This window comes from Cololabis saira, chromosome 4, assembly GCF_033807715.1.
Source record: "Cololabis saira isolate AMF1-May2022 chromosome 4, fColSai1.1, whole genome shotgun sequence".
Classification (NCBI taxonomy): Eukaryota; Metazoa; Chordata; class Actinopteri; order Beloniformes; family Belonidae; genus Cololabis; species Cololabis saira.
This window is the reverse complement of record NC_084590.1, coordinates 11,788,653-11,901,284: the sequence shown is the minus strand read 5'-3', so window position 1 is coordinate 11,901,284 and position 112,632 is coordinate 11,788,653. Positions and strand designations below refer to the sequence as shown.

General features: G+C 41.9%; 4 protein-coding genes across 8 annotated transcripts; 3 read left to right on the top strand and 1 right to left on the bottom strand.

Moving 5' to 3' along the window:
• Positions 1 to 3,183: 3,183 nt before the first annotated feature.
• On the top strand, positions 3,184 to 19,249 carry zc3h4 (zinc finger CCCH-type containing 4). Of its 4 annotated transcripts, none has more exons than XM_061718870.1 (14): positions 3,184 to 3,487; positions 6,770 to 7,094; positions 7,173 to 7,280; positions 8,066 to 8,165; positions 8,517 to 8,665; positions 9,090 to 9,195; positions 9,274 to 9,407; positions 9,504 to 9,611; positions 9,694 to 9,805; positions 11,412 to 11,521; positions 13,046 to 13,515; positions 14,549 to 14,844; positions 14,933 to 15,181; positions 16,303 to 19,249. In XM_061718870.1, the coding sequence occupies exons 1-14, from the start codon at positions 3,408 to 3,410 to the stop codon at positions 17,931 to 17,933; spliced, it is 3,978 nt and encodes a 1,325-aa protein (XP_061574854.1). In that variant the 5' UTR covers positions 3,184 to 3,407; the 3' UTR covers positions 17,934 to 19,249. The 4 variants fall into 4 exon arrangements, with proteins under 4 accessions (XP_061574854.1, XP_061574852.1, XP_061574851.1 ...); XM_061718868.1 differs by having other exon boundaries at positions 8,066 to 8,270; positions 14,933 to 15,175; XM_061718867.1 differs by having other exon boundaries at positions 8,066 to 8,270.
• A 30,804-nt stretch (positions 19,250 to 50,053) lies between these two features.
• zgc:154093 (uncharacterized protein LOC777623 homolog) lies at positions 50,054 to 60,910 on the top strand. 2 transcript variants are annotated; one of them, XM_061718866.1, is made up of 2 exons: positions 50,054 to 50,205; positions 58,902 to 60,910. In XM_061718866.1, exon 2 carries the CDS (start codon positions 59,308 to 59,310, stop codon positions 60,190 to 60,192), a length of 885 nt encoding a protein of 294 aa, XP_061574850.1. In that variant the 5' UTR covers positions 50,054 to 50,205; positions 58,902 to 59,307; the 3' UTR covers positions 60,193 to 60,910. The 2 variants fall into 2 exon arrangements, with proteins under 2 accessions (XP_061574850.1, XP_061574848.1); XM_061718864.1 differs by having other exon boundaries at positions 50,054 to 50,209.
• Positions 60,911 to 64,070: 3,160 nt separating this feature from the next.
• Positions 64,071 to 83,665, top strand: ercc2 (excision repair cross-complementation group 2). The gene is made up of 23 exons (XM_061718863.1): positions 64,071 to 64,206; positions 64,355 to 64,454; positions 66,825 to 66,902; positions 66,979 to 67,041; positions 67,126 to 67,239; positions 67,326 to 67,442; positions 67,830 to 67,946; positions 69,410 to 69,533; positions 69,640 to 69,736; positions 73,165 to 73,298; positions 74,662 to 74,830; positions 74,911 to 75,029; positions 75,102 to 75,171; positions 75,275 to 75,344; positions 76,684 to 76,785; positions 76,918 to 76,981; positions 77,073 to 77,194; positions 77,280 to 77,372; positions 77,472 to 77,544; positions 78,439 to 78,509; positions 80,139 to 80,282; positions 81,141 to 81,284; positions 82,716 to 83,665. Exons 1-23 carry the CDS (start codon positions 64,202 to 64,204, stop codon positions 82,806 to 82,808), a joined length of 2,283 nt encoding a protein of 760 aa, XP_061574847.1. The 5' UTR covers positions 64,071 to 64,201; the 3' UTR covers positions 82,809 to 83,665.
• A 96-nt stretch (positions 83,666 to 83,761) lies between these two features.
• klc3 (kinesin light chain 3) lies at positions 83,762 to 109,038 on the bottom strand. Its single transcript, XM_061718862.1, has 14 exons — positions 108,807 to 109,038; positions 105,142 to 105,417; positions 101,255 to 101,320; positions 99,111 to 99,275; positions 98,931 to 99,006; positions 98,549 to 98,694; positions 91,110 to 91,192; positions 90,933 to 91,020; positions 89,670 to 89,771; positions 89,406 to 89,579; positions 87,865 to 87,964; positions 87,613 to 87,784; positions 86,749 to 86,815; positions 83,762 to 86,671 (listed from the first exon to the last, which is right to left on the bottom strand). Exons 2-14 carry the CDS (start codon positions 105,376 to 105,378, stop codon positions 86,588 to 86,590), a joined length of 1,560 nt encoding a protein of 519 aa, XP_061574846.1. The 5' UTR covers positions 105,379 to 105,417; positions 108,807 to 109,038; the 3' UTR covers positions 83,762 to 86,587.
• Positions 109,039 to 112,632: the final 3,594 nt, after the last annotated feature.

Here is a 112,632-nt window from a genome sequence, read left to right as displayed (position 1 = left end):
AACTTCTCTTGAAAACACAGAAAAAGAAAATCTCAATGTTGAAGAAGGTTGGCAAAAACATCTTTAATCTTTGCAGATGATGCTACTGCCGTTGAGAAAAATCAGGGGATGAAGGCAGCTGAATAGCATTCCAATTATTATTCAGAGGCACAGCCCTTATGTTTGCATAATAATGCATAATGATTAAGTAGTAATCATAGACACAATATTGTATTAATGAGGCAAGAAATAGCAGGAAACTAAATATGGATGACTTTATATTGACAAACCAGTCAAATCCAGTGCTCTCAGAGACATGGAAATGGGTAAAAAAAGGGTTACAGTATTGATTCGCCTATAATATCACACTTAGCAGGCCGTTTTTATTAAGCTATTTGTCTTGACTCATAAACAGTGAAAATAAAAGACTGATTTTAAAGATTGTCTTATTTTCTTTTTGTTTGTTGTTTGTTATTGTCTTATGTCTTATTTTCAAACAGAATATATTTTCTGGTGATGTTATTTTACTAACAGACCGTTCTGAATGCCTATGGGTGATGTCACAGAGGTTTATGCAGTTCTTCTTACATGTTAATGACCTGACTAGTACCACCACAATAATATGCTATAACAATGCACCTTTCAATAACCATGTCTACCTCATACTGCTGCACCTTTCACTTTTTATAATTGTATATATGTTAATAAGAGCCATTTGTCTATTTACTCTTTGCTAATATTTAAATCTGGGTTCAGTGAGCGAAATAACCAGAGTCAAATTCCCTGTCTGGCATGTTCATACTTGGCCAATAAAACTGATTCTGATTCTCACTAAACAATTTATTTGATCTGCTATAGGTGATAGAAATGCATGATATGTTAGTTATTATAAATATTCAGGTTACAAAATTAATTAATTTATGGTAGATGTGCTGACAGTAATCAGAAAGAAACATAACACAAAACAATTATATATTTGTCCCAGAAGATCTGTGTCATAATTAAGCGGTAATTATAACGTAACTTGTATTCCATTTGGAGTATATAACCTTGGTTATTGAAAAATCTGAATCAGAATCAGGTTTTTTGGCCAAGTTTGAACATGCCAGACAGGGAATTTGACTCCGGTTGTTTCGATCACTGTACAGTAAATAGACAAATGACAGCTCTTATTAACATACATACAATTTTAAGTGAAAGTGAAAGGTGCAGCAGTATGAGGTAGACATGGTTATTGAAAGGTGCATTGTTACAGCATATGATTGTGGTTAATATTATTATTATTGCACAGTGGTTGATACTCTGAGACTCTATGAGTGATGAGAGTTCATCAGAGCAACAGCTTGGGGGAAGAAACTGTCTCTCACACAGACAAACAAATAAGGCCTGGATGGCCTATTATTTATGTTTAAGTTAAGTTTGATAATCAGTTTTGATAGTGATGTCCCCTCAAGTCCCAACAGATTAGAGAAACTATTAAGTCTGAGACATTCACAAATAGTAGTCTCTGATATCATCCATTATGACACTATTAACTGTTTTAGCAGTTGTGTTTGAAATAATTTTAACACAATTAAATAAGAACTGAGGGCCATCATAGAATAAGCTTTATTGGCCAAGTACTAACATGCCATACAGGGAATTTGTTTCCGTTTTTTTTTTTTTTTTTGCTCACTGAACCCAGATTTAAATAGTTACAAACAGTAATAGACAAATGGCTCTTATTAACATGTATACAATTTAAAAGTGAAAGGTGCAGCAGTATGAGGTAGAGCATTGTTACAGCATATGATTGTGGTTATTATTATTATTGCACAGTGATTGATACTCTGAGACTCTGAGTGATGAGAGTTCATCAGAGCAACAGCTTGGGGGAAGAAACTGTCTCTCACACAGTCAAACAAATAAGGTCTCTGTGTCTGCAGGTTTTGGAGTAATCAGAATCAGAATCAGCTTTATTGGCCAGGTTTGAACATTGTCCAACAAGGAATTTGACTCCGGTAATTTCGCTCTTTAGTTGGTAAAATGAACAAATAAACAAATGTGGTATTTCTTAGCATATGTACAGAATAAACATTTAAAGGTGCAGCAGTTTGAGGTAGAGAAAAGGACAGTTCTGAATAAAAATAACCTATTTACAATTTTACAAGACAAATTATACAAAAAATACAAAAAATTATACAAAAGAAATACAAAAGTGAGAGGTGCAGCAGAGTGAGGCAGACATGATTATTACCGAATATAATATAACATAATATAAATGCGCATAAATGTAAAAAAAAAACAATTAACAATTAACAATTGGGGTTTAATTATACTAATAACCAGTACTGGAGTTGAGGGGGGATGAGGGGGGATGGCATCCCCCCTGAAATAAAAACGGTCAAAATCATCCCCCCGTAAAACTGCCACCCCCCCTTTCCATCGCTTATGTGATTTCATCAATGAATGTGGTATTACTGCTATTTCAACATTTACAGTCATCACCAGAAAAATAACTTATTTGACCATTTTCACCGGTTTTATCTTCTTATTACAAGCAAAAAAATCTTTTTCCACTGGTAGATTTTTCTACTTATTTCAAGTGAAAATCTACTTGAAACAGGGGAAAATTGTTGTTTTTTCCAGTGATGAGTCTTGTTTTAAGTGTAATGAGATTTTTTTTACTAAAATGAGTCATTTTAACTAGAAATAAGACAAATTATCTTGTTAAGATTTTGAGTTTTTGCAGTGATCCATTATTACTTATCCTGTGAAGGACAGAGTCATATTGATAAGTTCAGAAAACTGTTTTTTATTGTTGTGTTTTGATGTATTTGATGTAAGCCCAGTGGATATTTAAAGCTTACAGAAGGCTGCATTTAACTGCTGCTATGTCATTCCTGCAGTATTTCTGCAGGTGTTTTGGTCAGTGCTATTATTTGTAATATATTATATTATTTGTAATCAGCACAAATTATCTGTCCCCATATGATAAAATCCACCATCCCCCCTGAATTCTTTTTACAACTCGAGTCCTGCTAATAACATGTATTATGCGTTTGAATTGAACTGAATTTCGCTCGCAAGAGCGCCTGCCAGTCAATCACAGGGCTTTACTGACACTCCGCCATTGTCTCTCGGTAATTTCCGTGAGGTGCCACGTCATGATTTCCGTCTCGGAGGCCACGCCCCCTCCGTCTTTGAAGAAGACGGTCCGCCATTTTAAGTTCATCAGTCGTCATTTCACATCGCTAAAGTAGGACGGAGAACGTCAGGACTCAATTTCAGCATATTTCTCTTACAACTGTGGTGGAGAGTTGCCTTACTATGAACTGAGTCTCTTCCTAAAACAAAAAACAAGTAGATCCTAGTGAAGTGACGCATAAGCCAAGTAGATTTCCAGTGTCGACTTGTAATTTTTGCGCACCTCAATGTAGCGAGAGGAAATGGCTGTGGAAAGCATGACTGTCCATCCAAACTCCCCACCTACCAACCACGAACACAACAGTCTCCTGACTGACGAAAGGTCGAGTAATTCTACAATCATATTTCAATGAAATTATTTATTTGTCCTGTGCTTTTAATCAAAAGCCCGGGGTTTCTTTTTTCCTTTTTTTTTTTTTTTTTTCTGTGTCAAAGGGATTAAACTCGCCTTTTCTGGAAGTACAGAGGTAAAAGGAACGGCCTTGTTGACACGACAACGCCATCTGGGAGGCCTAATAGAACACGGAATAACGTTATTCCCTGACTTTCTTTCACCAACATTATCCCATGGAGAAACGGAGAAACTTTTGAAGGAGAATTCACAAAAAACAACCTTCCATTTCACTATTACCCGCCTTTTTACCAAACGAGTTAGTTAAAATTGCGCTCTTTTTGGTGAAAATTGGTCCAACGGCGAAAGTAGTAATACGTTTTATCATTTTTTTAATTTTTTTTTTATTTTTAATTTTATATTTTCGGTCTGTTTTCAGACCGACGTTGGCATTTCCAGTCGAAGCTAAGCTAACGGCTAATGTCCGTTTGTCGACGGCACGGTCGAAAATTCGTTTTCGATTTTTTTTTATTTCAACGTCTCCAGAATATATTTGGTATTGTTATTATTCGAGTGGCACGGCTTCTAAAAGAATAATTTCGTTCATTTTAAACCGTGCTAAGGAAGTGGTTGCGATTTAACTGCGCACTTAAGGCTGATTTATGGTTCCGCGTCACACCAACGCAGACTCTACGGTACGCGTCAACGCGTACCCTACGCCGTCGTTTTTACGCAGAACCATAATTCAGGCTTTAGAAGTGAACTGAAATATCTTTTTTTCCCCATTTCTTTCTAATTTCTCATTCATTTTATGAATTTAATTTAAAATAGTTCGGTTTATGATGTATATATGTTTTGGTCCGTGTTAAATCCGTGATGATTATTTGTTTTAACATGCCCCTTTTATTCACAGTCGAGCTCACACCAGACACCCACAAAAGTCCCCCCCAAATGTTTAAAACGTACGCAAAGCATCCCAGAAGAACACAACGTTCCCTTTTTTTCACAGTTCCCAGATAAGAGAGAGGGAAAGACAGAAAAACAACATTACTGTAACCTAGTTGCCCCCTATTAACCAAGCCCCTCAAACCCACTAGTTCCCCCTAAAAGGTTTTGGGAAAACTTTTCCTCTATGGTGGTTTTGAGTGCAAAATGTGAAGAAAACCGGTCACAGTAAGTATTCCTCATGTTAATCGTGGCCCGCTTTATTGATATGGACTCATTCAATCAGCTAAATGTGTACCATAGTGCATGGTGAAGCCTTAATAGACTTCGCACTTGCAGAAGTATTCTGTTATGATGTTAGATTTGGTGCAATTTAAATATTTTAACACCAGATTGTGCACAGATTTAGGTTTCTCTGTGTCAAGGATCTGATAAAGCACTTGGTTTGTTTGTTTAGGGATGATTTATATAGCTGGACATGTTGGCAGCCTGAGTTTTTAGATGTTTGATCATAGCGATGAGCTTTTTCTGGCCAGGTTTTGTCTGCGTTCCCAGTTTTTCCACCTTTTCTGGGACTTTGTTGGCAGCAGGTGATGTGTGCATAACTTTTTGACGGTCCACAGGGGCCACATGCTCCTGTCCACAGTGGATCCCAGCCATCCCTATTCACAACAACCTGCTTCTATAGTGCAGCCAAATCCCCGTGCTGTGATAGAGAGCCCTCCTCTGTGACATGAGAGATGTCCGTGCGACTGGTTCTGTCCGTCAGCATGTAACATGTGCCAGCAGCCAAGATTTGGTTACGTAGAGGATGCACCCGAGATGGAGATGTTTTGGTTTCACTGATCACAGCTGCTAAAAACATGAATGCGAGAAGTTTTTGATTAGTTTGTTTGTTTTTTTGGTTGTGCTCCAAATCAAATATTACATCTTTACTTCATTATCCCAGAGAGAGAGAGAAAGCTCATTCATCCAAGTTATCCTGATACTTTATTCACTGAAGGAGACCTGGATTAATTAATGAAAATCAGTGTCTAATGTGGACAATTTAAGAAAGTTAATGAGTTCCAGTCACCTGTGGGTTTGTTTCAGGTGCTTCAGGAGTTGATTGTTATGTTTACCGTGTAAAGAGACATTAAGCAAAAAATAGTTGGACTGATTATTTCCTTCTGAGGAAGGACGTCTGCTGAGGATGTGGTTCGCTCACAGTGCAGCTGACGTTCGGCCTCAAACACAGACAGATGCTTCCAACACCTGCTCGTGTCTGCGTGTGCAGTAGGATGAAACCAGTGTTCAAGTCTCGTCCGGCTGTCGTAATCACTTATCTGGACAAGGGGAGGGTTTTTGACGACTTGTCAGCCGACTTTGGTTGTTTGCTTTTTTGTTTTTTTTTAATAGTTTTGGCTTGAGTCAAGGTGTCATCTTGTCAAACGGCGAGGGGATTAGTGCTTCGTCTCTTTATTACTGTACTTTTCTCTCTGAGCTCTTGGTTAATTATCACAAACACTGGTATCACCATGGCGACGGTGTTGCTCCATCAGTAGCTGCTTGTGGTTGGGTTGAACCAACGGGTGCGGAGTCAGACGGATCCTCAAGACCGTTGTGTTTAGTCGCGACATCGGTTGATCTACACCGGGGTTCTGTTTGCACAAACTCACAACGCCACTTATTCACGCTTCACACAGTTAAAACTGAGGAAACAGTCACAGATCGACCTGATTTGAAGCGTTGCAGCGCAAAAGAAATAAAAGACAGCTAAGATCTCACACTGTGTATTCATATGTTGAACTTTTATTACCTTTATGAGTATTTTAATTATTTATTTTTCCAGCTTGTTCATATTGCATGATTGTAGTCTTTCATTTGAAAATATAAAATAAAATCAGATTTAAATTCACGCAATCAGTCGGGCCAAAGCGAAACACGAGCGAAGGTCAGACACTAAAAACACCCGCTGGGGTCACTGAAACACAAATATCTGCCAAGTTTCACAAATATTTGACAAATTTAGCAATATTTTTCTTTTTTTTCCTTCAAAATACAGTCATGTGCTATTGATGTGACTTCAAAAATTTCCCTTTGTCTTTATTTGGAAAACCATTCACATTATTTTCATGTCTTTCACACACTGATAGATGTGTTTTAGTTTAACTATATCTAATTTATACATTTATAAACTGTTTGACGATATTTTCTGTTTTTTATTCCTCATTTGCAGCAAATGTGTTTCTCCCACTTTATAATCATCTCTTGTTTTTTATCCCTAAAGACCGAACTGGAAAAAGGGAGAAGGACGAATGTTTGACTTGTATGTCGTCTGCTTCACAGGCCGGAGGATGGAGAGCTGGAGGAGGGCGAGTTGGAGGATGATGGAGGCGAAACGGAGGTCCAGGAAGTGGGTGCAGCTGCCTCCGCAGCCGCCGCACCAGGCGGGGACGGGTGTGAGGACGGTGGCGGCGGCGGCGGGGGCGGCGGCGGGGGCGACGCGGCAGGGGACGGTGCGGCGGAGAGGCCTCGCCAAAGCCGGGAGCGACACGCCAGCAGCAACTCGGACGAAGAGCGTGCTCATCGTCGCAAGAGGAAGCGGAAGAAAGAGAGGGAGCGGGAGAGGGAGAAGAGGAGGGCCAAGAAGAAGCGCAAATCAAAACATAAAGTAAGAATATACTTTTATAATGATCTAAATCTCTGTCTTATTTGATCTAAATGTCTGACGTTTGTCGTCTTCTCTCAGCGTCATGCCTCGTCTGACGACGACCACTCGGACTTCAGCGACGACTCCGACTACAGTCCCAGTGAGAAGAGGAAGTACCGAGAGTACAGTCCTCAGTACCCTCCCCCTGTAAGCCTCGCCGTTCCTTCCTGACGTTTCTAACAAGTTCACTCATTTTATTTCTGTAAAAAAAAAAGTAAACTAATCTAGTGGGCGACCGATAATCGGCCGTGGCTGATTATCGGATTATCGGTATATTATTTTTTTTTTTTTTTAAAGAAAAATTAAGAAATTTACTGAAATACTGCATTTTCTTTTTGTATTAAGAATGTTCAACATGCTCAAACTTAAGTAAACTTAAGTAAATATTTGCACTTAAAAAAACAACCTGTGTAGCCATTTTCACAACCTGTACTGTTTGGTTGTTTGTCATGTGTACTAGTTAGCTTACTGTTACTACCTCCAAGTAGGCACTTGCTGTGGTTTGGGTCTGGGAATTGGGAGTATTGTGCCTGACTGTTCTAAAATTGAGGCTGTTATTCCTCTTAATTTGTTATTTTTTATAGGCAGCTTTTTTATTTTATGTAAAGAGAAAATTCACTTAATGTTATTTTTAATAACTGAAATGCTGCTTGTTTTGTTTGATGTTCCATAATTTGCATTTTTGATGTGTGAGCCGTGCGAAGTGAATATTGCTGTCCTTCCTAGTTAAAGCAATAAATTGCTCACCATTCATTTAAATGAATTCTTGTATTGAAATTTGTTTTCTCCCAAAAAGGTAAAAAAGGGTAATAATCGTATCGGCTGATATCGGCTATCGGTCTTTTTGATTTCCCCCTAATCGGTGATCGAAATAATGGAAAAAAAGGCTGATCGGTCGGACACTAAACTAATCATCCTGAATTTATTTTCAGTCTCATGGAGGCTACGGCGGCTCCAAGAAGGGAGGTTACATGAAGATGGACAAGCAAGGCTACGGCGGCTACGACGACTATGAGGAGGACAACTATGAGGGTGAGGAAGAGGAAGACATGGGAGATGAAGATTATGATGATTTTACAAAGGAGCTTAATCAGTACCGGAAAGCCAAGGAGGGCGGAGGCGGCCGTGGTGGTCGAGGTGGGTCCACGGACGTTTGAATATGAATATTTGCTCAGAATGAGGTCCTAGTAGGGGGGGTCACTGTTTAATAAGAGTAGCACAGTGAGTATAGCCGTTAGTTTGTGTTTTAATTACAACGTAGCTCCATTTTCCAGCAACAACCGCTGATTTGTCCGCTGCTGGCGGTCGGGTTAGCCACTGCTGCCTTCGTCGCTGCCGTGGTTAGCTCTCGTTTCACGTCTATCTCTGTATTTGTCCCTGCAGGGGGCAGAGGTCGCATGAAGAGCCTGAGAGGCCGTGGAGGGATGAGAGGAGGGAGGAGGGGAAGAGGAGGAGGAAGAGGGCGAGGCGGCCGAATGGGAGGAGGAAAAATGGGTGGAGACGATGATGGAGACGGCTACGGGGATGAAGAGGTGAGGACTTCGGAACATCACCGTCCGTTTTCCGCTGAGGTAAACAGCATTTTTGAAGCATTTTTATGAAAGAAAGTGATCCAATAAATAAATGACAAAGAGATATTAAAACAGAGTTGTTATGAAACTGCAAACACTGATTAGATTTTTGTGAGTTGTTGCTCAAAGGTCAATAAAAGATATCTGCACCGATGCACAACCTCGACAGACTGAGAGACAGCATTTTCCTGGAAACGGACTATTGATTAGTCTACATTAGTCAAATCGTTTCCCACAAGCTGCTATCGATGTCACATCCCTTTGTCCTCAAAGTGAAAATAAAGATTAAGCGTTGACAGAGAATCTGTAACGACGTTTCCGGACGAATAGTCTGTTCTGTTCAAAGCTGATGAGTTAATACTGAAATCTGGTTGGACCTTTGCAGTACGGAGAGGACGACTACGACAACATGGGCGGCGGCGGCGACGACTACGACGACGACTACACGAAAGAGCTCTGCCAGTACAAGAAGTCCAAAGACCGAGGCAGAGGTTCGTGCGCGCTCACGCGTTTGAAAGTAACGCAGTGTTGGTCGCATAATAACTTAATCTGAACGTTTTATTCCACAGGAGCTAAAGGAGGCCGCGGGCGCGGTCGAGGGAAAGGGGGGCGGGGCATGCTGCGAGGGGGGAAAGGTCGGAACAGGGGGAGAGGACGAGGAGACATGGGGCACGACGACGACAACGGAGAGATGGACAACGGGGTAAAACATCTTTCTTTAAAATCGCCGTTGGATCAGACTGAAGCACATGAACGCAGCCGCATGTCGGTCACTTCTGGTGGGTTGTGTGTGATTCAGGATGGTGGTGACGGGCCCGGACCAGGGAGGCGGAACCACAACGACAAGCACCAGGACAAGAAAGGAAAGGCCATCTGCAAGTACTACATCGAGGGGCGGTGCACCTGGGTACGATGCTTTTTAGGATAGCTGCTGGTTTCTGTTGTCAGTGTTCAGTCCTCTAACCACAGTGACCCTCTCTCACCACCAGGGGGACCACTGCAACTTCAGCCACGACGTCGAGCTGCCCAAGAAGAAGGAGCTCTGCAAGTTCTACATCACTGGATTCTGCGCCCGAGCAGACCACTGCCCGTACATGCACGATATCCTTTACCGTTCCCCTCGTAGAGATCGCCTCTGTTAGAGTAAGATGTCATGTACTTTATTTATACAGCACTTTTCAACAGCCTTTCAGTGTGCCAAAGTGCTTTACAGCAAGTAATAGACAAAAAAGAACAATCAAAAACGATGAAATACAACAAAATCTACTAAGATGAAAGTGTCATCCAACTACTGGGTATTAAAATCCAACTTTAATAGGTTTTTAGCCGAGATTTTAAAATGCCCAGTGTTTATATTTGGACCTTGGGACTTCCAGCAACAGTTGATCAGTCGACCTCAGCGCTCTACCGGGATTACGGACAGTTAAAAGCTCGGATAAATACAAGGGTGCGACTAATGTCGTTTCTGGCGGACTGTTTCAATTTTACTTTTAGTCTAGTCTTTGGGTCAACTTATCATTTTAGTTTTTTAATAGTTTTAGTCACGTTCATTCTCCTTTTAGTCGTGTCAAGTTTCAGTCGACTAAAAGTCTGAGCATTTTAGTCTTATTTTAGTCAGAATTGTCCAGGACCATTTTAGTCTAGTTTTAGTCAAAGATTGTATTTAGCAAAACCCATTTTACAATTCAAACAAGGTTCTCTTATTATTATATTATTTTTACCTTATAGACTCAAGAACACATTCATTCCAGATACAGAAGACTCTAATTTGAGTTTACAACATATTTATTTTTCCGCATTTCTCCGCATCTTTTTCTTTTTCAATGACACATTGGGTTTTATTTTCCACATCTATGTAGGAAAGTGTATCCAAAGATTGTCTCTTCTTCTTCTCCCAGCCCCAGAGCAGATCCCCGCGTTTCTCTATGTAACTTTGTTTTTAATTGACGTGAACCTAGAGCTCTGCGTTAACGGCATCAGCCTCTAACTCTGCAGCTGCATCTTCTGGATCTGATTCCCGACGACTGGGATTGAGGACGTGACGTCACCCAGCAGCAGAACTAAACCAGAGGAAACTACTGAAAACGTGGACATTAAGGATCTTTGTTAGAACATTTTGTCTCGTTTTGATCAACCAAAATGAAGACACATTTTAGCATTTTTTTATTTTTTAATCTACATTTTAGTCTCGTTTTTATTCCTCTACAATATTGCATTATATATTTGATTATCGTTATCGTCGCGACCAGCATTTTCGTTGCTTCGTCTCGTTTTCCTCAGGTGATTAAGGTTCGTTGACAACGATATTTAGTCATAATTTTCGTTGAAGAAAGCAACTTTAGGTGTGAGGCCGTTAAAAGCTTCACATCAAAAGTTTAAAATCAACTCTATAAAGGACGGGAACCTGATGAAGTGAGTTAAGGACAGGAGTGACGTGCACACGTCTGTTAGTGTTGGACGACCTTCTCCAACTTAGAAACATCTTAACTTTGGCCAACTGGAACAAACTAGTCCTCACCACATTGTTGATTTTTTTGTCAAACTTCAGAGGAGTGTCAAAGGTCACTCCCAGATTTCTGACGGTTGAACTGATCTTTGGAGTCGAGATGGTTCTGGGAGCCCAGATGAGTTTGTTTAACTGTGTTTCTCTGACTTGTGATTGATCAGCTGAACGTGAAAGTGTGTTTCTCCTTAACTCCTCCTCCACGTGAATTCCCGTGTAAGCTGTTCCATACCACAGGAAACTGTGTCAACGGAGATGAATGTATGTTTTCACACGAGGACCTCAATGACGACACTCAGGAGCTGCTCAACAAGGTGGGATTCTCCGACTCACCACTCTGGCATCAGTTTTTGAGATCTTATAACAAGACAATAATTAGAGATGTCCCGATCAGGACTTTTTTGGCCCCGATCCGATTCATTTGATTTTGAGTACCGTATTTTCCGTCACACTAGCCATAAAATCCATAGTAAAGAAGGAAAAAACATATATGTCGACTTGGAGTATAAGTCGCATTTTTGGGGGGAAATTTATTTTATAAAATCCAACACCAAGAACAGACATTTAATCTTGAAAGGCAATTTAAAATAAAAATAGAATAGAGGCAACAACAGGCTGAATAATAGTACGGTTTGCTTACGTTACATGACACAACTGAGAAAGTGCTTGGTATGTTAACATAATAAGAGTTATTCAGATAACTATAGCATAAATAACATGCTAAGAAGTTTACCGAACCATCCGTGTCACTCCAAATAACTAAAATCCAATGAAATATTCAACCTCGTGTCACTTTTAAACAAATCTACTAACTCCGGAGGTAGAAGATGCAGCGCTTCCTCTTCTACGTCGCTTATCGTCAGCTGCAGTTCGCTCCTCTTGCGATTTAGTGTGAAAATAAATCACTGGTCATAATGTGTTAATAATTTCACACATAAGTCGCACCCCAAACTATGAAAAAAAAACACGACTTATAGTCTGGAAAATACGGTATCTGCCCATACAGTCTCGGTCCGATACTTTCATTACACATTTAAAAAAATGAACAAATGCAAAATAAACAGATCCAGGTCCCATATTTTTTTTTATTCACCTTATTTTATCATTTTGCTCTTAAACAGAGCCGTTCTCTTTGAGGTAGCTTGAACAATCAAGTAATAATAGTGCAACTATTAACTAGTAAAAATAGTGCAAATTTAAACATATATTTGAATTAAATAAAAACAGCAGCTCAACTTAAAATACCACGTAAACATTTAAATAAGCTAAATAAAAGAGCAACAGGCTCATAAAGTAGGGCAGTAATGTGCTTTTTAGATGGTACTCTTACTTCTTACTGTCCTTTTCTGGATTAAAGAATAAAATGTTTGTCTCTGAACTCTCAGCTGAGGAAGACGACACCGACGCTTCATTCGGTTTTCAATCACCGTTGTAACTTAACTCTTATATATTTATCTCCGCTGTAACACCGATGTGCGCATGCGGAGATCACCAAAAACAACTTTATTGAACTCACTTTACGTGACAGCTCACACTTCGGCCACCTCACATAGCTTTCTTCATATTAGCAGCGCCGTCGCGTAAAATTACGTGGATCCGTTACTTGTTGATACACCAGTTTAGAATTTTCTCCATAATTTTTTTCCATCATCTGTTTCATGTGCTGATTAGAATAATGAGAATAAAATGTATATCTGATCCCTGATCGGGATGCAAAGTCTGAAACAACGTGATCGTGACATCCCTGACAATACCAATTGTATACTTGGCATAGTTTAAGTATCTATGTGTTATTTAATACCTGAAGAGAGGTTAATGTAACATTGAATGTTGTCCAGATGCTGGCAGAAGACGCTGAAGCCGGAGCTGAGGATGAGAAGGAGGTGGAGGAGCTGAAGAAACAGGGGATCAACCCTCTCCCCAAACCCCCCCCAGGGGTGGGGCTCCTCCCCACTCCACCTCGACCTCTTCCCATGGACACCAGCTCGGGGCCCGGGGACTTCGGCGGGCCCCCGCCGGGCGACTTCGGGGGTCCTCCTGGACCTAATCAGGTTCCCATCGGGAGCAAAGGCCCCCCGCTCCCCCCGCCGCCCCCCGGACCCAACCCCAACGCCTGTCCACCGGTCCACTGTCCCGACGGAGGGCCCTTCCAGGGGGGGCCACCCCCGAACCCCAGCGGCCCTCCTCCGCATATGGGACCCCCTCCTCCGGGCGGCGGAGGGGGGGGCTGCGCCGGGAAGAAGATTCCCTCGTTGTTTGAGATCAAAGTCCAGCCGACGGGACAACTGGCTCAGAAACTGGCCGTTAGGTGAGTGATTCAGAGACAAGTGTCAAGAATTAAAAGTTAGTTTATATTTTGATAAATCGGGTTCTGGGGGGGGTCTCGTCTATGGGCTCAAATTAAAGCCATAAATATTTTGTATCTGTAAATAAACTTTGTACTTGTAGAAATATTTTGTGCGTGTGCTAAAAATATTTGTACTTGTACAAATATTGTACTTGTACAAAACAATATATAGCCCCCCTCACAAAATAGACATATTTTTTCATCAACAAAACAAATTAAAAAAAATTCAAATAACAAAATAACATATTTGAACCATTTTTCAGACAATTAAATAACAATAACAATAAAATGTAATGTAATGTAAAAAAAATTTAAAATATGCTTTGTTGATGAGAAAATATGTTTCTCTATTTTTCTTATTTTTGTGAGGGGGGATATATATTGTTTTTCGGCACTAACTTGTTCTCTATAGCTGATATAACATGAATTACTCTTATGTGGGATCAATAAAGTTCTTATTTTTGCCGTCTGAGAAAATTAAGTATATTATATTTGGTGCCTAACTGTTTCCCAAGTATATCAGTGCGTGTGTGAATGAATAAATGAGACGTAAAACATTAATTTCTTTGTAGAAAAAGGCGCTTTATGAAAATAAGTCCATTTACTTGTATTAGTTTACAGCGCAGTCTTGAACATCCAATATGGTGGCGACGTCAGTAGGCGATGCAATGTGCTGATTGGCTCTCCAGAAATGCTTTGAAACCCGTGTCAAAGATCGCTGATTGGCTCTTATTATTGGCACGTCAAAACAGTGCCATAATTCGTAGTTGTAAAAAGTTTGTAGCTTTTTTTAAAAAAAGTTTGTAGCTTTGTATATCCAATGTTGCAACTACAAAAATGTTCTACACATGCACAAAATATTTCTACAAGTACAAAGTTTATTTACCGATACAAAATATTTATGGCTTTAATTTGAGCCCATACTCGTCCTCCATCTAAGTTCTTCAGACTCACCGTAAACACGTTCAATAGCTCTTCCCGTTTGTTCCAGCAGCCAGGCCCCCAGTGGCAACCAGGCGCAACCGACCGCTCCCGGCCCCCAGGGGCCCCCGGGTGCCCCCCCCAACCGCTTCCCACCCCCTCCGGGCATGATGTCCCCCGACATGCACAACATGGGCCCCAACCAGGGCCCCCCCAACATGGGGCCCGGCGGTCCGCCCATGATGGGAGGGTTTCCACCAGGGGACGGCCCTCCGATGCCCCCCGGGCCCCCCCAGGGCGGAGGAAACTTCTTCAACAACTTCTACAATCAGCAGGAGGGGATGAAGATGGAGGGAGTGGTAGAAGAAGGTGAGAGGGGAACTTCTAGCTGAACCAGAACCAGAGGAGGGGTCTGTGTGGTTCTGTTTCTGAACCAGTGTCCTCCGTTCCCTCGCAGGCGACAACTACCAGGGTTTCCCCGGCATGGACGACGGAGGCGGAGCGGGGAACTTCCAGTCCGGCGGCCAGGACGGCTCCGCTAGCGGCTCCTCCGGCGCTCAGGGAGGCATCTCGGTGCCGGACTTCCTGCCTCCGGCCCAGCGGGTCCTGTTCATGAGGATCCAGCAGAAGCAGCAGGAGGAGGAGGAACGGGCTCGCAGGATGGCTGAGGGAGGAGCAGAGAAGAGTAAAGACGTAGAAGGTAAAGGTAAATCATCTCCTCTGCTCCGTGGGAAGAGAGGAATTTTGTTTTATATTAGAAATATAGATTATAACATCTATTAATATCGTCATCAAATCACTTCTTTACAGTTACACTTTGAAAATAGCAGAACATGGCAGACAGTGTTCTGCCAAGTATTAAAAATTATGTTGATATGAAAACATATTTAGACTTTGGTTCGGAGGTAAACTGTTTGTTTACCTCCTTTATCTCAGAATTGGTGCAAATAAACGTGTTTATCAGTAGTTGGTTCTTCACTGCCGCCTGGTGGAGGTGCTGCCTAACAACCACACAGACACAAATGATCCACTGGGCCGTGGGGGGGCGTGAAAGACAGATGTACGGACATATGAAAGTGGGGTATAAACTAGGCTTTAAGGTTTAATTTTTAATTCTTTCCTGTGTTGAAGAGCAGTGTTGAGGAAACGTGACTCTTCAGGGAAAATCTGTGCTGTCATTATTTTATTGATGGAGATATGATGAAGAGGGAAGAGTTTTAAATGAACACGTCTCTGTACAGATGGACAGTGTTAAAACTTTTCCTCAATCAGGCGCTCACATACTGGCATTCTGTAACATTTAGGTAAAAGTCGGCCACCACTTTCTTTTTTTACGCCTTTTTGTCCACCAGAGGTGGAAAACAGAAGTCATCAGGTTTTACACCTTTCTGGGAAGCAGTTTTTACATACATTTAGTTTTTCACGTTTTTAGTGTGAAACTGCCCTTTTTTATTCCAATATTTTATTTTTAACCTGTTGTTTTTAACACATTTGGATAATATGCAGTCCATTTCTTTAACCTTTTGTAATTTTGTACAGATTTGTAGAGATTTTTGTTGGACTGTAAAAATAAATGTAATACATTATTTTGTATAATCTTATTCTATATTTTTATTTTGCTGTGCAAAACCGTGTTTAATAAACTATATAATTAATGATTTTTTACATTTATTTGATGCATTATGGATTTTATTAATTGAACAACAGAAAAATAATCGTTCAATTACTCCTTAGATTAGTCGACTAATCGCTAAAATAATCGTTCAATTAATCGCTTTACAAATAAATAATATGAGTTTATTAACTTTTAATGAATGTCTGTTGCAGGCGACTCGGGGAACTGGTACTCCAGCGAGGACGAGGACGGCGGTGGGAGCGTGACGTCCATCCTGAAGACGCTGCGTCAGCAGACTCAGGTTCCCCAGAAGTCTGACAGCGTCCCCAGCGACCCGCGGCTCCAGAAGGCCTCGGCCGGCCCCCCGCCCCGCCCGGCCGACCCCCGCCTGGCCCGGGACCCCCGGCTCGCACGTGGAGCCGACGCGGCTCCGATGTCCAACCCGACTCACCCCACGCCGGGCGTCTCGTCCTCCGGGCCTCCCGCCGACCCGCGTCTCGCCCGGCTGGCGGCGGCGTCCGCGGCCGGCTCCTCCCACTCTCCCACCCACAAGCCGGACCCCCCCCTGGTGTACAAGCCCCCCCCGCTCACCACCCCGGCGGCGGAGGAGGAGGAGACGGAGCGGGTCCTGCGGGACAAGCCGGTCCCGATCCCGCTGGACCCGCTGATGGGGATGGCGCTGCGGGACCCGCGGTCGCAGCTGCAGCAGTTCAGCCACATCAAGAAGGACACGACGCTGCACATGCCGGCCTTCGCCAAGACCGTCACCTGGTCCCCCGAAGACCTGCTGCCCCTCCCCCTCCCCAAGCAGGACCTGCTGCCGCTGCCGCCCGGCATCCCCCCCGTGTCCTCCCGGGCCCAGCTGCACACCGCCCCCCCCGCGCAGCCGCCCCCCGCCGCGGAGCCGCCCGCCTCAAACTCTTCCCTGCCCGACTTCGAGCTGCTGTCTCGCATCTTGAAGACGGTTAACTCCGGCCCGTCGCAGACTCCGTCTCCCCCTCTCCCGACCGGCCCGCCCGCCTCCCTGCTGGGCCAGAGCCCCCCCGTGTCCTCCCCCCCTGTAGAAAAGCCCATCGACCCCCGTGTGACCCGTAAAACCCCGGCCGACCCACGTCTCCAGCCGCAGAAGTCGGCGCTGAAACAGCCGTCGGAGCCGGCGGCCTCGGCGTCTCTTCCCTCGTCGTCTCCGGCGACGACGGCGAGCTCCTCCCCGCCTGCCATCGCGCCCTACGACCCGCGGCTGCTTTCCTCGGGCGGCGCCGGGCGCGGCGTCGGCGCCGGGACACCGGGGGGAGCCAGCGTGCTGAGCAGCATCAGTCTGTACGACCCGAGGACTAACAAACCAGGTAGTCCTGGTACCGGCGCCGGTTCCAACAACTCCCCCAACTCGTCCAGCGCCGAGTCCAAACCCAGCGAACCCGCGGCGAGTAAGTCCAAGTCCAAGGAGCCCTTGTTCGTCCGGAAGTCGGCGCTGGACCAACCGGAACCAGAGAAGAGCGGCGAGCAGGGAACGGACAGGTATAACAGCTACAACCGGCCCCGACCCAAACCCGCCCCCTCGCCCACGGCGCCGGGTGGCGCCGCCGCAGCCGGGACCGCCGCTGCGGCCGGAGGACTGACCGCCCCCGGCGCCGGTCCTGAGCAGGGGCCCGCGGGGGTCCACAACCTGCCGGTGTCGTCCCTGTACGGCGTGAAGCAGGCGGCCAAAGCCGGCGGGACGGGGAGCCCCTTCGGGGGCAGCAGCCCGGCCCAGCCGGACCCGGCCGCCACCGAGCAGGACAACGCTTCGCTCAAGGACGTTTTCAAAGGCTTCGACCCGACGGCCTCGCCGTTCTGCCAGTGACCCCCGACCCGCGGGAGTTGGGAGGTTTTAATTATTCAGTTTTTCTTTTTTCTGGAAATACACGAGATCTGTGAAAAAAGAGAAGAGTGCACTGCAGCGACGCCTTTACGGCCCATAAACACAAACTCTCTGTGAGGTCACACACACACACACACACACACACACACACACACACACACACACACACACACACACACACACACACACACACACACACACACACGGCCGCAGTGATGTGGGTCAGATTGACTGAGGGTCGCGGGGGGGGGTGTCCAGGTTGAATCTCTATTTTAAATAAAGTTATTGATGTGTACAAAGATGTATTCGCTCCTCTCAGACAGCAACAGAACACGTTTATGTAAAATGAATATTTTAGCTTCTTTTTATTTTTGGTTCTTTTTAGTTCTTTAGTTCATGTTTTTGTAAATCTACTTATCTTTAAACAGATGCACTCATGTATATATTTGGGCGTTCAGTATCGGCAGTACTTTTGCAGCGAATAATAAAAATCAGCCTCCTTTATTTTTTTCCATCTTAACACTTTCCCACTAAAAAAAATATAATTATTATTTGTGTTTTATTTGTGTGATCAAATGAAAATCCCGAAGGAAATTGTTTCAGCTCCTGCCAGAAATAAACCGCTCTAAATATCACTGCGTTTGCGTATTCAGCTCTCATGAAAGCATAACCTCCACGTTCAAGAGAAATATCTAAACACAAATCTATATTCTACTTTTATTTTGTAGTATTTATTTTTCTACTTCTTTGCACTGTCAGTTTGTGTTATATGAGACTTGTATTAATGTTTTTAAATGTCTGTAGCTCCCCCGGCTGTTGATATACTGTAAGATTTTTGGGGTTTTTGTTTTTTTTGTATTTATATCCTCCAGAAGAGGTGACATCAGTCCTGCATCTGTAACCACTGCTCCGCTCTTCCTTTGTCATCCCATTACTCCATGTCGGCCGCGTTGCTTTGTGGAGGGAAGATCTTCAAGTGAACATTTTTCTTTTATTTTAATGAAAACCACCGTTTTTACAATCGAAGATCCTTTGTTTTCATCTTCATCAGAATTTGAGATCTTTGTTCACTCGCTTTGCTTCGAGTAACTCGGTTTTATTAACTTACCGGTAAACGATTTCTGCAGTGGATCTTATTTTAGTTTTTAATGTCTTTTTCTCAGCTTTTTTTGGCGCGACAATCATTAACTGCTTCTTGGACCTACCTGTCTTAACCTTTGTTTTCATATTTTGTCGTCTGAGCTTTGCATAAAAGCGATATTCAAACACCAGATAATAAAAACAAGTGAAACAAACACGTTAAACTCAAATGGGAGGAGTTATTTTTTGTGATGCGAGCAGGAGACGCGTCAGCGGTGGAAATGTTCACTTGAAGTGGATCCCAGCAGGAGTCTGCGTGACCTCCGGCCCTCGCGTCTCTAGACCCGACGCACCGCCGCCGAGAAGACGGTTTAATCCCACGTTAGTTTGAACATGTCACACCTGAGGAAAAGCACCTCCGGAGGATTGTACAACAGCTTCTGTACAGATATTGATCACTTTAATTTATTTTTTCCTGGCTATATTTGTAAGAATACAACTTCCTCACGTATTTTTGAAGTGGATGATGTCATGAATATGTGATAATGGCTTACCTCAGTGCGGTTTCCGGCGCTTCAGGAGTTAAACTACAAAATAAAAAAGTCACTATGAACCAGTTAAAAACCTGTCGGCATGGACATTTGTGAAAGTTATTGTTCATTTATTCTTTTCTTTTCTGTTTGTCAGTTTTTTCTTCTTTTTCCACTTTTTAAATTTGAACGGTATCTTTACTGAGGTTTTTGGGGAGTTTTCTAACTGTACACTAGGTGAGGTTGTAAGTATTTAAATAAAGTTAATACATGATCACCCAGTTAAAAACTTTCTTTCTCTCACAATTTGTTTATTGATTTTTCATTTTAATGAACATAAATTCATAAACATAACCCTTTTATCCCACATCCCACCCTCGATAAGATCTGCGGTACACAAAACATTTATAAAAATACCATTACTTGAATGAGCATATATACATTTCATGAAAAAAGCAAATATGCACAAAGATAATACATCCATCACAACTCCATAATTCTGTCATATTCTTCATCTCTTTCTAAATCACCATGCTAATACTCTAGCCATGAAACTAGTAATGAGCCACTTTGAGGTCATAAAGGTGATGACGTCTGTCCTGGTCCAGATCCAAGCGCTTTAAGGTTACCCACAGGACAGAACGCAGCTCCCGAGGTTCCAGCCTGCATGCACAAAAGAGAAAAAAGGGGGGCCGGCACAAGAAACTACAGGAACGATGGACAAAAATGATAGCTATGAGATATTTATAATAGATAAAAATGGTAATGGAGAAGAGAGGCAGGGAAAAGGAGAGGAGAAGAAGGGTGAGAGGCACCGCCCAGCGGAACATGTCGGTGCCCCCCTGCAGCATATCTACCGCGAAGCTATATTTGAGACTAACTATTATAGTTTTGTTCTACAGCTGCAACTATGACTACTGACTCTAACACACTATTTTACACTACCTAGAGATTTACCAACACCAGCTAGAGGTTTACTAAACACTAACTATAGGCTTTACTAAACAGAAAGTTTTTAAGTTTAGTTTTAAAGGTTGTTTTCTGTTATCTATTGACCAGAGGTGGGCCCCTCCATTTTAAATGAATAAATTGGAAATAGCAATGATCGGTATGTTGTGTTCTTTTTGGATGTGGTCGAAGGTTAAAAACATGGGGTTGTTCCAAAGAGGGGTATGAGGGGATGGTGTGAGGCTGTAATGGAGAATTTTGTTAGATCTCCACCAGGCAGAAAGAGTGGTGTTGATAGAATTATTGTTTTCGTAGCATGGGGGAGTTTTTATGGATTTGTCTATGAATGGGAGATTTTGGATGGTTAGTTCTTGAGCTAAGTTAATTTCAATTTCTAGCCATGGTGAGATGATGTTATTTGTCCAGTGACGGATATACAGTAGTTGGTGTGATAGGAAATAGAAATAGAAATCTTCATGATTTAAATGTTGCACATGAAACCAATCGATGATATTGATATGCGTGTTTATGCATCATCCTTATATTAAACTCCAGTGATCAATATCAATCAATCAATCGATCAATCAATCGACTGATGCCGTTGATCACTGGAAAACACTCCGTAAAACTCAGACATCTGCAGCTTTCAGCTGTGTGGACGAACCCTGAGAGATCACAGCAGCGTGGCTGAGCTGACCTCAGTGAACCGAGGCCTTTGGTCTGACAGGTGGGATGCTGTCTGCAGTCCCGACCTCAGTTGGAGGAGTTTAAGTGTCTCCGAGTTTTCTTCATCATGGCGTAGTGTTTGTACCTCGTCTGTGAGTCTGTGAGGCAAACGCTGAGCATAGAAAGATGTGTTATGTGAGCATGAACCTTTGAAACCGCTCATTACATTTACTGGTGAGAACTGAGAGATTGTAGCATCCAAAATATAACAGCTGCACAACCCACTGTGGCTGATACACTAATACACGGTTATAAAACAATGCAGGAGGTCAAATAAAAGGGCAATCTTTTATTATTTTTGCTATTACACAATTTTCTTTTCATTTCCTGTTGTATGGTGTTAAGATATTTTTATACTTCTTAAAGGGGACATATTATGGCATTTAATGTATATTTTAAACAGGCCTTGAATGTCTTAAAAACAATCTAAAGCTTGTTTTTTCTACACAAATCAGAAATTCAGTCTCTGGGCCATGTTTTTATTTTTTCCGCTTCTAAAGCCTTTTTCCGTGATTCATTTTCAGGGCGGGGGGGGGGCTATGATAATGAGGCTGTGCGCTGATTGGCTGCTTGAATGACGTGTAGCAGGGGAGGAGACAAAGCGTCGCTCCGGGGAGAAGAGCAGCGGCTGCGTAGCAAAGCGTGTCCACGGTTCTGCGTTAAATCGACGCGTACCCTACGCCGTAGGCTCTGCGTTGGTGTAACGCGGAACCATAAATCAGCCTTTAGTCACCTCGTCTTCACACAGGAAGGTTTAATTTAATTCTAAACAGTTACTTACTCCAATTCCTCATTTGATTTATGTTACAAGACAAATGAATCATGTTAACTGTAAAGAAATCACAACACTGAATTTTCACAAATGGCAACTTTATTGTTAAAATATATAAATAAAATGTATACACTATTGCTGGCTCAGGAAGGACCACGCGTCTTCTGAATGTGAACAGCTCCAGGTGCTTGAAAGATCTGAAACCACAGAAGAAAAATGTATTACGGTACTAATAGAGCCCCGAGCCCGGGGCTCATCGACGGTCCGGTCCGTTAGCAGCCCCCGCAGCTCCGTATGCGGCGCCGGGGCTGCGGAGCTAAGCTAAATACTTAGCCCATGCAAAGATCATACAAATATAAATAACATTAAAAAAAAGGAACATACCGCTGACTCGTGTGCAGTTACCGGGTCCGTGCTGTGGGAACTGATCCTTTTATGAGGGTAAATGTCGATGCAAAATCTCATTTCTACTCTCCCTCGCTGTTCAAACAGCCACCGCTTGTAAACAATGGCGGACGCTCGAGCCGACGGAGAGAGCTGGTTGTGGTTTCAGCAGCGGAGGCCGAACCTCTGCGCCTCGGGTGACGTCACCCTAGGCGCAGATTCTCATCGGCTCAAAGAAAATCACGTGACACTGGGGGATTCTGTAAGGCGGGGATCACAGACCTTGCAGAAATTCATGGGATTTTGTCTCCCCTGTGCTGGCAGGGTGAGGGGAGACCACTTTATATATGTTAAAACAAGAAAAAACGTGTTTTTCATAATATGTCCCCTTTCATTTTTAAATGGAGTTGGAAACATTTTAATTTTCAATCTAAAACTGGACATTTGGGAGATTGTCTCACTTTTGGGGCCTCTAGTGGTCAGCGGAGCAACAAGAGCCTCAACCTTGAGGTTAGATGGTTGGCACTTCAGCGATTCCCTGAAGAGGTCAAGGCAATGCTGGTCAGTTCAGAAGGATGCAGGACAACGTGGCTGCAGGAGCCGGCTGTTCTGGGGCTGCCAGAAGAAACCAACAAGATACAAGCCTTCACCAGTTAGCCCAAGAAACCAACTGGTTCATTTAAATTAAGGTGGTTTCTGCAAGATGTTGATTTGAGCTTAGGTCTCTGACCCTTCCAGGCCAACTCAAAGCCAGATTGTGGTGGTCTATTTGTACTATTATATATATATATATAAAGTAGCCTATAGCACAATACAACAACAAAATGATTCAAAGTACTTTAAGGTAATTACACGTTTAGCTTGTAAAATTCAGAAATTAATTAGTTTACATTCCTTTACAGTCACTGGGAAATCTTCGGCGTATGTGCAGCAAACATATCTTAGCATCAACTGGGTCAACCCTTTCTAGCAGTTTAGAGATTAAGTGAAGAGCCTTCCTCCAGAATATGTTTAGTTTTCAACAACTCCACATACGATGTAACAGTGTACCAACTCCTTCCATACACTTGACGCAACAATCAGGAATATTTTAATAGTTAAAAACGTTTTTCTTTTTTTTTTAAATCTAAATAAATAAAAATTTTTGTCATTTCAGACACATTCGGAAGCAAAGTGTGTTTGGTGTCGTATTCAGGTATGAATATTAGTCACATGTTGATGTTTTAAGGGTATTAAAGCTTCCAAATTCGTCCTCTAAGATTGTCTGATTGAGGTTTCTCGTTATGAGAAATATTTAAAGAAGTATTTGGACGTCTTCACAAAAACAGAAGTAGGTGGACACATCAAAAGACAAAAGCTTCCTGTGTTCTTGGGACGGATGAAACCAGGATAAATCAGCTGATCAGGTTAATTGATAACAGTAACGTGATAAAACAAGTATTTGAGAGTGACAGAACCTCTCAGATGTAAAGTTGGATGGAGGTTATTCAAAATGTGTAAAAAAAGAGAGCAACAATTTCAGGAAACTGATCTTCAACCTGAAATTGCAAATATTTGAAGATCCCACCATCTATGACATAGTCCAAGAATCAGAAGGAATCTCTGTGCGTCGGGGACAAGGTTAAAGGTCAAAGGTGGATCCAGTGATTGCTTGGTCACCAGGTGGCGCCGGTGTTAAAAACAGACACAATTCTCTTCTGGAAATCACTGCACGGGTTCAGGAACATTGTCTCTAAACACAGTTCACCGCAGACGACTCTTATCAGGTAAAGAAGAAGCCACATGTGAAGAAGTGTCCATGCAGCTGCCACATCTGGATCCATCAATGCTGGAAAGTACATACAGGTTTTAGAGCAACATCTGCTTCGATCCAGACAAGGCTAAACCATCACACCACCGTCCAGCTGCTGAACCCGCCGCCTGCGGTCCACACCTGTCACCAACATCTGGAGCATCACAACTGTCTCAGTTTCAGCATCTGATATGTTGTTTGTTTTCTGTTGGGCATAAAATATGGGTTTATAACATCTGCCAATCATTGCGTTCTGTTTTTATTTACATTCTTCTCATCTGGGGTCTTAAAAGTAGAGATGCTCTGCTTAAAATGGCTAAAATTGGTTGTTTTATTCCATTTGAGATTGTGCTTTTTTTTATAGTTTCTTATAGTTCTGGTTTAATCAGCAATTAAATCATAATGTACTCTCTTTGAGGCTTCAGATGCCCTGAGCTGGTGTGGCGCTCCGTCTCGGTTATTTTGGTTCCATTATATATTTAGACACGGCTGGCTTTGACGGATCTGAGCGGATCTGGATCAGCAGCTCGGCGGCACACGGCCCGCTTCCTGGATCACCGTGATCCTCCGTCGGCCGGCATCCTGCCCTCCTCCCATCCTGGTTCCTGGCTCCAGGAAGGCCGGCCATTCATCCCGCACCTCAAAGGCTTCCTCTCTCTCACTGCAGACGACTGAACCCCATGTGGGTTTGACCTTCACTGCAGCTGTTGTTGATCTGTTTCTCAGCAAAACACTGTACGACCTAAAGATAATAATAATAATAATAATAATAATAATAATAATAATAATAATAATAATAATAACAATAATAATAATAATAATAATAATAATAATAATAATAATAATAATAATAATAATAATAATAATAATAATAATAATAATAATAATAATAAAGAGTGACTGGTACTTTCCAAGTCCATCATCCGTGCGTCTTGGACGCGCTCATCAGTGACGCATTCTTTGTGCGTTTATGCTTTTTTCTTCTTAAGCATCTTCAGCTGATGAGGTTTCACGCTTTCTTCTGCACATTAATCTGCTTACCTGCTCGTCCAGGGAGGGCTGCCCGCTGCAGGAGAGTATATTTAGACGCCTGATCCTCTTAGAGGACGACTCGGGTTCAGGTCTGGTGAGCGGCTGCAGTCCCGCCTCTGGCCGTGCGGGGGCGCTGTGTGCGTGAGCAGCAGCTCAACCTTTAGTCCCTCATTTCCCAGGATGTGTTATGTCTCTCCTTGCTTGTTTGAGTCTATCTGTCTTATTATCCCAGCAGTCAGTGCTTCATGAAACAGTTCCCACACGCAGCTCTTCATTTGTTAAGGAAACCACAGATTTAGTCCAGGCAGGCAATTAGTAGTAAAGCCCTTTATTTGCTTAGAAATGATGATAAAAGTGAAGCAACCGAGGATGTTATCTGCATCAAACAGAAGATGAAGGTATTTATTATTTTAAGCCTCCACCACCCACGCGCTGCGGACCTGGAGTCTGTCTGTCTGCCTCCATCGAGATGTGTCACAAGCTGCAGCATGATGTCTGTCAGAGGCTAAAAGTTGATGTCTAAAGTTTGTCTTTATGAACAAACTAACCCGCTGCCAAGGTTTGTGTGCAGAGAAGGAGGGAAAAGTCTCCAAGAGGTCAAGATGCCTTCAACACTGGCAGTAATAACAGTGTTATTATTAGTTTTTATCTAAATATAAACCAGTAAAAAGCACATTTTAACCCATCAGATATGTGTTAACCAATGGACATTTAAAGGTTGGTAAAAAAGAGAGAGAGAAGGGATTAAAGATTAAAAAGAAGACAGACAATAAACTAAATCATAAACCCCCTTTTAAAATGGTAAAAACATAAAAAAGCATCACTGTTCTACGTCTGTTTTTGTGAAAAAATTGGTTTAAATGTTTTTTGTTTTTTTTTTATATTTTTTTATCCCGATTTTTTCCCCCCATTACCCGATTATATCCCCCGGTGCTCCTACCTAAGTGACAGTCCTGGGCAATGCCATCCTCTACCAACCCAGTAACCCAGTATCTATCTATCTAAAACTTGTTCTTTTTTTCAGGCATTTATTTTATATTGAAATCAAAACATTATTTTTTATTTTTTTTCATATATATATATTTTTTTCATTATAAACAATATTACATTATTATTATTATTATTATTATTATTATTATTATTATTATTATTATTATTATTATTATTATTATTATTATTATTATTATTATTATTATTATTATATTTTCTATTATTATAACACTAATACCTATTAATAATTCTATTTATTGACTTTATTATTACTTATATTTTTATATTTTCTATTAAATATTTAAAAAAGATGTTAGTTATGGCTGTGGTACAGATTCAGATTCAGACGACTTTATTAATCCCTTTGGGAAGTTCCCTCGGGGAAATTGACAATTGACAGAGGCCTCAACCTTCATGCATCAAATATGATCCACATGGCATCACAGAGGTTAATGGTTTGTTGGCACGAAGCATGTCATAACAACGAGGAAAGACATCAGCAGTGATCTTAGAGGAGCAGTTGTTGCTGCTCGTTCATCCGGTGAAGGGTTACGAAGGCCGTTTCCTCATGACTGGGTGTCCATCGTTCCACCGTGAGAAACATTATTCACAAGCGGGAAACTTTCAAGACAGTTGTCAATCTTCTCGGTGGGTGGAAGTTCCAGCAAGTTCACCCCAAACTCAGATCAAGCAGTTCCCAGAGAAACTGTAAAAAAGCCCCAAGAGCTTCATCTGAGAATCTCAATCTTTAATGTCACAGTTCATGACAGTAAAAGGCTGAACAAGTCAGACTTGTTTTAACGAGACGTCAAGAGGAAACCTGTCTGATTTGTAAAGTTCCAACTCAACAAATCACAAGTGATCTGGAACCATCTTCTTTGGAAAGATGAGCCTAAACAAAGATGTTATAGATAAAAATGCACAATTCAATGAAGAAAAACATATCAGCACAATCAGCTCAAGTTAACCCTTGAGAACAAGTGGTGGCTGAGAACTTCTCGGTACCGAAGCCTCTTGGAGTCCAGTACAAGGCCACTTCCCCAACCTCTTAAGAAGATGATGAAACCGGACATCAGCACCTAAAAAGGCTCTTAAGTCAGCAAAATAGTTTCTGAATTGCCACTTTCCGCCTGTTGTTTCGACTGTTGCGTTCTGTATCAACTTGCCTTCGCATCGTTTTGTGCAGCAGCTTGTTTTTCCTGGGAAAAAGTCTGTGTTTTGATACGAGTATTGTGTGTAAAAACGCCTCAGGGTCGGCCCTTATCTGGGTGCACTGATAACATTTTCCAATTTCACTGTGCAGGCGCGAGGAAATCTCCATCTTAAAGTAAAGCAGAGCTTTCTCACGACATTGAGGGTGGATTTTAACGTTAATCGGGGTAAATTCCTCACATTGCAGCACAATCACCTCAGATATTTAAAAAATTGCTGCTGCAGCTTGGTCTTCTGTTGCTGCACAAGCTCCACCCACCTGAGGTCGTTTCAATTAGAGAAAAACTGAACGTGCCGTTTGACCCAGCTGTGTTCGATGGCGTCATGCGTCAGTTTGACAAGAGCTTGACCCGACGTCACGAAATCCAGAGAGTGAACTCTTTCCGAGAAGAAGAGGCGACTGTGTTCCCTCCGGCCTTCAGCTGATGAATAGATGAACAAAGTGACATCAGTGTGTTGGTATGTATCTGCCCAACATGTCACAGGGGCCTTTGTGGCAGCTACATGCTTGTGGTCCCTGGAGATCTGCAACACACACTTCACCATCGTCTTCTGCATGTTGGAGTGTGTGTGTGAGCAAGAATAAGTCTACCATTCATTCATTCATTCATCTTAAACAAGCCTGCAGATTTTGGTGCGTTCACCATAGTTTCTTTAAAAAGAACTTCTGTGGTTCCAGTGGTTCCAGTGGCTTGTTGGTTGAAAGTGGCTAGACAGGAAACCAGGGCCCCAGTTACACCATAGTTGATGGTACGACAGCTGATATTTTATCTAAAATAACACCAATTTGAATGACTTATTATATGAAAGCCACGATATGATGGAGACTGTTCATAGTTTGAAAAGATATGGATAGATACAGTATTTAACTAAATAAGTAATTAATGTATTTATTTCATTCAATGAGCCCACAAGTCTGACTGGGTCCCCTCGGAGAGACAAGCTCCTCCCCCAGCCCGGTATTCTTTGCGTGTCTTGTCCATCTGTGTGAAAGTCAAAGCGCTAGTCTGACCTTTCCCCCAGTTTGCCTCACGGGACCCTACAAGGGCCAGTTTCTCTTCACAATAAAGCCCCTGAGCTCCTTTGAGGATGCAAACCTCTGCATCATCATAGTCCAAGGTGGAGCCAGCTGAGACGGTCCGGTCACCTGGTTAGGACAGCGTCTAGATGCAGTCCGGTCCTCCCTGCTCAGGACGCTGACCCCAACCCCAACCCACAGTAACACAGGTGAACTCTTCGGTTGGGGATTGACGGCTGACAGTTAAATATCTGCAATGCAGAGAGGCTCCTTCACAGCAACATATCCAACATTAACGTCTTTACTCTTACCGCTCCGTCTGCTGTATTTACTTTTTGCAACGCACACTTGTCCCGTTTATCTGCTGATGACCTTTGAACTTGAAGGGGACCTATTATGAAAAACACGTTTTTTCTTGTTTTAACATATGTAAAGTGGTCTCCCCTTACCCTGCCAACACAGAAAAGATGATACCCCATGAAAATCTGCAAGGTCTGCTCGCCCCCACCTTACACAGTCCCCCAGTGTCATGTGGTTTCTGTGAGCCGTTTGGATTTGTGCATTTTCTTTACGTCACCAAAATGCAAACCACGCCCTCGGTCTCCTCCGCTGCTGAAACCACGCCCACTACCAGCTCTGTCCGCCCGCTCGAGCGTCCGCCATTGTTTACAAGCGGTGGCTGTTTACAAGCGGTGGCTGTTTCCACAGCGAGGGAGAGTAGAAATGAGGTTTTGCATCGACATTTACCCTCATAAAAGGATCAGTTCCCACAGCACGGACCCGGCAACTGACACGAGTCAGCGGTAAGTTCCGTTTTTTTTATGTCATTTATATTTGTATGATCTTTGCATGGGCTAAGTATTTAGCTTAGCTCCGGAGCCCCGGCGCCGCATACGGAGCTGCGGGGGCTGCTCACGGACCGGACCGTCGAGGAACTCCGGGTTCGGAGTTCCGAACCCGGAGTTCCGAGCCCGGAGATCCGAACCCGCCGGCTCCGGGGGAACCGGCTCCGGCGGGCCGGCTCCCCCGGGCTCGGGGCTCTATTAGTACCGTAATACATTTTTCTTCTGTGGTTTCAGATCTTTCAAGCACCTGGAGCTGTTCACATTCAGAAGACCCGCGGTCCTTCCTTGAACCAGCAATAGTGCATACATTTTATTTATATATTTTAACAATAAAGTTGCCATTTGTGAAAATTCAGTGTTGTGATTTCTTTACAGTTACATGATTCATTTGTCTTGTAACATAAGAAGTGAAATGATGAGGAATTGGAGTAAATAACGGTGGTGTAACTGTGTAGAATTAAATTCAATCTTCCTGTGTGAATCAGTGTGAAGACGAGGTGACTAAAGGCTGATTTATGGTTCCGCGTTACACCAACGCAGAGCCTACGGCGTTGGTACGCGTTGATTTAACGCAGAACCGTGGACACGCTTTGCTATGCAGCAGCTGCTCTTCTCCACGGAGCAACGCTTTGTTCCCTCCCCTCCTACACGTCATTCAAGCAGCCAATCAGCGCAGAGCCTCATTATCATAGCCCCCACCACCCTGAAAATGAAGCACAGAAAAAGGCTTTATTATCTGTAAAACTATAGACATGGCCCAGAGGCTGAATTTCTGATTTAGGTAGAAAAAAACAAGCTTTAGATTGTTTTTAAGACATTCAAGGCCTGTTTAAAATATACATTAAATGCCATAATATGTCCCCTTTAAGACCAAGGAAAGAAAAATTCACGCTTCCTCCACCTCGCTCTTCATTTTAGATTTATAGACTTTATTTATCCCCAAGGGGAAGGTTTGTTGTCATAGCAGTCTGGTATAAATACAAGAGAATAATAGAATAAAAAGTAAAAAAACAAAACTGAGGGATAAAAGAAAGTTTTACCAGCATCCTCTCCTAAAGTCCACCCCCACCTGTTGCTCTACATCTCGTCTCAACGCCTCCTCCTTCAACCCGTCCAGATTGCAGGTCTGGTTCCAGACATTACCTGAGCTTTTGAAAGCTATAGCTGTGTGTGTGTGAGGACACGGGGTTTTAGTGCACGAACACCTTTATACACAACAAACCAACACACGTGCTTTCGGCTTCAGTCCGCAGCCCTTTTGCTGCTGTCCAGTCCCTCCTTATGAAGGCAGGCAGGGTGGAGAGGTTGATGGAGCACACCTGTGCCCCATCACCTGAGTGGCTGCACCTCCACCCTGCCACAATTAATCAGTAGGAAAGTAAATATGTATATAGACTCGGACAATGGCTTAAACTTTTTGGATGGAGATGAAATAGCCTTGATCAATTTATCCAATCATGTCAGCAACTGAAATCAGAGACTGGGTCTCCTGGGAGGTTTCTACTGATTCTCAGCTGACTGTTTTGGCTGAAAACCCCATGTTTTGGTGGACAAGGTCTCGCCTGGGAGCTGTTTTTGGGATTTCCAGGGTCATAATATCCTCGTCAGAAGAAAAAGAGACGGGTGTTTGTCCTTCCAGGGCGTTAAGAGCCTTGTACCGGCGAGTCTGCGTTTCCCACGACTCCTTGGTATCTGCATAGATACTGACACTTGATCTTCTCTGTTTGTGTGGAGACCTATTCTTGTAACACAGCTTTAAATAAATAAATGATCAATTCCAGCCTTTAATTTCGGCTTCATTCTAACTGGAGGCCGGAAATCGAGTGTTAACCCTCGACGGATGTGAAGAGATGTCAGAAATAGTCAACACACACAAACACTCTCTCTGATTTTGTCCCCACAGAAAGAATTACAGTGTTTCCTTTTCCTGGGAAGACTCCTCCTTTCCTTTCTACTCTCTTCCTCGTGTCTTTCCTTTCCCGCTCAGGTTACTGTAGTTCACGGCTCGATGGTCATCGTCCTCGCAGTCGTCAAAAACAAATTCTTTCCATATCTGCCCCTGTTTTCCTCTTTGTGCTCCACATCCCTCCTCGACGTATCACTTGTAAACCAAACAATGCGCCGCTTTTCCTGCCAAACCAGAGAGACGGTTATAACCGTCTCAGTCAACCACAGCCAGTCTGAAAAAAAACATTTATTTTTTCCTCCCGGCCGCGATAATCCTCCTCAGATTTAATAGTGTGTGTCAGCTTTCGAGTGCAGTGTGTGCGTATTTTCAGGCTCGGCTCTAATCCTGTAGTGTGTTTTCATGAAACATGTAAACATTTAGTGGTTATTTGAGTTTGAAGCCAGCGATTAAACATCTGAGAGGACTTGCTGAGTGTTATTAAGACGAGATTCTGGTTGTTTATTTGCAGAGGGACCTCCTTGCAGAAATAGACCACCTGCTGCTCGTTCATATTTTTATTTATCTTGTTTAACGCTGAGAACGAATTTACCCTCGTGATGCTATTTCGGAAACCACGCAGGCCAAAATCAGGCCAAAGGTCATCAGTGGACGTTTCATTCAAGCTGTTGTGGAAACTGTTGTGCTACGAGAGCCTGAACTACATCCGTCCGTGTTCCCAGATGTGTTCATAGTGGGAAATCCACTGACCCCACATGTGGGATCCCCCCAGATGAACTGGAGGAAGAGGGAAGTGTGGGCGTCGCTGCTCAGGCTCCGCGCCAGGGATGGATGGACCAGATGTAAACTAAAGTGATCATTTTATTTAGGCCTCTGGCTGAGACATCTAACGTCATGCCTGGCTCTAGAAAAACTCACCTACTGTGGCAAGAAAAAGACCTTTGAATTTGAAAGATATATGGGGAAAGTTCTTAGCTTTTCTTAAAAGTGGTGATATTGATGAGGCCTTGTAAGCATGAATATACGGTGAGGTGAACTGAAGAGGCATCGTGGAGATGATTTATACTTTATATAAATACTTACATTTTAATTATGCCTCTTATTTTATTTTTTTATTATTTTTCTATTTAGTTTGTTATTGTTATTATGATTTCTGTGACAAGCTTGTTTTAATTTTTTTAATGTGTATCTTTTGTTTTTAATGTCCTTGCCCTTGTCTTGTTTTTGGCTGTGTGTTTTTACGTTGAGCTGCCAAATATTCGATTGTTTGAAATTTGAATGACTGTTCAATGGAGTTTTTGTATTGTTGTGTATTATGTGAAAAATGTAATAAAGACATGTTTAAAAAAAAAAAAAAGATAATTTTACACAGTTTTCCAAATATTTTCACCTAAATTTTACATATTGCTGCCAGTTTACCTGCAGTTTGAACATAATGTTTAAGTCTTGGAGTTACATCTGGATTATTTCATTGTTTTCCTACGAGGTCCTTCCGTCTTCAATCGCCGCCACATGGCGTAGGAATGCCGTTATCCCGTTATTGGAGAATTCCCTGACCCGATTTTCACACTCAACAACAAACTAATGGAAAAATGAGCGTCTGAAGACAAATATCTGCTGCTGGGTGACAGATTTATTCACAGTCCGCCTAAGAGATGATGTGACCAGACACGTTTCCGGGGCAGCGGGGAAGCAAGTAAGAGCAGCTATAAATCTGGATAACAGGTGATAATTATCTTTGTATTTTCCTAATACTTTCATCTGACTTCCTTTCACCAAAGCTCGCAGTTGTTATTGAGCTCGAGGGAACAGTTCTGGAGTGACGTCGGCGCGGCGCGGCGCGGCGCGGCGTTCCAGGCCTCGCCGTCCTCCATTCCCAGAGACTCCAACGTCAACATCTTCACTTCCTGCTCCAGAGCGGACTGAGCCGGTCCTCGGTGCTAATTTAAAACTGCTTGTGGCTGGCATGTTCCCAGAACACACACACACACACACACACACACACACACACACACACACACACACACACACACACACACACACACACACACACACACACACACACACACACACGCTCTTCAGGACCACAGTAAACATTGGCACCAGATTTTGGACTTCCCTGTGTTCCCGGTGTTGCTTAAGAATAGAGATACACATGTCTTCATCTCTTGCACAAACACACACACACACACACACACACACACACACACACACACACACACACACACACACACACACACACACACACACACACACACACACACACACTAACATTGTCTAGTCCTCAGGCCTGATTTTTCCCGCAATAAACATTAGTGGGAGTTTTAAATCTTCAATCTGGCAAGATTTCCCCTGTTGACTATAAAGTCTCTCTCTCTCTCTCTCTCTCTCTCTCTCTCTTTCTCTCTCTCTCTCTCTCTCTCTCTCTCTCTCTCTCTCTCTCTCTTTCTCTCTCTCACTCTCACACACACACACACACACACACACACACACACACACACACACACACACACACACACACACACACACACACACACACACACACACACACACACACACACACACACACACACACCTTGGTTCTCCTGGCAGATCTCCAGAGCCAACAAGTCACGAGTTGGATGTTTGTTTTTCCTGCATTTAACCATTAAGGTTCCCAGGTCTCTGCTGCCGGTCGCGCGTGTAAAGGTCTACGTTCACACCGTGAAGGGGGACTGATCTTCACACACCCACTTACCCGCAGAGTTAACGTGGAACTAATTGATCGTAACCCTCAAACTGCGTCTGAAAGGAAACATTTGTACATATCTTTGAGAGTGAGATGAGGCAGCAGATATCGTCCTCTCCTCGCGCTCCTCGCTCCTGCGTGGGAACGGAGGTCGGCGGGTGCCAAAGCCCGGAAACAGACCAGGGGCCGGATTCACCAATATGTTCTTAAGAACGATCTTAAGAAATGTCTTAAGATCTAAAATTAAGAAGTTCATAAGAAAGTTCTTAAGTGAAATTTCCTCAATATTTTCTTAAGAACCGTCTTAAGAACTGTCATTTCTTACAAATTTCTTATTTTTCTTACTTAAGAACTTCTTAAAATATGTCATTGCATTGCACGCGCCAACAAACAACATATATACAGGTAGTTTGGGTCTTAACCGTCAGTCACTCACTAAACTTGAGAAGGAGAAAAAGAGATGCAGGAATTTTTCAAGGTTATGGTGGATGAGATTAATGTGTGAAAAAAAATACTATTGGGGAAAATTAATAATAAATAACTACCACGCTAACTAACATGCTAACAAGCAGTTAACAGGCTCTTTGTGTAATTAATTACAAAGTATATGCTCAAACTATGACCTACTAGTCTAAACTTGTCTAAAATGTGTTGGAAAAGGTGATATTAGAGGCTTATTATTATTATCATTATTATTATTATTATTATTATTATTATTATTATTATTATTATTATTATTATTATTATTATTATTATTATTATTATTATTATTATTATTATTATTATTATTATTATTACCTTTTCACAGAAGAAATTTTAAGACAGGTCAAGTTTGTCTTAAAGTTAAGAAAAAAGTCAAGAACAAATTTGAGAACTTTTATTTCAAGAATACCATTTATTCTTAAGTTTTTTCTTAAGAAGAAACTTAAGAAGAAAGTTGAGAAAATACTTAAGAACTTTTTTGGAGAATATGACTTCTTCTCTTTTTTCTTCTTAAGACTGAACTTAAGAAAAAAATTACACTTAAGAAGATTTTTTTCCTTAAGAATGTTTTGTGAATCCGGCCCCAGATCTACAATAAACACACACGTAAATCCTTTGATATCTTTTTATAAATGCGCTAATAAATGCCAATAAAATGTGCATTTGGAGAACAATTTGAGATATAAAATGTTGCAAATGTATATTTCTGCTCATTAGTTCAACTTCCCAGGATATCCTGATGGGTGGAGGAAGGAACCGAACCTTGCTAAGACTGAGCTCTTCCTAAATCTTACATCTAACATACCTGAAGAGGTATTTCTAAAAGGATGTGGGTAAAATCTACATTATGGAAGCCATGGATGGTTGAGGGGGTTGAGTGGGCCCAATCTGTAGAGGCTGGAATCCTCTTGCAGGCAGCACAGGTTTGAGTCCCGGCCTGTTGCTCTATACTGCCATCACCACCCCCCCCCCCCCCCCCCCCCCCCCCCCTCTCTCTCTCTACCTGTTTCCTCTCTACCTACTCTCTCAATAAAGGCCACTAGTGCCACAAAAACCTTTAAAAAAAATCTACATCAGGACAGGAAGGTTGAAGGACTGAATCCCAGCGAAGTCCGGCTCGAGGGTTGTGTCAGGAAGGACATCCACGTTAAGACCACGCGTCTGAATGCAACGCCTGCAAAAGCCAAACAAAGTTCTTGTTGTCGGGGTGAAATCTACGATATTGGCTCCGTCTGCCAGATGTTTTGTGTATGTTTCATCTTAAAATATAAACAATCTATACGCTTGGTTGCATAACTCTTGCAAACTTTATTACTGAGAAGTTCAATACAAATAAGCCTTTTCTAATTTGTTTCCTAACTTTTAACTCAGAACCTAAACAATGAAGAAATGAGGACGACGGTTTTAAATTGGAATAAACACATATACTTATGTAACACACACACACACACACACACACACACACACACACACACACACACACACACACACACACACACACGCGCGCTGTGTCCTTGCTTCATTCTGGCTCAGTGATAAGTAGAAAAGCAACCATCCGGCCACTTCCCTTCCTCTCTTTCTCTGTTGCTGTCTATTTCTGTGTGTTTGTTCCAGCAGGCAAAGGCTCTGACCCTCCGCACGACCTCCGGGCTTGTACAGATGGGGGGGACGGGACGCAGGGAGACCAGAGGAGGGGAGGAGGGGATTGTGGGAACGGAAGGAGGCCAGGGAGGTGGGAGCGTCAGTTCTGGATGGGGGGGGGGGGGGGGGGGGGGGGGCAGGGAGTGTAATATGCTGCTGGTGATGATCAGGAGGAGGAGGTGAATCCTAAACTGGCTCAAGACGTCACCCTGGTCTCAGGAAAAATGGGAAGTAAACATGAAGCAGGGAACAAAATAAAATCTGTTTTTATGGCCCAAAAAAAGGTGTGTTTATGTGTTTTAACGTAATGTTTGCCAGAAGGATGCGTGGTTTAGCCCCAGGAGGGAAACTTATCAGTAATTCTGGACCCTTCATCTCACATTTTGAATAAAAACCTGATCCAGATAGCAAAAGATGATAAATAATGTTGAATTATGGTCAATAAGGTTGATTTTGATGGATCAATTAGTAATCAATCATCAAATTCTAATGCCAACATGTAATCAATGTTGAATTAACGTATTCTGGTTGTCGCGGACCAGGCTTCAACATGGATTCAATGTTTAACCATATTTCAACGCTGATTCACGCATATTTTGCAGGTGATGCTTTCAACCTTGTTTAATGGTTAACTTTAATGAAGTAGTTTGTAAAGACTAATATTAAACCAGTATTTTCTTAATTCCTAATCTTGACCAAGTGTCTTTTAATGTCTGACCAAGAACTTTTAAATGCCTAACTTTAACTTTAACCAGGTCGTTCTTTATCCACGATTTGAGCCAAGTGGTTGTCAGTTTTTAAAATGAGCCAAGTAAATACTAACTAACTTTTTTTATTAATGCCTCATCTTAACCAACAACGTTTACATAAACAAATTAGTTATTTTTATTAATAATTAAGACAGAGAAACACCTTTTACTGACGTTTCTTTAATAAGACGGCATCAGGGACGAGACTCGAACCTTCAGTTGTGTTCGCAGCTCCATTTTCCAACATTTCAGCACAAATTTTCACCATCTCTCAAAATGTGATACAAGAGTCCTTTAGCGAGTATTTTGCGACAGCCTGTGATGACTATAACTAGTTACTTTAATTAATATTACAAAACGTGTGAATGAAAATGAATAGCTATAAGTATTCTTTGAATACGTCCATTTCTGATTAATACGGTGTTTGTGTACGTGTGCTGCTTAGTGACGCCTTACTATAAATACTTTTCACGTTTAAAGGCTAAAATGACACATTTATTGAGGCGTGTGTTATTTTAACCCCTCGCTTCTCTTACATCGTTCATTGTTGTCATTTCCACCCGCCCGTTCATTCTTTAGAAAATACTGGTGGAAAAACCTGCAAAGCTCTCACCATGTCAGTAAGCCAGGAAAACCCTGCAGCTTCAACTCTCTCTCACCAATCACAGCGTGCAAGAAACATTTATCTGATTGGTTTTGACCTGGGGTTATTTAAAAAAAAAAGGAGAGAAAAAAGTCTTTTGTGCAAATGTTGTGTAACGTCTTGTTATGTAATCACTTACAAACCCTCCATTCACAACCTGAAACACACCGCAGCCCGATGATGTGCCTCAGTTAAGTTAAAGAAAACGTTGTTGTGTTACAAAACAGACGACGGTGAACCGGAGAAAATTAAACTTTATTGTTGAAACTTCAAGGTTGAAGTCATTATGAGATGTTGCAACGCCTTTCACCTTCCAAAAATCCCGTCAAGGTTTTCCAATTTTATACCAACATTTTTGACTCTTGGGACTCTTTTAACTTAATACAAAAGGGTGTGATAAGTGTGTGATTAAGGCAGCAATTATCTTCATCGGGGGTCTAAAGATGCAGAGTTTGACTCTCCGTTGGCCATTTTCATCAACAGTAACACAGATCTATTCAATTCATGCACTGGGTGTGTTTTAATATACATGTACGCACTGATGCAGGAAATGCTAACAGGCAAATGGAAACCATCAGTTTGAGCTGCGATGATTGAGATTTACAGCTACATTTCTTAGTTGACTTTTTCCCACGATTGTTTACCAGGGTCACCATACTGGAGTGACAACGTTATCAAACTCATCAGTTAAGACATCTCAAGATGCTTCTCATGGAAATAAACAAGTTTAATGCAGTCCAATTAAATGCAATCCACTTAGACTCCAGTTTAACTCAAATGTAAAATCGATTTGATGCCAAGTCTACAAAAAATAACTTCAAAGAAACTCCAAAATTGATGTCCAATTTTCACTTTGATGCAACTGGAAGGGCGAGAGTGGAGATTACAGGTAGAAACCAAACTAGGTAACGGAGGGCGGGTATTCGGGGGTTCTGAGAAGACACTGATGACAGAATCCCTTTGCACTCTCAGACTTTGAAGGACTGGTACAGCATCTACCACCACTTATGTCTGGAGCTGACATTTGGATCCCTGCATTCAAAGATCCTGCAGCGGGGGATGTTATGTGTCTGGGAGACATTCAAGCATTGCTGTCCAAATCAGAAGGGCTCAGACTGACCAAAAAGGTGCTGAGTGACATTAGCGTTCCTAATACTCAATCAGACACGAATCCATTCAACAGTTTCCGCAACGATTAGTGGGCAGCATTGAGGGATGCTCAGCCAACCCCCAGAGATGTGAGGCCACTGAAAAGTCTCCTAATGGACCCGGATGAGAGCATCCATGAGTATTTGAAGACAGCTGCAAAGATGTGAGAAACCCATACAGGAGCTCGCTGTGATGCATCAGACATTGACTACGTTTTACATGCAGTCAAAATTCGGGTTATTACTAATAATCCGGTTACTGAAACATTCAGAATATTCCGTTTACATGCGTGAGCAAACAGGGTTATCCCTGTATACATGGTATTTTAATCATTCGGGATATCTCGATCAAACCAGCGACGCGCGGAGAACGTGATGACGCAATTAGCGTCATTTCCGCTTCCTCTTCCTGTTTCCAAATTCAAAACAAATGCTGCTTCGCGCAACTTTTCGCTCACCTTCTTGTAAATCTTGTTATCCCGGTACTTTCTACCGTCTACAAATGCAGAAATGTTCATATCCTTCATTACATTTATGAAGTGATTAGTCTCCTCCTCACTCCAAAAGTGTGGCGTGGTCTTGCGTTTCGCCGTGTTTTAGAAGTACTTCCTGGACTCAAAAGACCAGGATTCCTTGCGAACAGAGCATGCGCAGAAAACAAATTCCTGTTCCGTTTGATCGGGATATCCAATTTTGGCGTTTACATGACCGAATATTCGGGTTTTAAAAGGAGTAACCCAGGGGTCATATTCAGGTTTTTAAAAACCGGAATATGAGAAATTCGGGTTATTCAAAGGGGTTATTGGTGTTTACATGGCCGTGCAAATTCGGGTTATTGCCAATATTCCGGTTTTAAAAGGGTTATTGACTGCATGTAAACTTAGTCATTGTTGTGGCACTCTGGAGAAGATCAGCGCATAAAAGCTCTGCCAGAAGCTGTGCAGGCAGACCTTGAAGAGGTGGTTGGATTGAATGAATTCACCGCAAAAGTGAGGAGGCATTATCTCGTCCACCACCAAAGACGCTATAGATCCAAACTGGAAAAAGAAACACAGGAGAAAGGGACTTGTCCGCCGTTTACTCAAGAACTTAGTGGCTGCAAATGACTCGGAGGTAAACAAAAATAAAGCCAGAGCTAAACAGATGGTGCCCACACTTGTGGACATAAAGGCAGAAGTTCAACAAGCTGTATGAGCCTCCCTTGCAGCAAAAGAGGCTGCACAGCCATAACAACCCCCATCAGCCTTTCTGCCACCACGGTGGGAAAACAGAAGGTCCTACAGAAGAGGCCGGGTGGGAGGGGCCCCGTCCCTGTATGTCAGATGTTTTGGCTGTGGAGTCCCAGACTACTGGATCCAACATTGCCCATACCGAGGCCCTTCATCCCAAACCAGTGGTGCGTATCAGCCCCCCCCCAGGGGAGGCAGTATGGAGCTAGAACAGTCTCAAGGTTCACAAATGCACACGACAAGATTCAAAAATGCACAGGATGTTTCACAGGTCCATAGGACAAGATTCACAAATGTATTTCTGATGCACACAAAAATATTTGTGAATCTTGTCCTTTGTGGCATTTGTGAATATTGAGACTGTTCTAGCTCCATAAGGCAGAGGTTCTTCTGTCCCACATCCTCATCTGTAGGCCTGTGTTGAAAAGATCTATCTTCCGATTCTAAATCGATTCTCATATTAATTCCTAAAAATCGATTCACATGTCTAAAGATAGATTTTTTTTTTAATTTTTCTTCTCATCATTACATTTCAACTTGTGGTATTTTGTTGTTCATGCCGAAAAAATTAATGTTTTATTGGACACCAGAATAACTAGTGCCATGTTTTTGCCTTAAAATATGTTTAAAGGTATGAAAAAATTAAAGTTTTCAGTTATAATTGCATAAATTGTCTATATTTCTTTGCTTTATATTCTTTCTTGGGGTTACATTTGCATAAAATGCTAAAAACCAAATTCTCATAAATGGGAAAAAATAAAACCGATTTCATACGGCCTCTGTTTCCTCCCTGGATCTGTTTGATAATTCTGACCCACACAATGTTTCTGAAAGCATTTATATCAGCATTCTGGGAGGCGATTGGTCCTTACAGCATCATTAGCAGCCAATATTTGCTGTTGAATCTCAATATAATACTAGTATTAATATGTTGCATAACTACACAGTTATGTAATTCATGCAACAGCTGAAAAAACTGTTTTAATAACACTAACCCAAATCAATATCGAAATCTAATCTAATCAAATCCTGATAATCAATTCTGAATCTTAAGAATGGGAATTGAATGGATTCTTGACATTTGAATGGATCCCTGATAGAGCCCTACTCCTCTGGTGCCTCAGGCAGCATGGGACTGAAATCCATATGGGCCCCATGAACACCAATGACGGGCCCCTGGATCGTCTGCAGGTCAGGTTTTTCCCACTTTGACTGAACCAGTGATGACCTGCATAATCAACAGTAAACCATTCACCCTCCTGGCTGATACAGGAGCAACCAACTCCTGTGTAAACAATCCTCAGCCCCTTTCACTACAGGTACTTACCCATGTATGATATTCAGGGAGACCTGACACACAACCTTTCACAGAATCATTGGCTGGGACTTTTGGACATCAATCCTTGACGTTTCAGTTTCCTTATGCCTCCTGTTAGACACCTTGCCGTTCACTTGCTGGGAAAAGACCTCCTAATAAACTGACTCCCAGGTATGGACTTCAAAGAGTCGTAAAATCTGATAACGGAACCCATTTCAAAAACAAACTATTTCAGGAATTAGAAGCTGCACTGAGAATCCAGCACAAGTTTGGTACAGGATACCATCCTGAATCCCACGGACTTGTGGAGCAAGCAAATCACCGAAAAGCAAGATTGCCAAGATCTGCTAAAAAAAAAAAGAAGCTCACCTGGCTGGATGCTTTAATTATGTCAATGATGTCAATGAGGAATTCCCCCAGTGGCAAAACCAACTTGATTGTAAGACTGGAAATGTAGCATGCCCTTTAGATTTGGGTTAACACCCTTAAGGGTGTGAAATGAGAGGTAACATCAATCACTCTCGCTGCTTTGATTTAGTTTATCTCTAGGCGTTTTTAGATTGGATCCAGTTTATATCGCTGGATGATGAACGCCTGTTTAATGTACGTTCAGTAATGTAAACGCAAGGTATGTTATTTATCACCTCGGGCCTGAAGGCTGAAGTCGGGAGGCGTTATCCGCGAAACATAACATAACCTCTGTACGTGTGTAGAATGACATATTATCCCTTCATCAGCAGGGTAATACACGCTGTCAGACAGGTGGATTTTTCAAAAAGAGGATGGATGAACATCAGGCCCAACTTTGCTTCTTGCAAAGCCCCAGTTTGTCATTTTTGTTACCAGTTGTTCAAACAATCAATCAAGGCTCCAACGAATGGAGGGCTAAGTCTAAACCATGGTTCCTCTCCATCAGTTATCCAATAAGCTTATTTAGGCAATTATTTTGCAATCATGTGTCTATGTATTTGCATTTTCAATTGATCTTCTGTGGGACGTTGTCAGCCGAACAGAAAGGTCCTTGTTCAAGCTTACCTGTACTTTGAATCTCCAATGAGAAAAAACTTTAACTGGGAGAAGTTGTCTGTTTTTAATTCTAAGTGTCCTTCTCATTTCAACAAGCAGGTTTCTGAAACCCAACTCCTATGCGATGTGACACCGAGCACAACTTATTCACTAATGGACTGCTCCCTGCTAATTAAATCATGTGACTGGCTCTTTAGTTATTATTTATTAACAGAGTAGCATGAAAAGGAAAGCGAACTCTTTGCACTACCAAAGATTATATACTGGGTATCCAGAAGTGGGAGGACATGAACAAGTCCACAACCGTTTTACTTCTGTTTAATGAAAGAAAAGATCCCTTCAGCTGCGATGCCAGTTATCACACATCGGTCCGAGTCTCCCCAGACTCATTCAGTTTATTAATGCTTACAAGATCCTGTGGCAATTGCACATTACAATTGCAAATGTTTTCAAATGATCCTGCAAATGGGGCACTTTTCACAGCGGGGGTGCCATTAGACGGGACCTCACATCTGCACATGGAGGTTTCTTAGCTGGTCTTCACTTTATAGCTGACAGCAAATGTTAGTTCATTGCTGATGATCTTAAACAACTTAAACTTACAAAAAATATTTTTATGACAAAACATCTTGCCTAGTAAACCCTGATCAAATATATTCTATACATTGCAATTAATTATGTAAAAAAGCTTTGAATCTTTCAGTTAACGTTTGAGATTTTTCTTCACACACTAGAAAGATAATTTGCGTGCACACACACGTACGAACGTTAGGGATTCCTAAAGGCCGGGACACACCAACCCGATAATCGGCCGTGGCTTCGGAGTCGGCGCTCCTTTCGGCTGATTCAGCATTTAAAACCGTCCACTATCCGTCGGCCTCTATGACCAATCTGATTGGTGGAGCTCTAGCCCTCGACTAGTGAAACAGAGTTAACCGGAAATAACGTTGTTAAATCACTAGCTAAACAGCCATGGTACAAACGCTAGACTACACTCTATCATTGCATCGGTTTGGATTTGGCTTGTATTTGATTGTGTTATATTTTCGTTATTAGCATCTTATTTTCAATCCTTCATGACTTCTTTCAGACGGGAAAACAGCTCAGAGCTCAGCTTCAGAACTGGAGATTAGAGCAATCTGTCACTTCCGGTTGTTCTTTTTTTTCCTTTTGTTTTTATGAGACGTCACAGGTTAGCGTCACCTACAGTTATTGGAACGTATTACGCCTTGCGCACACACAGAACCTACGCTCCAGTCGGCGTCAGGTCGGTGTATTGGGGGGTATTTCTTTGACCGACTCAGGGAAACCAGAGCCGACTTTCAGCCCGAGTGCTTTTCTGCCGACGGTCGGCCGTCAGGTTGGTGTGTCCCGGCCTTTACATGTTTATACTGACTTGCAGTCAGTATAAACACTCATCTGGTTTAGTTCAAACTTTTTGATCTGTCTGGTCCTCTGATAGCCCTTTTCCACCAAACCGGTTCCAGGCTGGTTCTGGTTCTGGTTCTGGGCCAGTGCTGAGTTTGGAACTGGGCTTTCTGTTTCCACTGACAAAGAACTGGCTCCGGGCCAGAAAAACCGGTTCCAAGGTAGCACCAACTCTTTGCTGGTCTAGAGGAAAGAACCGCTTACGTAAGTGGAGGGGACGGTTATTAAAGGGATTGTGACATGAAAAACAAATTTTTCTTGATTTTTTGTGTTTTGTTGGGTGTCTTGACATCAATTACACCCAAAAAACAACGAACTTTTAACATTCAGTGTATTGTGTGCTTTCTGGGATTTTCCGCATAACTGTGCAAAAACGGCGCACCTGGTTTGGTGGCGGGCCGTGACGTCAGGGCCCGCTAAATCACCGCCCCCTCCACCCAGCTCCCTGCCTCCTCTCCTCTCCAGTGCACCATAAAGGCTGATTTATGGTTCCTCGTTACACCGACGCAGAACCTACGGCGTAGGGTTACGCGGCGACGCGCACCGTACGCTGAAACCTACGGCGTAGGCTCTGCGTCGATTTAACGCGGAACCATAAATCAGGCTTAACACAGAGCTGTTTAGAGCCTCTTTTGTTCTAATCACCGGAGGAAAACTGCTAAGAAGACCCGCGGCCACTGACTGGACTTAAGATTAGGGGACACTGCTGCTTGCATGCCTTTATTTTTATGATTGTTTGCTGTGGACTGTCTGCTTCGCCGTGCTGCTTTTCCGTGCATGCTTCGCCTGTCGCTCCCGGCTTAACTCTCCGACGCCGCTGTGAGCGTATTGCTCGCGGGGAACTGACGTTTGCAGTGACGTAATGACGTGGCTCACATTAGCACCCCAAGCTATGGAAAAACATACTGGTTTACAAGTTGAAGGAGTTGTGAACCAGCACCAGCACTGGCCCAGAACCAGCCCTGGAACTGGTTTAGTGGAAAAGGGGTATGAGATGACCACAAATGTCCAAACCGCGTCTCTTTCCAAAAACATAAAACCACCAAAAAGACAGTTTGAGGCTGCAGATCTCATTGATCCATTTCCCTCAAAACCCTGCTGAAGTGGTTAAAACTGTCTCTGAATTATACAGATTTGTTTAATTAGATGTAACAAGTGTATTTCATCACCGCTTTATTTATAACGACATGTTCTCAATGATGCCGCCCAGACTTTTTATATGTACTGTAAAAATAAAAAAGGCCCTGAATTGTCTTGTTTGGGAGCAGCTGACGCCTTTTCCTCGCCATCCTTTCTCTTTCACGGCCGTCCTTCATTCAGAGTTTCCTCTCTGTTTCCGTCCACCTCCAGCACATCTCCCATGAGGCTCGGCAGTTTTGCCTCAATCACGGAGGACTGAGTGGAAACACATGGGGGCTCATTTATTCACAGATTCCCAGAATTCCTGGCTATGAGGTCACTCCGTCCTTCAGCGAGGTGTTGTTCATGACTTTCGCTACTCGGAAATGGAAACACAAGCTCACGGCGCTGCTGGGCCGTTCGTTAGTTTAAGGACTTCCAAGTCAGATGTGCAGCAGCGTTTATCTGAAGTACTTCAGGAAATGAGAGGAACAAAAGACAAATTCACACGAAGGACGGAAGGACAGAGATAAATGGATAGAGGAAAGACTGCTGCCTCTAATAGTATTGATTTATTATGATGGTGACTAAGCAGTTTAAAACCATTTTACAGAACTTTATTCAGTTCATAATAACCTGCAGACATGGGACGCGTGGTGGTCTAGAGGCAAATGTTGGTGTCATATCTGTCATCACACACACACACACACACACACACACACACACACACACACACACACACACACACACACACACACACACACACACACACACACACACACACACACACACACACACACACACACTCACACACACACACACACACACACACACACACACACACACACAGCAGGTCAGTGTACCCTCTAACCAGTTGTTCGGGGGGAATCTGATGGATTTAACTGAAACTAGAGGGACCCTCATCAGCAGTGAGCTGGTAGATCCGGGACTTAGACCCAAACAGGGTGAAAATGCATCGATGCAGCGATTCAACCTGGTTGCAGATCTTATCACATAATGACATGCAGAAGATTGGATCACTTGTCTGATTATACATGCTGTTCTGAGATTAGACTGAATCAGATTGAATAAGCCACTGTAACCAGAGCATGGCTGACTCCGTGACGCTAGGTGGCGCTGTACCCAAGGTATCCACCCCGTTTTGTCCGGCTTGGGACAAGGGTCGACTCCCAAGCAGGTCATCTAAAATTGCAAAGTGTGGACAACTGGCCGGATCGTGTCCACTTCTATTGTTCCTGTGTTTTAGCGCTAATATATCCCTTGCATAGATTCTTCCACTTTATTTTGAGCTGCTCCGGTGTCCTCGTGAAGCCCGCGTCAGCCATCTCTTTGGCGATCTTTTTATAAAGGTCCGCGTTCCTACTTTTCCGCCCATCCATGAACCTCAAAATGTTTAACTCTTGCATCTGCCGTAGCAGAAAACGCGTCTCCTCGTCGGACCAAAAATGAGTTCTTCCTGAAGACATGTTTTGAAGAGAAAGAAAGAATGGCTAAACACGCGCCGCCTCCTTTTCAACTACTGAGCACGCGTCTTCTCCTTTCACTTCCGGGTGAATCCCCTCCCCCGGGGGAAAACTCCACCCGGGGGAAATTCTCAAGCATGCGCAGACTGTAATATCTATGTCCCCGTATACATGGCGTTAAAAACCTGGTTGCGACTGGCTTATCTAGGTGCTCCAAACTGGTTGATGAATCCGGCTTGACCAGGTTGAGGTGTTTACATGCAGTTTAAAAGTTGGAACGATGTCTGCAACCGATCTGCAACCAGGTTGAATCGCTGCATGTGAACGTACTTTTAAAGTTAAACGGACTTTGTTTGGTCTAATTTGTATTAGATGTATTTTAATTTCATTACGTGTTTATTTCCCTGTTTATGTTTTTTTTTTTCATCTCTCTTTCACATTTCTGTGTATGAAGTGCGCTACACAGATAAAACTATCTGCTATAAATAAAGAACACGTGTCCCCAACCATGCTTTTATTTTAATATTTAGCTACGGCAATGCGGTTTTTCCTTAAAGCTTGGACCGAAAGAATGAGCGAAAACTGTTCAGGATGTTCATCTAATATCCACCAGGACAGAAAACACAGGTATGTTTGAACAAAGGTCCGACCCACCTTCGGTTGCTTTAAATAACCGTGTCTTTGTTTGTATTCTTACACAACTCAGCAGTGATTTCAGCTCATATTGCTCCAGAATCCCTGCTTGAGGTAAAACGATCCTGCACACAGACACAGGCTGGAGGTTTTCCACTCCCCACATTTGTGCGCCAGAGCTGGAGGAGAAGCCTCTCCAGGGGTCTCAGCGTGGGGTATCACCTGGGGGTCTGCAGCCCCCCCCGCGGGGCCCGCTGGGGCTCACGTTTGTCAGGCAGAGATATATGATAGCGGCCTCATGCATCCTCACGCTGCACCGGTGACATCTTGATTTACTTAGATGATGTCAGCCTCCTGTGTGATATAACCTCATCTTTCAGAGACTTGTGTGTAACTCTGCTTATCTTGTTTACACATTCCTCGCCGCTCGCAGGGAGAGAGAGCAGAGGAGGGTGTTTTAGTTGTGTCTCGTCTGAAAACTCTCAAAACTTTGAGGTAAAAAAGGCCAAAAAGGAAAAAGAAAATCCAGGAGGGTTTGACCTCTGAGAACGCTTTTCTTTCTTTTTGTAAAAACGTGACGCAGTTCTACTAAACACCTTCTCTGAAACATCTGAGTCACAGCTCTGATTGTTTGTCGGTTGCTGCTTCAGTGGACGACTCACCTTTCAGTGTTTGCAGACCCAGCTCTCTCCAGCGATCGGGTGAAGTGTCAGCAGGTTTAGCTCGTCCTCCGAGGGCCCTAAACAACAAGCTGCGTCTGCAATCCTGATCAGCAAACAGCAAACATCTGCATTCTCCATTTGTTAAGTCTTCATTACATCACCGTAATTATACTCGGAGCAGCCCAAGCGCTTCGCTCCGGTGGGCTGCGTCTGAGCCAGCAGTAGACATGTTATTCCCTGGACTGCAGACGCTTCTGAGAAAGGAAGAAAAAGTTTTGACTGACCCATAATACACATAACACAACTGGCATCTCAACATTTGACACTTATGATGATGTGAGGAAAGTGCAAAGCTCCTGTCATGATAAACCCCCCCAAAAAATGAGATTTAAGCCGATTGTGCGTCATAATAATCCCCTTAATGCCTGAAACAGCTCGTCCCACTGCAATATCACTGCAGAAAAAGATTTTCAGTAATGATTCCTGGTCACGCTGCACCTCTATCGGGTCCCACCTCTTGATTTATCGCTCCCACCAAGCATTTCAAGTCTGCATTAACTGTCTTATGCTGACGATTAAAACCGTTCACCTCTCTAAACACACCAAACCCGGCCCACTGAGGTGTCCGCTCCTGTTTTGTGAATTAGCCTTCGCCGGTCTGAGCGGCTGCCTGCTGCAAATCAACTTAAAGACCGGAGCCTCCCAGGCCCAGCAGGAGGTCGGCAGTCAGGTGGCTGCCGGACCACAAGTCAGAAATCATGACTTTTCGCTGTCAGCCAGCGGATTTGAAAAGAGCACAGTCAGCGTAATTAGATTGTAGAGCACATTTCAGACGCGTTTCAACCTTCTTTCATCCTGATGTAACTTCTCACCCTTTGACCTTTTAACAGTTTCACACCTGATGATCAAAGGGGAGTACCGGGGGCCACCACGCCGTCTCAGCACTTTCATTTGTAACTTCTAATTTAAGCATTTCTTCACCATTGTTGATGCTTGTCACTAGTTCTATTATAACTAGGTTAATTACAGACGCGCTCAACGGGGTATTTATCACCATGTCTGCTGTGTTTTGTTGGTAATTGACAGCCAAAGTCACACCGGAAAAGAAGACCGGATTTTTCAAAATAAAATCATTAACAATTGAGCATAAAATAAACACTAATTTGAATGAATTAAAACGAGTCATAATGGAGCACAGAATACTGTAGTATTATAAACTAATATCTGTTTTTAATAGGTTATAGGCTTTTGTATTTTGGCCCTGTCATTAATAAAGTTTGTGGAAGTATAAACAAAAATAAATCAAAATGAAAGGGCCTTAAATATGAAGTTAAAAAAGTAAATTCTCACCTGAAAACATCGTAAAAGGACATTATGTTACACGACAATTAAAGTGACTTTATTTTTTACACATTTCTCTTCAACGATTACTTTTACTTGACTTTAAAATGCATTCTTGGAGCCGTCTGAGGTTTACACGAGTCTTCACACGATCCCTCCTCGTTACAATGACCGGCACAAGAACACACCCAGGGATTTCAGCCGTATCACAACATGCAGACTTTGAAGTGGCACAGAACTTAATTTGTGACTCAGATACAAGGGCGTAGGTTTGCATAGGGACGGTAGGGACATAACACTACCAACTTTTCAGGAGGCTCAAATTGTCCCCACCAACTTTTAAGCAACCTTATTTGCATTATATAATGAGTTCAGATATATAGGTAATTTAGATTGTCTTCCCAAATGTTGTAAGGATAGAATGGACCCTACCATTATTAAGTGAATTATTTTCATTATGTTCAGACTTACATTTATCCCTTTTCACTTGCTGAATTTGCCGGTCCATTTTTTTTCCCTCAAACGCAACGTTTGATTGGCTGATGACTTGATTATTAACAAGTTTGTATTTATTGTGTATGTTAATATAATTTAAGTTATGTTCAAATATTGCAATTTAAATTGCTAATAAAATCCTGGAATATTCTGGAAGTTTTCAAAATGTTTCTTTAGTAGTTTTTGAAAACAAAGGTTTGAATCGAACCGTGTATCAGGTGAACCAATACACATGAAAGTTAGTATAAGTCAATACAGATTTATTTTGCATTGATCATTTAGCCTATCAATTAATTAGATTCATATTTGTGACAAATGTAGCCCTGACCCCCGTTCACCCAATCTGTTTGGTCTTATTAATGTCCCGTCCCCAGCAAAAAGTGTACATGCAGGTTATGCCGTTATATCGTACCAATGCCTACCAATGTTGAGACCAAACCTACGCCCTTGCTCAGATATCTCACAAACTCACGATAGCACGAGTACAAACCAATATTCCTGTTTGATGGAGGAAGGAGTAAGAGGACTGTATCCAGTTAATTTCAAAAAGGGTCATATGAGAAAACATCTTTATTTTTTTCCATTTCCCCTGCCTCATAATAAATATTTCCACAGACCGAGCATCTGAAGAAAAAACAACTCAGGCTCATAGACCTTATTTTGAAAACCCTAAACCGGAAGTCCCCCTGTGGTCACTGGTTCACTTGCGTCCCCGGCTCCTCATTAGGCTGCGAGGCTGATCCTCCTTAACTTTCTCCTTCCAGATCGCTCCACGGACAGTAATAACCAGTAAGAGACTTACTCTGCCTCGCTGGAGCAGCATATCGGTGGACTTTACGACTAAATACACATATTTTACCCACGGGACGATATCCGGAGGAGCGGTGATTCTGTAGGTAAATATCTCCTAGAAATAACTTTATTATGAGGATGTTGTGGTACGTACGTTTGACACATGTTTAAAGGGGATGGATTGTTGGTTTGTGTTTACTTGAATGGGTTTAGTATTTTCTATTGTATGGGTAACAAAAAGAGTTTTTAAAAATGACAAGTGTGTAGTTTGTCAACATAAAGGCTCGGGGTGCGCTGGTGACACTCCCTTTATTTGGACGTGCGCAACGTGAGCAGTTTGTTGTGTTGCGCAGTAAAAACCCAAAATACACACAGTTTTCTTCAAATTTCCCTCCATATTATACAGCTTTTGACCACAGTCCGAGACTTTAACAAGCTCTTGCGTGTTTTAATGGTTATCCGGGTATATTTAGCCTGTTTTTAGTGTGACAGGCTATTTCTGGAGGCGCCTCTTGTGAAACCCACGTGAAAAAGTAGGTCTGTTTGAGCCACTATCCATGACAGTTTGGACCATAATGGACAAGCTTCGTCCATCTGGGCTATGATGATCTAATTTTTTTAAGGAGATTAAGTTCTGGAGAAACTGATTTGTGAGCAAACAGGCGATGGGAGTCACTGCGAACCTGTGATACATACAGGGGCGAAAATCCCGGGGGGGACAGGGGGGACAAGTCCCCCCCATTAGTAAAGCTGTCCCCCCCTAGAATAATTTGAGACAGAATTAATAATTTTGGAACAATGCAGTAGTATTTAGTAGTGATGCACCAAAATGAAAATTTGTGACCGAAACCGAAAATAATAATAAACATCAAAATCTCATTACACTTAAAACAAGAGTCATCACCAGAAAAATAACTTGTTATTTGACAATTTTCACCTGTTTCAAGTAAATTTTCACTTGAAATAAGTAGAAAAATCTGCCAGTGGGACAAGATTTATCTTATAAGCAAAACAATCTTGTTCCACTGGTAGATTTTTCTACTTATTTTAAGTGAAAATCGACTTGAAACAGGTGAAAATTGTTGTTTTTTTCCAGTGATGAGTCTTGTTTTAAGTGAAATGAGATTTTTTTTAACTAAAAATTGGACATTTTAACTAGAAATAAGACAAATATTCTTGTTAAGATTTTGGGTTTTTGCAGTGTATTATGTCAGATGTGCTGTATTATTGCCACCTTCCACCTAATTCCATTGTTTTGTATTGCTCTAAGAAAGGTCTTCTGCCTGTTTGCGAGATAGAGATGAAAATGTCAAAATGCTGTATTAAAGGAAGGCTAAAACTTTTATTCCTTGTCCCCCCTGGATTTATTCTCTAAAATGTTACTGTTTATTGTCCCCCCCAACTATGAAACGGGATTTTCGCCCCTGGATACATATCTGTTTTTTCTTGATCAAATCCAACGAGGGCTGATAAAACGTTTTGGTGATTTATTTGCGTAAATGTGACAGCGTGGTTCTGGACGTGTGGGCTTGTCCCACTGGAACCGACCAGTGATCAGAGCCGGCAGCAGGACCGAGGATCCGTGCGCGGTTACGCAACAGTCGCGGTGGGAGACTCGGCCAGTCGGTGATCCACTTTATTTCTCAACCCAGTCTTTTGTCTCTAATCTTCAGCGGCTGCTTGAACCAGTTTTTCTTCTGTTAAATCCCCTGGATTAGGATAATAAAGCTGGGGTAGATTACAGAAAATAAAAAGGGGGGAAAAAAATAGAAATCTCAAAACAAACAAACTAAAACCATTTTGCTACACCCGCAGTGAGAAATAAGTCTGGAGGTGACTCAGTGAGTGAACATCACATCACATCACATCAGACCAGGGGGAGTTTTGCATGAAGGTGTCATTTCTTTAGCAGACTGGGACAAGAGGAACTGGTTCATACACTCACCCACAGACGGTTTGTAATACATACAGCAAAGAGGCGTGTTAGGAGCAAATCTCCAAGTAGAAAACAAGAGCAACAGGCACAACACAACAGGCTAAATCAGCTTTACTCAAATATGATCATAACAAAACAACGGGATTAGAAGAACGGCTATAGGTTTTCTTTTGGTCAACAGCCGCCTGTGCGTAATTACGCGCGAGAGAAGGAGCGGCCGCGCGTCCAGGCGTGAGGGCTGAGTGAGGGCTGAGTGTGTTTCCGTCCCGGATGATGACGGGGCTCACGGGGTGTAGTGGCTCTCCGCCCCGCTGGCTCGATTCCGTGGAGCCAGGAAACAAATGGAGTCTGAGAGCAGAAACAGATGTCAGATCGGTCTCGTCTGTGGGCGATTGCATCATCGCAGCGTCCCACATCCGAGTTTCCGGGAAGGTGATGCAGGAAATAGACACATATACGTATATATGTAGACATATATACTTATATATGTCTATGATGCAGGACATAGACATATATACGCAGTACTCGAGTTGTAAAAAAAAATCAGGGGGGATGGTGGATTTTATCATATGGGGACGGATCATTTGTGCTGATTACAAATAATATAATATATTACAAATAACAGCAGTGACCAAAACACCTGCAGAAATACTGCAGGAATGACATAGCAGCAGTTAAATGCAGCCTTTTGTAAGCTTTAAATACCCACTGGGCTTACATCAAATACATCAAAACACAACAATAAAAAACAGTTTTCTGAACTTATCAATATGATTCTGTCCTTCACAGGTAGTCAAATGGATCACTGCAAAAAATCAAAATCTTAACAAGAATATTTGTCTTATTTCTAGTTAAAATGTCTCATTTTAGTAAAAAAAAATCTCATTACACTTAAAACAAGACTCATCATTGGAAAAACAACAATTTTCACCTGTTTCAAGTTGATTTTCACTTAAAATAAGTAGAAAAATCTACCAGTGGAACAAGATTGTTTTGCTTATAAGATAAATCTTGTCCCACTGGCAGATTTTTCTACTTATTTCAAGTGAAAATTTACTTGAAACAGGTGAAAATTGTCAAATAAGTTGTTTTTCTGGTGTTATTTTTCTGGTGATGACTCTAAATCTTGAATTAGCAGTAAAACCACAATCATTGATGAAATGACATAAGGGATGGAAAGGGGGGGTGGTAGTTTTACAGGGGGGATGATTTTGACAGTTTTTATTTCAGGTGGGATGCCATCCCCCCTCATCCCCCCTCAACTCCAGTACTGTATATACATATATATGTCTATGATGCAGGAGGCGCGTCTCCTCCCTGCATGACTCCTGGATCCGGTGTGGTCATCAGGGGGAGCCTTTTCTCTCACTTCATCACTCTGGATGATAGTCCTTTCCTCGGAATAGAGGTCAGCCAGGCCAAAGGGAACTTCTGCTGAAAATGAGTCATTTTGGGATTTTAAATTCCTGTAAAATTGTTGGCATTGACATAATCAAAAAGACTCAGATGCTGATGGTTTGGCAACTGCTACTGTAAGTGATTAAAATCTCCCTGATGTGACGTGGCTTTAGTCACTAATTAGGTTTGAATTCTGTTTTCCCCCACAAATGTTTTGGAAGTGACTCATCCGTGAAAATTTAATCAAGCTTCACGACTCCGACTCGATCCAACTCAAAATTCTTTGCAAAAATGCAGCTTTACTTCATAATATTGACCACCTTTCTCCTCCATTAACCTCATTTAGACTTTACACATAAGAAGAAAAGAAGAAACATCCTATAAATGTGTTTGCGAGTCCCCAGAGCCTTTAGTTGGAGATTTTAATGGTGAAGCTCATATCCGAATTAAAATGGATCACTGACACCTTTTACCTTTTATTATTACCATCTGACAGCTTTAACACCAGGGGATACCTGTACGTTTTTACTAGATGTATTTCAACACCTTAAATGAAATAAAAGGACAAACTGTTGGTTGAGTCTAGAGGCGTTGCCACTGAACCGGCTGTAACCGGACTGGTTCCACACTGGAGTTATTGTTGATATTTGCATATTTATAGATTATTAATGGCTGTAATGAGCCTAAAGTGTACACCGTCCCTAAACTTGTTAATACACATGTAATAATACACCTGTATTACTCTTTCGTCCCCCTACTCTGCACTTGTGACGTGGGAGTATGATTGCTGACCGTGTTCTGAGGACTTGCCAGGAAATGTCTCATTTTCTTTGAGGGCTTAAATTTTCACCGAGCGTCTATTTAAGAAGCTGTTTTTGTTTCGTATGTGGTTCAGATGTTTGTTTTCTGATGGAGAGAAAAACTTCTCTGTTGTGTGTTTCTCATTTATAGCTGAAGGATGTTTTTGGAGAGTCGTACTGCACATCATCTCTGGTGTTGTTGTGGCTTTAATAGTTTTACAGAAACCACAAGGTCCACATTTGGACCTTTATCTCAACTGATTTTTGTCACCAAACAAGTCTTGTCAAATACAAAAGCTTTTAAACTAGAACAAATAAACAGTTTGAAACTAAATTAAAGACACAAACATAAAACATTTCCTCCTGAACGTTTACATCATGTTATTGATGTCAACTTTCTTGTCTAAAACTTTATCAGAGTATAACATATCTTCTATAGTTAAAGATTCGTTAACCATCATCAGTATAGACACAAATATTTAAATAGCGCTTACTTTAAAGCCATCCTATGTAGTAATACCACTTATGACCACATGGGGGAGAATAGATCTGCGATGTTGACAAATATAAACACTGACAATACTCTGCTGATGAGTGGGGACTGTCCGGTATGTAATAACGTTCGGTCCCTCGTATAGGTGCACTTCCTTGTTTCTCACTCTAGAAGACAATACTTATTTTTGTTCGGTTCGGGAGCTCATATCTGGTTGTCTGAAGTAGTAACCGAGTTAAATGCTCCAACATAAAACGACCTGGTCACCTTGTCTGGGGTCCACCTGAAACACTGACTGGGTTTACATGCACTCAATAACCCTTTTAAAACCCAAATATTGGCAATAACACGGCCATGTAAACACTTTGAATAACCCGAATTTGCTCATATTCGGGTTTTTTAAAACCCGAATATGACCCCTGGGTTACTCCTTTTAAAACCTGAATATTCGGTCATGTAAACGCCAAACGGAATATCCCGATCAAACGGAACATGAATTTGTTTTCTGCGCATGCTCTGTTCGCAAGGAATCCTGGTCTTTTGAGTCCAGGAAGTTCTTCTAAACATGGAGAAACGCAAGACCACGCCACACTTTTGGAGTGAAGAGGAGACTAATCACTTCATAAATGTAATGAAGGATATGAACATTTTGGCATTTGTAGACGGTAGAAAGTACGGGGATAGCGAGATTTACAAGAAGGTGAGCGAAAAGTTGCGCGAAGCAGCTTTTGTTTTGAATTTGGATACAGGAAGAAGAAGCGGAAATGACGGGAATTGCGTCATCACGTTCTCCGTGCGTCGCTGGTTTGATCCAGATATCCCAAATGATTAATTACCATGTAAACGGAATATTCCAAATGTTTCAGTAACCGGAATATTAGCAATAACCCAAATTTTGACTGCATGTAAACGTAGTCAGTGATGCTGTGCTGCTGAAGAGGGCGGTCTAAAGAAGAAGGGGCGGGGCTGAGTGTCTGACTCCACCCCTAAGTTTTACTTTCTGGTAACCATAGAAACGTTCTTTTTGTCTAAAACACCCACCACAGGATGTTAGGAGGGATTCGTGTGGGAATAAGTGATAAAAGTTTAACACCAGGATTTTGCAACCAAAGTTGGAAGAAAAAAGTTTGTTTCACCTTATTTTTAGATTTAATACTGAAATACCAATTATTCAAAAATACGGCGATGTGATTTAGCCATTGCATGATTTTTCACTCTTTTTTGTTTTGTTTGTTTGTTTTTTGACTGTACAGAGTAGATATAAAGTCAATCGAGGCAGAAAAGTTCACTCTCATCCGTAATCTGTCGCCTCAAAAGTTGTTGCACACATTTATAGACGGGTGTATAGTTTATTTTGGGGGTTTATTGAGCACGTTAATCTATATTATTGAGCTCCAACACTAAAAGAAGTTGAGGACCGACAGTCCGACCTTAAACTTGAGAATTCATCATGTGACCATCACAAATGTCCGTCCAGACCGACTGGTTCTGGTGTTTCCTGAGGTAGGAGGAGCCTGAACGACCCGTGAGAGCGTCCGTCCATCCTCCTCCATCAGGTCCCAGTGAGTCAGAGCAGAGCTGATTAGTTCAGACGTCTCCGCCCGGATCGATGTGACACCACCCTTCCTCATCTGGAGCCACGTTATCCCGAGACGTCAGCCAGTCTGGCTTGGTGGACGACTGGTGGGGATTATCTGAGCCGGCAGGGTGGCCAGCGGCTGATAGTGATGGTCCAGCATGCATCAGTCAGCGAGGCTGCCCGGGTTCTGATGTAACAACCTTTATTCAACCAGCTAGGGAGGGGCGGTATGGACTAAAAAATGTATCACGATAATTTCTGGCATTTATCCCGATAAGGATAAAAATGACGATAAAAAAAATACCAATTCAACTCCACCTTTGTAACCATAAATCTATCACCACATTCAGTCTTTGGAGCCCCCAGAACACTGCTCTAAAAGAACACTAAATGCTACTAAACTACACCAATTATATTGAATTAATAAAAACCAATTAAATGAGTCCACCTGTACTGCAAAACTGTTATGACTCAAATGAAACAAGTTTGAAATGTAAGAACAGATTCAACATTTATTCAAACTGTATGGCTTAAACAGTGGGATAACAGTGCAAACAACAAAAGTACCACTGTCCTTCAAGTTTTCTTAGCTTATAAAATCACAAAGTAGAAAAAAAAAAACCTGATAAAGAAACAGGACAAATAAATAAAAGTTCACTGAAAATAAAATCCAATCAGTGATGACCCCTTCTAATATAAATAAAATGTGCAAATTAACCTGTGGTTGGAACATGCAAATTAGTTACTATTGCAATTTTTTTTCGTAATAGTTATCACGTTATATCAAAATGTAACAACCATTTCCTTCTGTTTTTGCAGGCTCTGCATATAATAGATGTTTTGTCACTCTTTATAAATCCAAACCAGTTCCAGATAACGGAGCTGGAGCCTCGTTTAACAACGAGCTCCTCGCTCTCAGATCCGCCTTCGGCCATGTTTGTTACACAAAAACATCATCAACGGGAATTTATCGTTTTTTACCGTGAGATGACTAATTCTTACCGTGGGGAATTTTTTTGACGGTATATCGTGAACGGTAAAATATCGCCCATTCCTACAACCAGCAGATCCTGACTGTGAGCAAACAGATGCTTCAAAAGAACAAGAAGTTCACAGAAAGTGCTAATGGACGATATCGTTGCTCTCGGCTGTGACACAAATACCAAAATAACAAAAACAGACACATCTTGAAGCAGGGACGGGTGGTTGCAGGCCTTCAGGGCCACCGTCCTGCATGTTTTAGATGCTTCCTCACATCAACACATCTGATTCTGATCAATGGATCATCTTTAACGTGTCATGGAGGTCTGCTCAAGTGGCTTGAATCAGGGCGTGATGAAGCAGGGAAGCATCTGAAACATGCAGAGCCGCCCTCGAGGACCAGAGCGGCCCATCCTCAGCTCAGAGGAGCTGCAGCTGTCAACCGTCAACCCAGAGGTTGCCGGTTCACTTCCTGGCCCAACGTACACTGATCTGTGAGGGTTTGCACTGCAGTGAAAGAGCACCGGCTGGATTTAATAGGATAACTGTGTACGTCTCTATAAACAGTTTATTTGGTTCAGCATCTTTTAATTTCAAAGAGTTTTACAGCAAAATAAAACAGTTTGTTTAATCGTAAATGTCCCGAGCGTGGAGATAATGGCTCACCAAAGCCTTTAAACGTGGAGAAAACAATTTTACCAGAACAGCTGAGTAAATAAAAGTGGAGACCAAACATGCAGCGAGGTTTTCAAGGTTTGTGTCAAACCTCCGAGCTCCTCACAGTGAACCGTGTGACACTCAAACATGCGAATATGCAGCCGGCGTCTTGGCGACCTGCACGTGAGCGAGGAGCCGCTGGGAGAGGATTAGATTTAATGATGATGATGAAACAAAATCACCAAGAGCTGAATCAAAGAACCGCCTTAGTAGATCATATTTTTACTAGATATTTCCCCAAATATCATATTCAGAAAACAGAAAATATCCCCTGAAAATGTGCACATGGATGAGACCAAACTAAAAGTGAAACTTCCAGGAAAGAAAAGGTTCAACATTGTGATTTAAATGTGTTAATTACATATGTTTATCTATTTTGTTTCAAGTGCGAGCAAATCAGAGCAGCCGTCAAGATGAGTAATAACAACTAAAATGTTCCCTCCGTGTGGAAAAAGCATCAATTATTTCTTAAATTTTTGTCTTATAAGGTCAGAATTTCCTTTTGTGACAAAACTGGATATGAAAACAATAAACTTATTGTGTTTATAAAGTGTTAAGCAACGCTGGGAATCTCTTGGATGATTGAATCACCCACGTGTTTCTGTCTGGGAGATGTGTCACTGATAACAGACTAGCTCCGAGCCTCAAACCACCGGTTACCGATGGCGACGGTCTTTTGAGTGATTTTCCTGCTCTGACTCACAGCTCAGGGCGTTCAGACCCGGCTCGGCAAACACCAGGGAGGAATTTCAGAGTGTTTTCCATCATATGTCCTCCAGCTCCGAAGAAAAGGCCGTAAATCTTCACCCCCCCCCTTTCCTCCCCTCGTCGCTTTCAACCTTTCCTTTTTTCTTGTTTGACTCCCTTTTCTCTCGCCTGTTTCTTTCCACAGATCCCCAGTGTTTTGATGTCACATTCCTGAAGTTTCTGCGGAGGGTTTCCGGCCGAGCCGTCGGCAGACAGCGAGACGACCGGAGAGAGAGCCCGTCGTCCCGCCCGGGGAGGAAGAGGAGCGAGGGAACGCGCGGAGGAGAAAGAGGAGCGAGGGAACGCCGTGGGCTCGGATATGGCTTCGTGGTGTACGAGAGGAAGACAGAGGCAGCTGATCTGAGGTGGAGGGCCCCAGTCACATGTCGGTGTGAGGCTCGACCCCTGGGGCTGCGGTCATCACACCGGCTGCCCTAGATACTCGCAGACCGGAGAGAAAACATCTTTGAGGTTTATTCACTTCCAGCTGCTGCTTTTCTCCAATACTGAGTGGATTTGACCTCCGGTGACCTCGCAGACGCTTAAAAAACATGCCGGCGAAGACGCCCATGTACCTGAAAACGACGACGCCCAAGAAGGGGAAGAAGCTGAAGCTGCGCGACATCCTCTCGGGCGACATGATCAGCCCGCCGCTGGGCGCGGTCCGGCACAGCGCCCACGTGGGCCCCGAGGGCCAGGGCGACATGTTCGGGGACGTGGGCTTCCTCCAGGGCAAGATGGACATGCTGCCGTTGCTGGGACGGCTGCAGAACGGCCGCTCGCTCAGCATGGAGCGGCCCGTGGATGACGGCGACATCGCCGGCGCGGAGAAGCCCGACGTGCACAACTACGCCTTCAACGGCTACCACTACCAGCACTCGTCCAGCGGGCTGCTGAAGACCACCATCTCCATGCCGGTGTTCGTGGCCCACGAGCAGGCGCCGCCCAAGCCCCCGCGCCTGCACCTGGACGACCCCCCGCTGACCTCGCTGCCCTGCCAGCCGCCGCCGGGCCCCGGCCTCAGGCCGGGCGCCGAGGGCCCGCAGCACCCGGCGCTGGCGCTCTGCGAGAACGGCATGGTGGGCCGGCTGGCGTCGGAGCCCTGCAGGGACATCTCCATCTCCCCCGCCATCCGCCGCCTCGTCCCGTCCTCCGGGTCCTTCTCCGAGGTGTCCTCCGACGACTCCCTGTCGGAGTCCTGCGGGCCGCTGGACGCCCGCCGCGGCCTCAGCCTGGACTCCGACGCCGGCCTGAGCAACGAGGACCTGAGGAGCGAGCGCAGCGACTCGCCCTCGCCCGGTTTCCATCCCTCGTCCGGCGTGTCCCGGTCCAGCTCCATCACCGGGCTGGACCTGGATCTGGGCCCGTCCATTCTGGACGATGTCCTGAGCATCATGGACCGCTACAAGGCCACGGACAACCGCTGTGAGCTGTGAACCATCTGAAAAGATGAACGTGACACAGATATTTTTATATACATGTTTCTAAACTCACGTGAGAACAAAAAAAACTGATTCTGGAGAAAATATCAGATATTAAAGAAACAGGCTGGACTTTACAAGCCTTTATCGAAGCTGAACCGCACACAGAGCCTGGAATATCATGACCTTTACGTTGACACACGCCTGCCTCAATGTGCATCGTATTGCCTGTTAACCTGACTAATACCGAGGACTTTTCCTGCTCGTCAATCGTTAACCAGACGCCAGTCAGAGCCATATCTCTCCAGACTGACCTGGGAAAACCAGCAGCTGCACCGCTGCTAACACCGTTGGACAAACAGCAACTTAATATGGTTTGAAATTACAGATCTGCTCGCTCCGACCAAGCCTAACCGCCACAAATCCAAGAATGTCCTCGCCAGGAGAAATGTGAAGAAGAAGTGCTGACTTTGTTGTCTCTGTTAAACACTACCGTCCCCTCTGAACCTGCAGCAATATTTCACTGGAACTCGGGATGTTTATCCCTGATGGTCGAAAAGCTTTAAGTGTAAGAAAAGTGCTGCTTTATATTATATTTTCAGATAGGACTTTCTGAAGTTATCTGTGCTCTCGGCCTCCCGACACATCACAGTAGCATTATCACAGTAGCCTATCATCCGAATGTCAATCATGTTGTATATGTACCTGTAAATATATGAATAAAATATTTCCAATAAGAAAATTGACATTTCATCTCACTCTTACTAATAATTATTAAAATTATATGTTGATATGAACAACAATAATGTTTAAGTAGAAGTATTATAGACATTCATTCCCTGTCAATGCCCACAATAGTTTTAATAATGATTTGCTGCCCTCTAGTGGCGACAATTGAGAATTACAACTTTCCACGCAGCAGACAGTGTTTCTTCAAATTGCTGCTTGGTTAGCAGGTCTTGTGCAGGATTTAATGTGGCTGAAGTTCTGTGGATCTCACTGAACAATTTTGCTGCTTTCTTTGAAAAAAATTAATTGTATTTTAAAGGAACAGTAAGAGATTTCTGGAGGATTTTACATGATTTTGTTCCCTAAGAAAATAGGATCCCTCATACGCCTTTTCCACCAAACCAGTTCCAGTGCTGGTGCTGGTTCACAACTCGTGTTTTTTCATAGCTCGGGTGCTAAGGTGAGCCAGGTCATTACGTTGCTGCGTTTGCGTTGGTGTGAAAGTTGAAGCAACAACAAGGTAAATGCTCTAATAGGACTCGTAGCTCCTCCGTGGACACATCTCTAACAGACAGGTTGTCTCCTCCTCAGACCCATGATGCTTTGCTGCATCCAGATTAATTCTTTTTTGAAAATGTCTCCGTCTCCCAGTCTTGCTATTGCCGTTGGTCTTACGTACTTACGTACGGGCCCCCCGACCCGTACGTACTAGCAGCAAAAGAGTAAAGTGATTCGTTACAAACCTTTAATTGAAAAAAATGAACATTAATTATGTTTTTTTGATACATTTCTCTTTGGTTTACCCTGTATACATATTACTTTGTTTTTATCACCTTCATTTTGTGTCACCAATGTATAAAATACGCACAAAAAAATAATTGCAAGGACATAAAAATATTTCTGAAAAATGTCTCTTTTAATATGAGAGCAAATTTTTTTTTACATTTTTCCTTTAACAACCTGTCGGAGTAGTAGTATGATTAAATGTTGAATAATGATATAATAATACGTTTTTATCCTGATAAATAACAAGTATTTTAAAATGACCAAAATATTTCTAAGTGGGTTTATACAGACTTGGATTACTGTATTCCATTAGGTGTGTTATTATGATTTTTTATTTATTTAACATGTGCAAATATAATTTACAACTGCATATCCTCAAAGCAGACAAAGTTTTGCGCCCCCACAGGGGGGGCCCGGACCCCAGGTTGGGAGACACTGCTCTAAACCAGCAAAGAGTTGGTTCTACCTTGGAACCGTGTTTTCATGTCCGGACCCAGTTCTTTGTCCGTGGAAACATAAAGCCCGGTTCCAAACTAAGCACTGGCCCAGAACCAGCCTGGAACCGGTTTGGTGGAAAAGGGGTATATGTCACCAGTTTTTGGAGCCATGGCTGTGCATGAAGACCAGGTTCTTCTGCAGTGAACTCATAAGTTGGTCAGGTAGCAAATGCTAAAGAGATATTCAGCGAAAGTGTCAAAAAGTGTTTTGGGTTTGAAAGAATTCCTTACCCTACCTTTAGTATTTTCCAATCATTATTTTTTCTTATATTTTCTAATAACATTTTATGGGAAACTTGAACATTTTTATTTACGTAACTCAAGAATAGTAACCAGACAATGACCATTAAACGTAATTATTTCATGATTTTTTTTTTTTATAAATAAACTGAAGCATAATAAACCAGGGCAGCACGGTGGCTTGGTAGTTAGTACTGTTGCCTCACAGCAAGAAGGTTCCCGGTTCGACTCCCAGGCCCGGCAGGGTCTTTCTGTGTGGAGTTTGCATGTTCTCCCCCGAGCAATTATTACATAAACATAACATAATCAGTGGCAGGTAAAAAACCTTAAGCCAAACAGTGGCAAGGTAACAAATCTTAAACATTGGAAAGCTGAGTATGTGGGTTGTGGGTCTGCCAAAAAACTCTTGTTAGTTAGAAGAAACAACACATATTGGCATTTTATCAATTGATCAGTTGAACAAACAGGAGAGTCAGTAGCGTGTAGAAGAACCACAGCTGCTGACCACCTTCTACATCTGCCATCATAAGGTCTGTTCTCTGCACGTCCATCACTGTCTGGTTCGGATTGGCCACCAAATTAGACAGGCACAGACTGCAACGGACAATTAGGTCTGCGGAGAGGATAATTGGGACTAACCTCCCATCTATCCAGGACCTGTACCGGTCCAGGACCAGGAAACAGGCAGGTAGCATCTCTGCAGACCCCTCACACCCAGAACACAGTCTGTTCCAACTCCTCCTCTCTGGACGGCACTACAGAGCTCTGTAGCCAAAACCTCCAGACACAGAGACAGTTTCTTCCCCCAAAGCTGTTGCTCTGATGAACTCTCATCACTCATAGAGTCTCAGAGTAATCAACCACTGTGCAGTAATAATAACAATAATAATAATAATAATAATAATAATAACAATAATAATAATAATAATTATAATAATAATAACCACAATCATATGCTGTAACAATGCACCTTTGAATAATGTCTACCTCATACTGCGGCACCTTTCACTTTTTTTAATTGTATATATGTTAATAAGAGCCATTTGTCTATTTACTGTTTGTAACTATTTAAATCTGGGTTCAGTGAGCAAAATAACCAAGTCAAATTCCCTGTGTGGCATGTTCATACTTGGCCAATAAAGCTTATTCTATTCTATTCTATTCTATTCTATTCTATACAAATTGGACCAATTGGAAGTCGATATCGATCATATTATATTATATTATATTATATTATATTATATTATATTATATTATATTATATTATATTATATTATATATTATATTATATTGTATTTTATATTTTATTGTATTGTATTGTATGTATTGTATTATATTATATTATATTATATTATATTATATTATATTGTATTGTATTGTATTGTATTGTATTGTATTGTATTGTATTATATCATATCATATCATATCATATCATATCATATCATATTATATTATATTATATTATATTATATTATATTATCGTATATTATATTATATTATATTATATTATATTATATTTTATTATATTATATTATATTATATTATATTATATTATGCAGTCTATCTGTAGAACAACATCCTCCTCCGGCCTGCGGGCGGCGCTAAAGCGCCGAAGCGCTTTCTAAGAAACCACAGAAGAAGAAAGAGCACCACACTGCATCCGAGCTGCAGTTTGTGTTCAGTTTTTGTTTTTCATATTTCTTCACATTTTAGATAATTACGAAGGCGGTTTCTGATAACGAAGAGGATATAATCTTAAACTATAAGAGAAAATGAAGTGAGTATCTTCACCTTGAAGCCAGCACAGCGTTAGTGTGAGATTTGACATAATGGATGTGACATAACTGATTTGAATTAACTTTAAATCTCACTGAAAGCCGCTGCAGTGAACTAGTATAAGTTTAAATGTGATTAACTGGTCGCAGGTTGAACCTCGAGGGTCTGCTGGTGTATTTTCCATATGACTACATCTATCCGGAGCAGTATTCCTACATGCTGGAGCTCAAGAGGACCCTGGATGCCAAGGTGGGTCTAATATATAATATAATACATCCATGAGGTGGGTCTAATATAATACATCCATGAGGTGGGTGGGGGTCCTGCAGCAGCACAGGGGGAAGATTATATCTGTGGACGGTTTATTTCACCCTCTGCGGTGTCATCTGACCGAGAAAGTCTTCAACAATGTATAAGCGCACACCTGAGACACCTGACCCACACTAGTGACCACTGACAACAGCTTGTTGATGACAAGCTGTTGGATGGATGGATGGATAGACAGTACTCGAGTTGTAAAAAAAATCAGGGGGGATGGTGGATTTTATCATATGGGGACAGATGATTTGTGCTGATTACAAATAATATAATATATTACAAATAGCACTGACCAAAACACCTACAGAAATACTGCAGGAATGACATAGCAGCAGTTAAATGCCTTCTGTAAGCTTTAAATATCCACTGGGCTTACATCAAATACATCAAAACACAACAATTAAAAACAGTTTTCTGAATTTATCAATATGACTCTGTCCTTCACAGGATAAGTAAAATGGATCACTGCAAAAACTCAAAATCTTAACAAGAATATTTGTCTTATTTCTAGTTAAAATGAATCATTTTAGTAAAAAAAATCTCATTACACTTAAAACAAGACTCATCACTGGAAAAAACAACAATTGTCACCTGTTTCAAGTAGATTTTCACTTGAAATAAGTAGAAAAATCTGCCAGTGGAAAAAGATTTTTTTGCTTGTAATGAGAAGATAAATCTTGACCCACTGGCAGATTTTTCTACTTATTTCAAGTGAAAATGTACTTGAAACAGGTGAGAATTGTCAAATAAGTTATTTTTCTGGTGTTATTTTTCTGGTGATGACTCTAAATGTTGAAATAGCAGTAATACCACATTCATTGATGAAATGACATAAGGGATGGAAAGGGGGGATGGCAGTTTTACAGGGGGGATGATTTGGACCGTTTTTATTTCAGGGGGGATGCCACCCCCCCTCATCCCCCCTCAGCTCCAGTACTGTAGATAGATATATGTGAATGGATGGGTAGGTAGGTAGATGGATGGATAGATAGATAAACAGATGGGCATATAGATGGATAAATGGGTGGATAGATAGATGGGTAGTGGGTAGATATGGAGTGTTACTAGACTCACCCTCACTGTTTTTTTTTTGACTGTTTGACTTTGACCAGTGAGACTGTGGACTTTGAGTCATATAGGATTCAAGAAGAAAGAAGATTCGTGTGTGGATTATGGGTTGGACATGTTGAGCTTTAGTGTTAAAGTTATTGTCTTATTATGTCAGTAATTATTTACATTAGTTCAATAATTAGGGGCTGGTGTGTAGGAGCCCTGCATTGATTATTCAGGTCTCTATTGGTTTGATCTGGTTGCCACGGTAATGGGAAGTTTGGGTCACATGGGTGATTCCCGTAGGTTATATAAGTATCCAATCACCTGCACTGTGGTGGAGAGAGGCGAGTTAGGTAGCTGTAATTTTTGTTGACCGCTTTGTTCTGTTTGATTACACGTTTGCAGGTAGTGTACGCATTTTAAAACAAATAAGCGAGTGTAATGGGAAGGCCGTTGTAGCTGAGTTTTGTTATTAAACATAACACATAAAATTTCTCTTGGACTCAGCGTGCTTCTCTGTCAGCAGCAGCGTGCAAATATGAAGGACCTAACAACTAACTCTCAAGCGGCTCTTAAAAGGACAGGAAAGCTGCAAATAGATAGATGGGTAGATGAGTATATAGGGGGGTAGATAGATTTTCAGGTCCAAATTTCTTACAATAGAGCTTTTTATACAACGAGGATCACCTTAAAAACCCTTCTGGCCAGTCAGCTCATGTTAGTGTGTTACAGCTGGTGGAGTAAGAACCATTCAAGTGTTTAAGATCCCAGAAACCTGGTTAGGAACCAGTTACAGATGTCACTGGTCGTTCACCTGACTGCCAGTAACTTTTATGTTAGTAAGAAAGACATAAATCCTTCAAACTTTGCTGCTTCAGCTCAGATCAATAAAACCATCCATCTTTAAATGTCTTTTTGCTTGAAGAGATTGTTACTACTCGTTTCCCTCTTGTGTTGTAAGGAAACGATGTTCCCACTGGACTGAACATAATTTATCTAATGATTCAATAAAGTTAATTTTGTCTATGGATTTACAATTCAATTTACTAATTATTTTTATCAGAACATTTTTTTTTTAGGTTTTTAATTACCGACATGTTTTGCCGATTCCTTTCGTCTTCATCAGGGTCACAAGAATGTGTGTGTGAGCCGTCATTTATCAGCTGATGTTAAAAGCTAATATAAGTCAGACTTCTAGAATGGTAAACCTGTCCAGGGGTGAATGAACTTGTGCTGTCTGTGATTTAGGGTCATGGAGTCCTGGAGATGCCTTCAGGGACCGGGAAGACCATCTCTCTGCTGTCTCTCATCGTTGCCTACCAGAGGGTGAGTTCAGGGTCCCAAACGTCTGCTTTCCCGTTCTGCTCACGAGCTTCTCAACAAGTTCAGCTGTGTCTCTCAGGCTTTTCCTTTGGAGGTGACCAAGTTAATCTACTGCTCGAGAACGGTTCCTGAAATCGAGAAGGTGAGTTGGATTACATCAACGACAGTTTCTCCTCTTTGATATTGTTTAATAACTGTGTGATTTTTGTTAAATTCTCTGTCTAAGGTTGTGGAGGAGTTGAGGAAACTGATGGAGTTTTACGCCAAAGAAACTGGAGAGGTCAACAACTTCCTGGCTCTGGCTCTTTCCTCCAGGAAAAACCTGTGCATCCACCCTGAGGTACGACCGCCTGCAGACCTCGCGCTGAGGCCGCGGCGCCCAGCGAGACTCGCACACGTCAAACACACCTGTCCCACTTCCAACAGGTGAGCTCGCTGCGCTTCGGCAAGGAGGTCGACGGGAAGTGTCACAGTCTGACGGCGTCGTACATTCGGGCGCAGCGCCACATCAACCCCGACCAGCCCGTCTGTCGCTTCTATGAGGTGAGACGTCAGATTTACATTTATTTTATGTTATGTAATTATACGTTAAGGTTAAAGCACTTTTATTTTGTCAATTGGATGTTTTATCCCAAACAAACAACAGTTTTTAATTTTTAAATGCCATCTTTCTTGCTCAAATGCTGCAAAAACATAGAAATGTATTTTCTAACAATGTTAAATTGAAAATAGATGAAACGTAGCTGATTAATCAGGAAATAAAGGTGTTTTTATTTTTGCTGGCATCTGATTGGACTCCTGGTTAACCACCTGGTTGCCCCAGAACGGGCCCTGGGGTACCCCGCCGCCCAGATCTGTAATGTAATCTGTAGTGTTTGTGTGCTCCTCGTCTCCCTGGCTTTCTCTGAATCCTCCTGGTGTGTTTTGCAGGAGTTCGATGCCGTCGGACGGCAGGTCCCGATCCCTCCGGGGATCTACAACCTGGACGACCTGAAGGACTTCGGCAGACGGAAAGGCTGGTGTCCGTACTATCTGGCCCGCTACGCGGTACGTGACCAGCCGACCCCGTCTCACATCACTGCTGTTTGCAGGGATTCAGTCTGTCCATGGATTTTCTTGTCGAACTTTAAACAAATATACAGTATTTTGAAGGAAAAACAATAGTAATTTATTGAAAAATAATTTTTTCTTTTTCAAATAAAGACAAAGGACTTCATTCACTTCACCTGCTCATAGTACGTTTCCTTTATTGGAAGAGGTTCTTTGTTTATAACTTCAGATTTTATCAGTAGGGCTTTTCATGTTTTCTCCATCGGCACCTGTTTTATTACCACCACCTCTGTTGTGTTGAAGGTGCTACCTGGGGGGTTCCTTGGGGGCTACCTGCAGCTACCTGCACCTCCAGGAGACACGGAAGAGTATTTACTTACCCTTCTCGTCGCTACCCTTTAAGAACAAGCTGTCAACTGCAGCAAATTATTTGCTAACTAATTTATTTAATGCATTAGTGTGCTGTAGCTGAACATCACTGAAGTACGACACTCTGAAGGTAATGCTGAGGTTCTAAACACTGTGGTACCATATCATTTAATTTTATTGACCAGAAAATGTTTCAAATTTCAGGCTTTCATAAAACAAAAGACTCCAGACAGACGTCTGATGGCAGTTAGATCCGGGTCGGGCATCAGAAACGACTGACCATCAAGCTGATCATCAATCAGTTCATCCAAAAACATGAATAAGATAATAAATATTCACGGGACAGAGTCCAGTCCGTCAGTGACGCTTGACGGAGTTGAAGCTTCATCCGTATACGGTACTTCTTAGAGCATGAAGAAACCATCAATCAGAGGGAAAATGTTTATACATTCGTACTTTATTAAGAAGATCCTTCAATTCTCCTTCATATGATATAACCGGAAGTACCACAAATAACCCCACATGAAATCAAAATGTACGTTGAGACTGTTTGTGAAGATTCGCCGCTGTACCATTTAAAAACATGCAGGTTACCTTTTTACTCGGAAGGAGACTCACGGTTTCAGTCCCAGTTTACAGTCCTGTGCAGAAATCTTAGACCCCTCTAGTGTTTGTTCGGCCAAGAACAAACTGCTTTTCCCCCGGTGAACAGTAGAAAACGTGGTTGATGATTTTAAATGGAATAACAAGGACGTAGAACCGAGAGGGAAACATTTCTACAGCGTCACTTTAACTCGCATGAGGCTTTTATTGTGAAAGGTGTGCATCTGCATCACATGCAGCAGCAGGGCGGGACACGTCTTCACACCTTTGGCCTTTGTTTGATCGGTCCTCGATTCTCAATTGATTTAAAAACAGAAACTGTTATTTTGGGGGAGTTAAAACACCACCGTTTTAACAGCTGTTATACTTCAGAGTCGATAAACGAATCAGCTGAATTAATCTGACTATTTTGAAAAGTACCTGACAGTTCAGTTACATTTCTCTGATATTCATTTGACTGGTCCTGTGGTCGTTATTGTTCCTGTCAGCTCCTGCACGCCAACATCGTGGTGTACAGCTACCACTACCTGCTGGACCCCAAGATAGCCGACCTGGTGTCCAAAGAGCTGGCCAAGAAGTCTGTGGTGGTGTTTGACGAAGCCCATAATATTGGTAAGGAGCTGGAATCAGTGTTGCAGGAAGATCTTTGTATTTATTTATTGTTTTGATAATGAAAATAATTGTTGTTTGTACTTTCACTTCATCCCTTTTTCCTCAGACAACGTGTGCATCGACTCCATGAGCGTGAACATCACTAGAAGGACGCTGGACCGCTGCCAGACCAACGTGGACACCCTCCAAACCACCATCCAAAAGTACCTCCACCCTCACTGAATATGTGCAGAAACGTCAATAAAATGGGCGTGGCTACTGGAAAGGGGAGGCAGCTTTCGCTTTCAGCTTAAACTGACACAACTGTTACGTTTGGGAGTCTGAACAAAAGCAAAAAGACTCATCAAAGGTCTTAAAACTGCAATAACTTGGTTTACTTACTCTGATACAAGGGTTGGATGTACTATCAGGGTTTCAGGATCTTTGAGTGTTTATCTACCAGCTGATGTCACTCTAATGATATAAACCACTTGCATCAGCAGTATGTTATTTTACCCTGGACCGCTCGTCCTGCAAGGCTGTGGTTAGGGCTGGGGATCGATTCAAATGTCAAGAATCGATTCGATTCCGCTTTTTAAGATTCAGAATCCATTATCAAGATTTGATTCGATCCGATTCGATTCCGATACTGATTTGGGTTAGTGTTATTAAAACAGTTCTTTGAGCTGTTGCATGAATTATATGACTGTAGTTATGCAAAATATTACTACTAGTATTATCACTCACTCACTCATCTTCTCCCGCTTTATCCGTTACCGGGTCGCGGGGGCAGCAGCCTCAGCAGGGATGCCCAGACTTCCCTCACCCCAGACACCTCCTCCAGCTCTTCCGGGGGGAGTCCGAGGCGTTCCCAGGCCAGCCGAGAGACATAGTCTCTCCAGCGTGTCCTGGGTCTTCCCCGGGGTCTCCTCCCGGTGGGACATGCCTGGAACACCTCCCTAGGGAGGCGTCCAGGAGGCATCCGGTACAGATGCCCAAGCCACCTCAGCTGACTCCTCTCAATGTGAAGGAGCAGCGGCTCGACTCCGAGCTCCTCCCGGGTGACCGAACTCCTCACCCTATCTCTAAGGGAGCGTCCAGCCACCCTGCGGAGGAAACTCATCTCGGCCGCTTGTATCCGCGATCTTGTCCTTTCGGTCACTACCCAAAGTTCATGACCATAGGTGAGGGTAGGGGCGTAGATTGATCGGTAAATCGAGAGCTTCGCCTTTCGACTCAGCTCCCTCTTCACCACGACGGTCCAGTACATCGACCGCATTACTGCGGACGCTGCACCGATCCGCCTGTCAATCTCACGCTCCATTGTTCCCTCACTCGTGAACAAGATCCCGAGATACTTGAACTCCTCCACCTGAGGCAGGACTTCTCCACCCACCCGGAGAAGGCACGCCACCCTTTCCCGGTCGAGAACCATGGCCTCGGTCTTGGAGGTGCTGATTCTCATCCCTGCCGCGTCGCACTCGGCCGCAAACCGCCCCAGCACATGCTGGAGGTCCCGGTCTGATGAAGCCAACAGGACAACATCATCTGCAAAAAGCAGAGATGAAATCCTGTGGTTCCCAAACCGGATCCCCTCCGGCACCTGGCTGCGCCTAGAAATCCTGTCCATAAAAATTATGAACAGGACCGGTGACAAAGGGCAGCCCTGCCGGAGTCCAACATGCACCGGGAACAAGTCTGACTTACTGCCGGCAATGCGAACCAGACTCCTGCTTCGATCATACAGAGACCGGACAGCCCTTAGTAGAGGGCCCCGGACTCCATACTCACTGACCCCCCCACAGAATGGCACGAGGGACACGGTCAAATGCCTTCTCCAGATCCACAAAACACATGTAGACTGGTTGGGCAAATTCCCATGAACCCTCGAGCACCCTGCGGAGGGTGTAGAGCTGGTCCAGTGTTCCACGACCGGGACGAAAACCGCATTGTTCCTCCTGAATCCGAGGTTCGACTATCGGCCGTAATCTCCTCTCCAGTACCCTGGCGTAGACTTTCCCCGGGAGGCTGAGAAGTGTGATCCCCCTGTAGTTGGAACACACTCTCCGGTCCCCCTTTTTGAACAGAGGGACCACCACCCCGGTTTGCCACCCCAGCGGTACTGTCCCCTTCCTCCATGCAATGTCGCACAGGCGTGTCAGCCAAGACAGCCCTACGACATCCAGAGACTTGAGGTACTCAGGGCGAATCTCATCCACCCCCGGTGCGCGGCCACCAAGGAGCTTACGAACCACCTCGGTGACCTCGGCTTGGGTGATGGATGAGCACGCCTCCGAGCCCCAACCCTCTGCTTCCTCAGTGGAAGGCATGTCAGTCGGGTTAAGGAGATCCTCAAAGTATTCCTTCCACCGTCCGACAATGTCCCCAGTCGAGGTCAACAGCTCCCCACCAGCACCATAAATGGTGCCGGCAGAGTACTGCTTCCCCCTTCTGAGGCGCCGAACGGTCCTCCAGAATTTCCTCGAGGCCGACCGAAAGTCCTCCTCCATGGCCTCCCCGAACTCCTCCCAGACCCGGGTTTTTGCCTCCAAGACTGCCCGAGCCGCGGCCCGCTTGGCCTGCCGGTACCTATCTACTGCGTCAGGAGTCCCACCGGCCAACATAGCCCGGTAGGACTCCTTCTTCAGTCTGACGGCATCCTGTACTTCCGGTTTCCACCACCGGGTTCTAGGATTGCCGCCACGACAGGCACCGGAGACGTTGCGTCCGCAGCTTCGAGCCGCCGCGTCGACAATGGAGGCAGAGAACATGGTCCACTCGGACTCGATGTCCCCCGCCTCCCCCGGGATCCGAGAGAAGCTCTCCCGGAGGTGGGAGTTGAAGATGTCCCTGACAGAGGGCTCAGCCAGACGTTCCCAACAGACCCTCACAATCCGTTTGGGTCTGCCCGGTCTGTCCAACCTCCTCCTCCGCCAGCGCATCCAACTCACCACCAGGTGGTGATCAGTTGACAGCTCAGCCCCTCTCTTACCCCGAGTGTCCAAGACATGCGGCTGAAGGTCAGATGAAACGACAACAAAGACTACTAGTATTATATTGAGATTAAACAGCAAGTATTGGCAGCTAATGATGCTGTAATGACCAATCAGCTCCCAGAATGCTGATAGAACTGCTTTCAGAAACATCATGTGGGTCAGAATTACCAAACAGATCCAGGGAGGAAACAGAGACGGATGAAATCGGTTTTATTTTTTCCCACATTCCGTTTTTATTTGTTCCATTTTCGGTCTATTTTGGTTTTTAATTTTTGAGCATTTGGTTTTTATCATTTTTTGCAAATGTAAGCCCAAGACAGTATATAAAGTAATGAAATATAGACAATTTATGCAATTATAACCTAACACTTTAATGTTTTCATACCTTTAGACATATTTAAAGGCAAAAACATGGCACCAGTTATTCTCGTGTCCAACAAAACATTCCTTTTTTGGGCATAAACAAAAAAATAACCAAATGTTGTAATGTAATGATGAAAAAAAATACATAAATAAATAAAATGAAAAAAAAAATTAAAAAAAATCTATCTTTAGACTGTAGACTGAAAAGATATGAATCGATTTTTAGGAATTAATATGAGAATCGATTTAGAATTTAGCCGTTCAGCTTCATGGCGTTTCTGTTGTCGTTGCAGTATTAAAGAGTCGGACGCTGCTAAGCTGAAGCAGGAGTACCGGCGCCTGGTGGAGGGGCTGAAGGAGGCCAACGTTGCCAGGGAGACGGACGTCTACCTGGCAAATCCGGTGCTGCCCGACGAAATTCTGAAAGGTTGGACCCTCAACTTGTTTTTACTTGTATACAACGGCACCTGCATTGATCCGGCTTGATTTAAAAGATGTTTCTTTTTAAGTTAGGCGTTCTGGCCTCATCCCAAATCAAACGCTTAGAAACATCGGTCTGGAAAAAGTGTTCAGGTTAAAAGAAATTGATGGATGGATAGATGGATAGATAGATAGATAGATAGATAGATAGATAGATAGATAGATAGATAGATAGATAGATAGATAGATAGATAGATAGATAGATAATAGGGGTGTAACAATATATCGTGCCACGAAATTTTGCGATACAAAAACGTCACAATACGTGTCGTGGAGGTGACAAACTGTATCGCGATATTGGGTTATTAATATTAATCTATTGTGTTGACTAGTAACGCGCATCCGACCGCGCCTCGACCCGCGGACCAAAATCTTACTCCGCTCAGAAGACACTAGTACCGTTTTGCCGTCCCGATCACGGGACTCTTGGGGGGTTTTGAGCTCTGAACTTTTAAGTCTGGTGCAGAGTTAAGCCTTACCTTATTAAATTAAACCTTTTTCGGGTCGTGAGTAGGATAAACACGGGGACAACTGCTGAGTTCGAGTGTACTTTAATGTCCCTCAACAGCGTAGGATTTTAGCCCAATCTAAAACAGACTAATCACTACAGATAAACTAATTATAGTCCCTGATTTACATCAGAATTTAAAGAATATATTTATAAAATAATGAACCCTGAATTACCAAAATAACCTTCTTAACAAAAATAAATCTCCTCTTACACTTATAAGGTGAGCATGAATCAATCTTTTTTATGACGTAAAATTGTATGTATTTATTTACTTTTATATATTCATTTATTTAATTTTAGTTGTTAAATTTCTGGAAAAGAAAAAAGTCAAATCATACATGAGAGAAACTATTCAGTTTGTGGCAAAATATTTTTATTGTATGAAACTGAAGATGCATAATGCAAACCTGACATTTACTCTTAGTTCAGTTTGTGGAAAATGGTTGGCCTGGCTTTCTCTTTAAAACTTAAACAGTTATAAAGCATTACAAACTGTAACAATAGGGCAAATGCACAGCATTGTTTGGTATTTTGTGTCTTTCAAATAAAAGACCATTTTTTTCTAGTCATATGTTCCTCATTCAAGGTTGTTAAAAAAATACTGCTATAATATCGTATCGTTATCGTGACCTCAATATCGTGTATCGTGAGATTAGTGTATCGTTACACCCCTAATAGATAGATAGAAAAGAAATATAGATGATAGATAGATGGGTAGATATGTAGATGGATGGGTAAACATGAAGTTGAGCCTCCAGTCTTCTCTCTCTCTCCATCCATCCATCCATCCGTCCATCAGAGGCGGTTCCTGGTTCTATCCGAACAGCTGAGCACTTCGTTGGTTTCCTGCGACGGTTCCTGGAGTACCTGAAGTCTCGACTGCGGGTGCAGCACGTCGTGCAGGAGAGCGCGCCGCAGTTCCTCAAAGACATCTTTGAGAAAGTCTGCATCGACCGCAAGCCGCTCAGGTGCGTTCCCGCCCGGCCACTCCCTCTCCTCCTCCTCCTCAGACCTTCCTCTCCTTCACCTCTCGCTGTTCCTGCTGCAGGTTTTGTGCCGAGAGGCTGCAGTCGTTGCTACGGACCCTGGAGATCTCCGACATCGCAGACTTCTCAGCCGTCACTCTCATCTCCAACTTTGCCACCCTGGTCAGCACCTACAGCCAAGGTACGAACCCCCCGAGTCCTCCGGCCAGAGCTCAGCTTCATGTACTGATGAAACATCTGTCCCTGTGTGAAGGTTTCACCATCATCATCGAACCCTTCGAAGACAGAACCCCAACTATCGCCAACCCGGTGCTGCACTTCAGGTGTCTGTTTCTTGCGTTTAAAAGTGAAAACTCCGCCTGTAACGACGTGGAGCGATGAATCTGTGTGATTTCTTCACCTTTTCCTCTCCTTCTGTCCTCTCAGCTGCATGGATCCCTCCATAGCCATCAAACCGGTTTTCCAGAGGTTTCAGTCCGTCGTCATCACCTCGGGGGTACGTCCTTCTTTCCTCTCAGCTCATTAAAGAAAATGTTCATTTATTTGAAGTTATTTGCAGTTAATTGATCTGAATGTTATATCTACTCTGATATGCGGTTCAGACCTGAGTCCCGCCCCTCAAGTACAGATGTGAACACACTCCGGATGCTTTAACATCTGACTGATCGGTTCAGATGCAGTAAAGTTTATCCTCGTTGAGTTTAAAAGCTTCAGTCATAAGAAGTGCAGACGTGACGCCTCCTGCAACATCACTACCCGCATCCGAGGCTGAGAATACTGCAATACTGCATCTGCAACATAAATGAGCTTATAGAAATGTCTGGATGTAGGAAATGATGTTTATTCCTGACTGCTGACTGAGTTCAGGTGAAACGACGTAAATGAGCACGAGTGAGAGCTTACAGTATTTTTTTTTTTTTAATTTTTTATCCCGGATTTTTTCCCTTTTTTTTTTTTTCATTGTATTTATATATATATATATATATATATATATATATATATATATATATGAGAGAGAGAGAGAGATATTTGTGTACATATACATGTATGTGTGTGTGTATGTTATTTTCTTCCTTTCTTTCTATTATTTATGTATCTGACCTTAAACTTATTAACTATCCAGAAAGAGGAAACACGCCAATTCCTTGTATCCAAGAGTAAAATAATTTAGAAATTCTTCCAAGAAACGTTAAATATAAAGTTAAATATTTCCACTGTCTGTATATTATACACTGCAAAAATTAATTTCAAGAAAGTAAAAAAGTTTCATGAAAACTGAAGACTATTCTGCTAGTTTTAATACATTTTACTCATTGGTGGGAAGACATTTTGACTTAATTTAAGAATATTAGGCTGACAGGACTGTCTCAGAAAATTTGAATATTTTGATAAAGTCCTTTATTTTCTGTAATGCAATTTAAAAAAAAAAAAAACCAAAAATGTCATACATTCTGGATTCATTACAAATCAACTGAAATATTGCAAGCCTTTATTATTTTAATATTACTGATTATGGCTTACAGTTTAAGATTAAGATTCCCAGAATATTCTAATTTTTTGAGATAGGATATTTGAGTTTTCTTAAGCTGTAAGCCATGATCAGCAATATTAAAATAATAAAAGGCTTGCAATATTTCAGTTGATTTGTAATGAATCCAGAATGTATGACATTTTAGTTTTTTTAATTGCATTACAGAAAATAAAGAACTTTATCACAATATTCTAATTTTCTGAGACAGTCCTGTATACATATACATATACATACATATATATATATATGATTCCCTATGGGCCAGATCTCAGCCGTCTCACATCTGCTTCTGCTCTCTCCTCAGACTCTCTCCCCTCTGGACATCTACCCCCGCATCCTTGACTTCCGGCCCGTTACCATGGCGTCCTTCACCATGACGCTGGCGCGGACGTGCCTCTGCCCTCTGGTGCGTGCCGTCACTCACAAATACCAAAACCACATCACGAAGGATTCTCCATATCTGACCGGCAGGAGAAACCGTCAGTCCACCTTAAACGTTTCGGGGGTCTCATGTTGTCTGTGCGTCCTGTCTTGGTAGATCGTCGGCAGAGGCAACGACCAGGTGGCTCTGAGCTCCAAGTTTGAGACCAGAGAAGACTTTGGTTTGTAAAATAAATTCAAACCTATTAATCTCAAGATGGAGAACATAAAATGTTGAGTGTTTTTTTTTTTTTGTTTCTTTCTTCCCATCAGCTGTTATCCGTAACTACGGCAACCTGCTTCTGGAGATGTCTGCGATAGTCCCCGACGGGATCGTGGCGTTTTTCACCAGCTACATCTACATGGAGAACATAGTGGCGTCCTGGTACGAGCAGGTGAGCGTTGGCCGTGACGTCTCACGGAGCAGCAGGACGTTCATCTCCGTTCTGATGTGGTTTGTTCTGCTCTGTGGTTTTGAAGGGGATCCTGGAGAACATCCAGAGGAACAAGCTGATCTTCATCGAGACTCCGGATGCGGCGGAGACGAGCATGGCCCTGGAGAAGTACCAGGAGGTCGGAGACGCCTCTCGTCCTCATTAACCCTCATCACTAAAGCCAAGTCCCAGACTCTGACCTTTGACCTCTGACCTCTGCTGCGTCTGTTTCCTGCAGGCGTGTGAGAACGGCCGAGGAGCCATCCTGCTGTCCGTGGCCAGAGGAAAGGTGTCTGAAGGAATAGACTTTGGTAAATCTGCACTCTCCAATAACCCATGAATCAATGTGGAGAGAATAGAGGAAGTTTAGTGAACGAAAGCCCCTCTAGAAATACAGGACTGTCTCAGAAAATTAGAATATTGTGATAAAGTCCTTTATTTTCTGTAATGCAAAAATGTCATACATTCTGGATTCATTACAAATCAACTGAAATATTGCAAGCCTTTTATTATTTTAATATTGCTGATCATGGTTTACAGCTTAAGAAAACTAAAATATCCTATCTCAAAAAATATTATATCAAAAAATAGAATATTCTGGGAATATTAATCTTAAACTGTAGTGTAAGCCATAATCAGCAATATTAAAATAATAAAAGGCTTGCAATATTTCAGTTGATTTGTAAGGAATCCAGAATGTATGACATTTTTGTTTTTTTAATTGCATTACAGAAAATAAAGGACTTTATCACAATATTCTAATTTTCTGAGACAGTCCTGTAAGCCTAATATTCTTAAATTAAGTCAAAATGTCTTATTTAAAGCAAAACTCCCACCAATGAGTAAAATTTATTAAAACTAGCAGTATAGTCTTCAGTTTTCATGAAACAAGGCTTTTTTACTTTCTTGAAATGAATTTTTGCAGTGTATAATATACAGACAGTGGAAATATTTAACTTTAATGAGGGATTTTTTGTGTTTCTTGGAAGAATTTTCTAAATTATTTTACTGTTGGATACAAGGAATTGGCGTGTTTCCTCTTTCTGGATTGTTAATAAGTTTAAAGCCAGTCAGATACACAAATAATAATAAACAACATAAATAATAGAAAGAAAGGAAGAAAATTCACAAGAGAGCATTTTCACCAGGTGAACAGAATTTATTTTTTCACTGTATTGATCATAAATGTTCTGTTTCCTGATCAGTGCACCATTTCGGCCGGGCAGTCATCATGTTCGGGGTTCCTTACGTCTACACGCAGAGCCGCATCCTGAAGGTCAGAATCAGCACATCCCAACCAACAAATATTACAATTATGACACCAGTGGAGGCGCCGCCGGAGCCCTCGGAGTGCTCCTGTCTGGGGACCAGGATCCTGCACAATTCCAGTAAAACTTTATGTTTAACCACAGAAGCGGTTAGTTTAATAGCAGAGTGAGATGTTGGGTCAGTGCACATCTGCACGTGCACCAGAGAACGTCACGTCTGAGCTATGTGAAGACTCAACACGACTTTTTAACCCTTAACTACAGAGAATCCTCATTTTTATTATATGTTCGAGTTAAAAACACCCCCAATTTTGTCTATAACAGTTTCAAAATAATGTTTGCATCATTATGATCACACTGGGTAATTTTATTTACTTTATTGGTTTTATTTTTTTTATTGTATAAAACCCTGGGTTTTTTTTATTATGGGTGAAAGTATCATAAAGTTTTAGGATGTTTAATCAACGCTTAGTAGTAGCGTTAGCTTAGATAAAAGTGCTGATATTACAAATCTCTTTCCTCAAAACAAAAAAAAGGAGAAAAACTAAACATTTTCTTGGACTCATCAGTCAAAACAAAGATAAAAATGATTTGTCTTCACAATTACACTTTTACAAAGTATTTACAAATAAAATAAAATGTAGAATTTGACACCAATAAAACACAAATAAATTGTTTACTAGGCATAAAACCCCCAGAAAAGTGTGACATATACAAGTAACATCATTCTGGCAGCAGGTGAAGGAAAATCATTGATCAGATTGAAAAATAAATGTAAAAAATCTTTTCAAAGCAAAACTGCAAAAAACTGCAATGTTTCTGCAGCATCAGTGAATAAAGATCAGTGCAGGGAGGACGACCTTCGAGCTGGCAGGCAGCGTGAGCCCGTGACGACCTTTCCCTGCAACAGTTCAGGGGATGTGAGCATCTTAGATGGACGAAAAGACGGTGGACACTTGTCATGATGTTACGTGTAAATATCAAAGATCATCCATGAGCAGCTGCAAAGCCTGGATTTGATTCTCTAGTCTAAATACAATCAGACTCTGTTTACTTCGTTCTTGTCTTTGATGTAAAAGTTAAACCAGATTAACAGATTTATTTATTCCTTTCATTCAATCAATTACTTTATTTGTCCCCCAAGGGGGCGATTAGTTTCGCAACAAGAGAAGCACACAATGGGTAAATATACATAAAATATACATACTAAATATACATACTAAATTATAAAATATACAAAATATACATACTAAATTACAATAATAGTATAGACTTAAGCTTCCCCACTACCTTTTCCATCCCACTACCTTTTCACCCACTACCTTTTCCTTCCTGCATTTAAAAGAACAATAGCGGAGGGAACAAAGGAGTGTTTGTATCTGTTAGTCTTTGCAAAAGGGAGTCTAAGCAGTGTACCTGATGGTAGAAACTGAAACTGTTGATGTAAGGGATGTGAGCAATCAGACAATACGGAGTTTTCATTGCATTTTAGAAAAGCTCGCGACCTTCTGGAAACATTTCCTGACTATTTCTTTTCCATATTGTCACAAAACAACGAGTCGGTGCAGAGATCTCTACCTTCATCACGTGATTTTCTGGTTCTTTTCTCTTTAAATCCTGATGTAAAACGTATCCAGGCTCGGCTGGAGTACCTGCGGGATCAGTTCCAGATCAGAGAGAACGACTTCCTGACGTTCGACGCCATGCGTCACGCAGCCCAGTGCGTCGGCAGAGCCATCAGAGGGAAGACCGACTACGGGCTCATGATCTTCGCAGACAAGGTGAGACGTGGTTCTGCTCCGTAAGCAGCACTGGAGTTGAGGGGGGATGAGGGGGGATGAGGGGAGATGGCATCCCCCCTGAAATAAAAATAGTCAAAATCATCCCCCCTGTAAAACTGCCATCCCCCCTTTCCATCCCTTATGTCATTTCATCAATGAATGTGGTTTTACTGCTATTTCAACATTTAGAGTCATCACCAGAAAAATAACACCAGAAAAATAACTTAATTTACAATTTTTACCCGTTTCAAGTAAATTTTCACTTGAAATAAGTAGGAAAATCTGCCAGTGGGACAAGATTTATCCTCTCATTACAAGCAAAAAAAACTTGTTCCACTTGCAGATTTTTCTACTTATTTTAAGTAAAAATCTACTTGAAACAGGTGAAAATTGTTGTTTTTTCCAGTGATGAGTCTTGTTTTAAGTGTATTGAGATTTCTTTTTACTAAAATGAGACATTTTAACTAGAAATAAGACAAATATTGTTAAGATTTTGAGTTTTTACAGTGATCCATTGTACTTATCCTGTGAAGGACAGAGTCATATTGATAAGTTCAGAAAACTGTTTTTTATTGTTGTGTTTTGATGTATTTGATGTAAGCCCAGTGGATATTTAAAGCTTACAGAAGGCTGCATTTAACTGCTGCTATGTCATTCCTGCAGTATTTCTGCAGGTGTTTTGGTCAGTGCTATTATTTGTAATATATTATATTATTTGTAATCAGCACAAATTATCTGTCCCCATATGATAAAATCCTCCACCCCCCTGATTCTTTTTACAACTTGAGTACTGTCCGTAAGTGCAGACGGGTCGGTCTGCATGGTACCAACTGTTGCATCACTCCCTCCTCTCCGCAGCGATACGCCCGGGCCGACAAACGGGGAAAGCTGCCGCGCTGGATTCAGGAGCACATCAGCGACGGCAGCCTGAACCTCACCGTGGACGAGACGGTGCAGCTGTCCAAGCACTTCCTCCGGCAGATGGCCCAGCCGTTCCGACAGGTAGGACCCGCCCAGAACCAGACCGGCAGGACACAGCTGCTCCTGCGGCTTCTAATCCTTCAAATCGCAGATTTTAGCAGCAAAAGCGAAAAGATAAAAAACCTGTGCAACATGCCAAAGAGATTATGGGTAAAGAAAGTATTTCAGGTTCTCACATGAATTTGCAAAGTGATTTTAACTTTCTCATGAACTCTGTTATCTTATGGTCATGTAGGTCAAGGAGGTAAAGAGCGAGCAGAGGGGAACTAAAACAGAAAATAATTTGATTTCCAACAGTCATTAACCCCTTTTGGGGAAAAAAAACATTCAAGGTCTCACCTTGTTTGTACTGTTTGTTTATTCAACTTAGCAAAACCTCAAATCAGAAAAAGTTGGAAGAATCCTCATTAAAAAGAGGAAAAGTTATCTTACATTGACTTTTATTCAACTGCAGAGTAAAGTTGCTTTCGTCAACGAAAATTATGACTAAATATCGTCGTCAACGAATCTTTATCACCTGAGGAAAATGAGACGAGACGCAACAAAAATGCTGGTCGTGTGACGATAACGATAATTGAATATATAGTGCAATATCGTAGAGGAATAAAAAAGAGACTAAAATGTAGATTACAAAATAAAAACTCTGTTAAAATGTGTCATTTTCTTTGACCAAAACGAGAAGAAATGTTCTAACAAAGATCCTTAATATCCATTTTTTAGGTAGTTCCCTCTGGTTTAGTTGCCACAAAATCACAGGAAAAAATAAATGTGTTGTAAACTCAAATTAGAGTCTTTTGTATCTGGAATGAAGGTATTTTTGAGTCTATAAGGTAACAATAATATAATAATAAGATAACCTTGTTTGAATTGTAAAATGGGTTTGGCTAAATACAATCTTTGACTAAAACTAGAATAAAATGGTCCTGGACAATTCTGACTAAAATAAGACTAAAATGCTCAGACTTTTAGTCGACTGAAACTTGACACGACTAAAAGGAGAATGAACGTGACTAAAACTAATAAAAACTAAAATGATAGCTTGACCCAAAGACTAGACTGAAACTAAAATTGAGACAGGCTGCCAGAACCAACACTCGTGCGGAGTTTCTAACACTTTATTTCTTCTCTCATCAATTTCATCTCATTTGTTAATATCCAGTTATTCATTTATTTAAAGTTTGCAGTTTCCAAGGAGATTTGGGAACACAGTCATTTAGGGTAGCGATGCACCGAGACGTCAAACAAGACCCATAAAACCTGACGCATAGCTCCTGCTCTCGCCATGTGTGGCAACATTGAAAGGAAATAAAACTCCAATTCAGTTTCTGCAGTGGCATTGGTTTTTGTACTCTGTTAACTTTAGCCACAGTGATAATAAACCCAGGACATTTGTTAGAAAACATATTTATTGATGTGTGGATGAAGTATCAGCGATGGTTCTTGTGTGTGCAGGAGGACCAGCTGGGTCTGTCTCTGCTGACGCTGGAGCAGCTGCAGTCCGAGGACATGCTGCAGAAAATCGCTCAGATGGCTCACCAGAGCTGAAGCGCACGCCATTACGCCATCGCCGTAGCAACACCGCGAGTGGATGCAACTGATACTGAAACCGATCAAACAAGAAGATGCAACTCTGAGCCGATTTTTAAACTTGTCTTGAGTTTTCAGAGACTGTGTGGACCGGGTCACTTTAAATACTCCTCTGGATTAGTTCTTTTTTAAGTTATATCTAAACAAAAGATATTTTGTCCTGGATGTACAATCAGAACATTGATCGCAGGTTTGGAGAACCGACGGTAACATCAGAGGCCTCTGAAAGCAGCATTAAGCATCATGAGAAGAAGAAATAATGTTTATTTTTCACATCATGGGTCACAGAACCAGCCCTGAAACTGGTCTGGTTTGTTTGCAGAACTCTGAACTTTCACTCAGGACCAGCTTTCAGATACACATAGTTCACCTACAGAACAGAAGTGAGTCTTTCAAGCGTCCACAAAGCGTTTTCTGAACCTTTTGAGCTTAAAACGGTTTAAATCTTCAATCTTTCTGCATTCATGACGGTTCTTTAGAAAAAGGGCAGAAATAACATCATCATTGACTTAAACTCTCGACCTCACGTTCAGGTGGAGCTCAGCGTTCGTGTCCTCTTGCATCGGGTGGACTTTGTTTTATACTTTTAGTCCATGTTTCCATCAGCTGCCGGACAGGGAACCGGTTCTGGTGTCGAGACCCTGTTTTCTGGTCGGGAGCCGATCTAAAAAGTGTTGAACCAGGACGGGAAGCGGCCGCTGCATCGTGTTGTCTGTCATACAGACGAGGCTCGTTTTTCTTTAACCGCAACATTTTATACTGAGCTGTTGGTGTCTCTGTTTTCTAAGGTGAATTTTCAGATATAAAATGTTTATTCTAAACTGGTGTTGTGTGTTTTATGAAAGGACAGTTTTATTCACTTTAATCGACCGTTGATGCTCGAACCATCAAAGACCAAACAGGAGTCGCCGTCTTAACGTCATTTAATTCAGCTCAGATATAAAATACAAACATTTCTTTCACACAAAACAAATCCAGAGTCGACCGACAATCCAGCCTCCACATGTTTGTGTTTTTACACTTTATAAAGTATTCATGATTTTTAAGCTTGTAACAGTCTAAAGTTATTAACACTTCTGCTCTTTAAACAAACAAAACAAGGTGATCAGTGGTGAAGTTTATTCCAGGGAGTTATTATCCAACAAATGGTGTTTTTTGACTCGTCTGAACTAAACCTGAGTGGAGAGTATTTATAAAATAATTAAATTCAATTAAAATATAGACTTATTTTAATGCAATCTTAGTTTGACTCCTCATATCTGAAATAAAATAAGTATAAATAGATTTAAAGGTCATTAAAGCCATGATTTGATCAAGGTAAAGTGAGGGAGGTGAAATAAAGTTTAGTGTTTTTCTACCGACACCTCGAGGGTTAATACGTTTAGAGACGTGAACATAACCTTCAGAAGTTAATCTTGGATTCACCAACGCTCAAGTCTTTAAGATTATATCATAAATAAACTTCTGGAGTGTTTTATATCTTGGGGTTGCAGTACCGGTCTCAACCGGGACACGTGTCGATGTTGGTAATATTACCTGAGGACTTCTTTTTTCAGAGAACAAGGACCCAGAGTGCAGTATGCAGGGAAATAACGCTGGACTCAGATGAAAGTTCAGATGACCCAGCTTTCCACCAGCACTTAAACGCACCATGTACGTACGAATCTGTGACGCTCCTTGGAGGCGAGAAAATAGTCTCAAAACCACTTGTGCGTATCTATAGCTTTGTGCGTATAGGAGGCTTTTTGAATTCGGAATTATCGTTTTGTCCGTAACTTTGAGCAGGTTACTCACAAAAAAAAACAGAAAAATCAAGCACAAATCAGATAATACGCACAAACAAATGTTTTGAGTAGATTTTCTCTACATTCTCTCAACGAAAGCGTTTAGCTGTTATTCTCCGTCTGACTAACAAACGCTGCCCCCCCCCCACTCCCCTCGTTCTCTGTGTTCTGAGAAAAGAAGTCGTCTGTAACGGAAAACACATTTTTAAGTCGCGCTACCTTTTAGTAAACAAACTAAACACTATTCAGAGATTTAAAATGTACAAAACTGTGAAATTTCAACAACAAAATAATTTACAAACAAACATTTGATCAAGGATAGATTCCCCACATCTGCACAATAAAATAACCACTGGCTCTTTATTCTTGCGTCTTAAAGCTGGTGTTGGTTTTCAACGGGGGACCTACAACGCTGCTTATCTTATTTTCTTAAGCTGGAATGTCAGAAGTTGTCCAACACAGCTGAAGGAAACGTGTTTAAACTCGGTAAACTTCACCAACAATATTAAAATGACTGAAATAGCTTTTTATTTTATTTATTTTTCAGATTTCTATTAAAGCTACTTGATACAGTAACACTTCTGACCACACTGTGGCGTTTAGCAACGCTTTGTTGACAAAAGAACCTGTGACTGCGTTTACATGCAGTCAGTCAATAACCCTTTTAAAACCCGAATATTGGCAATAACCCGAATTTGCACGGCCATGTAAACACCAATAACCCCTTTGAATAACCCGAATTTGCTCATATTCGGGTTTTTTAAAACCTGAATATGACCCCTGGGTTACTCCTTTTAAAAACCGAATATTCGGTCATGTAAACGCCAAACGGAATATCCCCATAAAACGGAACATGAATTTGTTTTCTGCGCATGCTCTGTTCACAAGGAATCCTGGTCTTTTGAGTCCAGGAAGTTCTTATAAACACGGCGAAACGCAAGACCAGGCCACACTTTTGGAGTGAGGAGGAGACTAATCACTTCATAAATGTAATGAAGGATATGAACATTTTGACATTTGTAGACGGTAGAAAGTAAGGGGATAGCGAGATTTACAAAAAGGTGAGAGAAAAGTTGCGCGAAGCAGCATTTGTTTTGAATTTGGATACAGGAAGAAGAAGCGGAAATGACGGGAAATGCGTCATGTTGTTCTCCGTGCGTCGCTGGTTTGATCGAGATATCCCGAATGATTAATTACCATGTAAACAGATTATTCCAAATGTTTCAGTAACCGGAATATTAGCAATAACCCGAATTTTGACTGCATGTAAACGTAGTCACTGATGATCCAGCATGTCTTAACACGCCGCCCCCAAGTGGACAGACGTGGTATCGCTACAGGAAGTGGCTTTAACAGAAATGCGTTTTTAAAGGCTTCATGACAAAAATCTTCCCAACTGCACTGGATGTAAATGTTATTCTGTCAGACTTCTGGTGACGTGGGTTTTAAATGTTTACGGTTTGGAATTAACAAACATTTTAAAAACCAGGAATGAAACGATTCAGTACGTCTGTCATGATGGGGGAACAGCAAACATCAATCTATCATGTCAGCAATCGCGGCGCCGCCCGTTTCTGTAGACGGAGCAAAACCTCTAAACATTGTTTACAACCTTTTTTAAAAAACGATGATTCCCAATAGACGTCTGCGACCCGACAGAACCTGAAGCCTCACGTCGGGTTCGGGTTCCGTCTCTCCGTCTTGTTGGATGATGATTCCTGATGGCTGATGGATCTTAGAAGGTTAACTACGTTAAAAGAGCTTGTTTGGACCTTTAGGGGAATGAAACCACCCCAACGCCTCGTGACGGGTGGGACGAGCCGGATCGGTACATACTTTGGTCGGTGGATCTGTCTCCGTCCAGCTCTTGAGTTCTGGGCCGAGGGTGGAGGTCCCGGTGGAGCCGAGACCGGAGCGTGAGCTTAGCTACGGGGTTCTGGTGGCGTCCTGGCGTTAGCTGGTCCCGCCGAGCGATCCGCGCCGCGACAGGCTCTGCGTGCTGGAGCTCAGGCCCCGGCTGTCCGTCAGGTGGCTGGTCTGGGGAACGCAGGGCGCAGGTTAACCGGGCCGCCGCTCACGGCTCAGAGACGCTAATGGGCTGAACGTTTGCTCACCTGGCTGCCGTCCTGGTTGTCTCTGTTCCCGACGTTCAGCATGTTCAGAGAGTTGGCCCTCTTCATCCTGCCGGAGAAACAAACCAACGTTTACAGGACTGTCTCAGAAAATTAGAATATTGTGATTTTCTGTAATGCAATTACAAAAACAAAGGTGTCATACATTCTGGATTCATTACAAATCAACTGAAATATTGCAAGCCTTTTATTATTTTAATATTGCTGATCATGGCTTACAGCTTAAGAAAACTCATCCTATCTAAAAAAAATTTAATATTCTATTTATTTTACTTTACTTTATCTATTTATTTTTTCTGGAGGGGGGTATTTACTATATTAAAGTGACTCCTCTGAATGTTCGAGAGACGGAAGTGAAGGTCCCTTTTTTGCTGTCCCCTTACAGATGCATCTTCTTTTTGATTTCTCCTTGATTTATTTATTTACTTGGTATTAGTCTTGAATTGACTGTACATCGGATTTTGGTTGATGATTTGTTTACTTTCATTGGTTGATTGATTGATTTATTTATTTTTTTTATGAAAAACAATGCAATATTGATACTGCGATGATGTAAATCCTGTATGACTGACTTTATTTCTTTAATAAAAAGTTAAATAACAAAAACATTTGAATATTCTGGGAATCTTAAACTGTAAACCATAATCAGCAATATTATAATAATAAAAGGCTTGCAATATTTCAGTTGATTTTTAATGAATCCAGAATGTATGACATTTTAGTTTTTTAAATTGCATTACAGAAAATAAAGAACTTCATCACAATATTCTAATTTTCTGAGACAGTCCTGCACATAAAGACGTAGCGGCTGCTGCGGTTCCTCAGGCCCGTCTCCGAGGTTATTACCCAGCATTCCTCGGGGTCATCTCCTCCATCCCTATTCCTTTCAGCTTGCGCACCAGTTTCTCGCTGCTCTTGCGTATCGACTCCCGGAGCTTGGTGAAGGAGCCGCTGCGCTTGAGTCCGTCCGGCGTGGAGCCGACGTCCTCGCCGGCGGACCAGCTGGGGCGTCCGTCTCCTGAGGGACAGACGGACGGACGGAGGACCGCGTCATGATACGGGTCGGGCAGATGGGTCTAATTTCAAACGACTTTTTACCTTCCACGGATCCGAACTCCTTTTCGTGAGCTCTGGTCAGGATCTCTTTGTACAGCGCTTCGGCTTGTCTGTATTTCCCTTGTTTCAGGTAGCAGGAAGCCTGAGGGGGTGGAGAAAAGTTAAAGATTAATGGACTTAAACGAGGAGATATGTCATCATCATCATCAGAAACCAGGACCAGGGTGTCTACAGGTTTGGCAGAGGTAAATTTAAAACTTTTTAATACCATTTTCAAACAAAATCTAAGACTATAAAGACAAGTGCTGAGCCTGGTCCTGCTCAAGGTTTTTTCCCTCCTAAAGGGGAGTTTTTCTTGCCACTGTTTGGCTTAAGGCTTTTCTCCCACTAGGGGAGTTTTTACCTGCCAATGTTTGTTATGTTTATGTAATAAATGCTTGGGGGTTCATGTTCTGGTCTCTGGAAAGATCCTAGAGAAAACTTCTCTTGTAATAGACGCTATATAAATAAATAAAATTGAATTGAATTGAATGAAGTCACTAAGAAATCCAGTGCTGAGGTCGAGGTTACGTTCCATCCCAAAGGCGATGTAAAACCTGCCGAAATACAGTAATCCCTCGTTTTCCGCGGGGGTTACGTTCCCAAAAGAACCCGTGATAGGTGAAATCCGTGAAGTAGTAACCTTTTTTTTTACAATTATTATACAAGGCTTCAAATTGCAGGGATCAGCACCGCCTCACCGCGACCCGAGTTATTGGATCTGAACGGGAGAATCGGTGCAGAACATTTTGTAGACATTATGGGTTTTGGAGAAAATTAGCAAACTTAAATTTGGAAAGCTGTTTTACGTACATGTACATGCACAGTACGTATTAAACCGAACTTATTGACACACAGGAAGTGAAGAAGCGGGGAGACTGTTTAGCCAATCGGAATCCATAACACAATGCAAATCTGTGAAGCAGCGAGACCGTGAAAGGTGAACGGCGTTACAGCGAGGGATTACTATACTGAAAAACCAGCCCGAATCAAACATTCTCTATGTTAAAACCGTCAATTATTAAATGTGTTATAAATTTCAAGCTTCACAACACCACTAAATAACCCCAAAAAAGTTCAGGCTCTAAAGAAAGATTACTTTTCTCTGCCATAATGGAAACTTTTTTTGTTAATAATTTCTCCTAAATATTTAGTAAAAACCAGGAAAAGCATTCCAAATATACTGTATATTTTTCAGCCCAATTGGGCTGAAACTTGCCCAACCTGGCAACACAGATTTAGAACCTCTGCAGGAGATTCTCCTCAAAACGATGAAATAAACTTTTCACTGATGACTGAATACCTCTAAAATTAAGACCCTTGGATTGAGATTCAAGACAAATTAAGACATTTAAAGGCCTTATTTTACCAAAAATGGAATTTAAGACTTTTTAAGGACCCTGATGACAATCACAGAGGAAAACGGAAATGGAGCTGTGGTACCGTATCACTCTGCGGTTCTGATCCGAACGTCACCTTTGTGTCAAAGACCTCCTGAAAAAAGGATATTTCATAATATCCCTGGTTGAAAAAGCTCCTCTCACCAGGTTGTTCTTGGTCTTGGCCACGTTGGCGTCGTCGGGTCCCAGCTTGCTCTGGTAGATGTGCAGAGCGCGCTCGTAGTACTGCTCCACCTCCTGGTACTTGCCCTGGTTCTGACACAGCAGAGCCAGGTTGTTCAGCTGTTTGGCCACATCTGGATGATCCGTCCCCAGAACCTGAACACAGACGACAAACCAAGTATGTAAAAGATATGAATCTAGCATCTTAAGCATGAATTAAAAAGGTAGGCGGTTCTGATTTCTCACCTTCTCTCGGATCTCCAGAGCTCGTTTACAGAGAGGTTCTGCTTCCTTGTACTTTCCTCTTTTACCGTAAAGCACCGCCAGGTTGTTGAGCGTCGCCGCCACCTGCAGACGCACAGACGGACATGAAGCTCAGAAGATCACTGGCTGGTTCCTCCCTCCCTACAGGCACCAGGACCAGGACCAGGACCAGGACCAGGACAAACAGATCCAGGAACAGTTTCTTCCCGAAAGCCATCACCACCCTAAACTATAACATATTTTGTATTTATTATTTATACACATATTTTTTTCTAATATTACTTGTTGCACCAAAGAGTGAGACGCTCCAGTTTCATTCCACGTACGTATAGCTCACTGGACACGTGTAAACAACAATAAAAGGCATTAAATCAACTCGCTGAGTCTTTTTAGGGCCACTCCTACGATTTTCAGGGCCCTAAAAAAGATTTTGCTCCGCTATTTCCTGTTTATTCTGGCCGAAACAAGATGACATTATATAATATTATTATATACAAATATTATAATATTAATATTATATAATAATATTATTATACTTATTATACTTATGACATATACGTATCACTTAGCAACCAAACACCGCTGCATTGCATTGTGGGAAGTTTCTGCTTAGCTAGTGTCCACCAATCCATACTAATACATTTCTCCGGAATGAGTACGGATAGATCATACTATTGAGTACGTACTAATGTTTCGGACGCACTAAAAAATCTCTCATACTGTTTTTGCTACTCATTAGGGTGGAAGTTTGGGATTTCGGACGCAGCCTCAGAGCTTATTTTCAGTTTGGCCGATTGGTCGGTAACTCCAGACAGCTGCTCTGAGTTGAGAGCTCAACAGTAGCCGTGACTCGTTTGCAGGGTGTCTGTTGGAATTACGGGGCGGTAAAGTTAATTTCTCAGCGTGAGAAATGCCATGTGTGGCACGAGAGTGTGTGAACTTATTGAAATGCGCGAGTCTCACACTAGACAGCCCTGTTACGTCAGCCGCTTCTTCGTTTGAACCATCAGCCATTTTCTTGGGTTTCCCTTCTCGTTCTTATCTTTTTATCAAAACACAGAATTTACCGACATGGGAGAATTGACGTCGGTCATCGCAGTGAATGTCGGTAACGGTAAATTTTCGGATGGACACAAATGTCTAACTTAATTTGGTAATTAAAAAAAATATATATTTGAATAAAGTTTTAAATAAAAGGTTTTTGTGAATGTTTATCTGCTGAAACAGAGGAAGCTTGTTTCTCACAGCGGGGTGGTCGACTCCCAGAGTCTTCTCCCGGATCGCCAGCGCATCGTTCAGCAGGTTCGCCGCCTCCTTGTATTTGTTCTGGTCTCTGCGGTGGAGGATATAGAAACTTTTAAAGAAAAAACAACACAAACGCCCGTCTCAAAGGGAGGTGGTTGCTACGGCAACCCCTCTCACCTGTACACCAGGGCCAGGATGTTCAGCATGGTGGCCACGTCGGGGTGGGTGTGGCCCGACGACTTCTCCAGGTCTTCTAGAGCCTGTTGAGACATCAGAACATGGATTTGATTATTTTTTTGTTTTATTTAAAGGGGACCTATTATGAAAAACAAGACAGAAGGAGTAAAGCAACCAAATTCTGCAGTGTCTGTACAGCCGCGCGGAGGATCCTTTCAGTGTCATGTGACTTTTACGAGCCGTTCAGAATCTGCTCCCGTCCTTACGTAACGACGGGAGCAGATTTCCATAGGTCGGCCTCCGCTGCTGAAACCATGCCCACAACTAACTCCGCCGGCCGGAGCGTCAGCCATTGTTTCGTAGCGGTGTATCGTGTGGCTGCTTCAACAACGAGGGACAGTAAAAATGAGGTTTTGCATCGACACTTACCCTCATAAAAAGATCAGTACCAACAGCACGGACCCGGCAACTGCACACGAGTCAGCAGTAAGTGACGTTATTTTTTTTTGTTATTTATATTTGTTTACAAGTATGATCTTTGCATGGGCTAAGTATTTAGCTTAGCTCCGGTGTTACTCCGTGTTACGGAGCTCTATTAGTACCGTAATACATTTTTCTTCTGTTTATGGTTTCAGATCTTCCAAGCACCTGAAGCTGTTCAGACACCTTCAGAAGATGCACGGTCCTTCCTTGAGCCAGCAATAGTGCATAAATGTTATTTATATACAACTTATGTTATATTTTTTTTAACAATAAAGTTGTCATTTGTGAACATTCAGTGTTGTGATTTCTTTACAGTTAACATGATTCATTTGTCTTGTAACATAAGAAATTAAATGATGAGGAATCGGAGTAAATAACTGTGGTGTACCTGTTTAGAATTCAATTAAATCTTCCTGTGTGAATTAGTGTGAAGACGAGGTGACCCGTTCCCCCTTCAGGGAACTAAAGGCTGATTTATGGTTCCGCGTTACACCAACGCAGAGCCTACGGCGTAGGGTACGCGTCGATTTAACGCAGAACCGTAATTCAGGCTTTAAGATCCGTTTACACCGTGTAACTGCATGCGAGTGTCCGACTATCAAGTCGAGCTTCGTGACATCGGACGCTCTCTGTCCACACTGAAACCGTTAAACTCGCGGCCAGTTAAGACAGTCCAATAGAAAATAAAGCAATGGAATTGATTTTGTCGCTGAAGCTCGCTCGCATGGGACACGGTTTGTGTACGGAGCCGGCTCTTCTGCCAGAGCGAGGCTTTGTTCCCTCCCCTGCTACACGTCATCCAGGCAGCCAATCAGCACAGAGCCTCATTATCATAGCCCCCCCTCCCCTCAGAATCCCTCATAGAGAAGGAGGTTAGAAGCGGTAAAACTAGAGACAGGGCCCACTGGCTGAATTTCTGATTTATGTAGAAAAAACAAGCTTTTGATTGTTTTTAAGACATTCAAGGCCTATTTAAAATATACATTAAATGCCATAATAGGTCACCTTTAATGTGTGCATTATTATGAGTAAGACTGTATTATTATTATTAGATTATTTTTGAATATAATTATTATATTAATATTACTGTTATTATTGCTATGGCAACTGTAATTGTGATTATTATAATTGTTAGAATATTACTGTTATTACTTCTGTAATTATTATATTATTAATTGATTATTAATCAAACATTTATTGTTACTTATTTTCCTTTTCTTTTCTGAAAGTGTGTATTTTTTTTTTATATAGATCGCCATTATTACTGCTTTGCTATGTCTAAAGAGGATTGTGATATTGGTGAAGATAGATATTTATTATTATAATTTACATTACTTATTTAATTGATTGATTGCCCCCTTGTCAATCAGTTATATTAGAAATTAATTTAAAGCTATTTGTCACTTTTGTATTATTTAATCATTTATTATTTAGTTTATTTTTTTGTGCTATAGTTTTGGGAACACACTTTGTTTGTTTATGATATTTACTATTGATTAAGTTTATTTTGTTACTTCACCATGCTTTTATTTTGAAGGCACCAGGTGAGATTACATATAGGGGTTGGCAGACACAGGTGAGGCACCTGGGAGGGCAGATGGTTTTTTACCAGGGCACGAGAGGCAGCAAAGAGCCATTGTTCTTTGTTTGTTTGTTTGTTTGTTTGTTTGTTTGTTTGCCAGTTAAATAAAGCTCGAGAAACTTTATTTTTTGCCTGGACAATGGACTTTGTTTATATCCTGCGTAAATTCACTTCCTAGGTGTTTCAGTGGCCGTTTGTTTATTACAGTTTGATACTTTTGAGTTATTTATTTTTTATTTTCAACAATTCACCTGGAGGACAAATAGCCACTACAGCTTCATATAAACTCTGCTGGCGTGGTACAAAAAAAAATGTACCTACCTCAGAGTTGTCATGAATAAGAAATAAAATGATTGAGGCCAAACTGTATTTTTTTTTTTAACCAGGCTGTAAATATGTTTATGTATGCTATAAAGTTGGACTTTTTTTTTGTTTTATTCATAAAGTTGGACGTTGTCAGTGGACATTGACTCGCGTTTGCACCCCGCCCTCTATCGGTCAGCTGAGGAACTGCAACCCTTGAGCGTTTAATCACGTGATCTAACGCGAGCCGCGGTCGGTCACGTGGTGTATTATACATTTTTCCCCACACACACGCGCTGGGGTGTGTTGGATTAAAAATGAACAGAACATTTCAGGTATGAAAACAATTTTTGTTTGGTGCTAGAAAGGTTGGACATGAGTTTGGATGATTTCATGGAAACCAGGAATTACACTCCACTTAGCATTAGTGAAATCAGGCCGATTGCTCAGCAGATGCTCGTCGCTTTGAAGGCTCTGAAAAGCATAAAACTGGTTCATGCTGATATTAAACCGGACAACATCATGCTTGTTAACCATCGTTCACAGCCTTTCAAGGTGAAGCTGATAGACTTTGGTCTTGCAACCAAGGGATCAAACTTATGGAAGGACGGGATTATTCAAACCCTTTCTTACAGGGCCCCAGAAGTCCTACTAGAACATCCCAGCTTGGATGAAGGCGTCGATATGTGGACCCTTGGTTGTGTTTTGGCCTATTTGTACCTCGGACAACACTTGTATCCGATGGAAAGTGAATACGAGGTCATGAGGGTGATGGTGCAACTGAACGGTCAACCTGACGATGATTTCCTGGACAAGGCAGCCAACACCCGTCACTACTTTCATCTGGTCAAGAAGGATTCTCATCGTACGTGGTGGCTGAATTCCCCAAATCAATACTCGCGGATAACAAGAAAGAATGTTGAAAACTATCATGGTAATTTTACAAATGTGTTTTCTCTGGATCAACTGATGGTAATGCAGCCACGAAGAATGAACCCCGTTTGTCGTGAAGACACCAAAGCATTCATCAGTCTCCTGCAGCAGATGTTTGCAATGAATCCAGGAAAACGGATCACCCCAAGTGAAGCTCTCGACCATAAGTTCATCACGATGAAACACCTTCTTCTTGCTGATCATCGACGTTATATGATCTCAGCAAATACTTTAATGACAGTGTGTCACTTTGATGAAAGAAAGGGGACTTCTGTTAAATGTGACAAGGAAAAGGCTGGAACCCCTGGAAGCGATGGCGGCAGCTGTCACAAACCAGCAGCATCCAGCTTTAACAAGAAAACCACCAATAAACGTAAAGTAACATTTGAAGAAGGAGCTTCCAAGAAAGTCAAGCTAGCCGACGATAACATATTACCTGTTAAAAAAGGATCAAGTGCTGCCAGCTCCAGTAAAGGAGGTGCAACGTTTGTACGGAGAGCTGTAATTACAGCCAAGAAAGACTCTAAAAGGTTTATCAACGATGGATCAAATGAAAGCAGCTCTAATAAACAAAAAGCAACTTTGTGTAGAAACAACTTTGATGAAAGAAAGGGGACTTTTGTTAAATGTGACGAGGAAAAGGCTGGAACCTCTGGAAGCGATGGCGGCAGCTGTCACAAACCAGCAGCAGCAGCCAGCTTTAACAAGAAAACCACCAATAAACGTAAAGTAACATTTAAAGAAGGAGCTTCCAAGAAAGTCAAGCTAGCCGACGATAACATATTACCTGTTAAAAAAGGATCAAGTGCTGCCAGCTCCAGTAAAGGAGGTGCAACGTTTGTACGGAGAGCTGTAATTACAGCCAAGAAAGACTCTAAATGGTTTGTTATCAACGATGGATCAAAGGAAAGCAGCTCCAATAAACGAAAAGCAACATATGTTGAACGAAAAGCAACATATGTTGAAGAAACTTGCAAGAGTGTCAACCATGATGACTCTAAAATATTACCTGATAAATATGGATCAAATGAAGGCAGCTCTAACAAACAAAAAGCAACTTGTGTAGAAACAACTTTGAAGAAAGTCAAATATGAAGACTTTAAAATATTACAATTTACAAAGGGATCAAATGATGCCAGCTCCAGTAAAGATGATGCAACATCTGACCAGCAGGATGAAGAAGCAAGGGAGCCGATTGATGAAGATGATTTAAGGGATGAAGTTAAACCCTTCAAAAAGGGACGTTTTAAGTGAGCTGCAGGTTCTTCTCTGGGATGTTCAAGCCCCATCCAGCAGAAGAAACAGAGGGGACATCCGCTGCTGATCCAGGATGCCAGAACACACACGGAGGCGCACATCGAGCACTGGAAATCATCCCATCCATCACTACACAAACATTTCCATTAGCAACACATTCCTGTTTCCACAATTACACACATTTTTTTTGTTTGTTGTTTTTTTTCTCCTATACACTTTGCATATATTCATTGTGTAAAGCACCTTGACTTGCCTTGTTGCTGAAATGTTTTATATAAATAAACTTGCCTTAAACGACTACAAATTTGTGAAGCCAAAATTTCAGGTTCATTTTGACGTTAAGGACATTTCTGTCAGAGTGCGTCTCCATGACAACAGTGAAAATGACCACGGTGCTGCGGGTAGCATCTTTTATTATCCTTTACCACCACCATGAAAGGACAGCAAGTGGAGTTTGTGCAGCGATGTAAGTACTTTGGGTCTCCAATCATTAATAAACTACATGTTAAGATAACTCTGACTTGCTGTTAAGAAGGGTCAATAGTATTTAATCTGCTTTTATGTTTCACTTTCTTATGTACCCTCCATTTTGCTGCAAAACCAAGTCACTCTGGGGACAAAAAGAAATGTAATAAAATAACTTTAAATGGTAGTTTCGGTAGTTAGTAGTTTTTTCCTCTTTGCAGCTGATATATTTACTTTCTGAGCCTCAGCTGGTGAATGTGGAGACAATATTTCTAGAGGCGATGGCAAGAAGGAGCCTGCTGTCCAGGAACAAGGTCTCTCTTTTCAGCAGTACAACCTAGGGATGGGAATTATTAATTGATTATAAATTGTTAAGATTTTTTTTTCATCAAGTGGAATTTGATCATTTTAACCAGGAAGACTTGAAACAATGAGCTGACTTGCACTGTTCAGAAGCTACAAGCAGGGGGCGTACTTTATCGTAGTCAAAGTAATTATCCTGTATACTCGGACCACAAGGCTGCTGTAGAAATTGAAATTAAATAGGAAGTGAGCAAAATGAAGTTTGGTGTGGGATCAGTCCAGGGTAGGTCTTAACTTAGAATATTGAAGCAATAGTCAATGTGAAGTCTGGCCAGCAGCATGTTTAAAAATCACAAACTAGGACCTCTGACGTTTATTCTAAAGTTTATTTTTAGAAATAGTTACATACGGCGATGAACACATTGAACGATCCAAAATGCAAAAACTTTAATTTCAAAACTTTTTCAAATCCGAACTATTTACAGTCTGTGTGTGACCTCCTCATAGAACCATCAGTCGGTTCTTCATCGCCGCAAACCTTTCAATCACTTTGCTCTTATCAATGGCGAAGTCCCTGTCGATTGAGAGCAAGGTGAGGTTTAATAGTCTAATAGGTTTAATAGTCTGGCCTCATCCATGCAGCCAGGAGATAGTTTTTAATCAACTTCAGCTGCTGAAACTCAGCATGAGTTTCCTATTTTAAGGCTACACTTCTGATGCGAAAACTGGTTAGAAGTCAACAGACAAAACTTTATCCTTATGAACACAAGTGTTATATAACTCTTCTGCCTGCTCCGGTAGTGGTCATAATTAATAATATTAATCATTTCTGATAACATTGTCATAATGCTGAATATATGGCCTTTCCTATATTGTTTGTTGCGGTTTGACCGCCGTGTTGCTTGGCCATTGTGTTAAATACAGGACTGTCTCAGAAAATTAGAATATTGTGATTTTCTGTAATGCAATCACAAAAACAAAAATGTCATACATTCTGGATTCATTACAAATCAACTGAAATATTGCAAGCCTTTTATTATTTTAATATTGCTGATCATGGCTTACAGCTTAAGAAAACTCAAATGACAGGAGATGGAAACTAGCAATAGCTATAATCTCTGTATGCAGAACATCAGTCACATTGGCTTGTTTGTAATGAGTGAATGTGATCACATGTAAACCTGCATTGTCCCTATTAAATAAAATAAATATCCTATCTCAAAAAATTTGAATATTCTGGGAATCTTAATCTTAAACTGTAAGCCATAATCAGCTATATTAAAATAATAAAAGGCTTGCAATATTTCAGTTGATTTGTAATGAATCCAGAATGTATGACATTTTTGTTTTTTTAAATTGCATTACAGAAAATAAAGAACTTTATCACAATATTCTAATTTTCTGAGACAGTCCTGTACATGTTGTCGCACATTGTAAACTGTTGTCGTGTAGGTTGAACACGTGTGTCTGAATTGTGCTACTCGGCTTGAATCCGACATCACTGGATGTCATTAGATTTTTATCTCCAGTTAGATACCTATATCTTAAAGTCTGCATTTGGCTTATAATTAGGTTTGACATAATGACTGGCAAAATCCCTGGTGCTGAAACCTCATGTGATGGTTCTGACCGTATTCCTGCTGCTGTGGTTGTGTGTCAAGGGGCTGATCCATGGCTTTTTTTTTTTTTAGCGATTATGTTTTAACGGGGATGTTTTGGCCACAAGGGCCCATCAAGAATGCTTGGCCCTCCCTGGGCTGGAACCCCTGCTCCACCCCTGTATTCACGCTCACAAACATTGATTTTGTTGCTTTGTACTGTTTTGTTTGTCTGTTTGTTTTCTAGCGCCCCCTCTTGTCCTGTACCTGTATGCGTTCCTGTTTTTGTTTAGCGCACCTGTATTGTTATCCGTTTTAAGAAATTAAAAAAAAAAAACAACAAAAAATGTGTTTCCTCTTCCATGTTTTTAATATCTGGATCTCTTTAGATCGACAGTGGCTCAGTTTTAGGGAGTGACGACGCCGACGGGATTGAAAAGCTGTTTCTCTTCCTAAAACGGACGATGAGTCCTTCAGACGATGCTGAAACCGACACTCCGGACTGTCCGTCTCACCTGCTTGCAGAGCGGCACGGCCACCTCGTACCGGCCCTGGGAGGCGTACTGGATCACCAGGTTGTGGAGTGTCCGAAGGCGGGCGGGAATCTCGTAGCCGCCCTGCTGGGCCGCGGCGGCGGCGCTGCTGTGATGAGGCTGCGACACTGAAACAAGACGCTTTGAGTTAAACGTAGTTTTCTTTAAGATCCGACCTGCCGATTCCCACAAATCAACCAGAGCATCACCGTCTGGGAGGAAAGTGTCAACATATGTTATTCAATGCCCTCAGCACCGGCGGTCCCGCCTGATTCGGTGATCTACGTTTAACCCGGGGATGCAACCTTCCCGCTGTGAGCCGTTAAAAGTAATTAAAAAGCTTCACAGCCGAGCTGAGCCTTACTCTGTGACGGCTCCTCGTCCTCGGCGGGAAACAAGTCATCCAGAGACTCCTTGTTGGATGAAACGTCTCTGTCATCCTGAGAGAAGAAAGACAGTTCAGTTAGTGTGAGGAAGACGCTTCGAGACGAGAGAAGACGTTGCTCCTCGCCGGTCGCTGGCGGTGAAGAGTTTACTCCCTCACCAGCGGCGGCTCGTCCTGGTCGTATTTCCGGATGGAGGCCATGAACTGCAGGTGTCGGTTCTGCTCCTCCAGAGTCACCACCTCCTGCTCCCGGTCCTGCAGCCGCTGCTGCGCGCTGGCCAGCTCGTCTCTCAGCCACTGGTTCTCCTGGCAGAGCCGACGCACCTGAGGAGGAAGCACCACAACCAGGCCGTGTTGAGATAACCCATCCTCCGTTTAACCCATCCTCCCATTCTAAATGATTCTCGTATTAATTCCTAAATATCGAGATGTATTCTAAAGATCTAAAGATTGTTTTTTTCATCATTACTTTTTCTCCCTGTTAACTTTAATCCCAGTATTCACGTCATTTAATAGGTGTGAAACTATCAAACAATGAACATGGCATCGAAGAGTAGCGGCAGCGTTAACAAAGCGCAGGTTTTTTTAATCAAAAAGAAAAAGAAATATAGTTTGCTGTGTAAAGGTATCATAGAGATGCTACCTGCAACAGTTTTGTTATCAGCTTAGAGGACTGTACATATCCAAAAATGATACTTTGGGGGTTCCCTTTGTATCCAGTGCAGGAGACTATAGACCAAGTGCCAGTATTTGACGACTTGGAGGTGAGAATAGATGTCAATGTCAATTTTATTTATATAGCACATTTAAAAACGACCAAGGTCGACCAAAGTGCTGTACAGTGTACATTTAAAAAAAGAAGAAAGCAATACCAAAAGAAACTACAGTACAAAGTGTAAAAACAGTTAAATCACTAATGTGCTAGGATTATCAATAAAATAGTAATAAAAAAATAGAAAATAGACAGCAAAAGAACAGACACACAAAGCGCACAGTCACTTCTCACAGATGTAGGCCACTATTTACACCAAAAGCTAAAGAAAATAAATACGTTTTCAAAGAAGACTTAAAAGACTTTTAGATGGGAAAAGTCATGCAAGGCTAACTTTTCATTCTCACCTTGTGGACATTTTTAAAGCATGATTTTTGAGCAAGGTCATGATTTATTCACCGGTAAAAGTAAAAAAAAATATATTAAAAAAAACAAAAACAAAGCGCCGGTTTTGAAAACTCCTGAAAGGTTTAAATCTCCTGTCTGGGGCCATTTCGGGTTCAGAAAATACGGGGAGAAAGGTGAGCAAAGCAGTTTTATGCCAAACGGAGGTGAAGTACTGCAGTAATACAACCAATCGCAGGAACCAGATGTTGAGACGTCCCCAAGATCTCCAGTCCAAGTCGTCCACCGACCACAGCAGATTAAATTTAAGCATGTTCTCTTAAAATATTTGCGGGTTAATTTGCAAAGATATTCGCCCGTATTCTGTGGTTGAAAACAAGGCTTCAGCCGGCTAATTAAAGTACCGGAGCCCAACTATGGTAGGGTGTCTCGCAAACGTCTGTCTGAAGAGGTAATAAACATGAACCAGTCAGTCAAAAAAATGTTTTAAAAATAATATATTTTTATTTAATTTACTTTTAATAAAAATGAAAACAATGTTGACATTGTCACTGGCTGAGAATGTCTTTTTCATGTTAAACTTAAAAGTGCTTTTGTATTCAACAATAACAGCTTTTGGGTGAATTTTTAAGTCATATTTTTTATAATGCACCAGGTTAATGTCCTAACAGCAGATATAAACACGTCTCCTCTGTTTCCTCCCTGGATCTGTTTGGTAATTCTGCCCCACACGATGTTTCTGAAAGCAGTTCTATCAGCATTCTGGGAGGTGATTGGTCATTACAGCATCATTAGCTGCCAATACTTGCTGTTGAATCTCAATATAATACTAGTATTAATAGGTTGGATAACTACAGTCATATAATTCAGGTTACAGCTCAGAAAACATTTTTAATAACATTAACCCAAATCGATATTTTTGATCGAATCGATATAATGGATTCTGAATCTTAAGAATCGGAATCTAATCTTGACATTTGAATGGATCCCCAGCCCTAACCACAGCGTCTGTAGGGAAGGAAATGCTGAGGGATGCAGGAGAGGTATGTGGGATAAACGCGTCAAGGAGGACGTCTCCTGCCGCCCCGACTCAGGTAAGTGGACGTTAATCCACCGACGGACGAATCCAGTTATTAAATGCACTGAAGTATAATAACTATAACGCGGTTTTCCTGCAGAAACTCACCTGAGCACGCAGCTTCTGCTTCTCTGCCTCCAGCGAACCGAGATGAGCCGACAGAGCCATCATCACCTGGAGGGAAAACAATCAAACATGCACCAAGACGTTCAATCCATTTAATCAGTTTCACTTTTAGGCAAGTTTGAGAAACTCTGATGTGATGATAATGAAACACTTGTGGTGCTTTTCCATGATGGTTTTTTATTTTTGGATCTGTAACGGATGTTGGGAGAAATAAATAAAAGAAAATCATTTTGTAAGCTCTGACAAACTCATTTCTGGCATCTATGACGCCACGCCGTGACCTTTAACTAGACTTGTAGTCAAGAAGACCTAAAGGCCTAAACCGAGACCAAGACAAGACCAGACCAGAGAGTATGAAGACCAAGACCAGTTCCGCTCAAGACCGAGACCAAAAACAAACCTAGTAATTTCCTGATCCTGCGTGAGTTGTAGAACATCAGCGCCATCCTGGTTCAGCTAGTTTCCATATGAGTATGTATTCAACTGCAGCACAATAAAGCCGGGCATACACTGTGCGATTATCGGCTTGTTTTGAGACGATTTTCCAGTCGTGCGACTATTTTTTGGATCGGGACGGATTTTGATCCAATCGTTGCTCGTGCCTCGTGCAGTGTACGTGGGGTAACGACGAGAGATTAACACCTCACGACGAGCTCCCGATCACGAATCGTGAGGTCGCAAGAAAATCAAACGTGTTTGATATCCTGGTCGCTCCTCGTGAAGGAATCGCACAGTTGAAGCAGCTGCGACCCGATTTGCCTCATCCTTTCGCAGAGAGCATACGCAATCTCTGATGTCACGTCAAAAACTATTATTTGTAGTTTAAGTGTTGCAAATTCACATTACAAATCATGTTTTAATAGCAAAAAAAGACCGCATTTCCACGTATGGTGCGGGTCGCCGCGTACCCTACGCCGTAGGCTCTGCGTTGGTTTAACGCAGAACCATAAATCATCCTTCAGTGTGTGCGCTGTGCTGTTCTGAACACTTCCCTCCGCCGAGACACAACTTTTGCGGTATGCGTTCATTGTTGTGTCTAAAAATTATGCGCAGTGCCCACCCAATCAAAAACAGTACAGATATTTGGGGATTTTTTTTATATATACAGAGGGTTGCAAAAGTATTCACCCCCCTTGAACTTTGTGACCTTTTGCCACATTTCAGGCTTCAAACATAAAGATATAAAACTGTAATTTTTTGTGAAGAATCAACAACAAGTGGGACACAATCATGAAGTGGAACGAAATGTATTGGATATTTCAAACTGTTTTAACAAATAAAAAACTGAAAAAGTGGGGGTGCAAAATTATTCAGCCCCTTTACTTTCAGTGCAGCAAACTCTGTCCAGAAGTTCAGTGAGGATTCTGAATGATCCAGTGTTGACCTAAATGACTAATGATGATAAATGGAATCCACCTGTGTGTAATCACGTCTCCGTATAAATGCACCTGCACTGTGATCGTCTCAGAGGTCCGTTTAAAGAGCAGAGAGCATCATGAAGAACAAGGAACACACCAGGCAAGTCCGACATACTGTTGTGGAGAAGTTTAAAGATGGATTTGGATACAAAAATATTTCCCAAGCTTTAAACATCCCAAGGAGCACTGTGCAAGTGATAATATTGAAATGAAGGAGTATCAGACCCCTGCAAATCTACCAAGACCTGGCCGTCCCTCTACACTTTCAGCTCATACAAGGAGAAGACTGATCGGAGATGCAGCCAAGAAGTCCATGATCACTCTGGATGAACTGCAGAGGTCAGAGGTCACCTACAGCTGAGGTGGGAGACTGTCCATACGACAACAATCAGTCATATACTGCACAATTCTGGCCTTTATGGAAGAGTGGCAAGAAGAAAGCCATTTCTTAAATATATCTATACAAAGTGTCGTTTAAAGTTTGCCACAAGCCACCTGGGAGACACAAACATGTGGAAGAAGGTGCTCTGGTCGGATGAGACCAATATTGAACTTTTTGGCAACAATGCAAGATGTTATGTTTGGCGTAAAAGCAACACAGCTCATCACCCTCAACACACCATCCCCAATGTCAAACATGGTGGTGGCAGCATCATGGTTTGGGCCTGCTTTTCTTCAGCAGGGACAGGGAAGATGGATGGAGCCAAATACAGGACCACTCTAGAAGAAAACCTGATGGAGTCTGCAAAAGACCTGAGACTGGGACGGAGATTTGTCTTCCAACAAGACAATGATCCAAAACATAAAGCAAAATCTACAATGGAATAGTTCACAAAAAAAACATATCCAGGTGTTAGAATGGCCCAGTCAAAGTCCAGACCTGAATCCAATCGAGAATTTGTGGAAAGAACTGAAAACTGCTGTTCACAAATGCTCTCCATCCAACCTCACTGAGCTCAAGCTGTTTTGCAAGGAGGAATGGGCAAAAAATTCAGTCTCTCGATGTGCAAAACTGATAGCGACAAACCCCAAGCGACTTACAGCTGTAATCGCAGCAAAAGGTGGCGCTACAAAGTATTAACTTAAGGGGGCTGAATAATTTTGCACGCCCAATTTTTCAGTTTTTTATTTGTTAAAAAAGTTTGAAATATCCAATACATTTCGTTCCACTTCATGATTGTGTCCCACTTGATGTTGATTCTTCACAAAAAATTACAGTTTTATATCTTTATGTTTGAAGCCTGAAATGTGGCAAAAGGTCACAAAGTTCAAGGGGGGTGAATACTTTTGCAACCCTCTGTATATATATAAAAAAATTTAATTATAAAAAAATAAAGGATCCCCATAACTTTGATCGGGTGGGCAGGACGCACGTTTGGGTGGACACAGCCCCCCCCCCTGCCTCAAAACCGTCCTCGAGTTCCAGTACACAGAGGTACGACGGGAGGATTATGATCGTATAGTGTGAGCAAAAAAAAAAAAAAGCATCCGAGCATCGGGTCGTACAGTGTGAGACCATAAATCGTGGGCTGTGAACTTTTGAACTCCGCGGTCTAGTCGTGCAGTGTGAGATGGGTCAGTCTCAAACGATTAAAAATATCGTACAGTGTATGCCCAGCTTTACACAGAGAAGTTGATGTCTGATGTTGAACTCACTTTAAATGTTTTCATCCATCAGCTGAGATCAGATATGTGTGGCGACTGCACTACCGCTATTTCTACACTATTGGAGGATTGACTCCAGTGCTTTTAAGGATTGACACGACTACTAACTAGTCCCAAAGTCCTCTAGCAGAATAACCAGCTCCAACACCCCCCTCCACCTCAGAAAAGGAATGAATAGTAAATGTTACTGGTTAAAATTGGACTTAATTTGGAGATGAAACGTGAATTTTAAAGATTAAAGATACAATTACCGACTTGAAATTATTTTATTTACCATTAAAGTAGCCAAATTACACTGAAGAACTGGTGATCACCAGATTCTGTCACCTTGGTGTGCAACGGCATCTCAATTATCCGAGTCCGAGACAAGACCAAGACCACAAACAAGTGGTCTCCAGAACTACAAGTGTACCTTTAACCCTCACAGATCACAGATCTCAGCCCCAGGGGGTGTCGTCCTCACCCAACGACGTAAACTGGAACATACTCTGCCAGTAAAGGGGTTTCCACTGGAAGTGACATGACATTTTAGCCCTTCTGGGAGGTTTTTGTCATTTTTCTTTCAGGATCTTGGAACCAGAAAGTTGTTGAATATTCGACTGTTTTGAGCAGAGCCGCAGTTGTTTGACAGATTCACGTAGAAATAAGCTGACAAACACTAACGTGAGATGATTTTATAGCAGTATTTTGTAGTGAGTTATGTGGATGCACCAGGAGTAAGTTTGCTCAGTTTCAGTTGATGATTGAAATAAACCAAAGAGGAAAGCAGCAGTGTTCAGCTCGTACCTCCGCCTCACTCAGGCCCAGCTCTATCCTCTCCAGCGACTCCCGGATGATGCCGCTCTTCTCCTGCTCCACGCTGCTGCTCCCCGACGACGAGGGCGGCGGCGGCGAGGACGAGGACGTCCGGCTCTCCATGGCCTCCTGCAGCCCCTCCAGCAGGCTGCGGTTCTCTCCTCTCAGGGCCTCCAGGCCCGCGATCACCTGCTGCGTGCTGCACAGGATCTCCTCCGCCGACAGCATGGCTCGGTCTGCGAGGTTCCTGCTCTCAGGACAACCCAACTGGGAACAGCAAAGACCGGTTACAACCACGTTACGGTTACAGGTGCACTACTTTTGAGTTCTGATCCAAGTCTGTCCTGATGTCCCACACATTTTCCAGCCCTTCCAATGATTTTAAAGTCACAATTCTTCATCCAAACAGGATAAATCCTGTTGACCTGTTTCAAAAGTAAAAACTTAAGAGGTTAGTGTTAAATTTTCTTTGCATCTGTGATGTTTTTCCAGTTTCTGGTCAGTGAATTACGTCTGTGTCCATAATCTGCTGATACCAGATCGTCTCTATTTACAGCACGGCGCCGTTAAACAATGAGAGGCTAAAAACAACATCACGCCTCCCAAAATGTCTGCAAACCGTGTCTAGGAAACAGGATTATTTAGCCTCACTTGTGGTGTAATCAGAGCCAAAAAGCAGAGGGAGGAAATGGACATCTGAAGTTTCTTTTTTTGTTTATAATTTCATCAGATGTGTTTTATTTACTTACTTATAGGATCATAAAAACAAAACTTCCCTCTACGGACACCATGTACACACAACGCTGCAGGAAGAAGGCACGCAGCATCATCAGAGACAAACATCACCAAGCAGAAACCTCCTCAAACATAAACACTCATACAGCCTGAGACGGAGCAGAACGCACAGTTTCATCACACTTTTACAACAGTTTCTTCCCTGCTACGGTGAGACTGATGGCTAAATCAAAATACCATCAGTCCTCTTGACCAATCTACCTCTGTTTATTGACAACCAACCGGGAAATGTGCAATATGCTTAGGTGAAGTGTAAAGTGTCTGACATTTATTGATATTTTATCATTTTTATTGTTGTTTTAGTTTTTAATGTTTACTCCTTCTCGTGTTTTTACTGAGTGTCCTCTGCACAAGAATTCCTACGTACTTTTAAAAATAGGCAAATAAACTTAAGAAGAACATTTTAAGAGTTTAGTGTAACAAAAATAAACAACAAAGATATTTGATACAGGAAATGGAGCAGATTGTCTCTTCACAACTGCAATAAGAGGTTTTGTATCACCATAACTGGGATTAAGTGCACGTACAGAGAGGAAGTTATTGTTCAGGGTTTGCATTTCCTCATCCGCTTCGTTTCTGATGTATCTGTTGTCTCGTCCACAACCAAGCAAAAATGTTCATTTCCTTTGCATACTATTCTCAATTTTCTTTATGTATTTTCACTTCCTCGCTGAAAACGTCTGAAAACCTCATACGGCAGATTAATTAGTGATTTTAAATTGACATTTGGAATGAATGAGAGCATGTCTGATCATTCTTCCTCTCTGTGACCTCGTGACTGACTGAAGGCTTGAAGGCTGATAAAGCCTTTTCTTAACTTCTTCCCCCTCAAACTCTCTAAAATGCAAATACAAGATTTCCAGGCTCCAGATTTATTTCCAGATGTATTAAACTAGTATGAAAAAGGTTATAAAAGAGTTGCTGCTCTGGAAATTTAAGATAAGATGACTAAAAGTGGTCTGCAGTCTGGACCCTGTGGAGGTGGTGGGGGAGAGGAGGATGGTGGCTAAGGTTCATCCATCATGGACAATGTCTCCCACCCCCTTCATGAGACTGAGCTCCATCAGCGACCGCTTCAGCTCCCGCGATGCGTCACTGAGATGCATCGCAGGTCCTTCCTCCCCGCTGCCGTCAGACTCCACAACCAGGCCTGATCACCGTAGCAACGGACAATAACAACATGTGCAATATCTGTCTACCTCATAACATCCTTCCTGCTTTTTTCTTTCCTTTCTCGTACTGCATTACTTTTATTTTCATTGCAATGTATATGCTGTTTATATTTTGTAATTATATATTTTTTACTCTTTCCCTGCATGTGTGTGTGTGTTGTGTGTACTGTTGCTACACAAAGTGAATTTCCCCATTGAAGGAGGAATAAAAGGACAATCTAATCTAATGGAGACAAAAACCACCAGGAAAGAAACACAAAACAACCACAGATGCACAAAATAAACATTATGACACCCTTAGGGACCACAATGAGATGCAGGACCAGCAGAAAACCTCAGGTGTTATTATTACACCTGAGATTCACTTATTACTGATGTTTGTGGAGGATTTGACATCAAATGTGCTAAAAGGTAATACACAGTACTGGAGTTGAGGGGGGATGAGGGGGGATGGCATCCCCCCTGAAATAAAAACAGTCCAAATCATCCCCCCTGTAAAACTGCCATCCCTCCTTTCCATCCCTTATGTCATTTCATCAATGAATGTGGTTTTACTGCTATTTCAACATTTAGTCATCACCAGAAAAATAACACCAGAAAAATAACTTATTTGACAATTTTCATCTGTTTCAAGTAAATTTTCACTTGAAATAAGTAGGAAAATCTGCCAGTGGGACAAGATTTATCTTCTCATTACAAGCAAAAAAAAATCCACGTTTCCACTGGCAGATTTTTCTACTTATTTCAAGTGAAAATCTACTTGAAACAGGTGGAAATTGTTGTTTTTTCCAGTGATGAGTCTTGTTTTAAGTGTAATGAGATTTTTTCTTACTAAAATGAGACATTTTAACTAAAAATAAGACAAATATTCTTGTTAAGATTTTGAGTTTTTGCAGTGATCCATGTTACTTATCCTGTGAAGGACAGAGTCATATTGATAAGTTGAGAAAACTGTTTTTTATTGTTGTGTTTTGATGTATTTGATGTAAGCCCAGTGGATATTTAAAGCTTACAGAAGGCTGCATTTAACTGCTGCTATGTCATTCCTGCAGGTGTTTTGGTCAGTGCTATTATTTGTAATATATTATATTATTTGTAATCAGCACAAATTATCATATGATAAAATCCACCATCCCCCCTGATTTCTTTTTACAACTCCAGTACTGATTATTACTGATGTTTGTGGAGGATTGGACATCAAATGTGCTTAAAGGTAATAAATAAATCAGAGGGTTGTTTTGTTTCCTGGCGGCTGATGATGATGATGATGATGATGATGATGATAATAATAATAATAATGAAGATGATAATAATAATAATAATAATAATAATAATAATAATAATGAAGATGATGATGATGATAATAATAATAATAATAATAATAAAGATGATGATAATAATAATAATAATAATAATAATAATAATAATAAAGATGATGATGACTATGATGATGATGATGATGATGATGATGATGATGATGTGTTGTGTTTACACCAGCAGGCCTCAATGATACTTTTATCCATTCATACTTATTTACACGTCTCACTTCACGACGACACCGAGTTCATGTCTTTCTCCCACAGATCATAAATCATAATCATAAATCAGCACAAAAATCTGAATGCACACTTTAATTTCAAATACGCAACAGACAATATATTAAATGAAATAAAGTTATTTATAGCCCACCTGCTAAGTCCAGGCTCCTGCGGCGTGGTTGCGTGTTTTGGTCCTATCGACTAGAAATACTGTTATTTACGTCCTTTGTGCCGAGGCATCTTCCCTCAGCGGGGCTCTGAGTTTGTTTGGCGTTGAACAGGTGGAGGATGAAAAGTAAAAAAGTGTAAATTATTCACCTGTCGCCTTCTGGCTCCCGTCACAGAAACACTGACGTCAAGCTGGCGGCAGCATCACCTGCGCTTCCGCCGGGAAACTTCAAAATAAAAGTCCTTTCATGCGCCTTAAAAAAACAAAACAAGGATTTTTCATAAGCTTTTTAGAAATGAAACTGAAATAAATAAAAAAATATAATTTAGTTGAGTCGTAGTTATTCCTGTTTTCATTTTCAATATGCACTTCGACAGGCTTATTGATTATTTATTCTTTCATCGTCAGTGCAATATTACAGTACATGACACTTTTTCTATCCATATAATTCTTTTTATGGCACTGCACTTTTAATTTTTATTTTTATTTTACCTTTCCTTTCTATTTGTATCTTTATTTAAATTTTTTATCTTTTTAATTCCATATGGGTGTTTGGCTTTTGGGGTGTTTGATTTGTATATGACAGACTGTCATATACAAATCAAACACTCCAAAAGCCACCCACTGTCATTGACAGTGCTATGTGTGAGATGAGGATGTCACCTCCCAAAGGGATTAAAAAAAGTCGTCTGAATCTGAATCTTCTACTCTACATTTGTTCACAGTGGTGTGGTGATCAGCACTTTCATTTCACAGCAAAAATTTTCATTTCCTTTGCATACTTTTCTCAATTTTCTTTCTTTTATGTATTTTCACTTCCTCACACAGTCTGAAAACCTCCTTGATTGGTGATTTTAAATTGACATTTGGAATGAATGAGAGTATGTCTGATAATTCTTCCTCTCTGGGACCTTGTGACTGACAGGAGGCCTGTCCCTGCTTGACTAAGGATGAGTTGCATCCCTTTAAGTCTGATAAAGCCTTTTAGAAAACATGACAGAAATATGTGGAAAATACATCAAACATCCACCAATTCGCAGATATGGAGGGAATTTTCTTGGAAAAACTTGATCAGATTCTTCATAACACCCAAGGTCAAGGGTAAATATTTTAATGCGAATCTTCCCTGCTGGAGAGAATGTGGAGCAGTAAGCCCAGATCATGCTCATGTATTTTGGAAATGTGATATGGTACAACTGTTTTGGAAGATGGTACATAAAACTCTGCAAGAGGTGTTAAGGTATGAGATCCCTATGTGCAGTAAGGTACTCTATTTGTGTAATTTTACAGACGAAAGTGTGCATGCAGGGGATAGATACCTGGTAAAGATATTGTTAATAGCGGGTAAAAAAGCTATCACAAGGAAATGGGGTAGAGTGGACTCTCCGAATCTGGAACAATGGATGGAGATAATAGAGGAAATCTATGTAATGGAAAAACTGACACATCGTTTAAGACTGCAAGAAATGCTGAAGTGGCTGAATGCCATTGCTGAAGTGGACATCTTTCAAGACCTGGTACAGCGACAAAGACTGTTGAAGGATCATTAGATACAGAGGACAAAACAGGGAACTAACAAATGACCAAGTAGGAATGCAACTCCCAACAGGACTTTAATTTGTGCGTGTTTTTTTTTGTTTTCTTGTGTGGCTGTTTGGATTTTGTATTGTGTTGCAAAATATGAAAAGTCAATAAAAAACAAAGTTAAAAAAAAGAAAACATGACAGAAGTGTGGACTTTTCTTAACTTCTTCTCCCTTAAAACTCACTTAAATGCAAATACAAGATTTCCAGGCGACATCCGAAAAAAAATTAGATCTGTCATAATAAAATAATCAATAAGTCCCAATTAACTTGACATCTTAAACTTAACTGCTGATCTCAAAAGCATTTTAATCACCTTTGAGAGAAAAATCTTCTTTTTTTTTTTTTTAAAGCGCTTTTGTTGTGAAAATAAAGTGTCATAACTTCCTGCATCGTTTCTACTGCTTTGTTTGTTGAGGCGGAGGAGCTTACCTGATCCCATATTTCCCATCAGGCATTGCGGCGCCGGGCTGGCGTCATGTCGTACAAGGCCACCAGTCTGCTGCCTGCAGGAGGAGACACATGACCAGATATACTGTACTTATACATGGTCATATGTTGTATTGCTGCTCGTCAGATTAGCAGATTATCGGGGGGGTCTGTGTTTGAGTTGCAGCATGCATTAGTCTTATTAATGTCCATCAGTTAAGCTGCAGCAACTGGGTTTTAGGAAACAATTACACGGATTTATGTTACGATTAATGGGCCTTGTGGCGCTGAAGCTCATCATCTTCCCAGGAAGTGGCTGTAAGCAAACAGGATGTAAAGAAGAGCCACAGTGGCACATGTTGAAGATGTGTTTATTTTGAATTTTTCCATTAAATTATATTTAATGAATGAATGAATGAATGAATGAATGAATGAATGCATCTTTATTTCGGCTTGTACACACTTTTTTACAAAACAAGATGAAAATGTAAAATAAACATTTCTTTTGCCGAAAAGGTGTAGGCTGAAGCCGTAGCTTATCGTGCCTACCCTTTTTATCTTATGATGTGCTTAAATATAAGACATTAGCATTACTCCGTGCATTACTCGTGATATTGATTGTCAACACAACAAATTCTTCATTTGCAGTAGGATAAGTAAGATAAAACCTTTAATACCAGAAATAATAATGATAATATTAATAAACAATGCTCACTCTCTGCTCGTTCCCTCCCTTACGAGCCTCTCTACGACACCCCTGGAGGGTTTCCTGCTGGGACTTCCTGCCTGGCTCAGGTGTTCCTGCTCTCCCGGCCTCTTGGTTGTGGTGTATCTTGTACCCGTCTTCTTGCAGTCTGCTGTCATGCACTAGATTGTCTCCAGAGTATCTTTGTAGAAACTGCACTCACAGTCCAATATTCTCCGGTCGAGGTTTGAGTTGGATCCATCCTCAGACGAGGATCCCTGCACTGCCCTGCCGCTCTTACTCTGGGTCCCAACCCCGGATTAATGGGGGGGTCTTGTTAGGGATGGTATCCAAAGAAAAGGATAATCCCTCTGTGAGGGTGGAGGTCTCCATCCCACATTATTTGACACAAATCTCATTAATCCCGGAGACATTCAGGCCCCCATGACCGCCCGAGCAAACCCTGGCCTCTTCCTCTGCTATATGCTGTATTGTTATTGAAATTTGTTCCTCGAGCATCTGCAAGAGATTTGTTAATTTACAGTGAAGGAAGTCGAGATTTGAATAATTGTGTGTCTTCACAGATTAATTTGAGCCTCTTGGTTGTGCAGGATCTTCAAGGCCAAGTTTATTTCCCTCTGAAAGAGAGATGTCATAGCTTTTTCGGAGGAACATAAGTCTCCTCTCCTCTTTTTGCTTGTTGTGTTTTTCTGCACGTGAACTGGATCAACTGGATCAGCTGGATCAAGTCATCGCTCCCGGCAGGAACCAGAGATAACAAACGCTGCTTTAACCTCTGAATGTAAAAGTAAGCTCCGGCTAATTCAGTTCAGCTTCATAAAGCTTTTATAATCCCCACTGACCTTTCTGATGCCGGTTGAGCGCCGATCCCCCGGTAAAAGGTTATTGATCATCACCTGGACTCCTGGGTCGATGCATGATTTGTTTGTGCCATTTATGAACCGATTTACTGTGAAATGTTTCAAACTCTGTCTCAAACTGTCCGATTAAGCTGCTGTAATTGTTTGTTTTCCCCTCACATGCACACATGCACACCCGGCTCGGGTTTAATGAGGCAGCTGGCCTCCCTGATTGAATATATCGCAGTGCT

Coding starts and splice junctions, on each gene's coding strand:
- zc3h4 (XM_061718867.1), top strand. CDS start 3,408: ATGGCTGTGGAAAGCATGACTGTCCATCCAAACTCCCCACCTACCAAC. Junction 9,196..9,273: donor GTCCAAAGACCGAGGCAGAG/GTTCGTGCGCGC, acceptor TTTATTCCACAG/GAGCTAAAGGAGGCCGCGGG. Junction 9,612..9,693: donor TCGAGGGGCGGTGCACCTGG/GTACGATGCTTT, acceptor TCTCACCACCAG/GGGGACCACTGCAACTTCAG.
- zgc:154093 (XM_061718866.1), top strand. CDS start 59,308: ATGCCGGCGAAGACGCCCATGTACCTGAAAACGACGACGCCCAAGAAG.
- ercc2 (XM_061718863.1), top strand. Junction 67,947..69,409: donor ACTATCTGGCCCGCTACGCG/GTACGTGACCAG, acceptor TGTTCCTGTCAG/CTCCTGCACGCCAACATCGT. Junction 75,030..75,101: donor GGTCAGCACCTACAGCCAAG/GTACGAACCCCC, acceptor CCCTGTGTGAAG/GTTTCACCATCATCATCGAA.
- klc3 (XM_061718862.1), bottom strand. CDS start 105,378: ATGCTGTCGGCGGAGGAGATCCTGTGCAGCACGCAGCAGGTGATCGCG. Junction 98,695..98,930: donor GGACGAGGAGCCGTCACAGA/GTAAGGCTCAGC, acceptor GTCTTGTTTCAG/TGTCGCAGCCTCATCACAGC. Junction 91,021..91,109: donor ATCCTGGCCCTGGTGTACAG/GTGAGAGGGGTT, acceptor CCTCCACCGCAG/AGACCAGAACAAATACAAGG.